This window comes from Schistocerca gregaria, chromosome 5, assembly GCF_023897955.1.
Source record: "Schistocerca gregaria isolate iqSchGreg1 chromosome 5, iqSchGreg1.2, whole genome shotgun sequence".
NCBI classification, from domain to species: domain Eukaryota; kingdom Metazoa; phylum Arthropoda; class Insecta; order Orthoptera; family Acrididae; genus Schistocerca; species Schistocerca gregaria.
In genome coordinates, this window is record NC_064924.1 from 253,285,333 (window position 1) to 253,429,511 (window position 144,179).

The 144,179-nt window shown below is 39.5% G+C and overlaps 1 protein-coding gene across 1 annotated transcript; it reads left to right on the forward strand.

Moving 5' to 3' along the window:
• The first annotated feature begins 61,102 nt into the window (after positions 1–61,102).
• Positions 61,103–117,321, forward strand: LOC126272452 (neuroguidin-A). Its single transcript, XM_049975329.1, has 8 exons — positions 61,103–61,285; positions 61,563–61,703; positions 72,361–72,475; positions 78,323–78,483; positions 79,077–79,185; positions 88,950–89,127; positions 100,859–101,058; positions 114,997–117,321. Exons 1-8 carry the CDS (start codon positions 61,277–61,279, stop codon positions 115,020–115,022), a joined length of 939 nt encoding a protein of 312 aa, XP_049831286.1. The 5' UTR covers positions 61,103–61,276; the 3' UTR covers positions 115,023–117,321.
• The last annotated feature ends 26,858 nt before the right edge of the window (positions 117,322–144,179 follow it).

A 144,179-nucleotide genomic window follows, 5' to 3' on the forward strand; every position in this document is an offset into this window, starting at 1 on the left:
TGTAGCACTCGACACAACAGTTTGCAGCTAGTCGAATCCCAGACCTGAAGAAATTAAAAGCATTGTTTTTTGGTTAAGCCCGTTTCACAGGTTCTATGCGTCTGTGCCTTCAACTGGTATTACTTTACTTCCTTCAATAACATCCAGTAGTTTCTCAACATGAAAGCTTATTTCCGTTTGATACTTCCATAGTTGAAAATTACCTCCATCATATTTTTGGATAGTGAAAAGCTTCGTACACTCCATCTTTTAACTTTTCACTTTCCAAGTAAAACTCTCAATGACTTGATTGACACGAAGGAAATAAAACGTTACCCCAGTAAATTAACAAGTTTTTCAGGGCCCATAACAGGCTGCAGTTAAACCTTAACACCATATGAAGAACAAGTTTTATTTCTTGAATAAAACGAAGCCATTTAAAAACTCAAGACACAGAACATTTCTTAGAACACAACGCAGACATATACAAAGAAATAAAAAACTGGGTGCTGTACACAAGCGGCAAGGATAGTAAAACACCTGACATATATAGACATTATATCCCCACAAAAAGCTGTACTCTGCAACAGTTTCAATAATATTTTGATCTGTTGGTTGTATGAAGGATGTCACATTAAAAGGCAAAAATTTTACTGTAAACATTCCATTTTCTCTCGCTTAACAATCTAGCTGTACAATTGGTTGGCGCACTATCCAGTAAAAGTAAGTCTTCTCCTTATTTACCAAATTCGGTTTCAAATGTTTTTACTTTAGGAATAAAAGTTTTGTCATACCTGTCAATGAATGTTTTGGTCTTCATTCAAGTGTTTTTAGGTTTTTGTAAATTGAGGGAATCATGATATTTTTCAGTCATTTGGGATTTCTGAATTTTGTGATGAGGAGCTATTTCATTTTATAGGTTCTGGCAGCAATTGCGCAAACTAATATTGTTACTCGCTCTTTACTAGTTTTGTGTCCTGGAGCTGAAGAGAGGCTGAAGATTCTGACGGTAACGATTTCCAATTTATCTGGTTTCTAGGGCAGTGTAAACAAAGACCAAGTCATATTCATTATCGTCCAATTCATTTTTAAAATCACCTTTAAAAGAATTTGCTACATATGCACCAGTTGACTTTTTTTTGCACCTTGTGTTTTCAATTCGGAAATTCCATGATGAGGTACAAGCAGCCATTATTTGTCACATAGACTCATCACCCACTGTTTTTCTCATTTAACTGTAAGGCCTTTTCATAGAGCAGAGACCCTGATATCGTTCGCCTAGGTGGCCATTTTTGTAAAAATCAACAGCACAAAGATGCTTCCAAAAATTCATTTTTCTGTTTCTTTATCACTTTTCGATGTTCTCTCCCATCTGTAATTTCAAGTTTGCAGGCTTACTTCAAAACTGAATAGGTATTCTTCTTAATATCACGTATCGTAGAACTATCTACACCATACTTAACGGCTAATTTGTGACCTGTTCGTCCATTTTTATAATAAATCAATAATGTGCTTTCGCATTTTTAAGCACAGAAGCGGCACGGCGCAGCGGCATAGTGATTGTCAGCTGTGTGACTCAAACAATAATGAAGTGCGTGGAACAGAGACTGCGTGGGGCGCGGCTAGTGCCAGCAACTACAAAGATATTGGCTCGTGCTTAACAATGTGGATAACCGCGAATCCGTACAACAGAGGTCCAGATAATCGAGCCCCCGCTATACGTAGGTCCGCTATTCTCAGCACGCGATACGTGCTTGGTGCACAAAAACCTCGTTCTCACTACTGCTGTGTCTCTGTCTTGTGTTACAAATTTCGTTCATCATTACAGCTTCTGAATTAAAAACCAAGTTGGTGGAGAAGACAGTGCATTGAAGTGACTGGCCAGAACAATCAATTTTATCACGCACATTACCCTGTATTTCTCTAGCCATCGGATACTATCCTCTGTCATACTAAATTAGTACAATTCTACGTTCTAGCTTTTTGTAAATGTCGTCGAATACCATATATTTCTATGCTCTTCTCGGAGAATCGAAATAGGTGCTGGGACTGTTCTAAGGTTACTGCACTCTTTAAATATACAGTCAATGCAGAAGCACCATAACGTTTTGTCATTTTGTGAACTGCATTACACTCACTACGAAACAGCCAGTAAATCCTATGAAAAAAAGGAATTAAATTTCGAATGTACGAGTAAACCGAATGCAGTGAGATTATATCCGAATGTAAAGATATTCGATACAGGTTTTTAAGAAAAACTGTTCTTAATTAATGCAGAATTGACAATCTTATTTTAATTGACAGTTACTATCGAGTAAAGTAATCGCCACCACTTGTGATAAATTTATCAGACCTGTACTATAAGGGAAAAACATTCGGAGTATGTCCTCTATAATCGAAATGAAGAAATCAAGTCAGCTTTTTACGTAGAGGGCAGTTACCTAAACTGAAGGATCTTCTGGCTCTTCAGATTCACTGTCACTTGTTTCAGCCACATGTATCATCACGGATTCCACTATGGTGCTCTTACTCCCCAGTTCAAGAAAGCATTGCAGAAGCATTCCAAGAAACTGATTTATTCAACCAGTTTCTTGCTATGCTTCTGAGTGTTTTTCGCACCTCTCCCAGTCCTGCTGAGTAACATTGTCAGGAGCTTTGTGTATTACCTTACAGACATCAGCAAGTTTGAAAGTAGTATTTCTTTTCGCTATTTCTCGCTTTACTTGGGCCCATATCAATTCAATGGGATTATACTGGCAGTGATACGAAGATAGACATACCACTTTGTGTCCCATTTTCCAGCTGATCTAATTGTTAAGTCTTTTTGGCACCTACGATTTCCTCCTTAGACAGGAGTTCAGCCTTCGTTTCATCGACTGAAAATGAAACATTCTTTTTCTTTAACCACTCCATAATATTTGCCTTGCGCCAATTTGAACATGGCAGCTTTTCTATCTGAATAGAGTGGTAGCTGGTGTTATCCATCACGATAATTGACCCTCCTTCTAGCGTAGACAACACTCGAATAAACCAATTCTTAAAAACTTCTCGATTCATTTCTGAATGGTAATCGGATTGGCAAGAGCTTTTCCCACTACGGAAAACAAGTCTGGCCTCTGGTATGAAGCCTACGGTTAATGAACCAGCATAGGCGATGATTAATCGGCCACCTCTACCATAAGGCTCTTCCAAACCGCCGTTTCCTTTGGAGTCGTGCCGTATATACTTATTGGTGTGATTCTGTAAAACCCAAGTTTCAACCAAGTACACTACAGGCCTGGTGTCTTCAGCACGCAAGAAGTGCATTGTACGCAAAAACTTCACTCTTGCTGCTGCAAATGTCTCTGCGGTTCCATAAAGAATTTCCGACCGTCATTATATTTTTTGAGTCGGAAACCAAGAGTGTGGCGAAGACGAAGAACGGAGGTCTCTGAGACCGAGTAGTTAATTTTTACATGGAGGTCAGCCTGTATTTTTTTAACCGTTGGATACTCTCCTCGGTCGTAATATCCAAGTACAGTTCTATGCACGAGCTCTTTGTTAAAATCGTCAAAATTGGTTGATTTCCGTTCACGTTCGTATCCCTTTGTTGGAGAATTGAAACTGGAGATTCTGCCAATGACACAGTTTTTCTAATACAGCTTACAGTTGACTTGGAGACACCACTTGCTTTAGCAGTAAGTTTGTGAATTTTCACAAAATTTAAGTTATTCCTCGCTTCTTATTGTCGGCCAGTTCAGTAAAAAACTTGAGTACATTCGATGCGATAATTTCCGATTGTTTATGACTGTCTTTCTGGAATTTACGTGCACCGACGGGAGAAATACTACAAGTAGACCGTTGCTCCTGCATTGTTGTTCACCACCGAACACATGTCAAAGCATCTTTCTCAAGACAGTAAGACACTGAGATCAGACATGTACACTCGATGTAGCACAGTAACACTGAGCTTTAAGCTCCTATGACCTACTGCACCGCTAACGGTACCTGCATGGACACAAAACCGAGAGGTGGGCGAATCACAGGCCGGAGCCCCTGCTGGCGGCAGGCAGCGGCCGAGACCTTGAGGACCCTACTTACGTGCCGGCCACTCTAGTCATCGAGCCGTGGGCCGTCTACCAGCGCCTGATACTCACTTCAGCTGTATGAAACACAGCTGTCCCACCTTCAGCATAACAATAACATTTAGCTGATCTGTCTGAAGAAGCATTATCGATTATGCTGACCATGTAAGGCCTTGGCAGTTCGGGGGAAGCCACTACCGTCACCCTCGTGACACCACTACTCGGGAACATGGGCAGCGAGATCGACGCCTGACAATGCCAACAGCACATGGAGATTCTGTGTCGAAACTGGGCTACACCATGGGATGCGGGTGTGCACATGTAACTGTTGCAGATTGTTGGAGTAATAAAGAGATTACAGCCATCTGTCCTGCTGCACCTGTCCTTACCTTCAATGGACTTCTGTAGCCTTTGCCAAAACTGAAAATGCCCAGATGGGAGCGCCATCACTGTTCTGACCACTAGAAGAATGGTCTCTCCATCCACCAGCAGCAGTCATTGCATCACCGACCTACCAATTCTTTTCATTCTGTGACAAATAGGGTTCCTCTACACTGTGATTCCATATTTCATATACGGTTCAAAAAGTCCATGATAGATACTACACAAGAGGTCTTTATAAGTATACTGTGCATACTGCATGATATTACAAATATCACTCAGCTTAGCTTCTTGGAAACAGTACTTATCCGCTGTTTCCAAATTAGCTCAGTGTCTATTGCTTTACCTGAAAATTTAACTAAAGTCACTTGTTCCAGTCCTTTCTCAGTAAAACAAACTTCCATGTGTTCTCGTTATTGTTTATTGAAGAACACCATGTACAAAGGTTTTTTTCTCATATTAATAATAAACTCATTTCCCGTGAGCCATTGTGCTGTATTAAATATTGACTGATTTGAAAGTGTTCATCTCAGGTGCCAAAGAACTGCTGGCAACATTTAGCACAGTCTACCATCTACATATAGAATTTTACTTTTAGTTTAATATTTTTTTAAAGTATTTATGAATAAACTGAACAATATAGGTCCCATTAAAATCCTCGAATGACACCATACTTAATGCCTCTAACTTATGATATGTATAAATTTTCAACAGTTACAAATTCCCTCATTTTAGTGAGACATTGAATTATTTCTTACAATATTTTTCATACTGTGATTATTAAGGAGTTCAGGTGCTAAAGTTAAATTTTCAGATTAAGCATATGATTTACTTCACAAAACTATAGGGAAAGTCCATGAGAGGCAGCAGCTCCTGCAAACAAAGAGTAGTCTACAACTGGAGGATCTCCAGTGTTCAATCCATGCCTGATTAGAGCAGCTGGAAGCTCTCATAGCGAAGGCATGAAACAGTGTTGACCATGTGGCAGCCTCATTTGTGGCATGCAACAATCCTATTACATCCATACGGTACTAATTGAAACTTTAATAATTTTTTATTTGACTCCTTCCTATTGATAGTTCATTTCCATTCGATTAAATTGTCATGGCAAAGTACATTTGATTGATCGTTAAAAACTTCCTTCATGACTTATCTGAGAGGAAGAGAAGGGCCAAAGGTAGCACAGCCTGCGTTGTTGCCAAATTCATTCAAAACGTCAGCTGTCGCTACACTCTGTCATCCCTTCCACTTTGCTGACGTCACCACACCCATGCCTGCTCCTCCCTCCCCTCTATTATTTCCCCGAGCCAACTTACCCTTCCCTCCACCACTTGTGAATTGGCGGGAAAAAAGGCCCAGTCTGTGTTGAGCTGCTGGAGAAGAAGAACATAAGGCATGGTCTGCATGTATTACACTGTAGCCTTGCTGCCACCGTCACCATCCCCACTTCGCACCATGCACTAACCCCACCGGCCCCTACCTTCAACCATCTGCAGCCCCCACTTGGGAATACACAGGAAAAAGTCACAGTCTGTGCTGAGCCGGTGGAGAGGAAGGGCATAAGGTACTGTTTCTATTCGTTTTGGTCCTACAGATGCCTTCTCATTCTGCTGTTCCCGGCTGCTCCCACAGCTATCCACATCATTGATGACATTGACTGCATGTGTGACGTCTAAAACTCTCTCTCCTACCCCTGGGGCTCAACTGAGCTGGTTTACGGTGACACCACTGCATTTCTGTATGCTCTAGTCCACATTACCACTCGACAAACACCTTACAGCCCTGCTGCTCGAAACAGCGCTCTCTTTATTTCTCGTCCCTTTCTGTTGCCCCAGAGGGCTCACCTTCGCGCACAAAGGTTTCTGGTAGGAGCTGACAGTGCTCTCACTCGAGTCTGACCTTTCACAACCCTTCAGCTAGTGTGGTAGATCGGTCGAAGCTACTCTTAGAGGCTTCTCTTTGCTGGTACCTCTATTCCTCCCTCTTGTCTATACCCGATTGAAACGCCTAGCACTGAATTGTGGTCTCTTGAGCGTACTCTCGCTCTTCAGGTATAGTATTACACGTTAAACAAGTGTTATTTCGTGTTAAGGTTTTCCAGAAGTTTCTCTGAACCGAGACATCCCTACAGCTAGAGTGTTAGACTGGTCAAAGCTACTCTTTGACGCTTTTCATTGCTGATACTTTCATACCTATACCCGTTGGAAATTCTTATGGTCTCTCTTCCGTTAGACTTACTATCAAGTGAGAGATGTTCACAAAACTGCTTTCGAAAATAATGAAGAAAACACTTCATTGCTGTATACCCTAGTCCACGTGCATCTGATGACGGAATTCAATCAAAAATCCTCCCTAAAATAATGAAGAAAACACTTCATTGCTGTATACCCTAGTCCACGTGCATCTGATGACGGAATTCAATCAAAAATCCTCCCTAAACTTGCTTACAGATTGTGTGCAAAGATTGCACAGCGAACGTGTGCGAAGCTGCCAGGCCTGAGTCTGCAGTGATGGCCTGCAAGCACATGGGCAGAACTGTAGGGTCTTGAGTCCGCAGCAGCAGCCAGTGGGCGATTCCTCAACTGCCAGGTGAGTGATGCCTGCACATCGCTAATTGCAGAGGCATCTGTGTGCAAGAGCTCGCATTTAGGCCAACCCCTATACTTGCTACCAAAAACCTCATCTTTGTACCACAATTTTCGTGATAAAAACTTCGAAAACACCACTCACCTGTTCTACCAAACACTGTATAGCCCCAGTTTCTTGACTATGCTCTCTGGCGTTTTCGTCCTATTCCACTGTCTCAGAGGACTTGCACTGAATTAGTTTGCAATACACCCTTCGGAAACCTCATCCACCAGGAAAAACTCTAAAATTACGGATCTTATAACAAAACTGGTGTTCAAAACACACAGATCACAGTGTCACATCTGATGGAATATGTATTAGAATGATCTTCTAAAACAACCACCAATCGAAATTGTCGTGTGAAGCAATTACATGCCACCCAAATTGTCATGAAACACACCACCCTCCCTACTTTCAGATCATTATATATAGTGCTAACACATGAAATCGACCGAAACATGGAAAAAAACCTCGAAAAACCAATGTAATACAAAACCAGCAACCAGAACAGTGGAGGGAGCTACAAGTGTTCACGTAAGTGTAACAGGACCAACTATTTAAATTCACAACTTGACAGGTGAAGGACACTGAGAGGGGCAACCTCCTATTCTTCTTCTTCTCCTCTCTCCCCTAACCCTCGCGCTGGTTTCTCCGGTCTGCTTGCGTGTTGTACCTTGTTGGTGGTAGAAACCAAGAGGAAGTGGTATTGCTTTGATGTGGAGAATAGTTGGATGGTGATACAGCATTTCCAGTCCAAAGAAACTACTCATAGACGGAACAAAGATACCAGGAGAAATCTCCACCTGCAGACCTTTCAGAATAAGATTTACTTAGAGCCATGTGGGATTAGCCAAGTGGTCTAGGGCGCTGCAGTTATGGACTGTGCAGCTGGTCCGACAGGGGTTCGTGTCGTCCCTCGGGCATGGGTATGTGTGTTTGTCCTTAGGATAATTTAGGTTAAGTAGTGTGTAAGCTTAGGGACTGATGACCTTAGCAGTTAAGTCCCATAAGATTCCACACAAATCTGACATTTTGCTTAGAGCTGTCGACAAGAGTTTTTTTTTTCCAGGGCAAGCATTCTCCAGCATGTAATTGTATGGTGGAAAATCTGCTGCAGAATTCCTCTCATATAACACGCTGTCATTTCGCAAAACTAAACACATTTGAACTTTCCAAGATAACTCAACAATATTCTCATCTCTCATATCTAATTAACATGTATCCAGGGGCAGTGGCAAGGGGGGGGGGGGAGCTACGGGGGCTATAGCCCCCCCATTGAGTATCATATTACACTAGATAAAATGACTTCAGAAATCAGCGAATTTATTACTCCAACAGATTCAATCATTTCTTTATAATTATGTAGCAATATAGGTTACAATGCAGTCCAAATAGATTTTAACAAAATAATAAGAGCGGCAAGTAGCTTACTACCTAAACCAATAAATTTCATTTATCTTAAAATAGGCGTCTTATTATTTACTAATACAAATTTTTCACCCTGAACTCCAAAACAGTTACCAAAAACTACTTTAAGCAAATCAAATTTTACCAATTTGTCGGTAGAGGACCCCAACTCTCTTTTTGTTAAGCCATATTCCATTCCCCCCCCCCCCCCCCCCCCAATTAGACACCCCTTGACCGACTTCTAGAATAGCCCCCTGCATGTACCACATGAAAAGATAAGGAAACGTCACTGCACTGGCCAGGTGCGTGGTAACTCTCCTGCATTGCCAAGTGGGCCCTCCTTTGCAGTCATTGGTGGGTGGTAACCCATGAGCTGGAGGGGTCGGGGGGAGCCAAGATGCAGCGAGCGCCAAACTGCTGCGACCGGCACCTGTGTAACATGAGGACCACACTGAGACATCACAATCAATCACAATCATGTGTACATGGCGTCAAACTTTTAACATTACTGGATGATAGCTACCAAGCGTTATTAAACACTCCTCCTCAGTTCTTGCATCCCTCCAATCGCCCTAAAACATACATCAGTATTTACTGCAAATATCAACACATGGTGAAAATAAGGTCTTTTGCTAAAATTAAGACACAGGTCTCCATTGCTTATAACAGCGCACTATAGAAAACGAAAACGTGGTTGGAAAACACGTATTATTTCGTAACATCCAGCGGAGTACAAGGTTGGGGAGGCTGACAAAACATTAAAATTCTAAATGGAAATATGGTTTTAGTTACCAAGCCTCTCGAAATAGCCTAGCATTCATGTACACGAAATTTATGTTGGAATTTGGTGTAAATAAACACGAACACACGATAAAAATGTGGTCTTTTCTGGGCATTACAGAATGTATAAAGGCGCACTGTAGTAAACTAAATTGTGTGTTTGGAACCTCTGTGCTACTCTGTGTTATTTCATAACATCTAGGCAGTGTGAAAGGTCAGAATGTAATCAAACGTTACGCTCCATAACGATTGCATTTGCTAACTATCCTACAGCCTCTATCTGCACTGTTAGCTGCTCGTTTGAAAACGCTGTTGAAATAAGCAGGGGAGCAGTACCGCGCCCCATGAGACAAAGCGCTTCACACTACTGTAAATTCATCATGTTCCCACATTCTTTGTTATTTGCAAACACCGTCTTTTCAACAATCCCTCACAGTTGTGACTAGGGCCTCCCATCGGGTAGACCATTCGCCGGGAGTAAATCTTTCGATTTGACGCCACTTCGGAGACTTGCGCTTCGATGGGGATGAAATGATGATGATTAGGACAACACCCAGTCCCTGAGCGGAGAAAATCTCCGACCCAGCCGGCAATCGAACCCGGGCCCTTAGGATTTACATTCTATCGAGCTGACCACTGAGCTACCGGAGGCAGACTCCTCACAGTTGATCTTACACTATGCGACGTCGAGCTTTCTACGTACAGCTCCGAGAAGGGGGTCCTGTTGTCAATAAGAAACGCTGCCTTCCGGTATCTTGTGAGCACACACTCTGTTCCTTATACTAAAAAATATCTTCACTTTGCCGTGTGAGAGCAACACCTCAGCGCTCTGTAAACAGAAAGCCATGACCTAAACATACAACATCATCCAGAATAATCTCGCCACGCAAAATATACGCAGTGGTAAATATACATAGCACTGTTAACATTCTGCAGCGTTTTCTCCTCTCTCTGCACGCCAAGTGATGCTTGTCCTGAATCACTCGCCACAGCGAAGCAAAGAATAACGCTTTCCTGATGCATACATGATTTAATCACAGTGAGGTCAATCTGTTCCAGGATCCTCTTGTCATGTAAGCAGCTACAATCTTTTTTAGAGACATCGGTACTATAACAGAAGAAGTTACATCAGGTCAAATGATATCTCCTCAAAAACGAGACACACAATTAAATGCGGAGCTCATTTTCTTCAGAAATAATCCAAACTTATCGAATTTATGTCTTCCACATTTACTCAGTAAGAAACACCTCCTCTGTCCTGTGATGTGAGAGCAGTTATTCTTGTGATGTGTAGCTTTTGATGTTAATGTCGATTTATATTTCAGTGTCTAAATAGTGACTGTATGGTGGTGCCGAAGCATATCAAAACTCCTACAAAACTAGAATATACAAGAACCCGCTATTCATCTTCTTCTAGTATAGGCCTGTGGAAATGGCTTGCTCCCATGCATCAACACATGCATATTTAGTAGTAGCTTGCCGTCGAACATTAAATTGACTGTTTGTGTTCTGCCTTCATGTGAAAGATACTGTTCCATATCTCTACTTCATGGTTTTCAAATATGCGTAATAGCTGCAGGCAAGAGAATTTATTTACAGACATTAACTTTGAGTACTCTCAGACTGATAATTGGATGAAACCATGACCGCTTTTTATTATCATCACACACACATACATACACAAACTATGTACTGAATTCCACCACGAATTTGGCCCTGAGTATTAGTAAACTCCGAAGATATCTGTTCATAATGAGTTAGACAGTATCACATTTACCACGAATCTCATCTGCAGCAATCGGTTCTCGTCACTGCAAAGTGCACTAACCAATATTGCATGTACAAGGTATAAAACGAAGGGTACACAGAATTACGAAACATCACATAAGTGAAACACATCACAAATGATAATGTGTAGAGATATTTATACATATATGAAAGGCATTAGGTACAGTACTAAACTAGGAACAAGAGGCACTTCATCGAATGTTCATCCTAAATGTAAGTAACTTGCATATGTCTCTAGTAAGTATAACACCATGGCAAAGGTTATCGATATCCATTAAAGATTTATAAAACAGATCCAGCAGCAATGTAAAATTTTTATCATTGCCGTTGTTGTTTTCGGGTGTAAAGCATTGTCTATAGGCTTCAAAAATGGTTCAAATAGCTCTAAACACTATGGGGCTTAACATCTGAGGTCATCGGTCTCCTGTTTTCAGGCACAAGTGAACTAATGTAACAATTAGATTCCTTTAGGAATCAAGCTCTATCGACATACAAGGACATGGCACTGACGTATAACTTAATTGATATATCTTGAAAGTAAGCATCCAGGAAATAGACACAAGTCCTTTTCCTTAGGAAAGAGAATGACCATGTAACTTTAAATATCCACACAAATTTAACAGATTGAATCAAAGCTTAGTAAATCATTCGAAAGGCTATCCCTATTATCCATAATGTGAGAAACTTGCTGTTTCAACTCCGATAATTTTGTGGACTTTTCATCACCATCAGCTGTAAACAAGATCAATAGACAACTAACAGCACCGGAGGCATCTAGAAAGATTTTGCGGTGCATATGGTGATAAAGCCATTGAACAGAGCATGGCATTAAAATGGTTTCTTATTTGAAATTACTGACACATCAGGTTTTGATGAAGATTGTTTAACACAGTAAGCTATATTCATCCATTTCAGAATGATTGAGAACCAACACATGTAATGAATTGTGATCATTCCATGGTCATGTAAAATTTGAATCCAATGGGGGTTCAAAAATCGTGTGTATGGTGATAGTTCTCTTGAAATAATAAAAATACGAGTCAAAGTTCTCTTTGAATAATAAAAATAGGACTGACATATTGTTTCTGATCGAAAGCTCTAAGCTGTAACAATAAATGAGCTGTCATAATGAAGATTCACTGTCAATATGATGGCAAAGTTGCACTGTGATACTAATTAATTGTCTTAATGTAAAGGGAAGTTTTTCATACTGTAAAAGTTATCAACCTGGCTGCAAGAATTTGGAACAGTATAAACTGCCTGAAAAATGAACTTTGACATGAAACCTACAATAATTAGATTTGCAAAACTGATTACAAAAACTGTCTCTGAATGACATAAGCTGGTCCTGATTGTAAAAAAAAAGAACAAAATATTTAGTCCTTACCTTTATTCAGCACAAATCTGGATAACGTGTTGCAGTATTGCTCTGTCTTGGCGCCACTGTGTTAAAGCTGCAAATTACTGTATCAACACAGACACTCATGAAGTGTAATTAGTTCTCTGTTAATTGCAAATCGAAGTATTGTCCGAACACACTTGGTTCCATAATCAATTAAAAACAGTAAGAGGATAGTTGGTAAAAAAATGAAATATGTGGTTAAATGATAACATTACGTTTTTGTATACTGTGAGATTTTAAATTTAATGAACATCTTAACATCCAAAGAAGACGCCTTCCTATCTTTCAACTCCAACAGTTCTTAGTACAATAACCAAGTTAGTCCGATGGCGCAGCAACAGTGAAAAAGAAGTAACATCATTATAATATTTGCCTCTTACATCCCATGCCCCCCCCCCCATGAACCATGGACCTTGCCGTTGGTGGGGAGGCTTGCGTGCCTCAGCGATACAGATAGCTGTATCGTAGGTAAAACCACAACGGAGGGGTATCTGTTGAGAGGCCAGACAAACATGTGGTTCCTGAAGAGGGGCAGCAGCCTTTTCAGTAGTTGCAGGGGCAACAGTCTGGATGATTGACTGATCTGGCCTTGTAACAATAACCAAAACGGCCTTGCTGTGCTGGTACTGCGAACGGCTGAAAGCAAGGGGAAACTACAGTCGTAATTTTTCCCGAGGGCATGCAGCTTTACTGTATGATTAAATGATGATGGCGTCCTCTTGGGTAAAATATTCCAGAGGTAAAATAGTCCCCCATTCGGATCTCTGGGCGGGGACTACTCAAGAGGGTGTCGTTAACAGGAGAAAGAAAACTGGCGTTCTACGGATCGGAGCGTGGAATGTCAGATCCCTTAATCGGGCAGGTAGGTTAGAAAATTTAAAAAGGGAAATGGATAGGTTAAAGTTAGATATAGTGGGAATTAGTGAAGTTCGGTGGCAGGAGGAACAAGACTTTTGGTCAGGTGAATACAGGGTTATAAATACAAAATCAAATAGGGGTAATGCAAGAGTAGATCTAATGATGAATAGGAAAATAGGAATGCGGGTAAGCTACTACAAACAACATAGTGAACGCATTATAGTGGCCAAGATAGATACGAAGCCCACACCTACTACAGTAGTACAAGTTTATATGCCAACTAGCTCTGCAGATGACGAAGAAATTCAAGAAATGTATGATCAAATAAAAGAAATTATTCAGATAGTGAAGGGTGACGAAAATTTAATAGTAATGGGTGACTGGAATTCGGTAGTAGGAAAAGGGAGAGAAGGAAACATAGTAGGTGAATACAGACTGGGGCAAAGAAATGAAAGAGGAAGCCGCCTGGTAGAATTTTGCACAGAGCACAACTTAATCATAACTAACACTTGGTTCAAGAATCATAAAAGAAGGCTGTATACATGGAAGAAGTCTGGAGATACTGACAGGTTACAGATAGATTATATAATGGTACGACAGAGATTTAGGAACCAGGTTTTAAATTGTAAGACATTTCCAGGGGCAGATGTGGACTCTGACCACAATCTATTGGTTATGACCTGTAGATTAAAACTGAAGAAACTGCAAAAAGGTGGGAATTTAAGGAGATGGGACCTGGATAAACTAAAAGAACCAGAGGATGTACAGAGTTTCAAGGAGAGCATAAGGGAGCAATTGACAGGAATGGGGGAAAGAAATACAATAGAAGAAGAATGGGTAGCTCTGAGGGATGAAGTAGTGAAGGCAGCAGAGGATCAAGTAGGTAAAAAGACGAGGAACTATTCAGTTTGTCGTAGCACAAATTTTGTCTGTACTTTTATACCATATAAAAAAGATATTCATCGTATGTCTGCAGACAGACATATACTATACATTTATTAGATTACTATGCAAAATTTCAAGCCATTCGGAAATCGGTCAAGCACCGTCCATAGAAGCTTTTCAAAAGTGGTGCTACAGAAGAATGCTGAAGATTATATGGGTAGATCACGTAACTAATGTGGAAGTATTGAATAGGAAAAAATATAAAAATGCAGTAAATGAAGCAGGCAAAAAGGAATAGAAACGTCTCAAAAATGAGATCGACAGGAAGTGCAAAATGGCTAAGTAGGGATGGATAGAGGACGAATGTAAGGATGTAGAGGCTTATCTCACTAGGGGTAAGATATATACTGCCTACAGGAAAATTAAAGAGACCTTTGGAGAAAAGAGGACCACTTGTATGAATATTAAGAGCTCAGATGGAAACCCAGTTCTAAGCAAAGAAGGGAAAGCAGAAAGGTGGAAGGGGTATATAGAGGGTCTTTACAAGGGCAATGTACTTGAGGACAATATTATGGAAATGGAAGAGGATGTAGATGAAGACGAAATGGGAGATACGATACTGCGTGAAGAGTTTGACAGAGCACTGAAAGGCCTGAGTCGAAACAACGCCCCTGGAGTTGACAACATTCCATTAGAACTACTGACGGCCTTGGGAGAGCCAGTCATGACAAAACTCTACCAGCTGGTGAGCAAGATGTATGAGACAGGCGAAATACCCTCAGACTTCAAGAAGAATATAATAATTCCAATCCCAAAGAAAGCAGGTGTTGACAGATGTGAAAATTACCGAACTATCAGTTTAATAAGTCACAGCTGCAAAATACTAACGCGAATTCTTTACAGACGAATGGAAAAACTAGTAGAAGCCGACCTCGGGGAAGATCAGTTTGGATTCCGTAGAAATATTGGAACACCTGAGGCAATACTGACCCTACGACTTATGTTAGAAGCTAGATTAAGGAAGGGCAAACCTACGTTTCTAGCATTTGTAGACTTAGAGAAAGCTTTTGACAATATTGAGTGGAATACTCTCTTTCAAATTCTGAAGGCGGCAGGGGTAAAATACAGGGAGCGAAAGGCTATTTACAATTTGTACAGAAACCAGATGGCGGTTATACGAGTCGAGAGGCATGAAAGGGAAGCAGTGGTTGGGAAGGGAGTGAGACAGGGCTGTAGTCTCTCCCCGATGTTATTCAATCTGTATATTGAGCAAGCAGTGAAGGAAACAAAAGAAAAATTCGGAGTAGGTATTAAAGTCCATGGAGAAGAAATAAAAACTTTGAGTTCACCGATGACATTGTAATTCTGTCAGAGACAGCAAAGGACTTGGAAGAGCAGTTGAACGGAATGGGTAGTGTCTTGAAAGGAGGATATAAGATGATCATCAACCAAAGCAAAACGAGGATAATGGAATGTAGTCGAATTAAGTCGGGTGATGCTGAGGGAATTAGATTAGGAAGTGAGACACTTAAAGTAGTAAAGGAGTTTTGCTATTTGGGGAGCAAAATAACTGATGATGGTCGAAGTAGAGAGGATATAAAATGTAGACTGGCAATGGCAAGGAAAGCGTTTCTGAAAAAGAGAAATTTGTTAACATCGAGTATAGATTTAATTGTCAGGAAGTCATTTCTGAAAGTAATTGTATGGAGTGTGGCCATGTATGGAAGTGAAACATGGACGATAACTAGTTTGGACAAGAAGAGAATAGAAGCTTTCGAAATGTGGTGCTACAGAAGAATGCTGAAGATTAGATGGGTAGATCACATAACTAATGAGGAAGTATTGAATCGGATTGGGGAGAAGAGAAGTTTGTGCCACAACTTGACCAGAAGAAGGGATCGATTGGTAGGACATGTTCTGAGACATCAAGGGATCACCAATTTCGTACTGGAGGGCAGCGTGGAGGGTAAAAATCGTAGAGGGAGACCAAGAGATGACTACACTAAGCAGATTCAGAAGGATGTAGGTTGCAGTAGGTACTGGGAAATGAAGAAGCTTGCACAGGATAGAGTAGCATAGAGAGCTGCATCAAACCAGTCTCAGGACTGCAGACCACAACAACAACAACAACAACAACATCCCATTAGACTTCCTCCTTCACAAATCAGTTTCCTTTACAATCATGTTTATAAAACCCATTGCTAAATTGAGACTTTACATTTGAAACATAACATTGTCGTTGCTTCCTCACTCTAACACAGATTAACATTATCTGCTTCATCACTAACAGTTCTTAACATTGACTGACCCACTGCCCTCGCGAGCATCAGAGATACTATCCTTACTTCTGTGATATAGTTTCACAAGATCGCTGCTAGCTCACAATCGATTCAGATACCAAAATTATACATGAAACCTGCAATGGTTAGCTACTACTGTAAGTCAAAATCACAAAGTGAGCAGGTTGTGTCAGTGCCTGCTCGCCAACATTTGGCTCATGAAAACACCAACCATTCCTATCCTGTATCGTTACTGGTGGCAGGAAACGATGTTTTTATACTAACATAGGGGAAAAAGAAAGTAATAACTGAGCCCAAACAAAGCAGACATGTAAACAATATCACAGACGTTTCGTGTATGGTACTACTGTAGATGCGAAAAAACATCCATCATCACAGTGCTAACTTTGCAGGCGTAACACGTAGAGCTTCAATACATGTCCGCAATATCATGTCATTACAGGAATGAAAACTATTGACTTGTATGGTTCAATATAATGAAGAGTGATAGGGTTCAGCCCAGCCCTTTATATTACAGAGGTATTTATTTCGACTTCCAAATTTCGTCGTTTTGCTGTGTAAAACAGATATTGCAGCTGATATCGTTTTCAGGATCCGTTTACCACTAAAGCGTGTGAAGTGTCTCAGGGAGTTTTCACAACTATGCAGCGATCTTTTTTAGAGTCCGTGTTCAAGTGTGGTGGTATACATAGCAAAATTGAGGCCAACGTCTATGCCGCTTTCTTTTTTGAAAGTTTATTTAGAGATATATTTAGTTGGATTCAGAAACTCCTGAAGCAACTCGTGATCGAAGACAAGGGAATGATGTGGTATTTTCCACACAAGCGCGCGAAGCATCTCTGGAAGGTTTCACAAGTGTACCGCAATCTTTTTAGAAACAGTAAGGTGTGAACTATGGCGGTATACATCGCAGATTACAGGCAAACTACTGTGCAGTGATATTTCTGAAAGTTTATTTAGAGGCATGTTCAGTTATATTTGTTAACTCCTGAAGCAGCTCTTGCTCAAACACAAGAGTATATCCCACAAAAGCGACCGAAGTGTCTCAGGGGTGGCTTCACAAGTGTGTTGCGATCTTTTATTTTTTAGATGACGTGTTCAAGTGTGTTGGTGATGGTATTCCTTGGAACAGAACGTACTTGTTTCAATTTTCTCGCATCATCTGTAGACCTCTCTCTCTCTCTCTCTTCACATAATAATGTTACCATATTTAACCAAAACATTAGTGGATTAAAGAAAAAAGTAGATTCTCACAAAAGTATAGTAAGAAATAATGTTACCATTTTCCACAAAAATACTCCGGGATTGAAGAATAAAGTAGATGAGCTCTTGGTTTGTTTAGATGACATTGAATCTGATAATGTAATAGATACACTATACCTGTCTGAGCATCACATTGTGTCTGATATGGAAAAGGTAAATATCAGTGGTTATAAACTAGCTGCACATATGAGTAGAGAGAATAAGGTGAGAGGAGGAGTTGCCATATGTGTCAAAAGTTATCACTGTGTAAAAAGTTAGATACAAAAAAGTTTTGTCTAGAGCAACATATAGAAGCATGTGCCTGACAACTTAAACTGAAGGAGGGCTCTTTTATAATTGTAACAGTATATAGGTCCCATTCAGGAAACTTTCATTTACTCCTGGAAAACTTGGATGCTATCTATCACATAGGGGAAAGCAAATTATTATTTGTGCAGACTTCAGTGTTGATTCACTAAAAGAGTGTAATAGGAAGAATGACCTGGAAGTCTTGCTCGGTTCTTTAAATTTGACATCTGTCATTAATTGTTCTACTCGGGTAATAAAGGACAGCAGCACATTGATAGATAACACTTTTATAGACCAAGATAAGTTTAAAAACGTAAATTCTTGTCCTGTAGAGAATGGTCTTTGTGATCATGGTGCTCAGCTAGTTACAGTATACAATATAGCTCCATTCAATAATTCAAAACTACGCTCCACAGTTGTGCATTCAATTAACGACTCAACAATTAGAAATTTCAGAGAAAATCTTCACCAGTTAGACTAGGATGAGATGTACAAGGAACCTGATGCTAATTTAAAATATTACTTATTTCATGATACACTTGTAAGAGAATTTGAAAACTGTTTCCTCAAGAAAATAGTTAAATCTAATTATAAGAAACCATGTAAAACACCTTGGCTTACTAAAGGAATAAAAATATCTTGTAACCACAAAAGGGAACTGCATCTAACAACAAGAAAGAGTAATGACCCAGAAACAGTCAAATATTATAAAAACTACTGTGTTACATTAAGAAAGATTATTAAAAAGTCCTGAAGCATGTGGAGTATGTCTGAGATTAATACCACTGATAACAAACTGAAAACAATTTGGAATGTTATTACAAGGGAGACAGGGCAACCAAGAGTACAGGATGATGGCATTACCATCAAAATGAATGGGAACTTGTGGCACTTTAGTTCCCTTGACATCTTCAAGTTATCTGTGTGACAATATTCCACACATTGCTGAAACTTCGGAAGTAATTACTGCTGAAGCAATTTGTGTTCAACGGAATAAGGTATCCAATCACTAGGGGTAGGAAAGAGGAAGGGTGTGGGTATTTCTAACGTAATAGGAAGTATACAGCCACTCCAGCCGCTAGCACGTGGCCATGCTGTGAGCCAGTGCATGGCTTCTGGAGGTAGGGATTACACGCACTGGAGTAAATTTCTTACCGCTTCCTCTTTGGTGCATCACCTTCACCAGATATCATTGCTATCAACACAATCTGCTGCTGTATGATTACAGCTAATACACCCATTTAACTCCTCCTTCTGCAGGACAGACATCTCATCATCAAACACAATAAACAATTACATCTGTCCTTCCAGCCATCTGTTAGACACAGATTGAGTCCTTTTCACGCCATTTTTCCCCAAACCTACATCTCGGATTATGCCATGGTGGGTGAGAGAATGAGGGCCGACAGAGCCCTCTGGTGATTGCTTTGTGACTGAGGTCAGTTGAACTCTGAATCTGCTGATGAACACACTAGATAGAGATATTGTCTATGACAACTTAGATTGCTCTAATAAACAATGCTTACAAAGTAAAAACTTGTAACCACCCTATCCATCAGTCCAGTACAGAGTCCTTTTCCCATCAATTTCCCAATGGGGGAGTGGAGGGGAGGGGAGGATGGGATGGGGGTTAGGTTAGTAGAGGTAGCCCAATTGACCTATCACCCCACCAAAATGTGAACTTGTCGCCATGATTTCACTGCAATGTTGCCACATCTATCAGCGCCATCTTGGATTTGCCATGTTTAATCAATTTGGCAACAATGCAGAGTGGGGTACGCCACTCTTGCCTTACTACTAACGTATTCTGAATTTCTCATATCATAGGATCGTTACATACTTGCTGGCATGACTATGATATGTGCTAACGAGAGTTTTAAAGCCTTTGTGTGAGTATGTATCCATGACTAGCTACTGTCAGTTATAACGTTGTTATAAAAATTCAGAATACGATCTTGAAAGGCGTTATGCAGTATGGATCCTTTCGTAAAATGATAGAATAGACCTTTAATGTTTTACCTTAATGCGAGGTGTGTAAAGTGTTTTTTATACCTGGAGATGTATGCAGATAGTATAGTGCTTTTCATTTGTGGTTTTACAAGTGCTTGACAATGACGCTTAGTCAAATTTGCTAACTGCATGATTAAATAAACATCACATTACAGCCTACTATGAACTATGTTTACGTTTATTAAGCATTTGGAGGCTTTGGAGCCCACAAAATACAAAATTTTGTGTATAGAAGCTTTGAAAATCCCTCATAGAGACCATTGCATAACATTATCCAATACATTCCTGAAATCAAAGCCCACTTCTACTCTCTGTCAATGCATACTGAACACTGTGATGGACTCTGCAGATGTAAAAAGTATATTAATGCATTAAGATGTAGTGGGAAAACCATTTACAGTGCATGAAGTGCATAAATGATGAACTAATCCGAATGAAATTGCTTATTGACACTGTGCCCAAGACCACCTTACAAGCTGAATTATGTAATTATTAGCCATGAGGCGATATTGATATACATATTTGTTTCTATATGCTGTAATTCACAGAAATTAAGGTATAAGGTTGATCTTGTTTATTATACTCTGAGACTGTGTTGGGGATATTCATCTTTGAAGTGCCTGATAGAAAACTGGGTTTCATTGCATGCAATAGAAAACCATCTGTATGTAGCAACCAATGGGTTAACAACAACCCTTAATAAGCAATCATTAGTCAGGTTACACAGCCCCAGTGCCAATAGAACTCAGATGACATATAAAGGCTACTCCACATTAATCCCTAAGCATAAGCTTGACTTCCTAATTTTTCTACTAGCTTACAGACAGTTCACATTCAACCCATCTGATTTGTTGCAAGATGAGTTCACTTGTAATAACCCTCCATTAAATCATAACACCTCCAGAACCCTGTTAAATACCAATGAAGATGCTGAATGATGAGACATACTTTCATCTAGAAGGAAAACGTGGAAGATTAAATTCTATGGCATTAAACACTGTAATGCGCTTACCATCAGGAGACTCTACCTCCATCCCTGCCTCCCCCACCTCTGTCTCCTCCTTCTCCCTTTCGATCTCATCGAGAAGACTATCTGTTTCTGCCTAGAGCTCTTCATCTGCGGACAACAACGAAAATAATGTATATATAGTTAAATTTATTGAAGCACATACATGATTCGAAATGCCTAGAGGTATATTCAACTACGCAGAAAACGTGCAAGATCAAATTCTACCGTATTAAACACGGTGAAGCGCTTACCATTAAGCAATTCTGCCTTCATTTCATACTCTGAGAGATGTAGGAGTTCCTCTGTGGATGGTAATGAATAGCATACACCACTGTGTGTTATTTACTTGCAATTATATCAGCTGACTGAAGATGCTGCAACTAGGTCCTGTGCCTCCATTGAACTCTGCAGTATCACCTGTGGATATTGCATCTCATTTAGCATCACCCATCAACATAAAAATGTGGACAGATTCCACTGCGTAGGCAAACTGTTCCGGAAAAAAGAAGATGAAACTATCACAATGATTGTCTTACAGAACTACATATGTCTGTGGAAGAAGAAATACCGTTGTTAAATAAATAATTACTACGAAAGTGAGACTTATACCAAATCTGTTGAGCCATACTACGAATAGCTCGAGGACAATAGTGATAACTGTCAGAGCAGTAAGCTGTCGAAGTGAAGCAGAGTCATGGGTAGTTAGTGGGGAGGTTTTACGTTGGATACAGCCCCAATGAACGATTGCTTGTCAAATACCAAAATGGCCAGGAACCCCTTTGTGGGAGGAAGCGATTCATTCCGATAGATGCCAACATCAGAGTTGTTCCCCGAATCTAGGGCCACCAGCAAAGTTTTGATACATTAGATTCTCAGAGAAACGACAGGAAGCATTTCCAACTGTAGTCATCTGTTAGAGCGGTCGGTGCCCCCAGCATTGTCAAGCAGTTCGTCGACGCGCTTGTGCCCTGGTAAGAAAACGCCACCTGTCCAGGGAGAGTGCTTCCGGTGTTGTGACAGGAGGTGTGCACCTGGCTTTCCCAGACCATTGTCCCACGCAGTTGTCAGTAGCGGTCTGGGTAGTTGAAAACTTGACCTCAAATACAGCTCATCGGGCACGTTTTGCGGCACATACATACACTCAGCCTCAGAATACTCGATCACAGCGGAATGCCCTCCCTATTTCGTGACTTCAAACCGAGTAAAAAACTGAACACACCCGGAGCTGTCGAAGGGCTCTAGGCCATTAATAGTTTGTTGATATTCCTCTGTTGTGAAGCACATTATCTCGCCATGCCATACCGATCAGAATAATGCTCATGCAACAAGCTGTATCTGACTCTGTCTTGTGAGAATTGCTGTTATTTTGACGTCGCTATGATTCGGATATGTATAGCACTCCTGGGCTGAACTCTATCACTCTTCATTACGTTGAACCGTACAAACCGATAGTTTTCATTCACATAATGGGCTCTCGACATGGTATTTCTGACTTCTATTGAAGCTCTACGTGTTACACCTGAAAAGTTAGCGCTGCGATGGTCGATCTTTTAACGTGATTAAGTCACAGCTTCATCCACCGTAGTGTCTCGATGTACAGGTACTATTCATATGCGAAACGTCTATGATATCATTTACATGTCTGGGTGGTCATGAACAGGTATCTGCGACAAATTTTGTGGATGGGTGTTATCATGGAGTAACACAATTTCACGCTTCTTTCTAGTCGTTGTTCTTGGACTGCATCTGTAGGATGCTACAGCTGTTGACAATAAAGATCAACAGTAATAGTTACACCTCATGGAAGCAATTTATAGAACGCCACACCGTCGGTCTTCCACCAGATGCACAACATCACCTTTGTGGATGTGAGCAGGTCTTTGTACTGGAAGTTGCTGCTTTGTTTGGGCTCAGTTATTGCGATCTTTTTCCCCTATGTTAGCATAAAGACACAGTTTCTTGTCTCCAAAAACGATACAGGATAGTAGTGGCGTTCTTCATGAATCTATTGTTGGCGAGTTGCCACTGATGCACATGTAATTACAGGGTGACAATTATTGAACTATACTTACAAACTACGGCGTGCACACGCTTTATTCAACACGTAAACGTCACTACAGATATTCGGATTTAGGTTATGATATGTTCGATATGCCTGGCATCATTTGCAATGATGTTGCACAGACGAATGGCAAAATTCTGCATGACCCGCTGAAGTGTCGGAACGTCGATGAACTCCTGAATGACTCTAGAATGAGATTTTCACACTGCAGCGGAGTGTGCGCTGATATGAAACTTCCTGGCAGATCAAAACTGTGTGCCGGACCGAGACTCGAACTCGGGACCTTTGCCTTTCGCGGGCAAGTGCTCTACCAACTGAGATACCCAAGCACGACTCACGCCCCGTCCTCATAGCTTTACTTCTGCCAGTACCTCGTCTCCTACCTTCCAGACTTTACAGAAGCTCTCCTGCGAACCATGCAGAACTAGCACTCGTGAAAGAAAGGATATTGCGGAGACATGGCCGCGAAAGGCAAAGGTCCCAAGTTCGAGTCTCGTTCCGGCACACAGTTTTAATCTGCCAGGAAGTTTCATATCAGCGCACACTCCGCTGCAGAGTGAAAATCTCATTCTGGAAACATCCCCCGGGCTGTGCAAACCCAAGTCTCCGTAACATCCTTTCTTTCAGGAGTGCTGGTTCTGCATGGTTTGCAGGAGAGCTTCTGTAAAGTATGGAAGGTAGGAGACGAGGTATTGGCAGAAGTAGAGCTGTGAGGACAGGGCGTGAGTCGTGCTAGGGTAGCTCAGTTGGTAGAGCACTTGACCGCGAGAGGCAATTGTCCCGAGTTCGAGTCTAATATAAAACTTTGTTTTCATAATGTGGGGCCATAGTCATAATATATTTCTTTAAAGTTAGTACCGCCATTAGACTGTTTTTTATTTGCAGTGTTATATTTACACGATCATGATTTCGGCTTTAAAGTGCCATTATCAAGTGTTTTAATGTTATACAATATTAGACACATTGTCTAAGGGTCAATATTTCTGGTAAAAGCCAACTGCTTTGTTTTATCACTGACAAAGCAGTAGGCCTTTACTATAAATATTGACCCTTAGACAATGTGTCTAATAGTGTATTTTACATACGTCAGTATGCCATCTTAGGCACTGTATAACATTAACAATTTGATAATGACACTTTAAAGCCGAAATCATGATCGTGTAAATGTAACACTGCAAATAAAAAGCAGTCTAATGGCGGTAATGACTTTAAAGGAACTAATGGAAAATGCTCAGAAGTTTCGACGATTTTATTTCGCATATTTCAATAATTGTCACACTGTGCCTGCTCATGTTGTAATATTGACTTAGAGCAAATGCAAACCATATACCAGATTTTTGAACCCCCATTGGATTCAAAAGTTATACGATAGTCGAATGGTTACAGTTCATTACCGAGTGAGGTGACACAGTAGTTAGCACACTGGATTCGCATTCTGTAGGACGACGGTTCAAACCCACGTCCGGCCATCCTCGTTAAGATTTTCTGTGATTTTCCTGAATCACTTCAGGAAAATGCCAGAAGCGATTTAGATTGCTTTGAAAGGGCACGGCCGATTTCCTTCCCTAATCCGATGGGGCCGATAACCTCACTGTTTGCTCCTCTCCCCCAAATCAACCAATCAACAGTTTATTACATGTGTTAGTTCTCGAGTACGCTGACATGGATGAATGTAGGTTAATATGTTAAACAACTTTCATCAAAACTTGGCCAGTGACTATTGTCAAATGAGAAACCATTTTCTTGTCATGCTCTTGCCAATGGAATTATCACCACACACACCGCAAAATGTTTCTAGTTGCGTCACGTGCTTTCAGTTGTCTATTGATCTGATTTACAGCTGACAGTGACGAAAAGTCCACAAAATTTTGGAAGGTGGACCACCTAGTTTCACATACTACAGGTAATAGGGAAAGCCATGGAATGCTTTACTTAGTTTAGACTATCTGTTAAATATGTTTGGATAATTAAATTGACAAGATCATTCTTTCTCCTAAATGACAGGACTTGTGTCTATCCCCTACAAGCTTACTTTCAAGATATTTCAATTAAGTTGTACATCAATGCCGTATCCTTTTCTGTCGACAGTGCTTATATCCTAAAGGAATCTAATGGTTACATTAGTTCACTTGTGCCTATAGATTTCAATATTTTACAGCCGAGAACAACAACGTCAATGAAGGAAAAAAATTACATCGCTGCTGGCTTTATTTTATAAATCTTTCATGGATATCGATAACCTTAGCCACAGTATTAAGCTTACTAGAGAAATATGCAAGTAACTTTCATTTAGGTTGAACATTCGATGTAGTGCCTGATGTTGCCAGTTTAGTACTGCAACTAATGCCTTCAAGATTTGTATAAATCTCTCTGTTTGTTAACAACTGTGTTGTGTTTCACTCAAGTGATGTCTCCTGATTCTGTGTACTCTTCTTTTTATACTGTGTACATGTAGTATTGGTTATTACTGTTTGCAATTACGAGAACCAATTACGCAGATGAGATTCGTGGTAAATGTGACGCTGTCTGATTCGTTATGAACAGGTGCATTAAAAACACACAAACATGACGATAATAAAAAAAAGGGCGGTATCTGCTCCATCCGATTTTCAGTTTGAGAGCACTCACAGTTGATGTCTGTAAGTAAATTCTCAAGCACATAGCTACATAGCTATTACATGTATTTGAAATGCGTGAAATATCAATATGGAACAATATTTTTCACATGTAGGCAAAAACACAGTCATTTGCACATTAGATGACAAGCTACCACAAAATTGTTTTTGTTGGTACTTGGAAGAAAGTCGTTTCCATAGACGTGTACTGGAAGAAGTTCAATTGAGGGTCATTGTATGTTGTAGTTCTGTATAAAAGTTTTGATACACTTTCACACCACCATACATTATATATTTAGACTTTGAGGTATAAACCAACATTAACACCAAAAGCTACACGTCACAAGATCAACTGCTCTCACATCACCGAACAGAGATGGTGTTTCTTACTGAGAAAATGTGGAAGAAATAAACTCAATAATTTTGGATCGTTTGCATAGGAGATGAGCTCCGTATTTGATCGTATGTTCCGCGTTTGAAGAGGTATCATTTGACTGCTAGCAATAGTTGGTGACTCGGTGCAACTAATGCTGTCAGTGAGGCGTGGCGCCTTATGTTGCTCCTGTCTAGAGCCAGTGTATCAGGAGAATGACTCATGCATGCACAGTGACAGTTGGTCTGAAGCAGGTTCAGTCGAGTACATAGTTCTAATTTTCATCTACTAGAAGTCAATAGAGGACAGGACTAAACACAAAGAACTATAATGTAGTTAAGAATTTTGACCACCGGAGTCTAGTAGAGCTCAGAGACGCAGAGTCCAGTAGTGCTCAGAGACGTTCAAGAAACATTTCAAGAGAATGTTTTTGTGAATTGTCCTGTTATTCCTTGAAGGCTTTTTTGTTTATTTATGTTTGTACAATTTTGTTTATGCTTTTAGTAGCCTGAATGACGCTTGAATGTAGTCTAAAGAAAATATGTAGATCATTGTTCTACTGATGAATGCTGCACAAACTAGTGCGAGAAAGTTTTTAAGACAATGTGAATGCAGAATTTTGTATCATAGATAAGTAAGTTTATGGCAAAAGGGAAGCTAATTTGGGTGCAAATGAAAATAGTTAATAACATAAAGTATAAACAAAATATCAGAATATAAAACATTTATTTCGGGAAAATGCACAGTTCGAAAGTTTTGTTGATTGATTAATCATGAAAAGCGAGGACTAACCCGGGGGAATAATGTTTTTCTATTGACCTGAAAGAAAACTGACCAATCAGAACAGACTATTCTTCGCGCATCTTTTCTCTTCAAGATATAGAAGGCTTAAAGCAGTTTAAGGAGTCAGAGCCCAGCCTTTCACTGGTATGGTCGTGTGTTGTATGAGCTCCGAAGGAAATTATAATTTGTCGGTTTTAGTTGTGCTACATGTTTTAAAGTAAAGGTATATTTATGCCTGTGTGTTTTCTTAGAAAGTACGTAATTTTAAGTAATTTTGTGTATGAGAAAAGACAGTAATTCCGTGTAGCGTATTGAGTAGATCGTTGAGTAAAAACTTGAGTGCATTAGACACCGATTAACTTAATGGTATGCAGAGCATTTTCATTTATGAACAATTCGTGGTTAGTAGCTGTTCAGATGTCAGGAAATAAATTACCATAAACTTGCTTAAGTGAATGAAAGTGTTTGTGCATGAGTGTGTTAAGATTAGCATGGGCTTGGCAGTGAACGCGTACATCTCAAGGTTCAGAATATACCGACGTTTTGCCAGTATTTCCACTTTCATTCAAAATTAAGACCTTTTCCCGATTCTTAGAATAGTTACGTTTACGCAGCCTAGTGCTATTTGCAGTACGGTAGGTTTCTGCTCGGCTTTCCTATCGGCGATCTGCTGCAACGAGTTCATAGGTAGGTACAGGTAATGGACGTACATAACCGCGCCGCAGCAATAGTACCGATGTGTCTAAAACGATTGACGCTACTCACATGACAAGAGGAGCCTGGAACAGACTGATCGCTAGTCTCCCACCAGAATCATTTCACCGTCATAAAATCATGTATCCCACAGGAAAGCGTTGTTCTCCTCTTCGCTGTGGCGAGTGATTCAGGATCAGCATCAGTTGCCGTGGAGAGAGGAGAACACGCCACATAATGTTCACATATGTATATTTACTACTGCACACATTTTGCGTGCTGAGGTTATTCTGGATGATGTTAGGTGTTTAGGTCTTGCCTTTCCGTTTACAGAGCGCTGAGGTGTCGCTCTCACGCTAGAAAATGATGATCTGAGTGCTCACAAGATACCGGAAGGTAGCGTTTCTTATTGACAATAGGACACCCTACGTGAAGCTGTACGTAGAAAGCTCAACGTCGCACGATGTAAAACCAATTGTCAGGGGTAGTAGGTAAGACGGTGTTTGGTAACACCAAAGAATATGAAAACTTGATTAGTCTACAGCAATGTGAAGCACGTCGTCTCACGGGGTGTGGTACTGTTCCCCTGATTACTTTAGCAGTGTTTTCAAACCAGCAACTTACAATATACATAGGGGAATATAGGATCGTAAACGCAATCGTTAAGGAGCGTAAAGTTTGATGGCCTTCCGACCTTTCTCACTGCCTAGATGTTATGAAATAACACAGGAGAGTATCACAGTTTTCTAGAACGCGCCTTTCTACACGCTGTAATGGCCGGTAAAGACTGTATTTTTGTCGTGTGTGTGTGTGTGTGTGTGTGTGTGTGTGTGTGTGTGTGTGTGTGTGTGTGTGTGTATGTGTATTTACCCTAAATAACGTGGTAGGGTTGGCTCGGACAACCTCGGAGAGGCACCACGCACCCAGCCAATGCAATCACGTCTTCTCATCTTTTCACGTAACACGTATTAATTGGGCTTGAGGAGAGAGGAATTTGGAAAGTTCAGGTGAGTTGCAAATTCGCGAAATTACAGCGTGTTATATGAGAGGAAGTCCAGAGCAGATTTTCCATCACCAACGAACGCAGTTCAACCGCATGCCCTATCGCCGCCAGCTCTAAGGAAACCGTTTTCTGAAGTTTCTGCAGGTGCACAGTTCTCATGGAATCTTTGTTCCATCCTGTAGTGTCTGCGGTCGGCAGCAAAGAACTAACGATCAAGTCTGAACACACTTTATTTAAATAAAAGGCCTTCTTGGCGTACACTAATTCCCAGACTCAAGAACAACAAGAAACACAATAATTCTAGTGGTGGCAAAAACCAAATAAAACTTATAAGATAATGAAAAGAAATAACAACAACCAAAATACTACGCTACACAATTCCAAAATGGCGTTACGTTCAACAAAATACAAATTTCTACAGAAGACTACAATGAGTGTCTACTGGGCTAGAGCTGGCGTAGGTATTGGCTGGAGCTGTCCTACCTGTAGGTGCACACTGCCGGTCTGACTCTGCTGGCGTGCTTATAACACAGATTCTGCGGAGTACTACACTAAGTCACATTAGTTCCAATTGGCGGATATCTGTTGCATGGTTTTCATGAAGTAGTGCCGTATTTATACGGAAGGTCTGTTGATGTTTATGTTCACTGGCAATGTGAGCTCTTGAAGGGAAGTCGAAGCCCACCTTGCTTCTCTGTTGTGTGGGCCCTCTAATGATAAGAGGCCGCTACGACACGTCCATGAATGGTTTCTGTGGGCTGTAAACGCTATATCACTGTCAAACGATCCTCCACATCAAAGCAAAACAACCGCCCATTTGTTACTACCAGCAACAAGTTATAGCAGGCAAGCAGACCAGAGAAATTAACGCGAGGATTAGGAGAGGGGAGAGAAGGAGAAGGATAGGAGGTTGCTTCTCCCCCCTCCCCTACCCACCGTCTTTCAATTGTGAACTTCCTTAATTGGTCCTCTGACACCTAGGTAAACACTTGCAGCTGCCTCCCTGTTCTTGCTGATAGCTTTTATTACAGTGATTTTTCGTGATTTTTTCGATGTTTTGGTCGATTTCAGGTGTTAGCACTGTGTATAATGATCTGAAAGAAGGACGGATGGTGTGTTTCATGACAATTAATGGCTTCTCACGACAATTTCGAGTGGTGGTTGTTTTAGAAGATCTTCCTGCTACATATTCCTTCAGATGTGGCACTGTGATCTGTATGTTTCGAGCATCAAGGTGGTTTGTCAGTTCAGTTGTAAGATCTGTTATTTTAGAGCTTTTCCTTGTTGATGAGGTTTTCGAAGGGTGCACTGTGAACTAACTCTCCGCTAGCCCTCTGGGACAGTGGAATGGGATGAGGTCACCAGAAAGCATCGATTAGAGAACCAGGGCTGTAGAGTGTTTGGTGGAGTAGGTGGGTAGTTTTTTATCACGAGAATTGCGGTACGGAGATGAGGTATTTGATAGCAGGTATTGGGGACCGCGTAAGTGCAAGCTCGTGTACCACACATGCCTGTGCGGTTAGCCAACTGCTAGCATCACTGACCTGGCAGCTGAGCCTTTGTTCGTGGTCTAGACCCTTTTAATTCCAATCTCAGTTACTTTTCTGTTATCGATGAGTTACTAAAGATTTTATTTGTGTGTTAAAGATATTACCTCTTGCACCTTTTTATATAAAACCACACGCAGTAAAAATGGCAGAAGAATGCTTGGTATGTCATGAAATTACCAGAATGTTTGCATGGAATGTTACAGGACTATCTGATAGTTGTTACAATATCCCATTAGTTGTAGTTGCAAAATCACATAGACCAGTGCAACTGGTACTTGATACAAGAGCAGTGGACAGAATAACTGAAATGGAATTAGACAGGAACCCTGTCACTGAGGAATTGCTAACTATATTTATGGGAATATAATACATAAGTACTATGGACTGCTACATGTGGAGTAACGAAAACACACTTCATTTTTGTTTAAAGGGAAATGTTATTACTTCGAAGTTTTATTATTTACACTTAATGTTTCAATCTCAGTTTTTATTAGAACATTTGAATGAGGCTACAGGATGTCACTTAAGGGACAAGATCCTAAACTGTGTAAATAATGTGGTAGTAGTATATTACACTTCGTCAAAACATATTCAGATACTAGATCAGCTATTTTCAATATTACATTCTCGGGGAATAACAATAAAGCTCTCAAAGTCACAGTTTGGAAGTAGTGAGATAAATTTCTTGAGCACATTATATAAGAATACATCAGGAAATAAACCAGATACTCACAGATTCGATGCAATTAGCCACTGTCCAGAACCATCTAAGAGAAGACCACTTAAATCATATTTAAATTTCGTCAGGTTTTACAGATAATTCATCCAAGGGCCTATTTTAAATGCACTACATATGATGTCATTACTGAAACATAACTTACCTTGGAAATGGACACGGAATTGTAAATCAGGGTTCAATTTAATAAGAAAGAGTTTAGTGACACTACCATCCAGATTTCAATTGATCATTCCACTTAGTAACGAAAAATTCAGGTTATGGTCAAGAGAAATATACATATTTGGATATTCAGAATTCCACAATAGGTTTTGCAACCAGAATTTCGACCAGCCAAGAGAGAAATTAGCTGTGATATGGTCTTTTTACAATTTTTTTTACCTTTTAGCTGGACATAAAACAATAGTACATAGTGACCATAGTGCATTAACTCTCTTGTAGGAAGGTAGACTTTTAAACAGCAGACCTTGTTCCTAAAAGAATTTAATTTCACACTGCAGTATGTCAAAAGTGTAGACAGTTTGGTACCAGGTGCCATTTCCAGACTACCACTGGGATAGTAGTCTGAATATCCAAAGTTAGAATAATTTTGCAATTTAGTTGTAAAGGTAAATAAGTATGAAAGAGCAGCAGATCTAATCTTAAATTAGGTTTAGCACAAGTGTTGGAGTTGTATGTTAAAGAGACACATTCAACTATACTTAGCAAAGCCCATACGAAATTAACATAAACTGGAGTGTATACAAGGACCTATTTTTTCACAAGAGTAACAAAACAAATAGATGGTAGTCATGCATTCCAAATTAACATATTATGTTATTATCTTGGTATTCACATCTGGGTTATGAGCATTTTGGACCAAAGAAATGCACGCTCTATATAAGAAAGCACTATTATTTTAGGAAGTTGTCATGACATGTTAAGGAAGTCGTGCTTAGTTTGTCAAGATTCAGACAACGAAGATGAATACCTTACTTTATCCTATTATTCCTGTGGCTTTGTGGGATTTGGTGATCATGGACATTTTTGGCCCTCTGCCTAGATGGAGGAGAGGTTTGGTGTGCATCTTCATTGTCTTAGAATGTTGGTCTAAGGTGGTGACATTGCATCCTTTGATACATGCAACTACACTAAGTATAATTTCCAAACTAAGAGATGATCACTTTAAGAATCTAGCTACACTTAAGGATTTATTGTCAGACAGTGGTGCTCAATTCACTGTTAAGTGGTTCCAGGAATTTTTGGGGACTGGTGTGAACCACATATTGATTTCAAAATACTACCACAAGCAATGTGGCTGAAAGAATTAAGTGAGAACTAGGTAGGTAATGTAGAACTTATTGTGCAAATCATCATTCTAACTGAATAGATTTTGCAAGAGATTTTGAGCAGGCCATAAATGAATTTCCATGTTCTGTAATGTGTATTTCAGTGATAGAAGTAGAAGGGAAGCAAACTGAAGCGGAATAAACAGATAAAATGGACAGCCGATGATGAAGATGATACGCTCATGCTGGGAGCAAATATTAAAGAAACATTAATCAATGAAGGAGTAAGAAGAAGAAAAAGATGGGAAAAGGGAGCTCCAGTATTTTGAGAGGTAAGTTTCGTTCTCTTAGTTAAGAATCATAGAAAAGTGTGAAAAGTGATAAACTAATAAGTAAGTCCTTTCCTTTATACGAAGGACCTTTGTAATAATTAGAATACCTCATCTAATAATGGCAGTGTTAGCTGACCTGGCATTGGGCAGGGAAACGCAAGCATAGCATACAAGACTTACAGCCTTTCATCAAAATTCAACCTGTCATATAATAAAATTATCAAAATTTGAAGTAAAGGGATGCCCAAAAGGACATTGTAACTGTTCCAGGGAACACTTGAGATATGGATATTAATTGGACTAAGTTATATTGTAAATATATAAAACTATATTTAAAAAGAGGACTTTGGAAGTTTAGTTGATGAAATATGATACTGGAAGCTTTCATAGTGGGTGACTGTGGATAAGGTGTTATGACAATGGACTTTAAATCTAGAGATTCATGAGATCTATCTGTCAGACAGCAAATTATCATTTGTGGGGATCTCAATGTTGATTCCCTGAAAGAGTGTAATAGGAAGAATGATCTCATAGTATTTCTCAGTTCTTTCAATTTGAGCTCCATCATTGATTTTCCTACTCGGATAACAAAGAACAGCAGGACATTGATAGATAACTTTTTTATAGACCAAGATAAGTTTAAGGACATAAATGCTTATCCTGTTGAGAATGGTCTTTCAGATCATGGTGCACAGCTAGTTACAGTACATTACATAGCTCCATGCAGTATATAAAATCAGAATTTCAAAGCAGTTCATTCAATTAACAATATAAATACTGCAAACTTTAGGGAAAGCCTAAAGCAGCTAGACTGAGATGAAGTGTACATGGAACCCGATGCAAACTTGAAATATAACTTATTTCAGGATACATTTTTAAGGGTATTTGAAAACTGTTTCCCCAAGAAAATAGTTAAACATAATTCCAAGAAAACATATAAAAACCTTGGCTAACTAAAGCAATAAGAATATCTTGCAACTGTAAAAGAGAACTGTATCTAACAGCAAGAGGGAGTACTGACCCCAAAATTGTTCAATATTATAAAAACTTTTGTGCGGTACTAAGAAAAGTTATAAAAAGTCCAGAAGCATGTGTATCATGTCTGAGATCAATAACTCTGATAATAAAATTAAAGCAATTTGGAATATTATTGAAAGGGAAACAGGGCAACCAAGACCACAGGAAGACTTTAGTTCCATAAAACTGAATGACAAGTGTACTAACAAACAATCAGAAATTAGAAATATTTTCGATAATCACTTTTTAAATGTTGTGGAGAAAATAGGATCTAGATCTTCACTAGAAGAGGCAAGGTTTCTAATAGAAGAGGCCATACCTATGCAGTTTCAAACAACTGTAATTCCACCAACTTCTCCCTCTAAAATCAGTAAAATAATAAACTCACTGAAAAGTAAAAGCTCTTACGGAATTCATGGCATTTCCAGCAAGATACTTAAAGCTTGTTCCCCACAGATAAGTAGGATTCTCAGCCACGTATGTAATAGCTCTTTGGAACAGGGTGTTTTCCCTAATAGACTGAAATATGTCATTGTGAAACCATTGCATAAAAAGGGGGAAATGTCGGCTGTCAACAACTATTGCCCAATCTCTCTTCTGACAGCTCTATCAAAAATTTTTGAGAAAGTAATGTATTCAAGAGTAGCCTCCCATATTTGTAAAAATTAAGTACTAGCAAAATGTCAGTTTGGTTTTCAGAAAGGCTTTTCAACAGAAAATGTTATACACGCTTTCACTGATCAAATATTAAATGCTCTGAATAACCGGACATCACCCATTGGTATTTTTTGTGATGTCTCAAAGGCCTTTGATTGTGTAAATCATAGAATTCTTTTAGATAAGCTAAATCATTATGGTTTGAGAGAGGCAGTGGACAAATGGTTTAATTCATACTTAACTGGAAGAATGCAGAAAGTTGAAATAAGTGGTTAAAACAATAGCTGATTCCTCAAACTGGGGGCTATCAAGTACGGGGTCCCACAGGGTTCGGTCTTAGGTCCTTTACTGTTCTTGATATACATTAATGACTTACCATTCCACATTGATGAAGATGCAAAGTTAGTTCTTCTTGCTGATGATACAAGTATAGTAATAACATCCAAAAACCAAGAACTAAGTGATGTAATTGTAAATGATGTTTTCACAAAATTATTAAGTGGTTCTCAGCAAATGGAGTCTCTTTAAATTTTGATAAAACACAGTATATACAGTTGCGTACAGTAGATGGCACAACTCCAGTAATAAATATAGTCTTTGAACAGAAGTCTGTAGCTAAGGTAGAATTTTCAAAATTTTTAGGTGTGTTTTTAGGTGTGAGGTTAAACTGGAAGCAACACATTGATGGTCTGCTGAAACGCTTGAGTTCAGCTATGAATGCTATTAGGGTTATTGCAAATTTTGGTGATAAGAATCTCAGTAAATTAGCTTAATATGCCTACTTTCATTCACTGCTTCCATATGGTATCATATTCTGGGGCAATTCACCGTTGAGTAGAAAAGTATTCATTGCTCAAAAATGTGTAATTAGAATAATTGCTGGACCCCACCCACGGTCAAACTACAGACATATATTTAAGATCTAGGGATCCTCACAGTAACGTCACAGTATATATATTCACTTATGAAATTAGTTGTTAATAATCCAACCCAGTTCAAAAGTAATAACAGTGTGCATAGCTATAACACCAGGAGAAAGGATGATCTTCACTATGCAGGGTTAAATCTTTTGTGGAATGTAATATCGTGTACAGACATCTTTCATTAACCTGACACGTTCCACATCATTACGAAGTGTCGTATTCGTGATCTATGCACACAAGTATTAATCTAATCTAGAGATTCCTGTGAGGTGGCACATGGTAGGATGAATTAAAAGGTGTGGTAATGTAGTATTAGCGAAGCTGGGGTATAGCTTTATGATAGCATGCTACTAGCATTATTTGACTTAGGTGAGAAACTCTGGGTGTTAGTCCAAGTTATAATTAAGTAATAGGGGAATTCGAAACGAACTATGGGAACACCAACTTTTTGTGGCCCATATAGTGAATTCAGCGATGCCTATGACTGTTGATCAACTGATGAGGCCAAAGTTTTCCCTCACGCAAGATCTCTCCTCTTCCCATTTAGTGTTGGATGATAAGAAGGCTATTCTTGTAGTCATAGTGACAGTAACATTAGGAGTATCACTACAACCAACCATTACGAGAGCCATATTTGTTACTATGTTACGAGGTTCCTGAATGTCACCCCAAAGTAGCCCTAACTTTTGGTGTGAAACGATGCGAAAAATGATGAAAACCTACAACTATTATATGTTTATGATTACAGGATAAGTCATTTCTGCTTTCTTCAAGTAGTTAAAATTTTTGGGATGGATTTCTATAGTTTTCTAGTGAAAGGTAGCTGTAAATAAAATAAGTACATTAACACATAGATGTAAATAGAGGGACCTAATGTTATCACAGGCATATTAAATGCATTAATTGGTGCTAGTAGTGAAACAAGGGGGGGAGGGTGCCACCTCACTCTCCATTGTTGCCAGATGTATCCAAAATGGCGGCGATGACGTCATCCAAGATGGTGGTCTGCAGACTTGGCAACAGCACATGACGTCATCCAAGATGGCGGATTTTGCCAAGAAGTTTGGACTTTGGTGGGAAGATAGGTCCATTGGGCTACCTCCAATAATCTCATCCTCCTTCCCTCCCATCCCCCAGAAAATGGTGGGCAGTTAAAATTACATCACCACAATGCAACACACCTCTAATAACCTACGAAAATGGCGGGAAAATAGTTCACTTGGGCTACCTCCACTAACCTAAGTCATCTAACTGCGACCTCCTCCTAGGAATTGGTGGTAAATTTGAATTTTGGAGGGAAGATAGGTCAATTGTGCTATCTCTGCTAACCTAAGAAAATGGCGGGAAAGAAAGGGCAGTCAGACTACTTTCACTTTAGTCACCCGATAGCCATCTCATCCTAGGAAATGGCGGGAAGACGACCCAACCTGTGCTGGAATTAAGTCTTTATTTTTTATGCACTATTTATTTAAACAATTAGAGGCAGTACCACCATCAAGTGTAGTCGCCATGTGGTATGGAGTCCAATTGACCTAATACACAGCACTGCCACCAGTGGGCACTGCCTTCCATTCTGTGATGTAACCCACGAAGAATGTCTGGAGGGCAAAATGACTCAGCCTGTGCTGGGCTGCTCGAGAGAGGAAGGAGTGTACTTTGTTTATTTTGGAACAATTTATTTAGCGATGGAATTTAGATAGTATATTTATTACACTGATTCAAAACACCCGTTCTGACATACTTGGGATCACACCACGCAGCCTACAGACCTGTAAACTACTCGTAAATAACTTAAATAATGCTCTGCAAACACGCAAACAACTCCTAAATTACCGAAATAATTTCAGTAAACAGCACACAGACATGCAAACTCCTCATAAACGATGCAGCACACTGATGTGCAGACACGAAATCTACTCGTAAACTGCCCAAATAACGCATAGCACAGCCCACAGACCTGGTCACAGACACCCAAACAAGGTGTGCAGGCACCGCCTGCCGACCCCCTGTCCACTGGACCGCAAATGAGGCTACTGCACACGCTCCCAGAAGTGAAATGGCCGTCAGCTGCCAAGACACATATAGGTGTCCATTCGGGTCCCTCAAGCATGAGACGGCAGCATCCCTTTCATACTTGACACCTGAGAAATTCCTCTCGAAATATGAAATCAGCTAGACACCATTGCTGACGTGACCTGATGAGAGCGAAGACCAACTTGCAGAGCGCGAGCCACTGCCAGATGCAAGCCAGCACGAACCATCACTCTCACGGCACTGCTGGCTTCAGGGAGCATGTGAAAGTTGGGACTATTTTCGGGTATACAGTTAGAGATCTTCGAGTGTTATACTGACGTCATAGAGCTCCAAGGCGCGCTAACGCCAGTCCCACATGCGAGACGCCTGTGGGCAGCACTTTTGTTTGCCATCATTGACGCAATACCTGCAGATACCGACGTCACAGAATAGCACAGGGTGCAATGTCCCTAGCGATCCTAACAGGACATGTGAGCTGCATCTAGCCGTGCACATGTACCTAGTGTGGCTGACGCATCGCACGAAATGTTCATCCTGCTGTCAAAATACGACTCAGGAACGTTAAAAGTTATCACCACTAAAATCCTGTGGACTCTCGCGAATATACCGTTAACAATAAAAGCTTTCTTGTTGTTTGGAAAGTTAGCACTCTCTAAGCATAGACAGGGGGAAATCAGAACAATTACACAAACAGAAATCGAAGCACTGTCTTACAGAAGAGAAAAAAAAATTAGTGGAATTTTCGTTATCCTACAGCTACAGGTCTGGAGATGTCCTAATGCCACAGTGGCGAATGAGTGACGGCATCCCCGCCAGAGATGGATGGCCTGCTTCAACTTGTCTTTGAACACTTGCTTTCTCAGAACTTTCTGTACAAACCTTGCCTACACCTTGTTCGAATCGGTTTGTAGACGCTCCTACGTCCCAGCACAAAGAATGTCTTGTGCATGAATAGAGCATTAAGATTGTATTTTGTACAGATCACCATATTGCACCGACAATTAAAGCCTGAAAAGTAGCCTACAAATCGTCAAATACGAAAAGACTCTTACTCAATTACACTGCTCTTCCACTGAGGACAGGAGCTTGAATATTTGAGGGTGAAACTAATCCTCAACCCAGATATATATCAACGTGTACCACGTCGATGTAGTAAACATGTAATTTGTATCCTGCACCAAACAAAATCAGCCCTTTTATACTGTTTCTACATACACCGCAATGACAGACAGCACTGTACACTCCTCGCAGCACTGGATATTTCCCTCGGCAGTCATCCACCCCTGACAGGTGACCAGGACGCCCTCAGCAAACCAAAGTCACTCTCAGAACTGTTCTACAAATTTGGGCTCGTTCCCCCTCATCACAGCCGCGTTATTGTTTCTGATCCAGACTTTCTTGCTTGCTTGCTTTTTCTACACCCATCTCCACGCTCTGGGATTACAAGAACACATGCATTTTAGCATGTTTTGCCATAATACAGTATTATACCATTTTCGCAGTACTTTTCGATATCAAGCATACGGCAGTATCCTACCGATCGCTTGTGCAACATAATTCCGAAGATATAGACTGGAAATTATTTCTCTATAAACCCGAAACTGTAGCTAGGTAGCGCACACACTAAACCACTGACGAACTACAAACTTGTCACGTCTGCTAAGACATTTACGCGGAAACTCGAAAAAAAATAGAGAAAACTGATATTTCCACTCGTGAATAACGATGTTGCTGATGTATCAAATTCCAAATCATCCCTATAATTTACAAGTTCAACTGAGGTGTTTCTCATTTTTAGAGAACTGGCAAACGTGTCTTCCACATGCTAGATGCACGCAACACAATCGATCTTCTCTCAACTAAATAAAGGCGCGAAATGTGCAGAAGCAGTCAACTGAACAATTTTCACGGGAGGGAATAATGGTTGAGCGTAAACACACCTCCATATTGAATCTTCTCAAGCTGCCACACGATCACGAAAGCTATCCAACACATACTAAGTATTAGTCGCTATTCGGTCGTGTAGAGGACAACACGGTTAAGTCATTTACATTCCTACACTCCAACAGGCCTCTTCATTCAGACAGCTCCTACCGTTAAAGGTAAATGTGCATCATCCCCGCACAGGTCACTGGCCCTGCTCGCCAAGCACACACAGGTAGAATCATCATCCTAAGAAATCTGACGCATATATATTTTATCTCTGTACTAACAACTAAATGTTACAATCACGGTCTCAGTTGAACAACATTCGACAATGAGCGAAGTATCGGAAATACACCCTGTTGACACCTTATGGCTCTGTAAATAGAAATATCAGTACCATTCTTATGACTTGACATACTCTTCCCTTTGCTATCACAACACTCGACGTCACATCCATACCTTCCTTACGAATGGACATAGTCATTTTCTTTGTACATGCCGGAACACAAACACATACTTTATAAGCTTGATGCTCAAGGCTAACCTATCATGTACTCCCTACTACTAAGCTTAATACGTCATCAATAATTTATCGCTGGCGATACGAAATAATACTGACCATAAATCAACGATGCGTGGACATGTCTCATAAGTTTTTCTTGCAAGTGCTATCACTCTGTCTTACAAACAGAGGTTTGCATTATTTTGTGAGCATGTCTGTAGGCTGTACTATGCGTTATTTGGACAGTTTACAAGTTGATGTCGTTTCTCCACATCAGTGTACTGAATTATTTAGGAGGAGTTTGCATGTCTCTGTGCTGTGTACTGAAATTATTCCAGTAATTTAGGAGTTGTTTGCGTGTCTGCAGAGCGTTATTTCAGTAATTTACGAGTAGTTTACAGGTCTGTAGTCTGTGTGGTGTGACCCCAAGCATGTCATAGTGTGTGTTTTGTATCAGTGTAATAAATATACTATCTAAAATCCATCGCTAAATAAATTGTTCCAAAATAAATAAAGTACACTCATTACTCTCTCAAGCAGCCCAGCACAAGCTCAGTCATTTTCCCCTCCAGACAGGCATCTTGGGTTACATCACGGAGCGGACGACAGCACTCTCTGGTGGCGGTACTGTGTACTAGGTCAGTAGTACTCCAAACCCTATGGCGGTCACACTGTTTCCCACCATTTCCCCCCGCCATCTTGGATTACATCACAGAATGGACAACAGTGGCTCTAGTGGCAGTACTGTGTATTGGGTCAGTTGGACTCGAGACCCCATGGCGACTACACTTGATGGTGGTACTGCCTCTAATTTTTTAAATAAATAGTGCAAAATAAAGACTTAATTCCAGCACAGGTTGAGTCCTCTTCCCACCATTTCCTAGCATGAGGTGATGGACAACTTAGATTAGTGAAGGTAGTCCAAGTTACCTTTCTTTCCCGCCATTTTCTTAGATTAGTAGAGATAGCCCAATTGACCTCTCTTCCCTCCAAAATTCAAATTTCCCGCCAATCCCTAGGAACAAGTGGCGGTCGGATGACTTAGGTTAGTGGAGGTGGCCCACTTGACCTATTTTACCGCTATTTTCTTAGGTTAGTAGAGGTGTGTTGTGTTGTGGTAAGGTAATTTGAACTTCCCGCCACTTTCTGGTTGAGGGGAGAGGAGGGCGTCAGGTTAGTGGAGGTAGCCCAGTTGACCTATCTTCTGGCCAAATTCACACATCCTGGAAAAATTGACCATCTTGGATCTTGGATATGTCTGGCAACACTGGTGAGTGGTGTGACATACCCATTGTCCACTAATGTTGCTATGTTGCTCAGAACAATTACAGGAATAGTGATAACGCATGGACCATTTCTTAATCTACGAAGTGGCTAGACTTAGATAACTATTATTCTACAATAATGACAAACCGAATTTTTTCACCACAGTTATTGAATCTGATGGAACTAATTGTTGTATTTGTGTGTATAGTGAACAGTACTAGACAGGATAACTAGCAGTTTCAGAGTCTGGCATAGTAACATCCATGTAGCTTCCTTACTCAGATTGTGGTTGTAGGGCAACTGTTACTTGTAGTGGGCAGTATGACAGTTAGAAGTTAAGTTCTGCCCTATAAAAGTATGGTATAAAACACGTTTGTCTTATTCGAGCTACTCCAACCAATCATAATGTAATCACCTTCCATGGCTACCAAGACAGTATACTTGCTGTTTCTTTATGTTTGTAATTTGATTGTGAATCTCTTCGCTCCACCTGTTTGAAAGTCTTGGGCTCCACATAACGTAAGGATCGACTTGTTAGGTTGATTAAAACTACTAAATGACGTGGCTGAAACGAAAATGTAATTCCAGAATGAGATTTTCACTCTGCAGCGGAGTGTGCGCTGATATGAAACTTTCCTGGCAGATTAAAACTGTGTGCCCGACCGAGACTCGAACTCGGGACGTTTGCCTTTCGCGGGCAAGTGCTCTACCAACTGAGCCACCGAAGCACGACTCACGTCCGGTACTCACAGCTTTACTTCTGCCAGTATCCGTCTCCTACCTTCCAAACTTTACAGAAGCTCTCCTGCGAACCTTGCAGAACTAGCATTCCTGAAAGAAAGGATACTGCGGAGACATGGCTTAGCCACAGCCTGGGGGATGTTTCCAGAATGAGATTTTCACTCTGCAGCGGAGTGTGCGCTGATATGAAACTTTCCTGGCAGATTAAAACTGTGTGCCCGACCGAGACTCGAACTCGGGACCTTTGCCTTTCGCGGGCAAGTGCTCTACCAACTGAGCTACCGAAGCACGACTCACGTCCGGTACTCACAGCTTTACTTCTGCCAGTATCCGTCTCCTACCTTCCAAACTTTACAGAAGCTCTCCTGCGAACCTTGCAGAACTAGCACTCCTGAAAGAAAGGATACTGCGGAGACATGGCTTAGCCACAGCCTGGGTGATGTTTCCAGAATGAGATTTTCACTCTGCAGCGGAGTGTGCGCTGATATGAAACTGTAATTACTTGTTCATTTGCACTGCAAAGATAACATAACATTAATCCAACAAATTCTGAGACAATACTAGCCATATAGTCTGTCTATAAACACATGAGCATGCAGCTGTTTTGGTTGAGGAAGTTCACCTTTACTGAAGAACACAACGGCTGCAATACAGGCACAACCAAAATCGGTTGTCCGTTTCCTGTCCAGCAGTGTAGGGAAACGAGAGGTGATTTATGTTGATTTTATTCGTGTGAGTTTAGTTATCACCATCAGCGATTTTATTTAATGTATTTTATGATACACTTAGTTACTCAGAAGTAATGGATGAGAGTACTATATTGCAAGAAAATGAGCACCATATGAAGATGAGGTATTTTCTAAGTAAAGAGCGCTTGGTCATCTGTAAAGTAATTACAGCTTGCATTAAGCTGTTGGCACAATAAGAACAGAGGGCTAAAGTTGCCAGTTCCAATCAAAGGGCTGCTTTTATACAAATATCAGCCTTTCCACAATAGGATGCATCAAAAAGGAATGCAAAACCAAATCATGTAGTTCACTAGAATCGTCAAGAAAGAGCGTCAAGAAATTTGGGAAAAAATATATCATTTTAAACGGATTTCCAAAATCGGTAATTCGGCAAACGGTGAAGAACTTTCACAAAAATATAAAATAGTGCCAACATTAAGCAAATTACTTACTGCAGTAAAACAAAAAAGCAGTTTTCCTTAGCAGAAAGATATTTTGCACAAGACACTACATGAAATTGAATTTGTCATTATGAGACCTCTAAGTAAAACAACGATTCTGAGAGAGAGAACTGATGTAATTGACTGGCGATGCAAATACTTGATAGAAGTAAGGAAATTAAGAGTGGAAGACGCTGAGTTACCTTACATCGACAAAACTTGGGTAGACAACAAACAACATCACTATCAGAAAACGTTGGCACGGTTATAGCATTAATGCCAGCAGAGATAATGGTAGTGGAAGCAACAGTGGTAAACATTGTACCCAGTACTGGGTTTATTTATTAGTCTTTATCAATGTTATTCTCACCAAAATCTTTCCCATTATATACTTTACATTTATTCCAACGCTTTTTCCAATTCCCTATACACTTCTAGAATTGTATCTTTTGAATAGCTTTTAGTTCTCTCAGCGATGAATTTTGAATTTCGTCTATGTTCATAAAAGACTAGCCTCTAAGGTTTTCTTTATTTCTGGTGCAAAAAGTCACAGGGGACGAGTATGGAGGCAAGGGCATCGCTATAGTATCGCTTTTGGCCGAAAACTCAGGAACACGAAAGGAAGTGTAACCAGGTGCCTCATCATGGTGCAAAAACCATGAATTTTTCCGGCACAAATCCTGACTTTTTTTGTATTACGTCACACAGACGGCACTGAGCTTGTAAGTAGTACTCCTTATTGATTTGTGAATGGTGATCAGTTTTATTCAGACGAAACATGGTTTTGCATTATTTTCGAATTTTTCATTTCTGATTTTCTTTCATATTATTTGTATGGTAAAGCCTCTTTGGTGCTACTGTGGCTGTAGCTGGGCCTGCATTACACAAATTATTTGCATGATACCCATCCTCAGTCCCCATGAACATCACCCCACAGTAGTACCACTGACAAGGGACACTATGTTTCAATACCGCTCATGGAGGAACGCCCACTGAAGGACCCTCTGCCCACCAGTAGGAGTACTTGGCCCAGTCACATGGAGCACATCAGGTGGGTTGGTGAGACGGCGTCGTTATTTGGGGCCCTCTCTTGCCTGCCACCTCAGTCCATGACGATACGTGTCCACTATTTCTTCCCTTTGGGAGTTCAGTACCTCTCAGTTTCGCAAGCCATCACTTACTTTAATCATAAGTATATGTCTGAGTAAAGCTAAAGCTTATTATCTTCATAAAGAAACATTTTACCTTAATTTTATATAAGAATTAGTGAATTTACACATGGCACTTTTGTTGTAATATTCCTGTAATCACTTTCAGAACTCAAACTAATAATCAAATTAACTAAATGAATAAGATTGAACCTTAAATTGCTGGTGTACCTATTACCACCACCATAAAATAAAAACAGTGACTAGTAGATGGAGTATGAATGATAACGCCTATTTAAATTCACAAAATAATGACAAGTTTTATTAAACCTTTAATAACTACAACTTGCCCACCCTGTTGGCCATGCGGTCTAACACACAGCTTTCCAGGCGGGAAGGAGTGCCTGGTCCCCAGCACAAATCCACCCAGCGGATTTGTGTCAAGGTCCAGTGAACCGGCCAGCCTGTGGACGGTTTTTAAGCGGTTTTCCATCTGCCTCTGCGAATGTGGGCTGGTTCCCCTTATTCCGCCTCAGTTACACTACGTCAGCGATTCCTGCTCAAACAAGTTGTCCACATATGCGTACACCACCATTACTCTACCACAGAGACATCTGGTGTGATACGTTCCTTGAGGGTCCACTGGGGACCGAACCACACACTAACCTTGGGTTCAGTCTGGGGCGGCGGTGGAGTGAATTGGACTGCGGTATTCGTCGTGGGGTTGTGGACCACCGCAGCTGCGGCGGAATGGAGCCTCTCCATCGTTTCTAGGTCCCCAGTTAACGTACAATACAATACAACTACAAGTTTCTGGAGAAACAGCTGACAAATCTTACACAAAAATGACAAACACAAATATGGTTAAGGTACGTGAACCATGAATTTTTACTTTCAAAATCTTTTCTTAAAGAATTTTCTTTATTTACTAGCCATTCACCAAGAACATTAACACATTTAATCACACTAGGTGTCTGCAGCTCGTGGTCATGCGGTAGCACTCTCGCTTCCCACACCAAGGTTCCCGGGTTCGATTCCCGGCGAGGTCAGGGATTTTCTCTGCCTCGTGATGACTGGGTGTTGTGTGATGTCCTTAGCTTAGTTAGGTTTAAGTAGTTCTAAGTTCTAGGGGACTGATAACCATAGATGTTAAGTCCCATAGTGCTCAGAGCCATTTGAATCACACTAGGTGAGCATGGAAATAGTTGCCAGGAAGTAACTGATGGAAAATAAAATGACCTTTAACAAATGTGAATTTTATTCCTGAAAGTCTTTTCAAAACAGATTTAAAATAACAATCAGAAAGCACCCTCTAAATATCAAGTTACAATTATTCCGAGGCAGAGTAACAATTTCTTTCTTTCTTTTTTTTTCTTTTCTTTTTTTTTTTTTGCAGCAGGAGCCGCCAGGCTGAGAAGCATCCGCTCCCTTTCAACATGGCCGTAGTCACGACCGCCCACAACGACCTCTGAAAAACTACATTGGTGCAAATGTGCAACACACCAGGTTACTTTAAACTAAAAATTTTAACAACTCACACAAACGCATTAACTATGCACCCTGTAACAGGGATGGAAATGATACAAACACTTACACTAAGAAATTATTTGCCACCAAAAGTGCAATTTGTTTTTACAAGGGCTATTACGTGAAAGGGTGGCAACATTATAAAAATGACTATTTAAGTAAAACCCATGACATTCAGACTTACATAAAAGATACAACATGCTCTACATGACACATATACCTTCTTGCAAGATGATAGGCAAGATAAAAACATATTTCAGGAATTCGGCCTTTACCTTAATTCTATAAATTCGTTAACACCGAATCCGACAAACATGACAGAGGCAGCTATTAACGTACGGCAGACCGACAGACAGACAGCCACTAACTGCCTAACCATTATGGACGAGAGACAGACGAGCAAGCTGGGGACGAGACATTGACCAAGAACACAAGTAGAATTTAACCAGTAACTGAAACAACATATCACTAATCACTTAACTTCTAATAACTACTATTTCTGGCAAAGACCTGGCGCAGCACCCCTAACACCTCTCCAGAACCGACCGCTGCCAGCCTCTTCAACAGACGCAGGAAGACTCACCGATCTCCCGCCTCACGGCTTCGCAGCTCGCCCGGGCCAGACCAATGTCGTGGGTTGACTCCAGTTGCTCTCGTGTTGGCCGCGAAGCCACTACACCTCGCTATACGGCGCGCCCACTGGATTCACGTGACGACCTCACATGTGCCTACGCTCCAGGTGGACAAGTCATCTTTTTTCCCAGTGCGCGACCAACCAACCGATCGATCCAACCGCCAATGCCCATTGCCCAAGCAAACTCGAGCACTCTGGACGACCGACAGACACTAACCGTCTCACCAGTGCAGACGAGAGACAGACCCAGACTAACTTGGCTGACCAATTGACCATACTCGCCCAGACTGACAGACTGCCCTGGCTGACCAACTGCCTCCGACTGACTGACCGACTGTCGAGCTCATAGCGCCACTTAAATGCACGTTAACAGGCTGCATTTCCCCTTTCACACTAGAGGGAGACACCAAACTGCGATCGCCACAGTGGCGACACCGCCAGAAACGAAGGGCGACTGCTTTACACTACACGCTGTGGCAAGCTCTTCAAAAGAGGAAATTTTACCACGGCTCAGAATGGTCTTTGATAAGCAAAGCATACATTGGAGTGGAAGCTATACTAATTCTCCCCTAATTAATCCCTTTTACAATGCAATCTGACATTGTTCACATGATTCCACTGTGAGGCCCAACTCTATTCAAATGAAATAACTACGGTTGGGTATACCACAAACACTGGTTCACCTGAGAACAGGGAGCTGTGAATATCATTTAACAGCCCTATGCCTTTGTAGCGATGATTTACCGCTTCACCTTGATTAAGCAGCGGCGTAAAACAGTGTGCGGTGGGCGAGGAGCAGTGCACTGTGGCAGCTGTATGTTGTGACGCATCCAGGAAAATACGCTAACTATACGGCCTGGCGTTCTCATTATCAGAACTCAGGAAACTTCCCTTTCAGAATCCTGAAGTCCTGGCATATTTCAGTGTGAGTTGCTCCCCTTCACTTATATGGGCAAACCCATTTTACTCATAGGCACGACAATGCGTTCTGGAATCGTCAATCGTCAGACTACCAATTCAGGGTGAATAACTTCACCCTCGTGACACACAATATGTCGGAGATGATACGCAGTTCCACTGTCAGTACAGTTGGAAACTGACATTGACTCATAGTCCACCACAAGATACAGACCACAAGTCTTATGCACTAGGGAAAGACCTGGAGTTCTCCACCATGGGAGAACCAGAACATGATGAAGGCAAAGAATCGCAACCGCTTACCACCAAGCATCGGTAAGGGAGACGAATTACAAAAACGAAACCGCCTCCGCGTTGTACATACCAATCAAACTAACCTCCACTCATTGAATCTCCTCTCTTGACTGTTCTGTTGGCCTGGTAGCCAATTCAGACACAGCACCAGAGTTCACACGCTGGGGGAGAAGGCCTCTACTTTGCATATCCTGAGAGGAGCCAATCAGTAACTGAAAATCGGTCTTGCCTGTAAAAAGAAGATTTTAGACTAGGGAGCCATTGTTCTCATGATGCACAGGAGCATTTATGGAGTGATCTAATCTTTCTGGGTCAACCATTTCCAGTTTTTGAAATAAAGCTGTGAAGCTTCCCAGATAGTCATGAAATATATGTTTTTGCCGCTCGCTGAGAGACTTCCTGTCATGGGGGGGTTTACAGACCTGCCTCCACTAAACACATACACAAGAAGCTCTGTCTGTATTGTCACAGCTTCAAACATGAGAATGCACTGAGTTTTATGACATCCCCACTGTCTGCACAAAAGCTCACTTTCTTAAATGGCTTCCTCCACCCACTTTCAGCCACCCAGCCACGTTTGCGACGGACTGTCGCCTGGCCCAGGTAAAATGTTTTATGAACTGACACCCTTTTGTCCGACCCTAAGCGGAAGGAGGAAAGAGCTTTTGCCAGAAGTCCCTCTACAGGTAAGATCCTCTGAGTGCTGCTTCCCAAAACACTCACACCGCCAGGTCGCTGCATTCAGCACATGGCTCCCCATTCATCTCTCTTCATGTTCTCCATCACTTCCACTACAGCCCCTCAGGTACAAGTTCTCTACAGACTACACAGGCGGTTATAAGAACACACTGCCACAATTTCCCAATGTAGAAAAAATCATAAACTACACATAGCAAATGTAGTATTCAAGAATACCAAGATCATGATGTAAAATATGTATGTTAATCTGACTGAGAAAGTTATTAAAGTGAGTGAGTGGCGAGTTCACTCCTTAGTTTAACTGTGGCAACCTCCCATTGCTGTAACGAGTTTGAGTTTGCTGCACCCAATAGGCGCAGTCTATTGGAGACATAAAATCTCCACTTTTTAAGTTTTTCTCCTGAAACAACCGGATGCCCCACTTTCCGCTCATTTCCCTAGCTGACCAAGTGCCACACATACAGATCGTTTCACCTCTGGTAAAAAGTCATGGTGCACTATACAGTTAAAATGGAAGAACACTGTGAGAAGCACAAAACTGGCATTTGACCGCTCTTGTCAAACATTTATCGGTCTTGACGATACAGAATGGTACCAATGGGACCACTGAACCATAGTTTCAACGTTAAATCGTGTTTCATCTCCTATTATGACCCATTTCTTCATCTTCACCTTCTTCAAAACGTTTATACGAGTTGCAAACCCTTGTTTTATTCATACAGGACCCACCAAAGGCGGCATTTAACGTCTAATCGGCGATACTGCTAACAACAGACTAAATATCCAAGACGTCTAACCTTATATAGATTCTTTTCAGACATGTTTACCAACACATCGACAAAAATATCGTGCAAATCGGACTAATAAAATACGTCACCTTTACAAATACCCCATTACTTCTGAACAGTTTTCACATAGCTAAAACTGTTATATTTCAACACACCCCCTGCAAAGAAAACTTCTATCCCTTAGCAGGAAAACCACATATGTGTATGCCTTAAATTGTACAGTATAATTACAATATATTGTACTCAAAATCCTATTGGAATATATCCATCTGTTTAGCAGGAGGTACTAGGTGAACATACATACAGATGAATAGGCATTCAATTCTATATTTGTAATAGATATAGGAAACCTGCCTTATGCCTTATGTTACTTCGTAAATTTAATTTATTCTGTAATATTGTGTTTTGGAAGAGACCAAACATCTTCTGTATATTCCAGCAATGTTAAGCTGTTTATCTAAAAATAAATGGTGCTCATTGTATCAGCACACTGTGTAGCCACTGATTTAAAACATGCACCATGGGAGGATCAGTACAACATTATGAAATACCATGTAGAAGCACCTTGTGACATAACTGGATAGTCAGAGTGGGGTCTCGCTCGCTCAGACAATACAAGGTCTGCTGCATTGGTCCATATATACCTTACAATAATCGGAATAAAACTACATTCATGGTTAAAAATAGTAATTGTGAAATTTTAAGTTAAAAGTTGATTAGGTTTCTAAAAGGAGCTGCAGAACTTGAATTTACAATTTTTGAAGATATTTTCAGAACAATAAACATGCTAAAATAACTCACTTATCATTTCCAAAATATATGAATTACCTTTCCGCAATAATGTTTGATTCAGAGAAGCTTATAGCTCCTTAAATTCAGGTTTGATTTTGATACTAACATGAATCCTGGATCTTTACACATAACTTAACTAAAATTACAAATAGGTTTCTCTGTAAGAATTTTGTTAATACAAGTTTTAACAGTTGTTTGTGTTTGTTATAATGTTTCCGAATAGAAACTATATTTCATCATAATTTTACTATTTTTCATCATTGTTATGTTCTAGGAACCTCAATTTAATTACTTCTGTCAACTAATGTCATTAAAACAAGTGCACGTTTAGTTACATAGCTTTACATATTCATCACAAAATAGTATCATGTACTGCAATATGGTCTATATCACACTCTTCTGTAAGTGTCGACCCATTTTGTTGTTTTACACCCTAACCTCTTCGCCACACACACACACACACACACACACACACACACACACACACACACACACACACACACACACACACACATAAGAACTATTGGCCAATCTTTCCTGTAGTATGCAAGCACCAGAGCAGGAACATATTATACTCTGTTTTAGACATCTACATCTGCTTGTGTCTAGTTGGTGGGGAGTATTATCAACCAAGTATATAACACAAGCATTTAAAGCAAAGAACAGTTTAAACAAATGTATTCACATTGTCTTTACATAAGTTGTTAAATATTACTTCATTTTACAAATGTGTTTTCTCCATGTCCTTTCTCTTCTCCATAGAATTATTAGTACTCAACGTGTCATCAGTAGGCATCTTACTTCTCCTTGAGTCAAAACACAGCTGTAGATAATTTATAATGATTTTTTCATGATCGCTGCATAAATAAAACCTTACAAGTTTGAGTAGCATACAATTAAAATCTGTAGTCTCAGACAAACTTAGTATCTACTAATACTGACATAAGACAAATGGTATCATGTGTACATTCTTAGCAACTAGATTATTTGTTCTAGCAATGGGGATTCATATGGGTATTTGGAAATAAAGTTTACAAAATTAGTTAATCATGAAATGTAATACTAACTACATACAATTCTGGTGTTTGTCAACTTATCCAGCAGTAATTACTGTGTAGTACAGTGGGTAAACTTATATTAGAATTTTCCATTTAATCTGAATTTCATATCTATTACGTGGTAACATTTTCCACATCAAAACCATCATTAGGAAAATCATGTATTCGTATTTTAATAACCATTTCATCATCTTGAAAAGGTGTAAATTGCATTTACTCTTAATGACATTTACTGAACTTCAGTGTTACGTGATATTTTCCAAAATTGTATTTTATAGAAATAAGTATTAATGTATAAGTTTCATAGTTCAATCAGAATAGTCTTGTAAGCATTATATATATATATATATATATATATATATATATATATATATATATAATGCTTACAAGACTATTCTGAGTGAACTATGAAACTTATACATTAATACTTATATATATATATATATATATATATATATATATATATATATATATATTCAAAGGAATATACATACAAGTTAGAGTAAAATTCAATCATATTTCATCATGTGTAAACTTACATTAGCGCTGCTTTCAGAAATTGGTAGCTCATAAGTTGTATCACAACTTATTTCCTTTCCTCTGTATATCTTCACAAGTGTAAAAAACTATTTGATCCAAGCCTACAGTTTTTTAGATTTGTTTCACATTGGAATTAGCGAGGGTGGGGAGAATTTATTTGCAGATCAATGTAGTTCACATCAAGACTGGCATATAATCACTTGACAATAATTAATAACATGAGTAATTCTGAACCTTTATGATTTGTAAACATTACTGTTTTGCAAAATAAGTGAATCGTTGTTCATATGGAGGCACATTAGTGGAACCATCGGACCTGAACGTTAACCCATCACCCACACAGAGGATAGTTTTCATGAACAGGTTGGTGGACCAGTCAGTCTATGTTTGGGAGTGTTTACTAGCAGACCTTGGTGCACCCTGTCTCAGTGGATACTTGTCTTACTTCAAGTAAGTACATTTCCTGACTCAAAATATATGATATGGTTGTGCGACACACTGCAGGTGAGTGAACAATATATCTGTAATGTTTGGTTTATTTTTAACACAATCACTTATTTATATTACATGATGATAACTGGTTTCATTCCATAACGGCCATCTTCAGATGCTGCATAAGTCATTTGGTCAACAAACGTTCACTGTTGAATTTTGTCCACATATGATCATTTGTTCCAAATGCCACACATAGCATATGAAGATGGCTATTGTGGGCCAAAAACAGTTATGATTGCATTGTAAAAAAAGGTTATTTTAAAATAACACAGCCATCATCTCCTTAAGGGGACATTGTACGTGAAATTCGTTGCAATTTGATATTCTCTGTTTTCTACTCTAGGTTAATCAGGTACCTGTTCTTTTGAAAATGATGATGATGTTTGGATTGTGGGAAGCTCAACTGCGCGTATATCAGCGTCTGTACAAATGCCCAACCTTTTCTCAGTTCAGTTCTGCCACTTGCATGAATGATGATGAAAGGGGACAACACAAACACCCAGTCATCTCGGGGCAGGTGAAAATCCCTGATCCCTCCCAGAATCGGACCAGAGACCATGCGCTCGGGAAGCGAGAACGTGACCGCGATACCACGAGCTGCAGACTCCTTTGAAAATCATTCCACAGTTTTGTTTTGTTGTCAGCTGTGAGGAGACTAGTTACAAACGCTAGACAATCTATAATCTGCTGTCCTCTTTCGTCGCATCGACGATTTGGCACTTCAAGAATCGTTTCCTTTGCACCCAATGAGTGCACTTGGTGCACATTACTCATTATTCCTTCGTTATTGAGGCAGTTTCTTTTAGTGCTCGATAAATTCCTCAGTGATATTACCTCCACGGAGGAAACAAACATTTCGGGGGTCCATGGATCCTCTTGATAACACTGAAGACGATAGTTCAGGAACTGTATTGCCTCCACGATGTACAGTCGCCGCAACATTACTTTCAGTACCTCTTCCTGCATGCATCATGCAAAATAACTTCATCTAACGCTTGTTGACTCTTCTTAATGCCATACTGCACACTCTGTTCAATTAGCGAAAGTACACTTTGTGATCAAAAGTATCCGGATACCACCAAAAATATACGTTTTCCATATTAGGTGCATTGTGCTGCCACCTACTGCCAGGTACTCCCTGTCAGAGACCTCAGTAGTCATTAGATATCGTGAGTGAGCAGAATGGCTCGCTCTGCAGAACTCACGGACTTCGAACAATGTCAGTGATTGGGTGTCACTTGTATCATAAGTCTGTATGCGAGGTTTCCACACTCCTAAACATCCCTAGGTCCACTGTCTCCGATGTGATAGTGAAGTGGAAACGTAAAGGGACACATACAGCACAAAAGCGTACAGGCCGACCTCGTCTGTTGACTACTAGAGACCGCTGACAGTTGATGAGGGTCGTAATGTGTAATAGGCAGACATATGTCCAGACCATCACACAGGAATTTCAAACTGTATCAGGATCCACAGCAAGGACTATGAGAGTTAAGGGGGATGTGAGAAAACTTGGATTTCATGGTCTAGCGGCTGCTCACACACACATCACGTTGGTAAATGCCAAATGACGCTTCGCTTGGTGTAAGGAGCGTAAGCATTGGACGATTGGACAGTGGAAAAACGTTGTGTGGAGTGACGAATCACGGTACACAATGTGGAGATACGATGGCGGGGTGTGGGTATGACGGATACCTGGTGAACGTCATCTGCTAGCGTGTGTAATGCCAACAGTAAAATTCGGAGGCGTTGATGTTATGATGTGGTAGTGATTTTTTCAGAGGGGGTTGCACCCCTTGTTGTTTTGCGTGACACTGTCACAGCACAGGCCTACATTGATGTTTTAAGCACTATTGAAGAGCAATTCGGGGATGGCGATTGCTATTTCAACACGATCGAGCACCTGGTCATAATGCACAGCCTGTGCCAGAGTGGTTACACGACAATAACATCCCTCTAATGGACTGGTCTGCACCGAGTCCTGACCTTAATCTTATAGAACACCTTTGGAACGCCGACTTCCTGCCAGGCCTCACCTACCGACATCGATACCTCTCCTCAGTGCAGCACTCCATAAACAATGGGCTGCCATTCCCCAAGAAACCTTCCAGCACCTGATTGAACGCATGGCTTTGAAAGTGGAAGTTGTCATCAAAGCTAAGGGTGGGCCAACACCATACTGAATTCCAGCATTACTGATGGAGGGCGCCACGAACTTTTAATTCATTTTCAGACAGGTGTCCGGATATTTTTGATCTCATTTGTTAAGTAATTTCACATTTTTCACCACTGTTACATGATATCCCTCCAGCGCTCTTCAGCAAAGAAAACAAACACCTGATGCAATCAATATTTTACAAAACTCGCTGAGGAACTTCCAGCGCTGAGAACTGACTGCCACTACAAGTTGAAGATGTGGGGAATGGGCAACAGAACTTTAATAAGGAACCTTTTGTTGCGGTAGACAGGGCAGCATTTCAACATTATAAAGAAGCGAAGATTTACTTTATTTGTTCAAAATTGTGTGGGTGCACAAAACTTATCAGTTTTTATAACATGCGTAATTCGTGTAAACATACAATACATCCTTGAAACACCATGCTATGCATTTTACTTTTGTTGAAGGCCCACAATTTCTTATTAAATGTGTTTAGGCTCATTTCTTCAAATAATTCACTTATCTGACATTTTATTAATGTACTACTTCAAGAGAACTGCTAGGTCTGGAGACTTAATTTTCAGCTTAAATGAAAGTCAATAAAATTTTCTACAACCTCAATTCTCCTGACCTTTCTCGCAGGATGAACGGGTATGACGATACTCGGCCAGAAATAAGAGCAAAACATAATTTTTTTGCTAAAAAATGGCCAATGCTCTCAGAAATTACAGAGTTGCAGTTGGACGTAAAATGTTGCATATTTAGTGAACATTAGAAATCGCAATAACGATTAATATATATAAATGCATTTTTGATGAGTAATAAAGCAACAACTGAAAAAGACCAAAAATTTTGCAGTTTCTCATGTGTTTCTTAGGAAGGACACGTTTTTCGAAGCTGCATATGTGGATTACCTTACTGTAACTGATCCTAATAACATATCAAAAAATCAGAACTACATCATTCTTTGCTAATTGAGCATTTTTGCCTAGGTTTTGTCTGACCTACCACAGCAGCTCCAAATTCCCATTACAAATATGTCCTTCTAGACATTATTGTTACATTTACCTTATTACTTTTCGGAAAATTGCTGTATGGCAACAAAATTGTTTGTTATATTATCAGACAATACAACTCTCGACATCTTTTATACATCATTAATAGTTTTCGTTTTTGATTACAGAATGAACATCTCCCAGTTCACTCACAAACATTTATCTGTTCAGATAATTCAGGTTTGCTGCAAAAATTGCTCAGTTGGTGTAAAATACTAGTCAACCATATAACTTCATCTCAGGCATTTTCCAAAAACCACTTTTGTATAACTTTTCTCTACCTCAAGATGTGTTCTGTCACAAATTCACCAAATGTTGTTAGTCTGCAGTACAGACCTTCATCTTATTACCAGGTAAAAAAAATTACTACGTGATGTAACTGATCATCACATGCCACAGTGCACAGTAAAATTCCCTAGCACACAGCAATCTAATTACCATCATCATCTCCAAAATACTATAACATATACTGTATCTCATCATATTGTGAAGAAATTCGCTACATATCATCACAGCATATACATAATTCTACCTCACCTTACTGTCATAATACTAATAATCAACTTCTCATATATCATAAAAATGCACAACTTACTTCAAATGGCTTTGAGCACAATGGGACTTAACTTCTGATTTCATCAGTCCCCTAGAACTTAGAACCACTTAAACCTAACTAACCTAACAACAACACACACATCCATGCCGAGGCAGGATTCGAACTAGCAACCATAGTGTCGTGTGGTTCCAGACTGCAGCACCTAGAACCACTCAGCCACTCCAGCTGGCACACAACTTACTGTCTCCATGTTATAACATATTCTAACCACAGTGTATCAACTCTCAAATCATTGTCATGCAGCACATGTTGAATACTGTCAAAAATGACAAAACATCTTTGATGTACTTCCAACATTATAACAGTTCACACTTAAGTTAATCATATAAAACGTGTTTCTCACCTGTTATAGCTTTCCAATATCACATATATTGTCTAAAAAAAATTTTGTCACCCTAATCATCACTCATAATAAAAAGTACTTGAGATAATAGACATATGTTCTTTTGGTTTGAAATTTTCAGTTTAGTATTCACTTCTCATAACAAATTTTTGTCAATCCTCTCAATACAATAGTTATATTCAATCTTTAAAATGACAACAGTAAACTAACATCTTTCTTTACTTTCGATGTACAAGCAATGATCACACACACGGCACAGCGGACACACCAGGAACCGCGGTGTTGGCCGTCGAATTGCGCTAGCTGCGCAGCATTTCTGCACCGCCGCCGTCAGTGTCAGCCAGTTTGCCGTGGCATACGGAGCTCCATCGCAGTCTTTAACACTGGTAGCATGCCGCGACAGCGTGGACGTGAACCGTATGTGCAGTTGACGGACTTTGAGCGAGGGCGTATAGTGGGCATGCGGGAGGCCGGGTGGACGTACCGCCGAATTGCTCAACACGTGGGGCGTGAGGTCTCCACAGTACATCGATGTTGTCGCCAGTGGTCGGCGGAAGGTGCACGTGCCCGTCGACCTGGGACCGGACCGCAGCGACGCACGGATGCACGCCAAGACCGTAGGATCCTATGCAGTGCCGTAGGGGACCGCACCGCCACTTCCCAGGTGAAGGTGTAAGTCAACTACCCTGGCCAGCAAGATCTCCGGATCTGTCCCCTATTGAGCATGCTTGGGACTGGATGAAGCGTCGTCTCACGCGGTCTGCACGTCCAGCACGAACGCTGGTCCAACTGAGGCGTCAGGTGGAAATGGCATGGCAAGCCGTTCCACAGGACTACATCCAGCGATTCTACGATCGTCTCCATGGGAGAATAGCAGCCTGTATTGCTGCGAAAGGTGGATATACACTGTACTAGTGCCGACGTTGTGCATGCTCTGTTGCCTGTGTCTATGTGCCTGTGGTTCTGTCAGTGTGATCATGTGATGTATCTGACCCCAGGAATGTGTCAATAAAGTTTCCCCTTCCTGGGACAATGAATTCACGGTGTTCTTATTTCAATTTCCAGGAGTGTATTATGAGACAGAGTTTTAATTGTCAACTACACACTAACAAAAGAAACTACTTGGAGCGACTATCATTTCAACACACCACAGATTCGGAGTGCTGACTTCAAGCTGTATGTCCAACAAGACAATTTTATTATACATATATTAATTAACTGGAATTACAGCTAATGAACAGAAGGGTCACATGAGGTAACATTATGCTCATATATGAACTATGGTAAGTAAACAGTCACATTTATCGAACTATCATTTGTATTAGGGTATATGAAAATTTCCTGCCAGGTGCTTCAGATTTGATATTTCTTCTGCACATGTGCAAAGTTTCGACTAATTCGTATCTGCAGTGAATAATCAAAATGGCGTCTATGTAAGTCAGTCATTACAAGAAACGTCCAGAAATTAAATTCTTGGTTGACAAAAACGAAATCATGATGAACATTCATAAATGTTTGTGTGCAATGACTGGTATTGTTGCTTTTACAGGAGTACTGTTGGGCAATGTGTAAAGTGAGTTAAAGAGTTAGAAAGTGTAGAAACTTAGCTTCAGAATCAGCCTCACCCAGGATGTCTTGTCACAGTCACTGCTCTCAACTTGATGAATTGTGCGGATGTCGTTATTTATACAAACCTATGCATCACAAGTTTCTTCGTAATTTACTCTTTTCCATGAATGCTCGCGAAAAGACTACGAGATTCAAAGAGAAGAAATTTCATCTCAACTGCTGGGGCATTTTGAGGGCAATGGAGATGTCTTTCTGTCATGGAATGTTACACGTAACGAAAGCTGGGTGCATGACTTCGACCCAGAAACAAACAGACAATTACTGGAGTAACATCACCAGCAGTCACCAAAAAAGGATAAATTCAAGGCAGTTCCCTCAGCTGGCAAATTCATGATGACATTCTTTTAGTGTAGTGAGGTGTCATTACTGTGTATGTGCTGCCAAAATGGTCAACTATTAATTAATAGGCATATGTGAAGAATCTGAACAAACTCAAGAAGCATTTCCGACTTGTTTGATTTGAGAAGAATCCAAAATAATTCTTGCTTCAACACCACAATGCACAACCATGGACAAGTTTTAAAACCTAAGAACACATTACCAAATTAAGTTGGATATCATTGCCTCAATATTACTACAGTTCAAACCTGGTGCCCTCAGACTTCCATCTGTCCAGGCCATCATTCTCTAATGGGACTCACTTTGGAGATGATCAGAGCATAATTTGTGCAGTGAGAACGAGGCCAGGGGCACAGGCCAAGAGTTTTAACAGGCTGGGAATAAATGTTCTCAAACAGCGCTGGCATAAGGCCATAGAACGTGACGGAGACTTCTTAGAGAAATAGTACATGTAAAAGAAATGTTGACTGATATTGTCACTAAATTCTAACCCTTGAGCTACTTTCACCCTGAGGAATTTTTTGTGTAGACCTTTGCCCAGTACATGTAGTCGATGATGTGTGGTCGAAGTTGTAAGTTCCTGCGACATGTCCCTGCAACATCGGCGCTAATATTCTGAGAATTACTTTGTTCTGGCACTTACACCTGTATCCATTCCCTCATCGAAAATATGGCACAAAACCTTGATACATTTTCTGTTGTGGGTGCGGTGTCAGTTCACAGTTAGACAGTTCTCTTGGGTCTACGTGATCGGCTGTGTACGTTGAGTAGCAGTTTGTGAAGATGGAGTGCACAAAAAATAATCCCGTTAAATTAAATAAAAAATTTCCCGAAAGGCTTTCATTATGGGATCCTACATTCCATGATATCATCGCCAAATCTAATGCAGTTCACCATTTCACATATTTATTCACAGTTTCGGATAAAGAACTGGACAGTGAAATTCACAAACTGAAGTGAATTTAAGAAATGTTCATCCTTGAAGACATCAGGGACAGGCAGAGAAGAGGTGTTTATCGGAGTGGTATGACTATGATTTGCTGCTCTTCCTGAAGGATGTAAACAAACCAAGAATGAGTTTATCCACTTTTGAGGTGAGTTACAGCACACTTGTTTTATTTCATTTTTATCACAAGTATTTATTTACACAACAATGAAAAATGTAAATGTGTTGTTTACAGTTGTGCATGAAACGAAAGCGAAACAATTATTACTAAACTGTCTTCGGCATTAAGAAAACAAATATTGCTTCTCTATTTATCCTTCGACATTGACAGAATGTCCTGCATACCCATTTCTCACTTGCTTAACTTCTTCGGTAACATTTCTGCTGGTTCTTGATAGCGATGCAAACAGGGAATGGTCTCTATGTCTCCTAGTTTCTACTGATCCTCTTTCTAAGTTTTCAGAATCGAAACTGTTTGGTGGTGAATAAATTAGGCTAGCTTCTCGTTTTCTTCTTAGGAAGCTGTGAAATAAACGCAACACAAAGTCACAATAGCTGCTTGATCAAAATAAGTAGGTTTCCATAGAACACGAAGAACAGACGCTACCAGTAGTATTCCAAGGGAATTCCCGACGACTCGTCGGGCTCCACTGACCCTGTAATTAAACATTCTTTCTTTGCTATCTTTGTCTTGTGTATGGTTTTATGGCAAGTTCTTGGAGTGCAAAGGCATTGTCAACAACAAGTTCATAGGGGATGGACACTGCTCTTCAAAACAGAGGATCCGGTGGTCCTGAGATCCAGTGGCCCTTCTTGAAGAGCTTTGTTGAAGCTTGCACAGTTAACTACACCTCCATCTGAAAAAAGTCTTTACATTCCCACATCTGTATAAAGAAAGTGGTAATAGGAATCCTCTAATACCACAACACAACACTGGAAGTGTCTTTATTGTTGTAATAAAAGCTTCTAGCATGAGTGGGACTAATAGTTACAGGTATTTCCATCTAATGCCCCCATGCAGTGAGAAAAGTTCCAGAGAATCTCAAATTCATGTAAAATTTCCTTCCACTGTGCCCAAGAATTACGTACAAGAAAGAAAGAAACAAAAAATCTGAAGAGTGTTATTTCTTATTTTAACGTTACATCAGAAGAGATATGTGATGAAGACGGCCATCAGAACATTAACATGATTGGTAGATGAAACAAGTACTTCGAGCATTCTTTCAGAGCTTTCTACATATCCACCTGGCAAGAACGGAAAGGTAATAAAACAAAATTTTACTGATGATGCTATAAAAGTTTTGAATCATGCAAGTTACCATATCCTGGAGAAAAAGGAAAAAAGTTTATCTCGTTCATGAAGTACATCGAATGTGAAATGAGTCTGTCGCAACAAAAAACGTCTTGCTATCCTACCCACTCGAATAGTAAATGGTTGTGAAAACACACTTGACCTCTTAACAACAAATAAACTTGGGGCTAATTAAGGGCATCAAAACAGATACTGAGATTAGTGAACATGGGGTTGTCGTAGCGAGACTGAATATTGTAACTCCAAAATCCTTAAAAAATAAACGAAAAATATACCTATTCAAAAAAGCAGATAGAAATTCGCTTAACGCCTTCCTGAGAGACAATCTCCGCTCCTCCTAGATTAACAATGTACCAGTAAGCGTAGGCCGGATGTGGCTTGAATTCGAAGAAATAGTACCGACAGAAATCGAGGGACTTATACCAAATAAATTTACAAATGACGGAGCTGATACACAAAATAGGCCAAAAGGCTGATGCAGAAACAACGAAAAAAGCATGCAAAATTTAAACTAACGCGAAATCTCCAAGATTGGCGATCTTTTACAGAAACTCGAATTTTAGTGCGAACTTCAAAGCGAGGTGCTTCTAGTGATTCCCACAACAAAACATTGTCTCGAAGCCTGGCAGAATATCCAAAGAGATTTTCGAACAAGCAAGGTGAAATAGTAATTAGACAGTAGATTACTATCTCACAGGAAATGAGTAGCTATCCAAACATATTGCTTTATGTTTTCTATAATTTCCTAGGCCTGTCCCGACGAACGGGTGTACTGGTCGTTGAGTATCGCTTCCTGCTTTTTTTTTTTTTTGCCAAGCTCACTTGTGAGCTAATTCTCTGTTTTTAACAATCTTTACATCGTAAGAAGCTTGTATTAGGGCATATACGGGTGCTCCTGCAAAATATTAATAACTATAATCAGTGTTTATTTAGGTGATGTTGGCCTTGTTAATCGGTTGTACGCATGTGTTTGCAGATTTAAAAAAACCGCTTTGCGCAGCTGAGAGCATATGCATGTCATGATACAATCTTTGTATTTGTTTTGGAAGTCAGTTGAATGCTGTAAATGAAAATTTACTGTTCTTACCTTCACTTTCCAATGATTAAAAAGTAAATAAATGTATTTATGTTTTTCTGTATGTGAATCACTGTCCACTTACTTTTTTTTAAAAAAAGGGAATTTCTTTTGACTAATGTAAAAAACACACTTGGTAGAATCCGTTCCCACGTGCGGGAGTTTAAGGCTGTATTTGTCATTGTCATGTAATTTTGATAGACTCGTTAGTTTACAAACATGGTTCAGGTATGGGTTTTAATAAACTACTTCAGTATGAAGTTTCTGAACACCTGATTTGTTTCCTGAATGATAGGAATGCCGTAATTTTTTAGTAGTGTTTCTGCCATGTTAGTAAAATGGCAGGTTTTTTAACATGAAATAAACAACAAAATGACATTTGTACATCATAGTGCTTGGAAAAATACGTGTGCATGCTTGGATTATTTCGCCCAGTTATATTATCTTGAAGGAAAACGCTTGTGTAACTGGTGTTTTAATATATTTGAAACATTTTCATGTTTAGGCAACAGATGACATCGTACCCCAGGATTTGCCGCAGGCATTTCAGTTATTGAAGGAAATGAATGAAAATGTGCAGCAAGTTGCAAAACTTGTTGACAATATGCTAGACAGAGTAAAGAGGGGAGAAATGTCAACGGATAAGGTAAGTTCTAACCCAGATCACAGTAAATTCCCACTTGTTTACGATAGCCGCTTCACCGGCGTACGGTGTGTGAGTGTGCGTGTGTAATAATAAATATGCACGAAAGTAGCATTTACAAGCCTTGCGCTGTACAGAAATTTAATGTCAGCCTTGAGGAGCGCAATTTAGTTGGTGCATTTCATTCCATTCGCGGCGATATGTTTACTGTGGAACGTAATTTCTTTATGGTTAGGATACTTCTTCGAGACTTTTATAACAATGCCAAGAAATCGTTAGATAGGTTGGATAATCTACAAATAACTGCCTTCTGCATTGAATTAACAGTGGTAGTGATAAGAATAGTTTTTAGATTGTCGTGATCAAAACATTATACTTGAGGTTAATTAGCGTCGGTATAAATTCCCAATCCTAAGGAGACATGTAATCACAAAATATGGTTGTTTTATGGGCAGCTGCGTCTGTCGAGACTAGTGTGTTGTAAAATATCATGGATTTGTTTCACATTTCCTGATTTATGCCAGACACATTACGGTTTTTCTACAATAAATGATACAATTCGTCGCTAACGTCTCTAATATTTAACTGGTATTCCGATGCGTGAAAGCGTAAGGGCAATAAAGAAGAAGTATCTAACAGGCGCTACTAAAACATTGTGTTAATAAATTAGTGTATTATATGAACTACTCCAAACTGTTTTGGTTTGCCTGGTTCAGAAGTTAGAATCTGGACAGTTTAATGTCGTTAATGGAACAGTGGATGAGCTACAAGAGAGCAGTTACACGAAAATCTAATACAAATGAGGTTGCTGGCTTGTATTCTGAAAAATTTTGATAGGCTGTCAAATATAATATAAGTGATAATTTGAAAGCTATTGTTTTTAGATTGTATTCTACCTCATTATTTCAGATATGAACAAAGTTAGACTTTCTGACAAGAAAACTGCCTGCTTGTATTAGATTTTGTTGGTTTCTGTAAACTTTCGCTGCCGCCAGCTTCTCAACTTCCATCGACACCAAGAGTCCTCAAAATATGTGAATACAGAATTGAAAATAGTCCTTGTTATGTTTGAGCTTCTCTAAGAAGGCCATGGACAATCATTGGTATAAAGTAAAGAAAATATTTAATTTTCATTGGTTAAGAGGAATGCCACTATCCCAATATTATCAAGTGGAATACAGGGACATGCATATATTTCTGTTGCTTCTCATAGATGTCTGTCAGAATGCGAAACCCCTCCGTTATTCAGTTATGTGTCACCTGCATAACCCTGATTGTACTCATTCATTTTATGTTGCCCTCTTAGAAAGTGCTTTCCTTGGTTTGCCATCTTCTGATGAAGCTAAAAAAATGTATTACTATTTGTAAAGGTTCAAGAACCAACATTAAATGATGACTGGGAATATACACAACCACTTATGTATTGCTCCTATGTGAGTCTGTAGGACAAGATCAGAAGATTAATTACAACATTCTTGCTTCACTCCATACATGAATATAGCAGGAAAAAACCCAAATAGTTTATACAATGGGGCATATCCTCTGGAACACTGTTAAGTGGTTTGCAGAAAATGGATGATGATGATGATGATGATTTAATTATAACACATTCTTGATTATGTAATTCATGATGCAAGGGTTACATAATGGGCAGTCTATGAAAAAACAACTATTTTGGGACGTAAATAAAAATGTCTATCTTGCAAACAATGGAAAATCCAGGATGGAATGTAACATTATTATGAAAAAGATAGTTGGTACTCTTCATATAAGGGAGCTGCTGAGTCACAGATAGGCACAACAAAAAGACTGTCACAAAATGAGATTTCGGCCAACAAGCCCTTGGTCGGAAACACACGCATGCAAATGCATCTCACTTGCACATGAGCACAGTCTCTGGCAGCCAAAGCCAGTTTCAGAGATTGTCGGTTTTGTGTGTGTGTGTGTGTGTGTGTGTGTGTGTGTGTGTGTGTGTGTGTGTGTGTGTCATCTTTCATAATGTCTGGCTTTCAGTAGCAGTTAATCTGATTGAGCCCTGCAAGCACAACTAAATCAAATATTCAGCTGATATTTGTTTTCATATTCTTTTTGCTCTTTTTTAATGTCGGGTCACTTTTTGAAAATGAAGACTCTGTCCAAAAAACAGCTGAATGTTGCCTGAAACCATTTCTTCCCCTTTATTCTCTCTTCATGGATTTCATTCGTAGGAAGTACACTACACATTCAATGTAGTGATGGGAGGGATATGTTGTCACATTAAGTTAATTTTAGTGTCTCGGGTATCTCAGTTGAAAGTGATTTATCTACATTCTATATTCCAATTAAACATACTAGATGTTTCATCAAGTCAAATGATACAGCCCAGCCTCCATTTAGTCGTAGTTCATTTTCGAGCACTATGTGCTATCTGTCTTTCTTGTTTTGTAGGTTACTTTCAACACTCTGTGAAGCGTTGATGACTGCATGCTGGCAACACTGGCCCCCACCACTACAATCTGTAATCACTAAGTAATATTGGTTGCAGTATAGTCATATTCCAAAACTGAATATAACTTTCTAACTAATGTTCAGAATTCAATCTATTCACATTTATTTCCAGTCTCATTGTGGTTAGAATTGCAGTAACTTATATACCTCCAATGCATTTTATTCCTCCAATTAAGAAAAGAGTATTCCAACCACAAACTCTCAGAATCAAGGAAGTCATATATGTTTCTAATGCCTTATAACATAGTTTACAGAAAATTGTCAACAATTTCAGCACTTGCCTAATCGCTCTTGCTTATAGGGACTTCAGGATGAAAAGATTTGTAATTGATACCATTTTGTTAAACTTCTGTTGGCATACAAAGTGGGAGTGGGGTGTGGAGGATACAAGTTTTGCCCCACCCAGAGATTTCCAATGTTGGCAATGAAGATATGTGTAGGGGACAAGCTGTGCCTATCTTATTTAATGCAAATATTACACATGCTTGTGGTGTGCCTTTTGCCAAGTGTCAGGGTACAAAAGTAGAAAATACACAGAAAAAGAATATTTATATGATTTGTGAAAGTGCAATATTGACTTTCTGTCCTAATACTGATACTTATTTATTGCAATAAGTTGTTTGTTAGTTCTAGGAAGGCGTGTATCTCAACACTGGTAGTTATTTTCCTTACTTCATTCTCTTGGTTATTCTAACAATACTTCTCCATGGAATTGTAGGTGGCTCCCAAGATGGATTTAAAATTGCTTCATTTTGAAAGAAACAAGTCTGTGTGCAACATGGAAGTCACTACTATGTGGAATGTCTACTGCAATGCTACACATAATGTTATTAACTTGACATCTGCAACACTGGCAGTAATTGGACACAAACTCTAGCACCACAAAGTTTTGTAACTACTGTCGCATCAACACAGTAGAATCTGTTATACCTTAGCTTTCACTGATATCAGTGCCTGTTTACTTTCATAAATTTTAACAGAGTCATCACCCTTTTTATATGTCTGAATTTCTTGTCTCTTCATCACTACCATTTGTTAGGGAATATTTATTGTGTATTTATATGGTCCCCCATGAACCATGGACTTAACTGTTGGTGGGGAAGCTTTCATATCCCAGCAGTACAGATAGCCATACCATAGACGCAACCACAAAGGAGGGGTACCTGTTGAGAGGCCAGACAAACATGTTATACAGGAATAGGGGCAGCAGCCTTTTCAATATTTGCAGGGGCAACAGTCTGGATGATTGACTGATATGATCTTGTGACATTAATCAAAATGGCCTTGCTGCACTGGTTTTGTGAATGGCTGAAAGCTATGGGAAACCACAGCCATAATTTTTCCCAAGGGTATGCAGCTTTACTCTGTGGTTAAATGATAATGATGTCCTCTTGGGTAAAATAGTCCCCCACTCGGAACTCCAAACAGGGACTGCTCAGGAAGACGTCATTATCAGGAGAAACAAAACTGATGTTCTGTAGATCAGAAAGTGGAATGGGCAGGTAGGTTAGAAAACTTAAAAAGAGAAATTGATTTGGTTAAAGTTAGATATTGTGGGAATTCGTGCAGTTCGGTGACAGGAGGAACAAGGTCAGATGAATACAGGATTATAAATACAAAATCTAATAGGGGTAAAGCAGGAGTAGATTTAATAATGAATTAAAACAGTAGGAGTGTGGATAAGCTACTTTTAACAGCATAGTGAATGCATTATTATAGCCAGAATAGACGTGAAGCCCATGCCTACCACAGTAGTACAACTTTATATGCCAACTAGCTTCGCAGATGATGAAGATATTGAAGAAATGTATGATGCAATAAAAGAAATTACTCAGATAGTGAAGTGAAGTGGTAGTGAGTGAATGGAATTTGATAGTAGGAAAAAGGAAGAGAAGGAAAAGTAGTATGTGAATATGGAATGGGGGTGAGGAATAAAGAGGAAGCCACCTGGTTGAATTTTGCACAGAGCATAACTTAATCATAGCTAACACTCGGTTTAAGAATAATGAAAGAAGGCTGTATACATGGAAAAGGCTTGGAGACACTGGAAGATAATGGTAAGACAGATATTTCAGAACTGGGTTTTAAATTGTAAGACATTTCCAAGGGCAGATGTGGACACTGACCAAAATTTATTGGCTATGAACTGTAGACTAAAACTGAAGAAACAGAAAAAAGTTAGGAATCTAAGGAGATGGGACCTGGATAAACTGAAAGAATCGGAGGTTGTAAAGAATTTCAGAGAGAGCATTAGCGAACAATTGGCAAATAAAGGGGGAAATAAATACAGTAGAGAAAAATGGATAGCTTTGAGAAATGAAATAGTGAAGGCAGCAGAGGATCAAGTAGGTAAAAAGATGAGGGCTAGTAGAAATCATTGGGTAACAGGAGAGATATTGGATTTAATTGATGGAAGGGGAGAATATAAAAATACAGTAAATGAAGCAGGAGAAACGGAATACATATGTATCAAAAATGAGATTGACAGGAAGTGCAAAATTATTAGAGGACAAATATAACCATGTAGAGTCATATATCACTAGGAGTAAGATAGCTACTGCCTACAGGAAAATTGAAGAGACCCTTGGAGAAAAGAGAGCCACCTGTGTGAATGTCAAGAGCACAGATGGAAAACCAGTCCTAAGCTAAGAAGGGAAAGCAGAAAGGTAGGAGTATATAGAGGGTCTATACAAGGGCGATGTACTTGAGGACAATATTATGGAAATGGAAGAGGATGTAGATGAAATTTAAATGGGAGATACAATAGTGCATGAAGAATTTGACAGAGCACTGAAAGACTTAAGTCAAAAAAGGCCCAGGGCATAGACAGCATTTGATTAGAACTTCTGATAGCCTAGGAACAGCTGTACATGACAAAACTGTACCACCTGGTGAGCAAGATGTGTAAGACAGGTGAAATACCCTCAGACTTCAAGATGAATACAATAATTCCAATCCCAAAGAAAGCAGGTGTCGACATTTGTGAAAATTACCGACCTATCAGTTTAATAAGTCAGCACTGCAAAATACTAACATGAATTCTTTGCAGATGAATGGAAAAACTGGTAGAAGCTGACCTTGGGGAAGAAATTCGACTTGACGTATATAGCTCAAGTGAAGTCAATGATACCACAAACACACTTGTAGCTCCAGAACCCCACTACTGAAAATTTCACTTGGCCTGTATAGCTCAAAAGACATCCACAATATCGTGAACCCACTCACAGCTCCAAAATTCAGTACCATAACGTTCATTTGGTCCATGTAGGTAAAGCAAAGTCCGTGATACCACAAAACCACACACTGCTCGACAGTTCCAATATCTAACAGTTTGCGTGATGTATATAGCTAAAAGAAGTCCACAATACCACAAATGCTCAATGCTCAGTGCCATCCAAATAAAGTAATAACATGTCCATTGATCTTCTTCAGGCATTGCTCAAACAGCAGTAGTATTTTCTTCAATAAAAGCAGTTGTTGGATGTCCTCCACAAAATTCATCACTAAGGAAAAAACTTCTCTCTTTTTGAATTCACTACTGATTGTAAGTTGTTGCTGTAAGGGACTTCTTCGCCAAATGCATTTCTAAACCGATTTTCAAGTATCATTGTTTAGGCATAAACGATGATTTAAAATCATAACTCAATAATGTGTTACACAAATTCATTTGTTGGTGTCCAAAGAATATTTAAATGATAACTGACAAACTATCTGCGTAATTTCAATCTTTGCTGCATTAGTCCATTGTGAAATCCAACTGTTGCTTTAAAATTTGTTTTTCATACAGGAAGTGTGAAATGTGACGGTTATGGAGCCACTCATTTTCGTTACACAAGGCTGTTGGACACATCTAGGTATTACAATTTAAGAACCACAAAAAAATATCATTAATTCAAATCTGCAGGCAATTACATACTTATATGTCTAGTTTGATTAGAATTCATCAGTCAGTGCTTTACATCTACGTCACTAGTCTGCGAACCACCAGGAAGTGCATGGCAGAGGGTACATCCCACTACACCAGTTAGGGTTTCTTCCTGTTCCATTCACATATGGAGCCCGAGAAGAATGATTATTTGAATGCCTCTGTGCGTGCTGTAATTATTCTAATCTTGTCCTCACAATCCCTATGGGAGCAGTATGTAGGCGGTTGTAATATAGTCCTACAGTCATAATTAAACCTGGTTCTTGAAAATATGTTTGCAGACTTTATTGGGGTACTTTACATCTATTTTCAAGAGTCTACAGTTCAGTTTCTTCAGCATCACTGTAACACACTCCCACAGGTCAAATAAACCTGTGACCATTTGTGCTGCACTTCTCTGTATACTTTCAGTTTCCCCTGTCAGTTCTATTTGATACAGGTCGACTCACTAGAGCAATATTCTCTGCTGGTGGTAAGAAATCTCCACACTGATTGCACTTCCCTAGTGTTCTACCAATACACTAAAATCTACCACCTGCTCTACCCACGACTGAGCCTATGTGATCATTGCGTTTCATATCCTCACTAAGGTATTTGTAGGCATTAGCCAATTCCATCTGTGACTCATTGATATTGTAGTCATACGACACTGTGTTTTTTCCTTTTTGTGAGGGGAACAATTTTACATTTCTGAACATTTACACGAAATTGCCAGTCTTTGTGCCACTTTGAAATCTCATCAAGATGTGACTGGATATACATGCAACTTCTTTCAGATAGTACTTCATTATAGGTAACTGGATCATCTGCAAAAAGTATGAGGTTACTATCAATGTTGCCTGCAAGATCATTAATATACAGCATGAACAACAAGGGTCCCAGCACACTTTCTGAGGCACACCTGAAGTGACTCCTATATCTTATGATGACTCTCCATTCGAGATAACATGCTGTGCCCTCCCTACCAAAAAGTCCTCAATCCAGTCTCAAATTTCACTTGATAGCTCATATGATCGAACTTTTAACACTAATGCTTTTCAGAAATCAATAAATATAGTGTCTACCTGATTGCCTTGATCCAAAGCTTTCAGTATGTCATGTGAGAAAAGTGCGAGTTGGGTTTCACATGATCGATGTTTCTGGAATCCTGCTGGTTGTCATTGAGGAGGTCATTCTGTTCAAGATACCTCATTATGTTTGAGCTCAGAATATGTTATAAGATCGTACAACAAATTGATGTCAGAGATATTGGGTAGTAGTTTCGTGGATTCACTTCTACCATCCTTCTAGTAGATGGGTGTTACCTATGCTTTCTTCCAACTATTGGGCATGCTCATTTGTTCAAGAGATCTGCAAGAGATTATAGTCAGAAGAGAGGTCAGCCACAAATTCAATATAATACCTGATAGGGATTCTGCTGGGCCCTGGAGCTTTGTTCAGTTTTAATAGTTTCAGCTGTTTCTCAACACCATTGACATTAATGCTGATTTCACTAAAATCTTTTCAGTGGTACATGGATTATATTGGGTCAATTCTCATAAGTTTTTCTTTGTAAAGAAACATAACCATGCTTTCAGCTTTTGTTTTGCTACACTCAATTTCATTTCATGTCTCATTCAGTAGGGACGGGGGTCATGACTTTGGTGCCACTAACAGTCTTTCCAGATGACCAGGATTTCTTTGGGTTTTCGGTCCCTTCGGATTCGTGTTAACGAAATTTTACTGTATTATTTTAAACTTGAGCCATAGTGCCTCTACTAACTCATTGAGATATGACACAACTGATTTGTTATTTAGTTTACTGAACATATGTATATTTCTGTTTGTTTTAGTTGTACTTTGGTAATCTTTGTTGCCAACATTGTGTCGTGATCCTGATACCAGTTTCGATGTGGATATTCTCAAAGAGGTTAGGTCTGTTTGTTGCCATTAGATCCAATATATTCCTCATTGAGTGGTGTTCCTAACTATATGTTCTAGTTATTTTTCAGAGAAAGCATTTAGTAATGTTTCACAGGATGTCATCACTAACAAAGCTGTAATTTTCCCCATTTAATTGTTGGGTGATTAAAGTCTCCACTGATGATTACAGCATGATCGGGGAACTTACGTACAAGTGAACTGAGGTTTTCTTAAAGTTTTTGGTTACTTCAGGAGATGTCTGTTTGGCAATAGAAAGATTCAACTGTCATTTTATGCCCACCCATGATACTGAGTCTTGCCCAACCAATCTTACATGCAGCTTCAGTTTCTGTCTCGATAAAATGAGTTTCTTATCCACTGTGACAAGTACACCACCTCTATTTCCCATTTGCCTATCCTTTCAATGTACACTTAAATTTTCCCCAGAAATCTCACTGCTATCAGTTTCAGGTTACAACCAGCTTTCTGTACTTAGTATTACGTGACCATCACTACTTTTCAGGAGAGCTTCAAATTGTTCCACTTTATAGTGAAAGCTTTGGGAGTTAACCATTAGGATCACAATATTCTCAACCAAGGGAGGCATTTCTTTCAATCTTACACTGACAATTCTGGATTTTCTACAGCTGTCATTTTTCTGAATAGGATGGAGAGTCACCTAATCTAAAAAACCCTTGTGTGCACCACCCTCCTCCCCCACTCCCCCCCCTCCCCCCCCCCCCCCCCACACACACACACACAGTCAACTACCTGGGTTGCAGTCTCTGACATGTAGTGCACAACCAGGAAGTCACAGCCTAACTAGACACACAATTTTCAAAGTCTCTGGTTCTGTCCTTCCACACAACTTGAAACCAAGGGGCTACGATCAGTTCTGGGTGCAATGCTTCAAATTATGAAATTCGTTGAAACTCCATGCACAAGGCTACTCTTCTCAACATTCTCTGCCACTTGCAGGAATGATCCAAGTATGTCATCGGAGCCCAGACAACAGGCATCATTTGTTCCAATGTGTGCCACTATCTGCAGTTGCTTGCACCCTCTACCCTCAATGGCTGTTGGAATAGCCTCTTCAACATGTTGAATCAGGCCTTCAGACATACACACTGGGTGCACCTGGTGCCTTTCCTGTCCCTTGGTGCTATTTCATGAAAGGGTATCTTCATTCACCGTATGTTTGAACTGCCAATGATTAGTATACCCACAGCCTTTTGTTTGCCTCCTTACATTATACAAAACAGATTTCCCCAAGAAAGGTGAAGCGAGTCGTACTGGCTCAGTCTCAGTGAATGACAGCACCTCAGACTTGGCGGGGGAATCAGTGTAACACCCTGTCCACACTATACAGGACACCTTGATCTACCATTGAAATGGCATCACCATTTATTTTGTATAGTTTCCCTCTGTTTTTACACAGCTCTGTGAGCAGATGTTAGTGACACACCATCGTGCACAGTGATTTTCTCGGCCTGCTTTCCAAGGCCACTCCTAACTCATCTAGTTCAACTGAAACCCATATAGGCTACGTGGAATTAAAAGTGGCCTACGGTGGCTGCTTCCACATTTTAATGTGTACGTTCACTCAGTCCATGTCCCTGAAGGCTCTACAGGTGAAATTTATGGAACACAATACGTGAATGAATGAATGTGAATGTGTTCACACACTGTTGGCTATAAATTGTATGCAGGAAATTAAAAATCTTCAAGGCTTTATCTTTTAGGTAACATTTCTGCCACCTCGAATTATCAGAAGTATTTAGGAAAAAAATTATGTTGAGAGAGGTCTACAAAATAAAATCTTCTTAAAAGAGCTTGCAACCTGTTGTTAAGAAAGTGCTTCATATATTCTAAAATCATATTAGCAAGCGATAATGGCTACTGACTTGCAACTTGTCAGTAGCATTGAGAGTCGACTTTAATTACTCTGTAGACTAGAAGATCTTAGATCATAGAAGATTTTTCCAATAAAGAAACAATGTTTAAGGGTGCAGAAGGATAACTGTAACTAAAATGTGCAATAGTAACAATATGCGTAATTATATGACATTAGAATATCTAAGATAAGTGTGTTGGTGTGTAGGTCTGTTTATTGAATTGGACAACTGCTCTTTTATTTTTAAGCTTCTCTTTGTTTTAAGGAAGAGATTAATTTTAACTGATGACTTCTGATCCATTTGTGTATTAGTTACTGTCCTTGTACTTATCCGTTTAATGACTTCATTGCAATGGTACAGTCATCCTAATATTCCTTCTTTCTCTTAAGTCCTTATTCTTTCTTTATTTTTGTTTACGAATTCAGAATGGAAGCAATAATATCTGTTTCAGGGCCTGAGTTTCTTGGAAATGAAGTATCATATGTTGTTAAGCTACTTAATTAACTTGACATATGTTGTTCTGCGTAAGTGCTCTGGAAGAAAGATTGATGGAGATCCAGCGATAGGTAAGTAATGTATTCTTTACCATTACTACCAATTTGCCATTGTGTTTTTTACTCTGTGTAGAAATAATTAGTATCTTCTGTTTTTTTTTTTTTTTTTTTTTTTTTTTTTTTTTTTTTTTTTTTTTCCCCCCCTGTAAGAAGAAAATGGCTGTGGCGAGTCATGTGTGTGGTCATAGACCTCCCTAAGATTAACAAGAACATAGAAAAATATCAGGAATTGCTTGAAAAAACTTTCAATATCTGAGTGTGAGTGTGCAAGAACTGAATAAAAAATGAGAAAGGAAATGAGTATTGGGGAAAATGTTGTAACAGACAAAAAAATGTTTTCAGATTATGAATTGGAGTGCCTTGTCAGCACCCTCCTTCAGGATGAGAAATTCTTAGTACGGCTGACACACACACACACACACACACACACACACACACACACACACACATATACATAAAAGTAAAAGAAAACCATCCTAGTTTTTGGAACTATTAATTCCTTTGTAAGTGAGGAAAGGGGAATAAGTTAGTGAAAGAGGTATAGGTTGGGGAAGGTCTCTCAGATCCCAGAATGAGAATAAATCACCTGTTTAAATACAGGAGGTTGTCTTAGATAGTATATTGATAAGTGCTGTGCCAGCTTCAGTCTAGAAGTGACAACTGTATGAGAAATAGAGATGAATTAAGAGGAAAAGAAATGAAATTAATAGTGCAATTAAGAGCTAGAAAGAAGGTGGGAGGGGGGGAGGGGGAGAGGTTAGAACAAAATAAGAAAAATACAATAAATAAAAAATAGATTATTAAATATTATTTAATTATTTTCTTCATTGCTTTTTATTTTTTCACTTTATTCTCATTCAACTTTCCCTCTCTCCTCTCCCTCCCACCAATCTCTCTTCTTTTTATGCATCTCATTTCTTCTAGATTTTAATTGCAGTGTTGATTTTAATTGCAATGTTCATATTCCTCTTCACTTTTCACATGCTCTCCTTCACCCCTAGGATGAAAGACTGAAGGTCACACAGTGCTTACCAGTGTACTACCTTTGACCACCTCCTCTTTCTGGTTGTCTCCTCTCTTCATCACAACACGTGGGCACCTCACATTCTGGGCTCTGAGTGACCTGCCCCACCTTTTCAACCTCCTCAATCTGTCCTCCTTGCCTCCCCAAGGAAAGGGAGACATGTCTAAAAAGTAACCTGTTCCTCAAAAATCTATACAGTCAGTGACAGCATACTTTCACAGTATCAGCAAAACGAGAGAGAGAGAGAGAGAGCGATATTATTGAAGGATTCCACAAATAGCAATAAATCCTTTGATTTTTTTCCCCCTTTCATCCTCTCTTCCTTCTTTCTTTCCTTGACAGAGAGATTAGATGTTATTGAGGGATTTCACAAATAATAATCAGCCCTTTGGATTTTTTCTTTCTTTTGGTCTTTCTATCTTCCTTCCTTCCTTCCTTCCTTCCTCACCCCTCCCCCTTTTTCCCACAACCATGACTAATTTCAGATAACAATAATGGAAATTCCTGGCCAAGACAAGATGTAAAATAATTTAAAGTCAACTGCTCCCCTATAACAGACCTGTGTGTGGAGCATAGAAAAATGTAACAGAAAGCAGTATTCACACAATCTTTCAATCTCTTGCTCTTTTTCCTGTAAAATTACATACATTTTACACAAGACACCCAAGCATACACTCTCACTGTTACAGCAAGACTGATTATTGATTATACTGCAATAATTAGTCACACCATCACTTGTTAATTGTATCGAAATCAAAATACTGACACCTCAAATATTCACTGTTCGCAGATGGATTTGGTGCATGGTAATATGTCCGTATTGGGTTCAGTATGCTTGCTATGCGGTGAGAACTTTGTGATGCTTGGCAAGCATTATTATTATTATTATTATTATTATTATTATTATTTATTTTTTTATTTTCCATTGAGCACGAGGTCAGTGCTTGTTGAATAGTGTGTGTCTGACTCCACCTTAGTGCTCCGATTGTATCATTAATTTGAAAATTATGTGGATGTAGGAGATGACAGTCCAGTAACTTATAAATACCTCTTTCATTTTATTTCCTTCATAGCATTTAAAAATTCTGGCTTCTCATCTTCTGTATTACTTTTGCATTTAGCATTTAGATTCCGTATATGATTTTTACAGTGAAATTGTAGTGGTCTAGCCAGAGCTTACGTTTGGGCATTACAGCACAGAATTCAGCATTGTCATGGGTCACTGTGTTGGTTACATGGTGAGAATAAGGTGAGGAAATATTTCCAGGCCCATGAGTGCAGTTACAGCTGAATCGAAACAAGATTCAGTCAAATTATTGGCATTTGCAGGAGTGCATTAGTTGTGTAAATGCAACTGTAATTTACTCGGAAAGTTTAGGAAAAACAAATTGAAATTGAGGTTTAATGTCCCATAGATCAAGAAATCTCCAACTTTTCCCATCTTGTCCCCCTTCTGAAACATTATTTTGCACTCCCCTCCCCACCATTTTTCTTTCCTCCTTCAGCAGCACTCATACTTGGCGCAAAAACAGTCCACAATACTGTTTACTTCTAATTATATGCAACTGTCAGTTACAACAACAACAGTAATAATAATTAGTGCCCTTATGAGTACATAAGAGCTAAATGTTTTTCAACCCTCAAGCGGGCACACCAGTTTTCATATCATGAGCAGCCGCACAGCTTATTTTGTACACATGTAAAGAATAGCGCTTTTATGTTACCGAGATAGATATGTAAGAGCAAAATTGTAGTTTAATCTTAGTTTAATTAAACAGTAATGAAATAAACTTACATAATATGAGCTAAATCACAGTTCAGTTAAACAATAATGAACTAAACTTTCATGATATCACACTGTTGCCATGGAGAGGTGCTATCCCACAGTAAATAACCCTCTGAAAGCATAAAAGAGTATAGTTGCATCAGATCCCAGCCTACTGCTTATTTTATTACCAATTATCTCATAAACAACTGCCTCATTGTGGGATTGTGCTGCTAGCTCGTAATCTGGGCCATTTTCTTGTACACATCGTAAATCTTTTGCGGCCTAACTTCGTGTCTATTTTATGTTACTGTTGCGCATTTGAATCTTTGACAACACAATTTACCACCATGTTAGCTGAAGCAATGGTGAAGGAATAGGTATGGGCTCACAATTGTGAAACAATAATGGAATGGTGAAAAACAATTTTACTTGTATTTGGTGCACATTATACATAAATGTGCCAGCTCGGGGATTAAACTTATCATACATTTATATTATTGAAAGATAGTGAAAGTTAACAGTTACAACTAGTTCATAAATAACCACAGGTGTGTGTGTGTGTGTGTGTGTGTGTGTGTGTGTGTGTGTGTGTGTGTGTTTTACGTGCACACGTGTGTGTGTGTGTGTGTGTGTGTGTGTGTGTGTGTGCAGTTATTGGAACTGAGTATGTGTGTTTCACTAACTTCCACATGGGAAAAATATATTAAAAACAAAGATTCCAAGACTTACCAAGCGGGAAAGCGCCGGCAGACAGGCACATGAACAAAACACACAAACACACACACAGAATTACTAGCTTTCGCAGCCGATGGTTGCTTCTTCAGGAAGGAGAGGGAAAGACGAAAGGATGCGGGTTTTAAGGGAGAGGGTAAGGAGTCATTCCAATCCCGGGAGCGGAAAGACTTCCCTTAGGGGAGAAAAAGGACAGGTGTACACTCGCGCGCACACACACACACATATCCATCCGTGCGGATGGCAGTTGCTTCACGACGAGACAACCAACATACCTCCTTGTGCAACGGAAGTGAATCATGAGTAGAACCCATCTCCTCACAAAGAACGAAAACAGCCTACTGTTCAAAGCTTGTATGATCTCACAAAATTTACAACACTGCCTGCATCATTCAGCGCTTTACTGACTTCTGGTTGTACTACTTAAGAAGCCAATGACTTTTCTGTTGCTGTGAACCCTGCTTTGTACATGATACGTAGTTGTCAACAAAAAAGGAATTCGCAAGAAAGAAAATATCTTTGCTTTAGTCCTCTCTTTCAGACTTTTACGAATTAGAAACTCCTCATGCATCCATTTTCATAACAGCAGGTGTGGTGTTGGTGTTCCCCACCCCCCAGTGGCTATTGCATCAATATGATGAGCCACAGTATCAAGTGAGAGTGGTATCAACTTCAGACTCCAGCCGAACTTTTCTCCGCGTGTTATGTCACACATTTTGATTCCTGTGGAAAGGAGTAATTTATCACCAGTAATGTGTGGGAATTTATATTCTGCAATTAAGTAGATATATTCCTAAGGCTCTCTTAGGAGCTCATACCTCTATGTGAAGAATCTGACATTTCCTTTTAGTTGTTACTCATGATGCTTAAAACAGTTGATGGGCATACTTACATGGTCTCAGTGTTTTGTTTGAAGGAGTCTCTTTAGTTTTATAGGCTTCAAGTCATCATTGGTAAAATCTACAAACAAAGAACATTTTGTGGTAGTTCCTCTTTATTTAAAAGAATGCTGGGAAATACTCATGTCAGATTACCTACATGATATTGATGCTCTTTTGTTTTGTGTTTAGAACTAATGTTGCTAATAGGAACAGAGGAATATATGAAAGAACACCGTACTTTGATTAAATTCAGATCGTTTTCATTATGAGAACTGCATACTTTTGAAGGAGAAGAGAGACTCTGTGAGTCACTTCTATTTGATCTCTTGTTACCACTGCAAATCCGCCACTTATCTATGGGAATGGCGAAATTTCTATCACTTTATTTTAAATCTGGTAAACTACTTCCACTCAACACGCAATGAAATTCAAGTTCTGGCCAACTCCCAACCTTTGAATTGAGTACTGAAGTGTGGGTGAAATCAAGTGGACAGTTGCAGCAACTTTGATTAACAATCTGTTCTTGTGCTTAAATGTTTGATGAGTGGCTAACCCTGTGGATGATGGGTGACAGGGGCTGTGCAATGAAATATTGCTCATGACTTTTCTCAGCATTCCTGTTGTTTAGAGTCTGAGCACAAGTTTTGATAGTGTAAGATTGTGAAGAGAAACTAAGTTTGTCCTATTGAAAGAAATCTCTCCAGCATTATTGAGAGTTTATGATACACCTTTGATGCGATATCATGCGGAATTGTACAATGAAGTATCAGTTTATACACTTACTGACTAATATAACAAGTATATAAGACAGTGGAAACATGTATAAGTGACAGATGCCGCCACAGTCTTGACATCTGCAGGAACCTTCATTTATCCTTATGTAATAACATTCTGGACATGAAGATGATCACTTGACTGAAACTGATTGTCAATACATAAATACACATTACTGTGGCTTTTTTTTGTGATTTCATGATGCTGTTCTTGAAGTATATTGAAGCAGTGCAGCATTGTTTACAGAAAATAGTTAGCTTTATTTGATTTAGCAGAAACATAGGAAACAAAAATATGTACAGATGGACGAGGATTACAATAACAATCCTTTGAAATGTGATTCCTGTGCCTCCCCTCCCCCCCCCCCCCCCCTCCAACCCCGCTTCCCCTTCCCCCCACACACACACTTTTTATTGATTGGTATAATATTGATGATACAGTAAATGCCAAAGATGGAAGAAGCTATTGTTTATATTTGAAGGACAGATCTATCTACCACCATAATACTTCTGTATATCACAAAGATTGTGTATATCAGTTGTTAGAGTTGTCAAATTGGTTTTGGCCAGTGGCAGCACTTCTCTGGTTCGTTCCAGATTATTGCATATTTGTTAAGAGGTAATGTGTATTCTTGCTACAGTGTCATTCCATGTTTTTAATACCAGCATTTATGTCTGCAGATCGACTTGTTGAAATTCGTACAGTTTTGGAGAAGATCAGACCTATTGGTCATAAGTTGAAGTACCAGATTGACAAATTGGTGAAGACTGCCGTCACTGGTTCTGGAAGTGGTGAAGATGCAACAAATTTCAGAGCTAATCCTGATAACATGATAACAAAGGTATGTTCAGCATAAAATTATGCAATCGATGGAAATTAAATAATATTAATTTCATACGTAGTGCTATTTCTTGACAAACTCTTTAGTAATTTATCATAATGGCAGTTGAACGGAAGGAGGGGAAATGGTTTATGGTAGAATTAAAAGCTGTGTCAGAGGAAATGATGCACAGAAAATACATGTGAAAGAAGTTGTGTATGTATTTGTGTATTCAGATACACATTTTGTTACTGTTTGTAATCTTTATGGGGAAGTAGAATTAAAATCCTTGTCTTGCCAGCCAGTTAACAATTTTTATCAATTTCCCTCAGTCGAGTATGATTTAAAATGAATATGGCACATTCTCTTCCCAGTCCTTTTCGTATTAACCATGTCATCAACAAAGTATTGCCCCCAATCTTCTATCCTTTCCTTTGCATTTATAGAGTGGTTCAGCTTTGTGATTAAATTGCATGGCAAAAGTTAAATAAAAATTTAGAAAATAATTCAAGTAACATGCTTATTTTTTTAAGTGTACCTCACCACAAATCAAATACCATGAGTTTTATTGGTACTGAAAGTAACACTTGCAGAATTTTAACTTCTTCTTACAGTTGGATGATGAAGATGAAAGTGACTCTGGTAGTGAAAAAGAAGAACAAGCAGAAAAAGCTGAGAAGAAAGGCATATATGTTCCTCCAAAATTGGCTGCTGTGCATTATGGTAATTAGCCTTTTGTTTGTATCTTGTAGAATTTTCAAATGTGCGTTTGCTAAGCATGATGGGTTATTGTTGAATGTTTAGCGAGTTGTAATGTTGGGTGCTTTTGCTAGCTACGCCCTAAAAACGAAAAGACGAAAAGCATAAAGAGACTGCAAAGGAAAGGCAGTATCATAGAGATTGCCAGGACGTTAGCTGATACAAATATGAAGAGTAATATAAAATGGGGTATGCAAGGGTTGGCTGCCAGATGCCTTAATTGCTTGCAACAGCATAACAAGGACCAATTAAAAAGTAAAAAAAAAAGGAGCGAGTGAGAAGTATCAAACATCATGAGGGAAAAATAAGGTTGTCACTAAAACACATGGGAAATAGATTCATAAAAAAGGAGAAGTATGTATTGTTAGGACGATGATGTAGATGCACTGGCAATAGCTATTACAATTCTTCTAATAATAATTCTTTAATATCTTACAATCAGAATTTAAAACTGCCAAAGAGGAGATGCTTTCTTTAGAAGTGAACACCTTACATAATGAATGTCAGTTAGATTAGTTATTAAGGCAGTTACATTACGGCATTACTGAAGAGTTGCAATGAGAGTTGAATTTTATTACCATATTTACTCGATTCTTAGCTACACTTTTTTTCTGGTTTTTGTAATCCAAAAAACCGCCTGCGGCTTAGAATCGAGTGCAAAGTAAGCGGACATTCTGAAAAATGTTGGTAGGTGCTGCCACAATTAACTTCTGCCGTCGAATATATGTAGCGCTACACAGGCATGTTTTTCAGGCACAAAGATAAACACTGGCACCAAAACCTCTGTGTCATTAAATAAATTAAAAAAAAAAAAAAAGGTGAAAGACGAGCTTTTTTTCTCCGCTCTGAGTTTCGACCACTACATTTTCATACATTATCCAACGAAGTAAATACAGAATGATTCCAGAATACAAATTCACATACTGTTCATCTTCGAATGTAGCAGCATTTCAATGTACTACGAAAATCCTACTGGCAAGGCCGTTTGGGACGTTTGTCAATATGACCAACTCTACGTTCTGAATTTTTTCCTACCTGTGAGAAGAGATGGTTGCTAATAGGAACTATTATGAATTGTGAATCACAAGCAGTATTCTCTTCACCATAAGAATAATACGAATATAAACATTTTGCCACGTATTCTTTCGTGTTTGCTGCTATCTCATTTAAATCCTGTCTGCCTAATAAACTACGAAACTAGAGTGAGACAACAACAAATGGGGAAGAATAAACATATCATGTCATGTTTATATTCATATTATTCTTATGCCTAATAGTGATACAGTCAGAAATGAAGCATGGCAATTGACTAGATTTTTAAATCTAAGATGTCTCTTATTTCTGTGCAGATTGTAATGTACTAAAGAGACGTCTGCAAAGATTTCGAAACGCAGAAAAATTTACACTGAACTCTCGTTCAGAACATCTTTTATCATACACAGTATATTATTTGGTTCTTGTTGATCATTATCAAAGAAAGCAGCAGTGTAAGTAACAACAAATAGCAGTCTCTTTCCATTGTTTTGCTAATGAGACGATTCCCCTCTCTATCTCCCCCCCCCCTCTCTCTCTCTCTCTCTTCTCTCTTCTCTCTCTCTCTCTCTCTCTCTCTCTCTCTCTCTCTCTCTCTCTCTCTTATCGTAAGCGACGGTAGCCTGCACAAAAGCAAGCCATGCTGCAAGCGGCGACAGGCCGTAAATACTAATTACCAGAATGCAACAAGCAATGCATGACTCAGTACAGTAATGCATTTTCAGCTTAGAGTGACATAAACACCTATAACAAGGAGAAAGGCACTTATCAGATCAAAGAAAAATAAGGAATCAATTCAAACCAGATGAAGCACGTGAAAAAAGGGAGGGTACCCGTATAAATACGGATGGAGCGCCTGACGCATAACAATGGCTACTTGGTAAAGCTTAACTGCTAAGCTTATGACTCGAACCAAACTTCTGTAGCTGTATCGTCATTCATTCGACCTAAATTGTGTCTCATATTACAATGAACCAACTTTGTTTCGATCTGGAGGTGTGACCTGAAACTTTTCTCTCCCATTGAATTTCGAGTCTTAAATTTCAGATGCGGCTTAGATTCAGGAAAATTTTTTTCCTTGATTTCGAATCTCATTTTGCAGGTGCGCCTTAGATTCGAGTAAATATGGTAATCTTTTGTTGATCATGAGCACTTTAAGTCAATAGGAAGACGATAAATATATGGAAAGTTGGCAGTGATCTCAAAAAAATATGTACAAGGAGCGTTCAATAAGTAATGCAACACATTTTTTCTGAAAGCAGGTTGGTTTTATTGAGAATTCCAATAACTCCAATATTCTCCATTCTTTTGGCTACAAAATCCTATTTTTCAACGTACTCTACATTCAAAATAACAATGTTATGCCACCTTACTGGGAGGGCCTGTATGCTCACATGCTACCACTCTACTGGTTGATGTCAGAGCCAACATCTTGCTGCGTCATCCACGAACTGCTTCTCATGGAATGCACCCTTTGTCAGACCAAACAGATGGGAGACAGAAAGTTCGAGATCTGGGCTGTAGGGTGGATGAGGAAGAACAGTCCATTGATGTTTTGTGAGTTGCTCTCATTTGCGCAGACTTGGCTGAGGCCTTGCAGTGCCATGAAGAGGTAGAAGTTTGTTTGCATTTTTGTAGCGATGAACATGTTGCAGTCATTTCTTCAATTTCCTGAGATCAGAAAAATTTGCATGACCTTGTTACAATGATGAAACACGCCTCGCCTGACAAATCGCTGTGCTTTTGTTCGCTGCCAAGTCTACATAGACATTCTGCAAGTGTCTGTGAATATCTGCAACATTCTGGTTTACCAATTGCGGAAAAGGTTGATATCGTGTTGATATATTGTTATTGTGATCAAAATGCCCAACGGGCGTGTGCTGTGTATGTTGCTTGGTATCCTGGATGACATCATTCAAGTGTCCGGACCGTTCGGCAGATAGTTACGTTATTTAAGGAAACAGGAAGTGTTCAGCCATGTGTGAAATGTCAACCACGACCTGCAACAAATGATGATGCCCAAGTAGGTGTTTTAGCTGCTGTTGTGGCTAATCCACAAATCAGTAGCAGACAAATTGTGCGAGAATCAGGAACCTCAAAAACGTCGATGTTAAGAATGCTACATCAACATCGATTGCACCCGTACCATATTTCTATGCACCAGGAAATGCATGGAGACGACTTTGAACGTCGTGTACAGTTCTGCCACTGGGCACGAGAAATTACAGGACGATGACAGATTTTTTGCATTCGTTCTATTTAGCGACGAAGTGTCATTCATCAACAGCAGTAACGTAAACCGGCATAATAGGCACTATTGGGCATATGTCATTCAAGATTAATTTCTGTTCAGTTCAGTAACTGTGATGCTGACGACAACTTTTGACTAATCGGCGTACTTGTCTTTCTTCGTGTCTTTGTTTTATTGGGTCCTACTCAAGACTATGAATTGTTTTTCTGTTATTGATCCATTGCTCTCAAGGTTTGTAACTGTTCATCAGCACGAAGGCTAAGTTCGATAAACCAATATCACTCAATCGAAGTCTAACACTCGTCTTACTATACTGCCACATTGAGAACGGTGAAGTTTAACTTTCATCAGTCGAATGACTGAGCAATACTTCAGTCTCTACCTCACGAATTATCAAACTTCCAAAACTGAAACAATCTAATAGTGTCTCCATCCAGACAACTATGGCAAAAGTACTCTAGAGCGACTAAAGATCAACCAACTAACTGAACATTTCCATGTCAGAGTTGCATTGCAGTCGCATTGAATTTCCTTTTCGATGCAGCTACAACTCTCTTCCATGGTAAATATAATCTTTGACTGAATTATTTTCTGGGATTTCAACCTTCGTTCATATGATCTTGAATTTATTCTGTAGATGTTTGATAAAGAATCTATGATAATCCTTTCCTTTTATCTCCCCATTTTCTATGCTATTCTCAGTATTTGAATAATATAGATGTTAATCAAAATATTACCAGTGCAGATTTTATCATCAGTAGTTGCCGTCACTGTCAAGATGACTCACTCCCCTACTTTAATTGGGATTTTCTGTCCTTGGGGTGTTACAGTGTCCACCAATTGTGACCAATGAGGGGGTGAACAAGATCGTAGAAATGATTCATAATGATCTGACCACAATGTTTCCAGAATACTCAGATTCTTTTCTGTGAAGTTATTAAACTGAAACACTTGGTGAATGATTCCTGGACTCTGTTGCAACTGGTGCTGAAACATACGTGGCTTACTACACTCAAGAAATGAAAATAAATAAAAGCAAACAAATTCAAAACTCTTTCTTTGGTGTGAAAAATTGTGCCTTCGTATTTCGGGACTGTAAAGGGCTTCTCCTTACTGAATTTTTGCTCCAGGGGGTTCTGTGAAACCATAAAAAACTACAGAGTGTGATACAGAACTGTGAAATGTTAACAGAGGGACAGTGAATGCACATTAGTGCGTGACTTTGCACTTCCCCATGCAATCAACACCACAAATCAGCTTTTGTATTGTGAAACTTAAGTTTATCCCAGTGTATAAAATGTTCAAATAACTTAGGGGCATGTAACCAGGTGTCATTTTGGACAACCCCCCATATTTCAACAGATGAACACCCTGTCATTTTCTAGGCACATGTACAGTGACAGCACTGTACTAGGAAATTTAAAACCTTGGTGTGCAGAACATATGTCGAAATGTAAAACTCTCTCTCTCCCTCCCCTCCGCTCCTATCACTCCCTCCCCCTCACACACGCATCGTGTGCACTAGTGCTACCACACAATCAGATGACTCAGACGTTATCGATAGTGAATATTGATAACCAATGGGTGAGGTAGCATTAGCTAGATTTCTCTGATGTTTGAGGTGAAAGAGAGCGTAATTCCACACAGAATTTAGCAGAAACCTTCATCTCTATTTATAAGGTCATTTACTAACTTAATCTCAACTGCTTCCTTGATAACACTGTCCCAGTAGCTGGAAGTGAATGCCAGAACCTACACGTTGTTATATTACATAAAATGACTAGTGCCAGGGTGTTGTTGTTGTTGTTGTTGTTGTTGTTGTTGTCGTCGTCGTCCTCGGTCCTGAGACTGGTTTGATGCAACTCTCCATGCTACTCTATCCTGTGCAAGCTTCTTCATCTCCCAGTACCTACTGCAACCTACATCCTTCTGAATCTGCTTAGTGTACTCATATCTCGGTCTCCCTCTACGATTTTTACCCTCCACGCTGCCCTCCAATGCTAAATTTGTGATCCCTTGATGCCTCAAAACATGTCCTACCAACCGATCCCTTCTTGTAGTCAAGTTGTGCCACAAACTTCTCTTCTCCCCAATCCTATTCAATATCTCCTCATTAGTTACATGATCTATCCACCTTATCTTCAGTATTCTTCTGTAGCACCACATTTCGAAAGCTTCTATTCTCTTCTTGTCCAAACTAGTTATCGTCCATGTTTCACTTCCATACATGGATACACTCCAAACAAATACTTTCAGAAACGACTTCCTGATACATAAATCTATATTCGATGTTAACAAATTTCTCTTCTTCAGAAACGCTTTCCTTGCCATTGCCAGTCTACATTTTATATCCTCTCCACTTCGACCATCATCAGTTATTTTGATCCCCAAATAGCAAAACTCCTTTACTACTTTAAGTGTCTCATTTCCTAATCTAATTCCCTCAGCATCACCCGATTTAATTTGACTACATTCCATTATCCTCGTTTTGCTTTTGTTGATGTTCATCTTATATCCTCCTTTCAAGACACTGTCCATTCCGTTCAACTGCTCTTCCAAGTCCTTTGCCGTCTCTGACAGAATTACAATGTCATCAGCGAATCTCAAAGTTTTTACTTCTTCTCCATGAATTTGAATACCTACTCCAAATTTTTCTTTTGTTTTCTTTACTGCTTGCTCAATATACAGATTGAATAACATCGGGGAGAGGCTACAACCCTGTCTCACTCCTTTCCCAACCACTGCTTCCCTTTCATGCCCCTCGACTCTTATGACTGCCATCTGGTTTCTGTACAAATTGTAAATAGCCTTTCGCTCCCTGTATTTTACCCCTGCCACCTTTAGAATTTGAAAGAAAGTATTCCAGTCAACATTGTCAAAAGCTTTCTCTAAGTCTACAAATGCTAGAAACGTAGGTTTGCCTTTTCTTAATCTTCTAAGATAAGTCATAACGTCAGTATTGCCTCACGTGTTCCAACATTTCTACGGAATCCAAATTGATCCTCCCCGAGGTCCGCATCTACCAGTTTTTCCATTCGGCTGTAAAGAATTCGCGTTAGTATTTTGCAGCTGTGACTTATTAAACTGATAGTTCGGTAATTTTCACATCTGTCAGCACCTGCTTTCTTTGGGATTGGAATTATTATATTCTTCTTGAAGTCTTAGGGTATTTCGCCTGTCTCATACATCTTGCTCACCAGCTGGTAGAGTTTTGTCATGACTGGCTCTCCCAAGGCCGTCAGTAGTTCTAATGGAATGTTGTCTACTCCAGGGGCCTTGTTTCGACTCAGGTCTTTCAGTGCTCTGTCAAACTCTTCACGCAGTATCTTATCTCCCATTTCGTCTTCATCTACAACCTCTTCCATTTCCATAATATTGTCCTCAATAACAGATTTGCTTGGCTGTTGTAAACTTGTTCGTCATTTGTGCTCAATACACCAGTCCTCCAGGGTCTGATGGTCTGATCAGTGTATGATATGCCACAACTGCAAGGAAATGATAGACATCTGCCTTAGGCAGCCCAAGATCATCCATTTTGGATCCTAAAGGTGTCCTAATCTTAGATGATGTTTGAAAACACATTTCATGTCATGTTTCTGCAGTATTGACCAGTCATGTTGAAAATATTTCCTGCGTATGAAGAAAAGGCTGTAGATGTTGGTGCCACCTCACTATCATCATTACTCTACCTGATTCACAGTTGATCGACAGCCCAACATGTGTGATCTTTCAGTATAACCATTCTGACAAAAGGTGACTTTGTCTTGGGCTAACTCAGCTGACAAACTTTCAGGGTCTAAGATAATATGGACGCTATGGACCAAGGTATGGACAGTAACAGCTATCAGCCTGTAGACACACATTAGTGTGAGGCGGCTTCCTGTAAATGACATTTCCCTATGTACCATCAACCTTCCTTCTGACTATCACTTCAAGGAAGGGAAGGCACCCATCTTTTTCCACCTGCATCGTGAAGCAAATATTCAGGTAGATCGAATTCAGGTGTTCTAAAAGGTTGCTCAAATTATGACTGCCATAAAGCCAAATGACAAAATTATCATCAACATATCTGACACACACACACACACACACACACACACACACACACACACACACACACACACACGTTTCAAAGCCACCAACTCCCAAGGTGTATTCCTAAAAGTCTTCCATAAACAAATTCGCTATAACAGGTGACAATGGGCTTCCTGTTGCAACTCAGACTGTCTAAAAAATGGTACTAACCACTGAACAAAAAGTAAATGGAAGGTAACATGTTTCAAAACACGTTTGTTAATTGGACACCAAACTTAAACCACAATTAACAGTAATGAATCAGAGTAACACGAGTGAAGAGAGAGACCACACCAAAGTTTACTTAACTATCAGAGTCATTCATATGTATTAACTTTAATCGATATAAGAAATCCTCTGAATTCTTAATGTGTTGCTCACATAAACATGCTAGTGGCCAAGGTGTTTTGCTACATGTGGGCCTGGAAGGCCACATAACCTTGGAGGAACAGCACAATAAGAATTAAGATTGTAGATAGTCTCCTTCACCAAGGAACTTTCCTTTAGGAGGTTTTAATTTTTCTGCCAACACTTTTTGCATGATCAGTACTGATCCTGCCATATACTAATTCAGGCAGTAAATGCTGTATCTTTTGAATGTAGTCCTGCCTGTCGAAAACAGCTGTAGCATTGCCCTTGCCTGCAGAAAAAAAACAATGTCAGCATGATAAGATATTTTAAAAGATCCTGTTAGGCAACTTATAAAATCAACAACATGTAAACACCAGGCATGTGCGTGCGAGCATGTGAGTTCTATTCTTGACAAAGGCCTTACTGGACGAAAGCCTTATTTGTGACAGTCTTATTGTGCCTATCTGCAACTCGGCATCTCTAAGGAATTGCGATGGGGTGCCTATTGATACTCATTATTGCCAGTTTGTTTATGGAACATTTCAAGGAATGTGTCCTGAAGTTGGCACCATTGAAACCTGTGTATTTTTCAGATATGTGGATGATTCTTCTGTTGTTTGGCCTCATGGTAATGGGAATTTAAACAGTTTTTTAGAACATCTGAATTGAATCCATCCACATATTCGCTTTATGATGGAGGTGGAAAAGGATAGCTGCATTACCTTTCATGATGTGCTGCTCAGGAGGAAAGTTAACGTTGCATCGGTACATCTCATTTATAGAAAGCTGACTAAAACTGATTTTTATTGCAGGCTAATAGCTGTCACCATAGGCTCATTGGACATTGCCTTGGCAACAGTCATCCTATGGAAAATAACAATGTTTAGGTTCTGGCAGTGTGTGTGTTAGTGTTATCTTCTGGTATATGCTTTGCATATTGAGGTTTTAAATTTTTTTCCCCAGCACTTTATTGTTGCATTTGTGCTTGAAAATGACAGGGTGTGAACTTCTCGAAATACTGGTGGTTGTTGAGGACATTGTCTGGCCACGTTCTTGTGAGTTATTTGGAAACCTTTGGATTTATTCAGTTGGTACATTATTAACCATCACACTCACAGCCTCAATCTGACATCTTCAGATTTTCATCTTTTCATCAGTCTGAAGTTGGTCAATAAATCGACAACACTAGTTAACAACCTGAATATCAACAATAGTCAAAACATATAGGGGGCCAACACTCCTATGTTCATAAAATTATATAGATGGTAAGAACCAGTTGGCATATCTTTTGACAGTGTCGCTTGAGTTTTGTTTAATATGCTACATGTAGGAAGTCAAACAGCAATTTTTTTGTTTATATTTGATTGATTTTTTCTTTTAGATGAAGTGTTGTAATAAAAGGAAAAATATTTGAGAGCTCACTGTAAATTGCTATTACATGGTCTTTTGAAATATTCTTGATTTTTTGTGAGTACTCTGTGTAATTGGTTTTGTTATCAAATAGTTTTTACCCTATGAATAAATCATTTGTAAATGAAACTGTGTTGTTTGAGCTTAATACTTTGTAATATTTCACATGGAATTGCATGCCATCATTGCAGTCTTAATTACATACTGCTAGTACGAAACTACACATCATCAAAGATTTCAACCTCTCCCCCCCCCCCCCCCCCCCCCCTCCCAACAGTATATGTTTATTTTTGTGGCAACCAATCGTACAGTGTAATTGAAAAATAATTTGTGTGTTTCCTTATCCATTTGCTTCAAAACACCCTCATTACATGTTGTACGAATGCCACACACAAGAAATGTCTTCATGGTAAAACCTGGATAAGCAAATACATCCAACATAAATTTTTACGAGTTCTCTGCTCTTCCATAGGATAAGCATGTGCTATTTTTGGTGCAGTTATAATGAAATCAATCTCAATAATATAATTGTAAAAGTATGTGTCACCTCAGTGTGATAACAAAATGTTTATTTTGGAATTTCTGAAATACATTGACACTTACAATTCAGATGGTGATGAGAGCAAGGCTGAAAAGCAGCAGAGAGTATTGGAACGGGCCAGGAAGCATGCACTACATAGCTCTGTGATGCAAGAGCTACGAGAAGAATATCTTGATACTCCTGCAGAAGTTTCACATGTCAGTTCAATGCAAGCTGTCCTCACTCGTCACAGGAAGGAGAAGGAAGAGTGAGTATTGCTTTGTAGGGTTAATAAAATAACAAAAACTGTTTCATGCTTTGGGTTGCTTTTTTAAAAGATAACGCTTGCTTAAAAAAAGAAAAGAAAATGGACAGTGATAACAGTCAAAGTAATTTTTATGACATGGGCAAACCATACTTTTCTCCATCTGTTACACTTGATTTTTGTTGAGAATTTAAGGAGTAAAGTTAATAGTTAAGTAAACAGTAGAGAAGCTGAGTTGTCGATAGGCAAGTGAGAGTACTGTATTAGCATTCCGATGAATCCTTCAGAGCTGGCTTGTGTGCCCACTGGCTTGCCCCCCCCCCCCCCCCCCCCCATCTCTCTCTCTCTCTCTCTCTCTCTCTCTCTCTCTCTCTCTCTCTCTCTCTCTCTCACTCACACACACACACACACACACACACACACACACACACTCACTAGCCCTGAGGGAGGATTTGTCCAAAAGGTAACTAAGTTCTATATCTTGTTTATGCGCCTATCGAGGATTCGGTACCTCAACTATTTAGTGAGTGGTTACCTTTACTCCTTGAATTATTTATTAGGGCTTTTCTTCCCATATTTGACTCCAAAGATTAGTCTCTTAAGATTTGCTATATTTCTTCTTAATCATACCATTTAATATTTTTTATGTGAACATGGCTTCCCCCTTGCATTTTAGTTACAATGTTATTACTCATTGTAAGAAATCGTGACAGTTAGTGCTATTTTTGTTTAACAACTTGGAAACAGTCATACAAAGCGTTTTCCTGTAGTTGATCCTGAAAATGTGCTCATTCTTCTACACTTCAAGACTTACGAAGAACTTTGTTGGATCTGTGTGCAAAGAGTATGCGTTTCTCGTATTTACAAAAATGTTTGTATAGTTGAAGACATGAATAAGAAAAACAGATAATTAATAATTAACATAAGGACAGTCCAGAGTAATGTCAGATCTGCATAAAGCCATTGAAGAAATGAAGAAAGGAAAGGCAGCTGGGGATGGTGTTGAAGAGGGATGATTAAAACTGGAGAAAAAGTTAAGTGAAAGAAACTAGAAAATTATTTACAGAATTTATCAGAAGAAGGTAATTCCCCAGAACTTGAAAAATGATATAATTGATTCCTTCAGAAGAAAAGAGACAAATAAGATGTATTGTAGATCCATTGCCGTCCTCCCCATAAGGTAAAACATATTCACCGAAACTATCAAAATCTGAATAGAATTTCATTTGATTTGAATCAGGCAAAGGAAAATGAGAATAAATTTTCACTTTCCTTAAAATTTGTAGATTTGTTTTGACACAGTTTCAACAAAATCTATACTGATGGGCTTTTAGAAACAAAGTGTTGATGATCCAGCCTATGCTGGTATACTGTAGAATATATACGTAGGGTATTCACAAAGTTTCAAGACTGGTCTCAGAATAAAACGTATACTAACTATTTGTGTACAGTGAACTAAAAGTCTTCAAAATATAACCCTTGGGCTTCAACATACCACTGCAGCAATTTTTCCATTGTTTGTAAGCTCCCAGGAACTCTTCGCACAGAATGCTGTCAAGGGACCTTGTCGAAGCTGCCTGGACTGCTGGAATCGTATCGAATCCCTTCCGTTTCAGGTCTCTCTTGATTCAGGGGAACAAACAGAAGCCACTGGGAGCTAGTTCAGGGTTGCAGGTTGGCTGCAGCAGTGCTGCCATGTTGAACTTTGGCAAAACTTCACCAGCATCAGGCGGTGTGAGAGAGAACACATTGTCATTGTGAAGAGCTAAATTGTCTTTGATCTGTGGGCAGACACATTGGATTGATCCTTCCAATGGTGGTGCACTGCAGTGTAAAACTGACCTGTGACAGTCTGTCAGATAGGAACACACTTTCCCCAAATTTCCATCAGTTCAGATTGTTGAAGGTATCCCAGTGCAGTCATCATCTTGAAAATCCTCACTGCCATCTTGCGATCTTTGAACTTATTGTGTCACATAAAAATCATTGGACCCAACATGTCTTTTTCTTTGTAGACCTCTCACATTATACCAGAAGTATCTCTAGTAGTTTTGTTCAGTTAGGCACAGAATTTTATCGAATAACACTGCTTCAAATGACGCATTTTCCATTATCCGAGTTTTGAGGGGAGTCTCTGACACACACGTCATTGGCCATCTGCTCACACTGACGACTCAGAGACAACTACTGCTGGTATGGTCAGTTAGCTGACAATACCCTAATACTCCATCCTGTTGGTGGAAACAGTCTGTGCACCCCACTTTCCGTATGCACTGTACATGTCAGTGACACAGTTTTCATTAAACTTCTTCAAGATAGTGAGAAATTCAAAACTAAATGAGGAATCAAATAGGGATTCCATATCCCTGAAACTCATCTTGGCAACCTTAATGGAACTTGAGAGATCCTTGGAGCATTGATTTGAAGTACAAAAACATTAATGGAACATATCTGAACCTTACCCACCTTGCGGATGATATTGCACTGTCCACATCTTGTGCAGATGAATTTCAGCATTGAAAAGAGGAACTTAATAGAACAAGCTTGAAAGTAAACCCGAAAAATCTTGTAGATTAAGAATACAATCAGGTGACAAAAGCCATGGGATACCTCCTAATATACCGAGCGAGGTGGCACAGTGGTTAGCACACTGGACTCGCATTCGGGAGGACGACGGTTCAATCCCGTCTCCAGCCATCCTGATTCAGGTTTTCCGTGATTTCCTTAAATCGTTTCAGGCAAATGCCATGACGGTTCCTTTGAAAGGGAATGGCCGATTTCCTTCCCAATCCTTCCCTAACCCGAGCCTGTGCTCCGTCTCTAATGACCTCGTTGTCGACGGGACGTTAAACACTAACCACCACCACCATACCTCCTAATATGATGTCAGACCTCCTTTTGCCCAACGTAGCGCAGTAGCTCGATGGGGCATAGACTCAACAAGTCCCCTTTAGAAATATGGAGCTGTCCATAATTGCAAAAGTGTTGCCAGTGCAATATTTTATGCACGAACTGACCTCAAAATGTTGTCCCATAAATAGGCAGTCTGTGTGGCCAGATAATTCGCTTGAATTGCCCAGAATGTTCTTCAAACCAGTCACAAACAATTGTAGCATGGTGACATGGCGCATTGTCAGCCAAAAAATTCCATCATTCTCTGGGAACATAAAGTCCGTGAATGGCTGCAAATTGTTTCCAAGCACTCTTTCCCAGACGACCCAGTCCATTCCATATAAACACAGCTCATGCCATTATGGAGACATCACCAGCTTGCAAAGTGCCTTATCGACAACTTGCATCCATGGTTTCTTGGCATCTGCGCCACACACGAACCCTATTATCAGCTGTTACCAACTGAAATTGGGATTCATCTTACCAGGCCATGGCTTTCTAGACTGGGGTACAACTGACATAGTGAGAGGAGCTGAGGAGAGGCATTGCAGGCGATGTGCTGTTAGCAAAGATACTTGCGTCAGTCTTCTGCTGTTGTAGTCCATTGACACCAAATTTTGCTGCACTGTGCTAACTTATATGTTTGTTGTACAGCCCGCATTGATGTCTGTGGTTATTTCATTCGGTGTTGTTTGTCTGTTAGCGCTAACAACTCTACGCAAATGCTGTTGTTCTTGGTCAAGTGCAGGCCATCAGCCACAGCATTGTCCATGGTGAGAGGTAATGCCTGAAATTTGTTACTCTCAGCACACTCTTGACACTGTGGATCTCAAATTCCATAAAGATATCTGCAATGAAAATGTCCCATGTATTTAGCTCCAGCTACCATCCCGCATTCAGTGTGTGTTAATTCCTGTCTTGCGGCCTTCATCATATTCGACACTGCTTCGTGTAAATCACCTGAGTAAAAATGACAGCTCCACCAATGGACTACTCTTTTATACTTGTTGTACACAATACTAATGTCATCCGTGTATATAGATATAAGTATCCCATGACTTTCATCACTTTAATATATAATAATAACCGGCTTAACAAAAAAAAAAAAAGAAAAATTACGTGTATTAACAGTGAAGCCATAGGCACAGTTTATGGGTTCTTGTATGTAAGGCAGTTGAACACAGCGATTGAATGGACAGCAAAAGAACTTACGAGAAAAATGGCTTAGATTGCTTGTGTGTGAAATTAAATAGGGTTTTCAGAAGCGAAATTCCAATGACTGAAAACGAAAGCTTACAATCGTGTGTATTGTCAATAACTACTTAAGACAGAAATTCATGAACTTTAAATGTAAAGAACATTCAAAAACTGAGGGTTGCCCACTGAGCACACCTATTTGGAATTATTAGGACAGACAGAAAAACAAACATGTAGACTGGAATGGAAGATGTAATTATGACATAATCAAACAATGGAAAATCCGACTTGGAATAATGACAATATTATGAAAAGGATAGAGTCACAAGGCCATACTGTGAGCAACTGTGCATGATGAGAGAAGCAGCTTGCTTGGTGGGAGTGAGGAGGAGGGGGAGGGACAGCAGGGACATTAGCCACGAGGTAATGGGTGGAGTAGGGATGGACGAGGTTACTGTAAAGGTTCGGTGGTTGGCAGACTACCACTGTGGGAAGAAAAGTGAGTGGGATATTCCTCATTTCAGGGCACACTGAGAGGTAGATGAACCCTGGTGGAGAATGTGATTCAGTCGCTCCAGTCCTGGATGGTACTGAGACACAAGCGGAATGGTCCTTTGTTGCTGGACATTGGAACTTTGGGAGGTGGTGGAGCCTTGGAAAGGGACAGATAAACCGAAGGGTGTCACAAATGCCTTCATAGACCACAGTTACGCTCCCAAGCTTGTACAGTAACAGATCTCCCAAGCCTTATCCGCCCTCCCGTCTAACCTCCCAACTACACCAACTGCCCTACCCTGTCCCCACCACATTCCTGTATGCTCCTAGTATCTATTTTGCACAGTTCACCACTAGTTTTGGTCAATGACAATTTATCAAGCCTAGGTGGCATGTGGTTTTGTGCCTTGGCAAAAATTATCATACACAGTTATCATTGTAAGAATTTTTTTACGTACTATGGTGGGCTTAAAAGAGCAAATTACAGTATAACCTCACTTTTATGTTCCCGGAATTAACATTTTCTTGCTGTTAACAGTAGTGTTTACATGTATTACGCAATTAAGTTTCTTGACACCAGGGCACCCTACTCAGCGGCTCAGCGGATTTGAACCAGTAAACGTGTTAAAGTTGGAACAAGTTGTGTCGTATGTCCCGCCACTGCCAAGCTCTATTTAGCATGGTAGCTGATGAGAGTAACTAGGTTCATTTGAATGAAGGTATCATGACCAATCACAACCATTTCCAAACTGCCTCTACTGCGCAAACCCAGTTTAGTGATTGTTGTGATCGTCGTGACACCTTTGTCGAACCATATTTAGCATGTGTCGGTGTATGGCCACTTGGAGCTTTAGTTGACACAGTCATTCACTTTGAGTTGCTCAAAGTTTTTAGTGTAGACACAGCGCTGGTTACATATTTAATTCATGCTGAGCAAAACGTGTTTCGAGAATTTATTCTCATTGTCAAGTGCACTATTTACATACGTATTTTTTGTGATGTTACACAAACAAACAATGTGAGTGATAGTTTGCATGTGAGTGTGGTTTTCTGCCTAACTGATGAGGCACAGTAACTGATAACCTCAAAAAGATGACTACAGTGCAAGAGACACAGACTCACACATATTCAAACCCCACACAAAAGACTATGCACATATTTGCAGTTGACAATGAGAAAAAGCATGAAAAAATACCTAACTAGTGCTGTATTTCATTTAAATAATGAATGACAGCTTCAGGCTTTCAAAAACGTTGATTATGACGTACGAAATTGAGTCAAACATTCCTACTTCCCAGACAGTTATCAGTTCCAGTTACATTGACAGTTTTTATTTCACTACTGGCCATTAAAATTGCTACACCAAGAAGAGAAATGCAGAAGATAAACGGGTATTCATTGGACAAATATATTATACTAGAACTGACATGTGATTACATTTTAACGCAATTTGGGTGCATAGATCCTGAGAAAACAGTACCCAGAACAACCATCTCTGGCCATAATAATGGCCTTGATACACCTGGGCATTGAGTCAAACAGAGCTTGGATGGCATGTACAGGTACAGCTGCCCATGCAGCTTCAACACGACACCACAGTTCATCAAGAGTAGTGACTGGCGTATTGTGACAAGCCAGTTGCTCATTTTCAGTTGGTGAGAGATCTGGAGAATGTGCTGGCCAGGGCAGCAGTTGAATATTTTCTGTGCCCAGAAAGGCCCGTACAGGACCTGCAACATGTGGTCGTGCATTATCCTGCTGAAATGTTGGGTTTCGCAGGAATGAATGAAGGGTAGAGCCACGGGTCGTAACATGTCTGAAATGTAACGTCCAGGGTTCAAAGTGCCGTCAAAGTGACCGAGAAGTGTAACCAATGGCAGCCCATACCATCACACCGGGTGATACGCCAGTATGGTTATGACAAATACATGCTTCCAATGTGCATTCACTGCGATGTCGCCAAACACGGATGCGACCATCATGATGCTGTAAACAGAACCTGGATTCATCTGAAAAAACGACGTTTTTCCATTCGTGCACCCAGGTTCGTCATTGAATACGCCATCACAGGCACTCCTGTCTGTGATGCAGCGCCAAGGGTAACCACAGCCATGGTCTCAGAGGTGATAGTCCATGCTGCTGCAAACGTCATTGAACTGTTCGTGCAGATGTTTGCAAACGTCCCCATCTCTTGATTCAGGGATCGAGACGTGGTTGCACGATCCGTTACAGCCATGCAGATAAGATGCCTGTCATCTCGACTGCTAGTGAGACAAGGCCATTGGGATCCAGCATGGCGTTCCGTATTACCCTCCTGAACCCACCAACTCCATATTCTGCTAACAGTCATTGGATCTCGACAACGCGAGCAGCAATGTCACGATACGATAAACCGCAATATCAATAGGCTACAATCCAACCTTTATCAAAGTCAGAAACGTGATGGTACGCATTTCTCCTCCTTACACAAGGCATCACAATAACGTTTCACCAGGCTGCGCTGCTCAACTGCTGTTTGTGTATGAGAAATCAGTTGGGAACTTTCCTCATGTCAGCACGTTGTAGGTGCTGCCACCGGCACCAACCTTGTGTGAATGCTCTGAAAAGCTAATCATTTGCATATCACAGCATCTTCTGCTTGTTGGTTAAATTTCATGTCTGTAGCACGTCATCTTCGTGGTTTGCAATTTTAATGGCTACTTGTGTAGATAATAAACAAGTCCCTGATGTCTGTTATGTATACATAAAGTACCAGGGGTATCCCGTACGAGACTTTTACAGCTTAAAACATTATTTGCCACATTTCATATTTTTCCGTGTTTTACACCATTTTTTGATGTCCTTTGAAAAGTGGAAAAGTGGGGTTTCACTGTATTTTCGTTCAAATTAGGGTATAACTTTCCGGCCATTTATGCCAACTAAGCATGATAATGGTCATTGGCCAAAACTAGTAGCGAATTGTGTAAAATAAATTATAGCTAAAGGTTTCACCAAGAATTTTAACAGTTATTTGGGAGTTGAATATCCCCACCTGCAAACATACCTAAACGCCTGTGTGCTTCCGCAGGCAGCACTTTACTGTCCCCCACTCCTAACTGCTATCCCTTTCCATCCCCACCCCAGCCGCCTCCTCACTCCCCACCCCACACCCCCAAAATAAGATTGCTTCTCCCAAGTACAGTTGCTTGCAGTCCAGCCTCTGCAGCCAGAGACTGTGTGTGTGTTGTGTTGTTTTTGCTTTAGAAGGAGGTCTTTTGGCCAAAAGCTTATTTGTTTAGCAGTCTTTTTGTTGTGCCTGTCTGCTACTCAGCATCTCCACTACATACTGAGCACATATCTATCCTTTTCATAATAGATAAACTGATGCAAGAAACTCCAGTTTGCAGTGATTTGTGTTGGTGCATGTTATGTCTTGTTTTGCTTCATAAGAAATACTGAATTATTCATTAAACTTCGAGAGAGATTGCTATCTGTCACCAGTCTTAAAAAAAATTAATTATATGTAAACTGCTCTGTCCCAAACGCATATGCCAGCAAAAATGCCAAAAAGAAAGTCATAAACCCTTTGCGGTATCAAAACAAGATTTTGGCAAATATTGTATACAAACAGCAAAGTATTTTGCCATATGATCAATAAGTGAAACAATAATTTGCAGCACAATATTCAAACATCTACAGATTTTTTCAATGAAATAAGGCAATTTTGAAGGACCATCGATAGCTGTGAAATGAGAATTGCTGTGTGTTTTGTAACAATAAAAATGAAGAATTTACATGTTTATTTTTTTTTACGAGTATGGTCTTTCTCATAAACTATTGACCTGACTTTCCCTCAGTTAATAGTTTCATGAAACACTATTTCAGGACTCTGTGACATTTTCAACTGCATTAGACTGTTAGTGAGATGAGTATTTGTAAACCCTGCTGCGTTTTGGCAAATTAAGCACAGCATCACATAGCAACAAGAGAAGTTACTTATTATTCAAAATTCATCATAGTCCTCCTTGAATCCATCTCTCCCCTCGATATCTTCTTGATATGGCTTTTTTCTGCATTTATAGCTCACTTGAGCGTATTCTGTCGGATTTAAATGAGCATGATAGAGAGGAAGCCTGATCAAACTACACCACTCTCTCGCTAATCCGGCCATTCCTGTCACATGGGTTGAGTGTCTGAAATTTATTTCATTCATTTATTTTGTTTTTTATTTATTTTGAAAACATAGGGGATATAGTGTACTGTACTTTATTAAATCGAAGGATACAATTTTAAAACATAGAGGATATACTTTATTAAATACAAAAATACATTAATTTTTAAAGAAAATTTAGTTCTTGAGTGCACAATATACAGTCATATCATTCGCAATGAAACTTATACCTAACTTTTAACTGTCGCAATCATGATACACGACGGTGGCATGCTTTATCATGCAACAGCTTTGCAAGCATTACATTGGTAGTGCGTGTATATCATTGTTGCATAATGTACTCCAGGAAGACCTTGGCAGCTTCAGTACCAGCAGTGTGAGAGATCTTCATGTTCTCTCCTCCTGTATCCTCTTCTTCATCTCTTTCATCATTACTTTCGTGCACGCTTTTGATTATTTCTTCATATGTTAAAATTTGTTCCATATCGCAGTTTTCCTCATTCAGCCACTTAGTAACATCTTCATCATCAATTTCTTCTTCTCTTGGTAGGTTGTGGAACATGCCAGTCTAGAAGGTAATTGATAATTCCGAATTGAGTGAACTGCCTCATCGCTGTCACTCACTACTGGATCTAACTTGGCATCAATGGATGGCCACAATTTTCTCAAGCTCTTCATTATGGTAGTGCTCTCTAATTTATCCCATGCTTCGGCTGCTTGGAAAACATCATCACATATGTTAATTGCTTTGCACGCCTTCAGCATAGTCTCGATAAAGTTGTTTTCACTTTCATTCAGCAAGGAGCCGAGAAGCAAATGTCAATAATGATGTTTAATTGTTTCCAAAATTCCCTGGTCCATAGGCTGTATTGGGGGTGTCGCGCTGGGTGAGAGAAAGAGTGCTTGTATACCATTGGACGTTAGAGAAACATATGAAGGATGACTGGGAGCAATGTCAATTATAAGGATAGCTTTCAGTGGAAGCTGTTTTTCTTCAGCTCTTTTCTCACTGCTGGTACAAACGTTTCATGGAACCACGGAGAGAATATTTGTCTGTCCATGCACGCTTTCTTCTTAGCACAATACTGCTCTGGTAGGAAAACAATGTGGATGTTGGTATTTTCCAATCACCATAAGTGGTAATTTGACTCTCTTTTGCATTACAAAATGCTATTAATGTTACAAGCTGTTTCTGAAGGAAGCATCTTGTGAAAGAGTCCTGTTTCATCAGTATTATGCAAGGCATCGGCAGTTAAATCTTCTTCCTCTGTTATCTTTAATATCTTGCTTACAAACTCATCAGCATTTTTATCGTTAGCTGAGTGATTTTCCTCGGTGACTGTCAGCTGCCAAATGCCGTGTCATTTTTTTCCAATTTGACAGCCAACCTTCGCTTGCTGCAAACAAGTTACTACCGCCAAGTTGTTTGTTAAATGCAGCTGCTTTTTCTTTATAATCAGGCCACTGACTGGAATTTCTTTATTGCTTTGTTGTATGAACCATCTATAAACAGCTATGTCCACTTCTTCATTCTCACTCTTTCGCATAACCTTCCGTTTTCCCAACTCACTATCCATTTGTGTTGAGTACTGTTGAATAACATCTTCTTTCTTGTTGATGTCATAAATAGTTGCTCGTTCAACATTGAACTCAGGAGCAAGATGATTCGGAACTGTAAAGAAAGCTATTTTCAAATACAGTATATAAAGCATTGTTTAACTAAACATTTTTGCACACGGTAATTCATTGTGCATGTGTTTTCGGATGTGCACCAGATTACCGAGAAGCCGGACTACTGAGGGCCGGCTTAGTTAGAGTCTAGTGTATGTTCTCTCGCAACTGCCAGTTTGTTGACCTGGTACTGTGGGTTTTTCGTTTGTACACCACTACAAGCTCCATTAACTTCATCTTACACTTGCTATGTTCAACTTCATCCAGTGGAGCATTTATTTGTATCCATAGCAAAATACCTGCTTTCATCCACTGCATTGTTGTAGCTTTATCCATCACAACAGAGTGATATGGCACTTGTCCATTATTATTATCAATTTTGGAGGAATATTTTGCAGCAGAACATTATTTTCACAGGCAGTGAATGTCTTCCTTAACATCCACTTTTATTGCCAATCTTGTGTGTACATATGTGATGCACTGTTTTTTATTAATGCAACACCAACACAAAACAGTTGTTCACAACACCTGGCAATGCAGAACACTTCAGCACCAGAAAATACCACTCTGCACCGAGAGATGATGGAACATAGATGCAACTACTGCATGACACCACATGTTAATGTTTATCAATGGCATGTTAACAGGGGCACTTTACCAATAGAAAGTGCTGGTGGCATTGTAGGGAAAGCCAACTCGCCATTGACGTTACCTGCACAATGGCATGACATCCTCTGTGCTGACCCAAACTTCAAATGTCGCAACTAGTTTTAAATGCACTGTATGCTTTAAGGCGATTCTTAACAAAAGGAATTGATTTCTGAAGAACAACTGTTTGCATTTGTTAATGCAACCTAGATGTCTTGTGAACATAATTTCCTTTCCTGCAGGTAAAAATATTTGGAATTTTGAAAATAAGTACATGCAATAAATTATTAAGGTGAAAAGTTAAGATTGTTTGTCATCATGGAAATGCTCCAGGAATTGAAATGGGAATTCCTGGAGGAAAGATGATTATCTTTTGGTGGAACACTATTGAGAAAGTTTAGTGAACTGGCTTATGCAGAATGATTCTACTGCCACCAGTTTACATCATGCGTATGAACAGCAACGACAAGATAGATAAATTAGGGCTTGTACAAAGGCATATAGATAGTCATTGTTGCCTCACTCCATTTGTGAGCAGATCAGAAAAGGGAATCACTAGTAGGGGCACAAGATACCTTCAACCATGTACCATATGGTGGCTTACAGAGCATGTATGTAGATTTAGTCTGTTTTCAAAGTAATGTTCTAAATACATGCTCTGTTTTCCTTTTTTTGTTGTAGGTATGAAGAAAAATATTTTACTCGTTTGCCTGTAACGAAACAAGAGCGCCATAGACGACGCAAAATCCTCACTCTTGGAAGCTTGGGTGATGAACTGACACGATTTGGAGACATTGGTGCCCTCGAGGGCGGAGAGGGGAGTTCCGGAGTTCCAGGACCTTCAAAGAAACGAAAAATTGGTAAAGCTAAAGGCAAGAAAAGTAAGTAGATTGCAGAGCATCCTATTACTTTATTTCAAAAAACCTGAAAACCTATTGTTGTTGTTGTTGTTAGGCATCTGACAAGTAATTGCGTGAGTAGTAATACTGGGAAATGGTGCATTTGTGTAAAATGACAAGGGAAGCATTATTCTGTGTACTATGTCTCCTTAATTGGACCATATGTTAATTGTTCATTAACTTCTCTATAACCACTATTGTTTTATGTGAAAAAATATGGAAAAACAGTATAATGAAAAGAATAGCTGCTACTCACCATAAAACTGAGATGCTGAGTCTCAGAAAGGCACAACGGAAAAACTGTTGGAAAGTTAGCTTTTGGCCAACAAGGCCTTTGTCAAAAATTGACAACATACACACATGCACACACTCAAGCAAATACAACTCTCACACACATGGCCACAGTCTCTGGCAGATGGAGCCAGGCCATTTATTTTTGACAAAGGCCTTGTGGCCAAAAGCTAACTTGCCCGGTAGTCTTTTTGTTGCACCTTTCTGTGGCTCAGCATCTCCACTTTATGGTGAGTAGCTACTATCCTTTTCATTATATTGTTACATTACATCATGGATTTTCCAATGTCTAAAATATGGAAAAAATACATTATCTGGTTTCCCTCATAGTTCGGTTACCTTTCAATGCCAGCTTTTCTGAATTCTATAGATGGGAATTGAGATGCCTCTTGTGGCCTATACTTCAAAACCTTCTGTAATGTCTCCACACAATGTATTATTAGTGAAAAAAATTCACACACTGAGCAACAGCAGACAAGATGTGTATGAAAGTGTAAAATTGATCTCTCTCAGAACCATGGGCTCCTCTTGGAATAAAAAAGGAAAATACTTGTAATTCGGGAGTAATGGATCTGTACCTGTCCCACACAGGATGAAAGAGTAAACAGGATTGTACTGTGATACCAGTAGTTTATTTTTGGTAACTCTCCTCCTATAATGGTTTTTGGTGAACATCTTAACCATTATCTAAATCTCAGTTCCACAGAACTTTCAGTCGTTTGCAAAGGCTGTACCTTTAGTTCCAGCTGGTGTATTCGAAGATCGATCCGCACCTCTCCTGACCCATACAGTGGAAACACTTTTCTGTCGTATCCTCCCCTACTCCCACCCTGCCACCCCTTGGTAACCTCAATTTGCCCCCTCCCCCCATGACACCCCCCTCCCCCTCACACAACCACACCAGGGCTGTTGTAATTTAACCCGACTTATATTTATGAAAATTTAATGAACATACAAAATTTTACATAGTTAGCCTTATGTCCTTACACAAATTACAAGGAGCCATCATATTTATTTAAGGCAACTATTTACTGTTGTGAGAAATTATTTTATTAATATTGTCTTAATTTCTCTTACAGTGTAAGAAACACAGTTAAATAACTTTTGCACTTCCAGAAATTGTTTTTGTAGAATTGTAATGACTTTAAAGTACAGTTTGTTCCTGTTTGGGAGTAAGCAGAAATTTACAGATCTTAACTAATTCTCAGCTCTCTTAAATCATTTCTTAATTTTGACCAAACAAGCAAGCCCCGTAGGTGGAGAAGATTCTCTCAATGAATGCTGTGCTTCCAGGGCGAGGCTTTTCACCAACAAAGTAATAAATCCTGTTGGCAGTTTTCTTTTTTTGTTTTTTGTATCAAAATCAATCAGCAATCCTAAAAGACATAACACTTGCAATACACTCAGGATGCATATCTGTGAGCCAGTTTTCTGCAGTTTCTTCTTTTTCAGCTGTTAACCTTCTCCCTCAGAATGTTGGAGCTATCATATTGGCATGATATCGATAGGATTATTGTGTGTGTTCCTTTCGTTTTCTTATTACGTTCTTATAGCGTTCCATGTCAGGACTTTCTTAAAAATTGATCCATAGTTAGACACATAATGCAATATTGGATGGTGTGCTCAAAAAAGGTCCATGACTACAAACTTGTGAGAGTTGTTGCAGAAGATGAGTGGCAACTTTATAAATTATAATATTATACAAGATTTCAGCAATGTTAGCAGAGACTTCTCCAGAGTGCTCTGTTACCTGCTATAAAAAAATATTAAAAAAAATGTAACTAAAGTAAACTTACCTTTATTATGTGGATCCATTGCTGGAACGAAGTATACAGTTTCACAAGTGCTTGAACAAAGGATTGCAGTAACTGTGAAAGCCTCTGGCTGCCAACACAATAAAATTTAATAATTTACCAGATTTTGCCATTTTAGTTTGTCAGTTTTTTCCAGTAGGGAAGTAGTTGTAAGAATGGGTTAGTGTTTTGAATAAATTAATCATAAGAATTTGAATTGAACTTTTTAATTGTCAATATGATAAAATTGCAAATACTAATAAAACCCATAAAAATCCAATTTAATCCAGTGCAGTTTTTTTAAAAAACCTGGGTTTTTCTCAACACACCTGCACTTCATCCTTTTAGTTTACAACCACACTTTCTTCTCTGCAGGATTTCTGTCTTATTTTATCTTCCCTATCCAGTTGAAATATGCTCACTATTTTTATATACTTGAATTTAGCAAAGCATATTTCGTGACAGTACTCACTTTTCCGTGAAATGTTTACAAGATGACATTTGTCTTTTTGTGTTGGCTACAGTCATCTAGTGAAAGTATGATTCCACAATGCTGTTTCGTCGGCTGCAGAAATTACCTGGTTCAATGCGTTTGCCTTATTTTTGGTGCTTCAAATGCCATTTCTTCGAATGTGGTTCCTTCTTGATGTTTATATAAAAAAAAGTAGTAACGTAATTCATTTTTCCTGTTAACTAGCAAATTAATATAACGGCAACCTGCACATTGTTCCAGTGTACAACACACCGAGAGTTCACTGCTGATTGACTACGGTCAAAGATGACTCCAGTGTCAAAGACATTTCACACAACACACAAGCTTCCACTTGTAACCAGTCTCTTCGATATTGTTCGTCACATCTACTAATATTAATCAGTATGCTGTCACTCTCAAACATATAAGCAAATTAGCATAAAATACGGCAAACTACAATTCACAAAAAAATATTCTGACAAAAATATAAGAAAACATTTACAACTTACCTCATTAGATGTGTTATCGACAAATCCGGTAGAAAATAACACATCTCCCAGATCTATTACACCCTCCACACAGCACCCTGTGCTTACATCAAGGCAACCTCACCAATGTCACATTCTTATTCCATTCTATTGCTGCTCCTCCCTGTTAGCCCTGTCACCCTTTTTCCATCCATCTGCCCCCCTCCTCACCCCCTTTCTCTTCTCACTAATTCTACTCCATGCAAGGCGTCAAGCCATTTGAGCTACAGTGCTGGGACTGTGTTGTCAGGTGGAACAGTGAAGCCTTATATGACACCCACAAATTTATGGATGTTTTGTTAGTTGTCTCTGGAGGAAGACATTGTCAAAATGCTCAGTAATGTTGTCAGTTTTGTTTGTATGAGCATCAACCATTAAACATCTTCATTGCGGTGTGAGTGGCTACGTTTACCTCTTCCATTATTTCTACTTAATACTAAGCAGTCTTTTTTTCTCCAACTCATTCCCAACTCTTGCTAGGAACCATCTTTATTTCTAAAAGCTAGCACTTTTAGCCCTTTGTTGGTATTTTACTCTTCTGCTACTGCTACATTGTAGGTAGATTTTTGTCTAACCACAGTATAGTTAGTTTTGGCTCATTCATCGCCTGCATAGATACTGCACAGTATGTGATGTATATCTCAACTGTTTTTTGCTACTGTATAATTTGTAACTGTCAGGTTTCAATAAATCATAGGAAGCAAGAAACAGTGGTAGAAAGAACCACAATACCTTTCAGCTGACAGGTCAAAAACAGATGAAAGTATTGGCCAGGATATATGGGGTGCAGCCTCAATGGGAGAGCATAATATCTCTAGGTATCTGTAGTATTCTAGGCAGAGATTTTTCACTATCAAAATATGCATGGAGGAGAATCTGGTAGGTATTACAAGGACTGTAGCAACTACATTCTTTCAGGCACCCCAAGCAGCTCTGAAATCTCTTATTGGCTCCTGCAATGAGATCCAAGATCATGCAGGACAAATCTCTTGTGAGGTTAGGGGGATGCAATAGGGTAAATGTGCTACAAGGTCCTGTTCATGCAGAAATTAGTGGTGACAAGCTGATAGGCTATACCGGGCAGGGGCAATGACTCCATTTGTTGGACCAAAACCTGTCTTAGCTAAAGCAATGGTAAAATCTAAACTGCATAGCTGGATCAGTGGGCAGCACATAGAATACTGCATTAAAACCCAAAAAGAAAAGTGTATCAAATTTATTATGCTAAAACCATGTTTTGAGAGAAGTTCTGTTATCTTGGACTTGTACATGAGGCAGATTAGTCATGGTAGGTCTAATGAGTGGCAGTGGGAACTTCAGGAAACACCTGCACCCAATGGAAATAGAGAAAGAACTCCCTGAGTGAGTGCCGACTGTGTAGTACAAGGGATTAAACCACTCTACATTTAATCTTCCAATGCAGAGCACTGGAGGCCGAAAGACACAAAATATATGGGCCATTTATTCTGGAAAAAAATGTGATGAATGTAGATCTAGTATAGGGACTCCTACTACTCTTAAAGGTGCTAGTTAGGTTTTCTAGAATGGCAGGGAGAAATACTGCCTAGTTTTGGGGTGAGGCAACAAGGGGCTAAGGCTGCTGCTATTTTGTCTCCCTGGTTAAATCGAATCAACTGTCAGGTTCCTTCTTTGTCTGCTATCTTTCCAAGGTCCATCACTGGCAGGGGAATATTTTTATTACGTTCAGCTTGCTGTTTCATTATTGCTCAACTACTTCACAAAGAATTGGTGTGAAATACATCATTGGCTAATACAGTGTTTATATGCGGTCCCAAATTCCACCATTCTATTTCTCACATTGAAACTCTTGCCCTCCAGCAACTAGAGCTGCATGCAAAACACCCCTACTCTTGCACTACCACTTTTCATCTATTCCTGCCTTGGATTGCCTCTATTCACTACCTTTACAAGAGCCTCCAATCTTAACATCCTATATACTTTTCCCGACACCCGACTCACTTCAAACTTACAATCTCCTTCGTGGTCACCATGACCTCACCCACAATTGCTTCTCTTTTGAAGGCATAACCTACAAACCAACTCATGATACAGCAATAGGCACTAGCATTGCACCATCCTATGCCGATCTATTCAAGAGCCATCTAGAGGAATCCTCCTGACCCCCCAGAGTCCCAAATAGCTCACCTGGTTCAGATTCACTGATAACATCTTTGTGCTTTGGACCGAGGATGAGGACACCATATCCACATCTCCAGAACCTCAACACTGCCTCCTCCATTTGCTTCACCTGGTCCTCCTCAACTCAACAAGCCAGCATTCTCAATGTTGATACCAACTCAAGGATGGCCTCCATCCATATCAATCAGCAGCAACACCGCCATTTCGACAGCTGTCACCTATTGTGTACCAAGAAGTCCCTTACAGCCTAGCCACCTGTGGCCATTGTATCTGCAGTGATAAGCAGCCCCTCCCAAAATACATCAAAGAGTCTCACTGAGGCCTTCACCGAAATTACCCTCCCAGCATTGTACAGAAACTGGCCTCCTGTGCCTTATGTATCCCGTCACCTGCCACCTCCCACATACCCACCATTGGGTCACAGAGGAGCATTCCCCTTGGAACTTGGTACTACCTGGGACTGGAGCTCCTGAATCGCATTCAGTGTTTCAACTACCTCTCATCATGCCCCTAAATGATTAATATCGGATCCACTATCCTTCCCACCCCTCCCACCATTGTATTATGCCACCCACTGTATCTACACAATGTACTTGTCCATCCCTACTTCACTTCTGCTTCCAACCCCTTGCCTCATGGCTCATATACATGCAATAGACCTGAACGCAAGACCTGTCCCTAACATCCTCCCACCACCACCACCAACTATCCCATCAAAGGCAGGGCTACCTGTAAAATCAGTCATGTGATCTACAAGCTAAGCTGCAACCACACCACTGTGCTTCGTTCTACGTGGGCATGATGGTTAACCAGCTGTCTGTCAACGTGAACGGCCACCGACAAATTATGGCTAAGGTACAGCTGCACTACCTAGTTGGTGAGCATGCTGCCCAACATAATGTTCTTCATTTTAATGACTGCTTCTTGGCCTGTACAATCTGGATCCTTCCTGCCAACACCAGTTGTTCTGAATTGCACATGTGGGAACTCTCCCTGTGTTATATCCTACATTCCTGTAATCTCCTTATCCTCAATCTTCACTAGTCCCTGTCGTTCACCTACCTATCCCTGTCCCTGTTCCCACTCCAGCACTACACAGTCGTCCATTCCATCAACACGCCCTACATTCTTTTTCCCCTCTCTCTACTTTGTTCTTCCTCCATTCTCCTTCCCCTCCCTTCCTCCCTCTCACCTCCCAACTACACCTATCAGCCATGCCCTGTTACCATCATGTCCCTGCATACTTCCACTAGCACCACTACACCTCCCCTCCCCTCCCCCTCACTCTGTTATCCCTCCCCCTCCCAAACCCAGTCTCCTTCTTACCCCCACACTTCTATTGTTTCTCCCATAAGGTGCTGTTGCAGTCCACAGTCCAGCCTCGTGTACGTGTAGTGTGTGTGTGTGTGTGTGTGTGTGTGTGTGTGTGTGTGTGTGTGTGTGTGTGTGTTTTTCAACTACCTCTCATCATTGTGCCTGTCTGCGACTCAGTGTCTCCTCCATATGGTGAATAGCAGTCTATCCATTTCATAATATTGTCATTATTCAATCCTGTACTTCCCATTGTTTAATGTTCACACATATAGAAGCATGTGAAACATTGATGCATACGAATCTGTCCTTAGCTATAACAACAGTATTATAATAAAGTAGAGTGCTACTCACCTAATAACAAAATTAATAAAATCCAGAAAAAAGTGTGTGTGTGTGTGTGTGTGTGTGTGGCAAGTAAATAACGTAAATAGCAAATTGCAGAGAGAAGTTCTAAACTACTCCAAGGAACTCCTCCATAGAATAGGGGGTGTCTCCCATAATAAAACTTTTCAATTTAGATTTGAATACTTGTGATTTATCACTCCAATTTTTTTCAGTTCTCCTTTGTGCCTACTGAAAATCAAAGCTTCTAAATGGTGCACACCTTTCTGTGTAGCACTTAAGATCGATATGTGTTCATGTCAGTTATCCATCTAGTATTCACTGAATAAATACCACAGTTTCTTCTCAGTGAGTCAATACTGTCAACAACAAAACCTATGAGAGAATATATGTTTGGGATGGTAGAGTAAGAATACAAACACACCGAACAATGAGCTGTGTGAAGTTTGCAAATTGGCATTGCAGATCAGCCTGCCTGTCCTTTTCAGAGAGTTGTTTCATAACATTAACACCATATGTGGTAATAGAGTGAAACTAAGCAAAGCATCAAGCCTTCATGTTTCATTGTCGAGATAGAGTGGCAGCTATTCTTATAATGAAGGAATCAGCAACCAATTTATGCACCAAGATCTTCACTGTGATACTTCCAAGAAAAGTGGTAATGCAAAGTCCTTCATGGAGTATGAATAATTTAAGGAGTAAAGGCAACTGCTCACTGAACAGCAGTGTGTATGATTGACTTCACTGACTGTTTGACCAGGTCTGGACAATAAAATTTCGCGTCTGCAAAAGTTCAATGTCTTGTTGCAGTTAAGTGTCAATCTGTTCTCTGAAAGTCATCTGATACCTACTACCATATTAGCTACATCATTTACATTATTTTCCACGTGTTTCAATCTGCCAAGAGGTTCCCCCCCATCTATTATATTTAGTGGCATATCATTGATGTATATCAAGAAAAGCAATGGACCCAGAACAGAACCTAGTAGCACCCTCTCACTTCACGTTACTCCAGTCATATTCGTATGTCTTCCCTGTGGGTTGAAATAGGAGGACAACCATCTGCTTCCTACTGTACATGTATGAAGTGAACCACTGTTGAACTTTCATCCTAATCCCATAATGTTCCAACTTGTGCCAAAAGTATTCCATTGTCTGCATCCTCAAATGCTTTTGTTAAATTAGAGAAAATACCTACTGTTCTCACAGTATCATTTTGCCACACTAACATCTAACACACAAAGGAATATACTGCATTTTCTGTGGATACTCCATTCCTGTATCTGACATCCTATTTCGTTAACTGAGGTGTGCCACAACTCTCTCATACATTACTTTGCCAAAAGCTTTTGTAAACACTATCAACAAAAGAAAATGACTGGTGAATATCTGAATTACCTCTTTCTCTCTTTTTCACAAAGTGGTTTCACTGACCACATCTGAAAGACGTATTGCACAGGTGGCTGGGTACAGAACTAATGTATGGTGCTCTGATCTTTTTAATCTTACTTGATGTTGATGTACAGAAAGTTTTGGTTGAAAATTATGAATTATTTTGGAATAAAGGAATGACTCACCAAAAGGTGGATATTGATTCATTTTCATCTTTGCTAGTTTCCTTTATCTACATGTGATAGTTGTCTCGAAATGTTGGATTTTGAGAGTTTTGTATATATATTTGTACCACTAAAATTTTGATTTAACTTGCTGATAATTGACAAGAAGTGATCATTAAATATTTAGCACAACTCTGGTGGATCACTAAGTTTCATTCTCAAGAGAGGTATAATACGCAGAATACCCGCATTCTAACCTGATACCTTTAACACTTGACCATATTGTTTTAATTTTGTTCTGATAGCTTTCTATTCTTTTAGTGACATGCATTGCTTTAGTATGTCTGTTGATATGCTTCAGTCTGTCTGTTGATATGCTTCAGTCCTTTGGAGTATTGTCTGTTGTGAAATTTAATAACTGGGCTCTGGCTGTCCTTTATATCTAAGATATGTTCTAATGACCTTAGCCATCCAAGTTAGTTCTTTATTAGTGCAACATATCTGCATGCAAATTTTGTGGGGAAAGGGCTGTCAAAGAATTTGACAGAGATTTGAAAAAAGATATTATATTTATTTGCTCAGGTTGTCTGTGTCATGGTCATCTTGCCAAATTTGACTATTTAGATTAGCTTTAAATATCTAAATTTGTAAATGAATTCAGGTCTCCACATCTTTTGTTTTGTACCTGATTGCTTTCTGTATTACTTTCTGTGCTTTGTTTTCTGACAGGCCATTACTAATTTTTCCCATATTAGAGAGCAATCAAAGAGTTTGAGTATGATCATGCTGCTATTTGTGTTAACTTTAGCTGGGAATTACATTGTCTGTACCAGACGGTAAGATTTCTAGTGAGTCCTGTAACATTCTTTTCTCTTGAGAATCATTCAGAAAGTCTATGTTGAAAACCCCACAGAAAATTAACTGGAATGCTACTCCATCCAAGTAAATATTAGCATAGAGGCTGGCTAGTCAGTGAATTCTGAGGTAGAAGGTAATATATTCTGCAAAGCTTATCTGTAATGAAATACTGTCTGAAGGAAGCTATAAAAATTTTTCAGTCATATCTTGACAAGATTTTAGTGGGTCAAAGATTGGCAACTTACTTTAAGTGTTCAAAAGAGGAAAATTGTGCACTTCACAAACGAGTGTACAGTGGCACCGCACTATCGTCTCTATTTTGCATGGGAAAATCAAAGATCGGATGCTTTTTAGACAGATCTCTTATAACCAAACCATTTATACAGTCTGTATCTAAAAGATATCAACTGTTTGGATCTGGAAAGGGGATAGCCTTATTTTCTTTTGGTTAATCGTGCAGACAGTAAGAACTTGTGACTATAGGGAAAATATGAGAGTCAGAAATCTGTCAAATGGCTATGGAATTTTCTCCAGCAACTAAAATGAAATGATTTCACTGTTTTCTTTGCAAAGAAAACTACCAGTCAAATTACAATCAGGTGGACGTTATATTTAAAGTATTTTCCATTTCACAATTGTTACTACGCTTTGCTCCACTATTAATCTCCAGTTTGTGACTCAGCATATTTACTGTGTGTGTGTGTGTGTGTGTGTGTGTGTGTGTGTGTGGGCGCGCGTGCGCAAGAATTCTTATGCCATTGTTCTATACAATCCTAGCTCCTCTCTCTCTCTCTCTCTCTCTCTCTCTCTCCCTCCCTCCCTCCCTCCCTCCCTCCCTCCCTCCCTCTCTCCCTCCCTCTCCCTCTCCCCCACTCCCTCTCCCCCACCCACACTCCCTCTCTTCCCCCCCCTCCCCCTCCTCTCTCTCTCTTTTTCTCTTTATTTGTGTGTGTGTGTGTGTGTGTGTGTGTGTGTGTGTGTGTGTGTGTGTGTGTTGTTTTTAAGAGGGGAGCAGTTAGTTAAGTTTATGATACAGTGTTATCAGAAGATTGGATTGAACTGTCTTAACTTCATCTTGGGAACTAAAGAACAAAATGAGAAGTGGCTTTAGTTAGGCATGAAATCTGGTGTCGGTGGCCCAAAATGAAAGAAGTCATCAGCATGCATGAATACACATTAATATTGTCATCTTTTCACTCTTTTCCAGAATTGGACTTCCCTTTCTTCAATCCCCTTTCCTGAAACATTTTTAAATACAACCATAAACAAACAAATGTTTGTATTAAAGCTCTCTCATAACAAATTCCTAATTTGAGTTCATCAAATTTTAACATTGTGCAAATTTTTCTCAACACATGTGTATTACAAGTGAAAGATTACAGCATTTAACGAGACAAAAATAGCAATTATATTTAAAGTTATCAAATACTGTTCAGTGAGAAAAACTATAAATGAAAACTTTGGAATAGACATTCAAGAGTCAGTTCAGTATAGTCCTTATGACTTTATAGCAAGAAGCAATTCAGATTCAACTATGAGATTCTGTATCTGGTTTATTAAATTAAATGGTGATAAATTAAGCTGGCCTGTAAGATTGACAGGTATTTAAAAGAAACAATATTACCATCCCAAGAAGATCCTCAGAACACCATTAAAACAACAGTTATCACACAAGGTACGTCCGTGGGCTTAATTAAGGGAAATAGCGTGCAACTCCTTGTTCAACCATCCTGCACTTCATGTAGATGGCAATATGATTCCTCAAATAACACAACAACCAATATTTTTTCTTATTGTTGCCCTGCAGAGCTATTGTTCCATCTCTAATGATATTTATGTGCTTGTTTCTAATATTCCTTCCTTTTTCCAATTGTTGTAACCAAACAAAATGGCAAGACATAAAATGTACATAGTAGTGGCCCATAAGTTAAACTAACAATAGTTTGAATGAAAAAAATTTTCTGTTGCTGGTATTCTATGATTATTATTAATTAGAACATGCCTCTGTGGTGACACTCTGTCATGGAAATTTCTGTACATTGTGACATGAAATGCAGTGAATGTAGAAAACCTTCAGAGTAGGAAAAAAAAGCTCTTAGCAGTCAAACAATTGTAGCAAAGCGTAGTAAATCAGCAAAACTTTGTTCTACTCAATACTTTGTGAAATGCTACTGACAGAGTGTTACGTAAATTGGGTGGCACACTAAGCGAAACATTAATTTTCCACTATAACATAAGCCAAAAAAAGCTTAAATTAGGAACTATGGAAGAAATGAAACATTTCTGTTGTGAAATGGAAAATACTTTAAATATAACGTCCACCTGATTGTAATTTGACTGGTAGCTTTCTTTGCAAAGAAAACAGTGAAATCATTTCATTTTAGTTGCTGGAGAAAATTCCATAGCCATTTGACAGATTTCTGACTCTCATATTTTCCCTATAGTCACAAGTTCTTACTGTCTGCACGATTAACCAAAAGAAAATAAGGCTATCCCCTTTCCAGATCCAAACAGTTGATATCTTTTAGATACAGACTGTATAAATGGTTTGGTTATAAGAGATCTGTCTAAAAAGCATCCGATCTTTGATTTTCCCATGCAAAATAGAGACGATAGTGCGGTGCCACTGTACACAGTAAAGGAAGAGACCTTTATGCATATGTGTGAATTTTGTACCTGTCTTCCAGCGTGTCAGTCGCTGCCTGCCAGTCACTGAGTGAGGGGCTACACAACATGTTCATTTGATTACCGATTCTCTCAAGATGACTGAACATGCCGAGCAAACATACTGCATCAAATTTTATCAAGAGCTGGGTGATTCTCAAAGTGAAACAATTCGTAAGATTCAGCAGGTGTTTGGAGAAGATGCAATGCTTGTAACACAAATTAAGGAGTGGTTCAACTTATTCAAAAATGGTAGCCCATCAGCGGAGAGTGACCAGCATTCTAGCAGGCCCCAAACTGCACAGAGTGCAGCTGTTGTTGAGTGGGTGCAAAATTTGGTGATGGCAGATTGTCATTTGACTGTGCGGGAGATTGCCTAAGAGGTTGGAGTGAGTAATTCTGCACATGCAATTTTGTGTGATGGTTTGAACATGCACCAAGTGGCTGCGAAATACATGCCCAAGTTGTTGTCACCAGAACAAATAGACTCCATTTTGCTGTTGCGTAAGATCTTCTGAGCACCACCAAAATGGATCCTGGGTTCTGAACACCGTGATAACTGGAGATGAGTCGTGGGTGTACAGGTACAACCCAGAAACAAAAAGATAGTTGTCGCGATGGAAGCATCCCGAGTCTCCAAGGCCGAAGAAAGTGTGGCAGGTGCAGAGAAAAGTCAAGGTGATGCTGACTGTCTTCTGTGATGTCCGTGGAATTGTGCATCATGAATACACACTGGAAGTACAAACAGTGACAAATGAGTATTATCAAGTTGTTCTCCGTGACGCAGTTTGGCGCAAAGGACCACACGTGGACGGCGAAAAGCTGGCAACTGCATCACGACACCACCCCCGCACATTCATCCCACTTGATCCAAATTTTCTTGGCCAAACATGGAATTAAACCCGTTCACCAACTTTCCTTTCTTCAGACATGGCTCCTTGCGACTTCTGGTTGTTTCCAAAATTGAAGACACCACTGAAAGGATCCCGTTTTGAGAAGAGAGAATGCAGAACACGATGATGTAGCTGAACACCATTCCAAAAGAAGACTTCCAAAGGTGTTTACAGCAGTGGAATGATCGGTGGGCTAAGTGTGTGCAAGCACAAGGGGTCTACTTTGAAGGGGATTAGGGTCTCAACCCTGTCAGGTATTCGAAATATTTTTTCTGGCCAAAGGTCGGATACTTTTTAGACAGGCCTCGTATGTGATACATAGTTTATTTAAATGGTAGTAGTTTCATAGGCACAGCTAATCAAATTGCTCCAGTTGTTATTTTCTGTCACAACTTTCAGGCTTCTGCAGTAAAAAAAGGATGTTCTATTACAATAAACTATTAAGCATTAGTATTAGAGACTGAATTAGTAAGTGAAAACACTACCTCTCATGTAGTGCAAATAGTCTGCTATTAAATTTGTGAGAGAGATTCATGCAAATCACTTTCGTATGCCTTTGGAAAAACTGTAAAATGCCTTACTGCAGTCAGTCATTGACCCCAGGTGCAGTTGTAGGCTTAGTGTCCACGCTAATAAAAAGACACTCATCACAATAGGCCTGCAAGCAAATAGGTTTCCATGAACAACATGTTTCTGCCCTGGATGGAGACAGTTTATCATTAATCTTCTGTTACCAATTTCAGTTACTGATTCCATCTGGAGAGCAACTTGGCTTACTCTGAGTATGCCATGCGTACTGCAATTGAGTTTTGTATGTGCAATTAATATTACAGTGTGTTTAGTGGGAAGGATGAGGAAATTATCAGGGGAGGAACATCATTTTTATAAAATATCATTACAGTGTGTTTAATGGGAAGGATGAGGAAATTGTCAGGGGAGGAACATAATATTTATAAAATTTCATGTAATAAGAGACACTGCAGTGTAAATGTACTACTGTGCTTTTTGTTTTGTAGCGATGTCGTAATATAACTTTTACTTTTTTAACAGGTTTCAAGAAGCGGAAGTTTCACTGAATACATCGCTTCTGTGTGTTGAAGAAAACACACACTTGAAAAAAAAAATGACGGAATTGGGTTAAATATGTAACTTAAGTTGGAGAAAATATGTGGAGTGGTCTCGATGAAGGTTTGCTGGGACCATAATTTTAAAAAGTCAGAGGGAGCAATTATAATTGATTTGTGAAACAACGTAAGCTGAAATGTTTAGAATCTTCATTATCAGACACAAGCCTGATTTAACTGCCATTATATATGGAAAAGGACAGTAATACCCACCTGCCTTGAAAGCAAATTGCACAGTGATCTTGCAAGTATGATTTGTGTTTGTAGATATTTTATTGGAAGTGTTTGTTAACAAAAATGTTACTTTTTGTCTGCATGTAATACTTTGTTGTCATATGTTACTGTTTGGCTATGCTTTGTTTGTCAATTGTTTGATGTTGATGTGTGTTTTTATAGTATTTCTTTGTTTTGCTATGTGAAACTGCAAAGTGTAAGTTGACACAAAGTTCTCTTTTTTACACTGTTTTGAATGCAGTCATCCTGAATTGATAATTGCAAGTTCTGAGATCTTAATTTTCTGAAGGAAGCAGTAGCAAGTTACGATGTGAAAGCAGGGAGGAATGTGCAGATTTCTGCTGTAGCTATTTCATTCAATCTCCTTTTTGGTGCTGTATTCTACAGTTTGCCTTTTCTGTGGATGCTGCACATCTATATAACTTTCTGGAACCATATGCACTCACATAATTCTAATAATGCACATCTCACGTAATACCTGTTACATTAAAAGTTATTCCAAGTAGTTTTGAAAATAAAGCAGGATTGTAAAATTATTAGGGTAGACTCTTGGAAGTAGCACTAGCTAATGTGATCAGTAGAATATTTTTGATAATTAGTATCTGTGACTGTAGAGGAATGTTTAAGTAATGGAAGAATTCTGTATTCCCATGCATGTATTTGTATGAGCCATCACTCAGTTTTCAAATTTGGTTCTTGTTGGCAGTGAACGTTGTATGTCAGTGATGTTGATGTATTATAACACGTTAATGATATTGATAATCAGAGGCGTCACTTACAGTGTTCTTTATTAATCTGTTGTAACAGTGGTCGACCACAGGTCCTGTTCACTACCTCATTACTCAGATCAATTTATATACTAATTATATTTACAAAAAAGGAGAGAAATTTATGCACAGAAATAAAACATAGTTTTGATTACATATGAATGTTGTGTGTCGTAGGTATATTTAGATGTCTTTTGTGTAATGATTGTTGGAAATAATTAACATAATATGAATTACATCATGGTGCTGAAATACGTAATTTGTGGGCATTATTAAGTGACATTAGGTTTAAACTATATTTAAGTAGACCTGATAAATTTTCACAATGAGCAAATGTGATAATTAAGATTCCTACATTAATAATTCAATGTATTACAGACTGCATCTGCTGTGATTACAAATGTACTGAAAACCACATTAATAATGAAGTTACTCATTGACGTGCAGCCTGTATTTCTTAAGTGGCACAGAATAAGTCCTTATTGTAATATACATTTTGCACAACCGTGCTGCAGTTTGAAGGATGTGTGTGTATTTACAAAAGACGGTGTGCCAAATGGCCTGAAAACATAATGTTCAGTGGCAAGATGTTGTGTTTCTGATAAGTTGTCTATTGAAATTTTGTAGTTCAGATATTTGTGTATTCCTGTTGTTTATACATATTGTTAACTGGAAATACAGTATTTGATTTTCAGAAAAGAAAAATAATGTGCTGAGAACATATCGGTTCCAGAAAGACATCCTGATTTGAGACATTGTTTTCATTTGTTTAGGATGTTAAATGTTGCTCATTTCTTCCATGTCAAAGTGTATATACTGTTGCATTCTTTGACACTGTTGTGGCAGCATCATCCACAGAACAATATTTTTGGTGACCATAGGGATGATGCTGTCCAGCACTTACTACAAGACTTACAGGTCCTAGAATAATGAGCTTAAACTGTATCTATTGTACTACAAGAATCAGTATCACAATAGGTAAAATTTGTATTATGAAATGCTCTGACAAAAGCATATTGTCATATTAAAAGTATAAGAATAATAATGCATTGGCAGGAGCATGTGAAGATAATTATTTAAGCTATACCATATCTTGTGAGATTATGTTACTGTTGTGAATATGAGCACAAAAGTCACAGAAATTGTTTCCTATAGCTCTAAGGAAGCCTTGTTTTTCTTTAATTTTGGAAAAGGTGAGACTTTTACGAAACAACTGACACACTTCAAATAAATTATTACATTTTATGATACTTGGTCATTTGTGAATTACTCCATGCCCCTCCCCCCTTTTTCCCAAATTAATCTTCTTTTCCATTTTTCAGTTACTTTCATAAATGGAATGAGCATATAAAACTTTCATATGTGTATAATCATCTCAGCAAATCTGCTTTTTAAGGTACAGATTATGAAGTGTCTACTTGACTAATCCCATATATGGGATAGTACAAAGGCTGTCAGCACAAACTTCTAGCTTGTTTGTTATTCATCCTTGGCATCTGGTCAGGAATGGGGTAACGAGAAATGAATTTTTCGTTGTGCTAATTTCTAGTTAAATTTTGGCAATTTTGACTGGTAAGAATCGATACTCTAACAAATGATATCACTGTATCGCGCTATTGCAGAATAATACTGCAACAATAAAACGTGAATATGGGGAGGGGGGAAGGGGAGGAACGAAAATGAAACATTAATTGCTCATACAAGCATTTGCCAGCAGCAAATTGTGTCAAAGGCTTTAGGAAGACTATGCAATGCTTCATAACAACAAATTGCGTCCAGTGAGCGTGCAGTCACAACTGTGTACATTAGATTCATTTTAGCAGTTACGAGCAGGCTCATACGCATGCGCAATTGAGTGGCGTATGAATAGTACCTTCTCCCACTTCTGGCTGCAGAAATGTGGCTGTTGGCTGTATAAACAGTCGCAGCAAACTGCTAGATGCAACCGGGAAAAATTTTACTGTTGTGCCCACGCTGCCAGATTCACGCATGTGCAGCAGGCCCAGATCTATGAGTGAGAGTGAGAGGTCCCAAATTCATATTCTTGAAGAGGAAAAACCTTGTTTCACAAAGCACCTAGCATCCAGCGCCTGTTGTCCTATTGATCACTCATGTGATTTTGAAACACATCCCTGTTAGTTTTTGAACACTCTCTGTAAGTTGATTTCTGAATGAATCATAAGTTGATTTTTGAATGCGTGCATAGTGTATGTGATTTTCTGTCGGGGGAATCCTCGTCGCATCTAGAAATAAACTTTCGTGTAGGCAAAAGGGGACCAGGCTATACAAGCTGAGTGGAGTAAAGCCGAACGTGTGAACGCCAATCGCTGCCTGCTATGTTCTTGATTGGGTTTTGGAATGATCAGCGTTGTTATACTTACTAGGGAAATCCATAGATTCAGACTTCCAGAGTTGAAATAAGTGACTAACAGGAATAACAGGTAAGAAAGATTGTGTTATCTTCTCGGTGTATTCAGGAAAATGAAATTGTTTCGTAAAATTTTTGACCAGATCGCTACACTAGTAAGGGCCAGTTGGATGGACCCCATCTAGCAGCTGTTTAAGTTCTATTCTGGAAGAAGAGCAAAAAATGGTTTGTATGAACATAACAACACCTAACCAGAGAATAATCAGAGATAACTAAACCTGTGATTCTGGCAGGGTTAGTGAAGTTAACCGGCGAATAAGTTTTGACAAAGGCTGGAATAGATCCAGAATTAGTGATGACAAGATTGATTGTTAGAACGAGGAAGGAGAAGAAACGGCGACATCACACAAATTAGGGAAGAATATGATGATTCCAAATTTATATAAAAATCTCGTGCTACTACTTTTTGATCTCATGCTTGAGAAACAGGAGTGTATGAACAAAATGTGAAACTATTTTCTAACCTGCTTGTAGTAGGCCTAATAGGCATTTTATGTTGGTCTTCATGAATTATATTCTGTCATGTTATAAAACCAAAACAGTCTCGTTTATTTGGTGTGTTACAACTTCTGCAGTGTTATAAAGGCCTATTTTGTTTTGTCTAACAGACAGTGACAAAATAGACTTAATCAGATAGTGAAACCACACCAGTCTTGGGTACTATTTGTATTAATAACTTGCACAGTATTAGACAACAATATTTCGATTTTTCATGTGCAAAATGTTTGACGAACTTTGGTGAGATAATAGATTCTTTTGCAGAAAGGAAAGCACGCCATGTAAAGCTGTAGCAAGATTAGAGAAAAAATAATGCTAGGAGCTAAGGATTGAAGATATGTGTACTGAAGAACCTTCAACGTCGCGGCGCGTCAGCAATGGTTGGTTAATATATTAACAAAATAAAAACCGCCTCGACTGAAAAAAAAAAACAAAAACACGTAGTGTTAAGTGGTAACCCAGCTTTCGGCGTAGATAACTACACCTTCTTTAGAACAACAATAAAACCCACAAGTGCGTAAGAACACCTTTGTCAGTGATGAAAAGTACACAATAGCTATACATTTATAAACGAAAAAGAAAACACAAACAGTACATATGTACAAAGTCAAAACCACTACTTAACTTAATGGTGTACGCTCCACCTAACACCGGCCTATGTTCGATGGGCCATGACCCGCCATAAACTACAGCTACAAACGGTCGCTCACTTACAAACCTAACCCGCTATCTATAGACAGGCTGAGGTGAGGTGGAGCGTACACCATTAAGTTAAGTAGTGGTTTTGACTTTGTACATATGTACTGTTTGAGTTTCTTTTTCGTTTATAAATATATAGCTATGGTGTTCTTTTAATCATTGACAAAGGTCTTCTTAGGCTCTTGTGGGTTTTATTGTTGTTCTGAAGAAGGTGTCGTTATCTACGCCGAAACCTGGGTTAACATTTAACACTAGGTGCTTTTTTTTGCAATCGGCGGGTTTTTATTTTGTTAATATATGTGTACTGTCTTGTTTGTCTCAACTTTATTGGTTTTATGTATCCTATATTTAATTTTATGTCATCCAAAACGTAAAGTTATTAGCTAACAGGCAATAAAGAATGCAAATTTTCTGAAGAGTTCTCGTTCTCTTGATTACAAGTAATCCCATCCAGTATTAACTGTGAGATTTTTATTTATTTTTTTTTTTTTTAAAAAAAGGGGGCAGGATGTCAAACGGGGTGACTGGGAGCAGGAGAGGGACCACAGGACATTTTAATTTCCACTGTCCTGAATATAGTTTGATGGCATCCAGTACAAAATATACACATTACAATTCCACGGAGCGAAATCAGGTGACGTGCGATAGAAGAATGCTGTGTGAAGAGAGGTGGCACTGCACTCTGGCACACTTAAGACAAAATAACATTTCTTACATTTCCTCGAACATACACTCCTGGAAATTGAAATAAGAACACCGTGAATTCATTGTCCCAGGAAGGGGAAACTTTATTGACACATTCCTGGGGTCAGATACATCACATCATCACACTGACAGAACCACAGGCACATAGACACAGGCAATAGAGCATGCACAATATCGGCACTAGTACAGTGTATATCCACCTTTCGCAGCAATGCAGGCTGCTATTCTCCCATGGAGACGATCGTAGAGATGCTGGATGTAGTCCTGTGGAACGGCTTGCCATGCCATTTCCACCTGGCGCCTCAGTTGGACCAGCGTTCGTGCTGGACCTGCAGACCGCATGAGACGACGCTTCATCCAGTCCCAAACATGCTCAATGGGGGACAGATCCGGAGATCTTGCTGGCCAGGGTAGATGACTTACACCTTCTAGAGCACGTTGGGTGGCACGGGATACATGCGGACGTGCATTGTCCTGTTGGAACAGCAAGTTCCCTTGCCGGTCTAGGAATGGTAGAACGATGGGTTCGATGACGGTTTGGATGTACCGTGCACTATTCAGTGTCCTCTCGACGATCACCAGAGGTGTACGGCCAGTGTAGGAGATCGCTCCCCACACATGATGCCGGGTGTTGGCCGTGTGTGCCTCGGTCGTATGCAGTGCTGATTGTGGCGCTCACCTGCACGGCGCCAAACACGCATACGACCATCATTGGCACCAAGGCAGAAGCGACTCTCATTGCTGAAGACGACACGTCTCCACTCGTCCCTCCATTCACGGCTGTCGCGACAACACTGGAGGCGGGCTGCACGATGTTGGGGCGTGAGCGGAAGACGGCCTAACGGTGTGTGGGATCGTAGCCCAGTTTCATGGAGACGGTTGCGAATGGTCCTCGCCGATACCCCAGGAGCAACAGTGTCCCTAATTTGCTGGGAAGTGGCGGTGCGGTCCCCTACGGCACTGCATAGGATCCTACGGTCTTGGCGTGCATCCGTGCGTCGCTGCGGTCCGGTCCCAGGTCGACGGGCACGTGCACCTTCCGCCGACCACTGGCGACAACATTGATGTACTGTGGAGACCTCAGGCCCCACGTGTTGAGCAATTCGGCGGTACGTCCACCCGGCCTCCCGCATGCCCACTATACGCCCTCGCTCAAAGTCCGTCAACTGCACATACGGTTCACGTCCACGCTGTCGCGGCATGCTACCAGTGTTAAAGACTGCGATGGAGCTCCGTATGCCACGGCAAACTGGCTGACACTGACGGCGGCGGTGCACAAATGCTGCGTAGCTAGCGCCATTCGACGGCCAACACCGCGGTTCCTGGTGTGTCCGCTGTGCCGTGCGTGTGATCATTGCTTGTACAGCCCTCTCGCAGTGTCCAGAGCAAGTATGGTGGGTCTGACACACCGGTGTCAATGTGTTCTTTTTTCCATTTCCAGGAGTGTATATGTTTTATGTATCAGACTCTTCAGAAAGATGTGCGTACAAAATGAACATATTTTTGAAAATTCAATTTTTTAAATTTTTTGACTTCGTATCTCAAACGCTCGAGGGAGGGGGGCAGGCGCCATTATTGCAGTATTGCTCCGGTTCGGAATTATCATAGAACCGGGTCTGATGTGCAGAGCAGTATGAGTTGTAGTGGGGAATTGTGTAGTCTCCACGTGACCCGTGTTTACACTTTAGTAAGTTTGCTGTTTCCTCTTCATTTACTGCTCTCACGTCAAATGCAAAAACAAACCTGATTTCTGTGGCTGGGAGTTATCAAGTGAATTAAAAGACTCACATAATCATGGAAGGCTACAATATGTTATTAGTTTCAAATTTTATTTCCACTTTTCTGACAGTCACGCATTAATCGCCTTGTAGAACAATGAAGTTATTTTTGTCGGTTTGCGAAAGAAATTTGGTTTTTATTAATCTTTTACGCCGAGGCAGTCAATGTGTTTGAAACAAAGTGTTTAGTTCCACACTGCAGTCCGCTGCATTTCAAGTGCACGTTTTCATCTTCTAGCACGTATGGCATTATGCCATAATATAGAATCAAAAATGACTTAATACAGTACTGGTACTCCAAGAAAATTAACATCCCGGAACCCACACTGAAAAGCTTAATATCAGGTCGAGGCCTACTTCATTGGAAATTTGGACCTGCGTATGTGCTCTTTAAATATGCACTTTAAATGTGCCATTTTAGTATGATTCGCGGAATTCCGATGCTCTTGGAGTATCCTCTTATGTCTTTTTTCTTTTATGACATAATGTAAGATCTTTGGATGTTTTACACGTGTGAACATACTGGCTTCCTGCGTCACAGTAGCTGCCAAAGCGCGGCGGCACCTGTCATCTAGCACTCTCTGACAACTTCTGAAACGAATCTGTTTCTAACAGGTCGCGGGAAAATATTGCGAATGGTGATTTGAAAAGCGTTACTTTCAAAGTAAATTTCCTTTTACGCAAGTTGAACTATGTGCGACAATGTACGATGAACTTCTTAAATCACAGAGCGTTTGATGACAAGCCATTCAGAAATATTTTTTGCCCAGACATTCATTTCGTTATCATGAGCAAATTGATGCAGTGCTATGGGAAGCTCTCTCTCTTCTGTGGCAGCTAATTTATTTGTGGAAAACTTTGAGGACAAGGCACTGGACTCGGCTCAAAATTTTACTGGCACATTTGTGTGGTATATCTTAAAATGTAACACACGCAAAAAAAAATCAACATTATTTGTGAAAGTTTAGCCTCTCTTGCAGTTTATTAACCTTAAAGACCAATATTATATGTTAGAGCTTTACTTTTCTTGTAGCAACACAACATATATTAATTAAAAACATTACCTTTCCAGTTCGTGTATCCGCGTTACTTAACACTGATGTTATTAGCTAATGACATCACATGCCCTGTGGTCTGAGTATCCACTGTCATCAGGTGGTGGGATCGTGTGACATGAGCTATGACTGGCTTACAAAAGCTCATCGCAACCTCGATTACAATGGTTCGGAAAGTAACATGCGGTGTTTGGTGGAATTCCAATTTACACTTTCTATGCAGCGTACATGTTGCTGCACATCAAAAACCTTTCCAAAAGGGGTTTTCTTCCCTGAGTTTCGTTTTCTTAACTGCTGGGAAATTCTACACTCATGTATAAAAACATAACCATTCAAAGGATTGATAAATTTTACAGTTCTGAGGGAAAATATACTGTTACTTAATAACACGGAAAAAGTGTGTTTTCATCTGGGAGAAAGTGTATTTTTAACCAGGAAATCCAGGATTTTTTTCCTTGTCCTCGTATACACCTTGTAGTAATATTTTGATCTTTCCATTTTCTTCCCCTCTTACTTAAAAAATTATAGTATCAGAAAATAGCCACACTTTTCATTCATTGAGCATGTGTCTTAAAGCCAATTTTTTGTGCTATGGGCAATACTCTTTTTATGATATTTCATGATAGTTTAGTGAAAGAAATTATATAGCTTGAACAGTTCACGGATGTACTGCCGGTCTATAGTGTCTAACGGGCACAATATTTCAGCGATCAGACACGTTGCCATCGTCAGGTGCACTGACGAACTGAGCTGCTGAGGGCAGGCGGAAGTATTAAATCCCCTCCCCTCGTGAGATGTTCGCTCCGCAGTCTGCGAATGCGCGTCAGCACTCGCTGAGACGCAGGTTTCGGCATCTATGGTGGCGTCAGTGTAATTGCCTCGTTCGCCCTAGTTGCTCATGTGTTTCCTTTGCTGAGCGTCTTTTTAATTAGACTCACTGCTGGTTCCCATGCTCTGCTGAGGTTGTAGCTGCAATCTCGGTTGATGAATCCATCCCTGGTACAAATTTCGACAGCCTCCCAGTATTTAGATGTCTGTGCCAAGCGTATGGAGACGGAAAAAGTCACGGAGAAAGAGATAGCCACTGCCTATATACGGTATACTGGCGCACTATCGGGGAAAATAGGATGGATATTGAGGAAATACCGAGTAGGAACTGTCTTTTGCCCACCAAATAAAACACGAGCATTATTGGTTACTGTCGTCTGTGTGTACTTGTGTATCGCAGTTTGAAGGCGATTGATATTGACTTGGCTGGGCAGTTTGATATACAGCAATTGATTGGAGGTCCAAATGTTTTACGTGGACTGCACCTGAACTTCACTTGTGATGTACAAGCAGTGTTTGGAGGTAGTACATGGCTGGCACTTGCTGTTGTATGGGGCAGCCAAGCAGATTATGGTGGCCTTAAAGCATTTCCAGATGCTAACATTTTGGCTTGGAAGACGTGGAGTATTGCTCAGACTACAGGACTATTGGCTAAACAGCCTTATGGTACTCTTGTTCCAAGCATGCCATTTGTATTGTCTAGGAGGAGAAAGAAGAAGTTAAATGCTGATGAGTACCCATTTTTATGGGCTAAAGTCGGCAATGGCAATTGTAAAATAAAGATCAACAGTGACTGTATGTTGTATTATAGACAATAAAGTGTGTTCTGTCCTTTCCTTATCTCTATTCCTTATCTCCCTCCCTTTTTTATTCAAAAAATGTATTCACTTTTTGTTTTGGTGGTAGTGCTGCTCTTGGTTGCTCGCTAGATGGGTGACCTTGAACGGGACTTAGCCGCTGGCGAGGCTGCCAGGCGAACGCGGCACTGCCACATTCCACTTCCAGGTAGAAAGAACAGGACACTTCATTCAATGCATACACTAATTCAGTCTACAACAAAGAAAAAATTGGAGTCATTATGTTGTGTAATGATTCTTTATTAGAAAGATGGGAACATGCAACAATATTAAGAAGTTCCGAGAACCAGTCTTAAGTGAGAAATCTCAGAATAAGGCTAATATCATCCTGTAGGGGCCACAAAGACAATATTAGCCTGATTATGGCCCACTGAGAGGCATTTAAGAAATCTTTCTTCCCTCACTCCTTAGGTAAATAGAATGAGAAGGTACCTGGATTTCTCATTATTCTGGGGTGGAGGCAAGATAAGCACAAAACTGTACTATTATTGTCTGCTTGTACTGTTAAAGTGAATGGATAGTTTTGGGATTAGTGTGCACTACAGCTTAGTTACTAGTGCCCATACAAACTTTTTATGAATTTAGTGAGATGCATCCAGTGTAGGGACTAAATAAAAAAGAGAATGACAAAAAGGAAATGTGGATTATTGTTGGTTCACTGATGTCAGAGTGTCAAGCAGCAGCTGTCGTATGTTAAATGTTTCCTTCCAACTTTTCTTGAGAAAAGTCCTATAACTTTGCAGAACTGGACTGCATAGGGCTGCAGGAGATGAATAGAAAATTAACTGAAAAAATTACATAATGCTAGATTATAGAGTTAGTTATGAAGAAAACCTGTTATAGCATTGACCCATTGATTTTATATTTGCTGGGTTACTTCCATGTGTTGCGTTAATAAACTGTAATCCCTGGTCACTTGGAGTTGGGTACCTACAAAAGGCCATGCTGAGTGGCACCCTGAAGCTGCTCTTCATTGCACCAAGTAATACACAACTGGATAGTAGCTGATTGGATGTGTGTGGTGTGGTCCAGCAAGTAGAGTTTTTTTTTTAATTCTGCTGTAACCATAATAGCATAACTGAAAGTAGGGAGAATTTGTGGAAGCTTACAAATACTGTTTGTTAAGTATTTCATAGTAAATTGTCTGTGGACTATATTTGTATATTCTTCAAATTTTGACAGGAATATCTTACTTGGAATATCATTCCTTGTTTATTGCAGTGGAGGTATTTATATGATCAGTGCATTTTTTTCTACTTCTCTCCCCCCACTCCCACTCCCTCCATTGACTTGTTTATTCTGTGAAAGTGTTCAAAAATTTATGAGCCCAATGCAGACATAGCTCATAGAAAATCAATTTTTGTGGCATAATATGTTGACACAGACAAATCATGTTACAAGATTCAGATCATTTACAGTGAAGAAATCATGTTACAATTAATTTTGTGCTTCCAACAGCACTGTATATTGTCTATAAATTATTGCTGTTTAAGTGTCTGTTGCAGTATTCTGTTAATGAATATAATAATGTCTATGAACCAAAAGTGCAAGAGACAAAGTTCCAAGAAGTTTAATGGTATTAGTAATTTTCATTTGTTATGACACAAACATCTTTCTTGAACATTGTAGCTTCAGTTCTTGAATAGAAATTGTGATCCATGTAGTGTAACAGATCCTGAAATTTAGTTGCTCCTTGTAAACAGATGGAAATGACCCTCGCTGCTCTCAAGCGTTTGGAAGCTGCTGCAAATCAGTGCATTGGGTGAACTCCTGAGTTTCACACACCAGGAATATTCAAGACATCTCAAGTACTATCCTTGCAGAACCTATTACTTCCCAATGATTTGACTGTGACTGGTGAGTCAGTGGTAAGTCTGGGCCCTGTACGAGGGACCAGGGAGAACTCAAGGTTCAACACTAACCCCTCTTAACATGCCTGAAGAGCTGTCACCCACTGAGACTAGAACTGAGCTAGTGCAACACACCCAATGCACTTGACCTGTTCAGAACACTGCTGTTTCTTGTACACTGAGGTGACAGAGGTCATAGGGTAGTGATACGTACATATATGGGTGGCATTAGTGTCGCATACACAAGGTATAAAATGGCAATGTATTGGTGGAGCTTGTTATTTGTACTCAGGTGATTCATTTGAAAAGGTTTCCAACATAATGATGGCCACACAACGAGAATTAATAGACTCAGTCCCTGATAGCCTTCACTCAATGACTGAGAGCAGCAGCGTTTGCATAGAGTTATCAGTGCTAACAGACAAGCAACACTGCTTGAAATAATCACAGAAATCAATGGGGGACATACAACAAATGTATCCGTTACAACAGTGTGCCGAAATTTTGTATTAATGGGATATGGCAGCAGACGACTGACATGAGTGCCTTTACTAACAGTGCAACATCGCCTGCTGTGCCTCTCCTGGACTCACGACCATATTGGTTGGATTCTAGATGATGGTCAGATGAGTCCCGATTTCAGTTGGTAAGAGCTTATGGTAGGGCCTGAGTGTGGTGCAGACCACACAAATCCATGAACTCAAGTTTACTACAAGGCACTGTGCAAGCTGGTGGTGGCCCCCTAATGGTGTGGGCTTTGTTTACATGGAATGGACTGGATCCTCGGGCCCAATCATTGTTGGAAATGATTATGTTAAGCTACTTGAAAACTAACAAGAATGGAATTTTTATGGATGACATTGTGCCCTGTCGCTGGGCAACAACTGTTTGTGACTGGTTTGGAGAACTTTCTGGACAATTCAAGCAAATGATTTGGTCACCCAGACTGCCCAACATGAATCCCATCTAACATTTATGGGACATAATCAAGTGATCAGCTCATGCATGGAATTGTGCACCAGCTACAGTTTCGCAATTATGGGCAGCTATAGGGACAACATGGCTCAGTATTTCTGCAGGGGACTTCCAGTGACTTGTTGAGTCCATGCAGTGTTGAGTGCTGCACTACAATGGGCAGAAGGAGACCCGATGTGATATTAGAAGGTATCCACAACTTTTGTCACCGCATTGTCTACATGGGAAGCAGACTCTTTAAGGATAAAGTTTGGTTTATCATTGGCAATTTGAATATATATGATAAATAATAGTAACCCTTACGGCAATGGCATCAGGGGATAAATAGGGTCATGTTGTGCACTCAGTGTGTACGCCTGGGGTGGTTGTTTGACAGCTGGAAGAACAGCACGCAATCATCTGCAGGTTGTGGCAGACAAGGGTACAAAAGACGACTGTCATATGGGCTCCTCATTCGAGCCACAGGCAGATAAGGTCAAGATGATCAACTATGCTCATGGAATTTCAATGAGATTTACACTCCAGTCCCAACATCAATTGTGACTCCTTTTTCAGAGCCAAGTGGAAGGCTTGAACCAGAGATTCTGTGACAAGGTAGGCTGAAACTCCCTGGACTTGCATGACAGGGTCAAGTGTGCATTACACATCAGAGGATGCAACCTAAGTACCTGACTCTGTGTGGGACGCAAACAAGGAATTTTATGGCTCCATCTAGTCCAGATGATGATAGCTGGATGAGACCCCAAAATATTAGTGTAAGAACCAAAGAATTGGCCACCACAGACAATACTAGTACAGTCCTAGTCATCAATAGCCAAAGAATTCACAACAAACTGATATGAAAGACTCCTACAAAGCAGTGGAGTTTGTATGCTACAAACTTGAAACTGACGAGACTGAAATTTTTGTGCCAGATATAAATTTATATCAAAAGGATGATTATCAAAGAAGGAAGGAGCAAACAAAATTGTGTCAAGCATTCAACAACAGCATCAGCAGAGTCTTATCAAAAGATTGTTATGTAGAATGGCTTGTTGTTTTAATTATCTTGTGACGCCTGTGTGTAGGTGGACAAAATCTTATTAGTGCATCTATTGTTATATTAGCTTCTGTGGCCATCATTCCTTCTTATCAGTGCAACTGATGTTTTTATATTTTTGCAATTTTTGACAAAAAATCTTTCATTCTCTGTGTACTTCTTGCACCTGAAGTGCCTTCTTCTCTATTCTAGTAATAAAACTTGTTAATCCAAAGATGTAGTAAATTAATTACAGTCTGTCCAGCAGGTTACAGGCACAGTAAAACATGTTTACTAACTAGGCTAATGTTTTATTTTCTTTTCATTAATCAAGTCCCGGAGTGAGTTCAGTTGCATCGTAGGTCTTCACTTGGGAAATGGAAATGTAAAAAAATGGATCAAATGAATATTTTAGCATTCAGAAAACTGACAGAGGTAATTTTCAGTCATGTAAATATCAATGGAAATTATTTCTCATGCTCAGAAATTGCTGAACATGGGTGTTATAGACAAGACTGCCAAAATTTTAGGTGGGCTTCCTGCAAACTGTGGCTTTTTTTGTCATTACTTGAAACTCCTGTGACAAAAGCAGGCAGATTTTCGAACATTTAACAGCCAGGTCATTGAAAGAGGAGCATTGTTTGTTGTGGACTGAAAAAATGGCATTTGCTTTCACTGCTATTATGGTTAATCATAAACAGGACAAACATCAGTGTTCACAAACCGGTTTAAACAAAAACTCTGTGAACAAGAAGAATGTTGATTGCTACTGCTTTCACAAGAAAGGCTGAGTGCAAAAAAAGACTGTTTAAATTTTTAAGAGAAAGTTCTGAGTGCAGAAATTAAAAACATTTTGACTGCTAATCATAATAATATTTGGCTCATTGATAGTTCTGCATCAAATATACAATATAGCAGGTCACCAACTGGAAGCAGTCAGTTAATGCCATAAGTTATCTGGGAGTACACATTAGGAGTGATTTAAAATGGAATGATCATATAAAGTTGATCGTCGGTAAAGCAGATGCCAGACTGAGATTCACTGGAAGAATCCTAAGGAAATGCAGTCCAAATTGCCCGCTGCTTGAATACTGTTCAGCAGTGTGGGATCCATACCAGATAGGGTTGATAGAAGAGATAGAGAAGATCTAACGGAGAGCAGTGCGCTTTGTTACAGGATCATTTAGTAATCGCGAAAGATGATAGATAATCTCCAGTGGAAGACTCTGCAGGAGAGACACTCAGTAGCTCGGTACGGGCTTTTGTTGAAGTTTCAAGAACATACCTTCACCGAGGAGTCAAGCATTATATTGCTCCCTCCTACGTATATCTCGCGAAGAGACCTTGAGGATAAAATCAGAGAGATTATAGCCCACACAGAGGCATACCGACAATCCTTCTTTCCACGAACAAAACAAGACTGGAATAGAAGGGAGAACTGATAGAGGTACTCAAGGTACCCTCTGCTACACACCGTCTGGTGGCTTGCAGAGTATGGATGTAGATGTAGATGTAGAAAACACACACCACCACATGCGGGATGGTTGTGAACATTTAAACCATTGGGGAAGTTCAAAGTTTCTATCCAGATTAGAGATAATTCAGTTGTTTATGATGAAGATATTGAATCAATCAAGTCAAATTTGCTAGTAAATGGTGTAAGGGAACCCCTTAAACTGGAGGATATATTATGTGTAACTGGTTTGAAGAATATTTTGTTTTCTCTCTAAGGGGGTCAACAACCAATGAAGGTTTGAAATGTAACAATCCATCCTGGATTTTCCATCGTTTAAAGGTTTTAAATGCACATTAAACAACAACAAGACAAAGGCACCTAGTGAGAAATCAGTGACAGTTAGTATAAAAGCTGAAAATCAATGTTACAGAGTGTTATTTTCTATGGGGGATATTGAACAAACAAATTGTGCATCATCGTACTTAGCTCTGTTACGGTACAAGAAGAATTTGAAGTAAATGACTGAATGTGATTTGATTCCAAATTTAAATTCACACCCTTAAATTTCTTTTGTGAATCATATCAGTATGGTAAACTGCATATGAAGTATTTAAATCAAATTTGCCAACTTGTTCCTGTACTCCAAGAGAATTTGTTCATATTGATGTACGAGAAAAAATGTCACTCTCATAATTAAGGGGAGCCAGCAATTTTCTTTTTTCCTTGAACTACTGCTTGTGGTTCTTCAGAAACTGAATCACTAAAAGACAAATCACTTACTTCATTATCACTATTGAAAATACTATCCAAAAGCTCCTGTAAATCCCCCTCCTCATCACTATGAGCTATTCTTTTGGCCATGTTGGTTGATTACTAAGACTAGTTACTCCATGACACACGTGATCTGTGCTTCATTTTAATACATTTAAGAGCCACCTATTAGCTAGAAATTGAACTCCGTGCATTGGCTGGAACCTGAAATTGATAAGAGTGAGATTTTGGGGGAAAATATAAGTGTATATTAAAAGGATAGGCAAATTGGAAATGGAGGGGGTGTATTTGCTGCAGTGGACAAGGAACTCAAATCCACCAAGGTAGAAATTGAAGGTGATGTAAGCTTGTCTGCGCAAGACTCAGTATCGGATGGGCAAAAAATAATCATTGGATCCTTCTATCACCCACCAGACTAATCTCCTGTTATAACCAAAAACTATAGAGAAAACCTCAGTTCACTTGTACTTACATTCACCAATCATATCGTAATCATCGGTGGAGTCTTTAATCACCCAGAAATTAATTGGGAAAATTATAGTTTTGTTAGTGGTGGGTATGATAATGCATCCTGTGAAACTTTACTAAATGCCCACTCTGGAGACTACATATGACAGATAGTTAGGAACCCCACTCATGATGGAAATATATTGGATCTAATGGCAACAAATAGACGTGATGTCTTTGAGAATGTCCACATCAAAACTGGTATCACAGACCATGACACAGATGTGGCAACAATGATTACCAAAGTACAAAGGACAACTAAAAACAAGCAGAAAGATATATCTCCAATAAACTAGATAAAAAGTCAGTAGTATCTTCTCTCTATGAGGTGCTTGAAACTTTCAGCACAGGGCAGGAGCATGTAGAGGAACTCTGGCTCAAGTTAAAAGAATAGTTGACCATTCACTGGACAGATACTTACCCAGTAGAACAGTTCGTAACGGGAGGGAACCTTCATAGTATACAGCCCCTCCAGAGAAACAGATATTAAAACAGAGATACTTCATAATATGTGTAAAGCAAAATGTAGAGCTATAGAAAGAGAGGTGCTGAATGAAATGCTTTTGTCTGTTAAGAGAGCAATGTGTGATGCCTTCAATGACCACTGTAGTAGAAAATTGACAAGTGATCTTTCACAGAACCCAAAGAAATTCTGGTCATATGTAAAGGCTGCTAGTGGCTCCAAAGCTAGTATCCAGTTCCCAGTGAATGAGACAGGAACTGAAATTGAGGACAGCAAAGCAAAAGCTGAAATGCTTAATTCCATTTTCAAAAGTTCCTTTGCAAAGGAAAACACAGGACTGTCCCAACATAATCCTCAAACCACTGAAAAGATTAGTAAAATCAATATTAGTGTCAGTGGTGTTGAGAACAGCTGAAATTGTTAAAGTTCAACAAAGCTCTAGGGACTGTTCGAATCCCTGTGAGATTCTGTATGGAATTTGCAGCTGAGTTAGCCTCTCCTCTAACTATAATCTACCATAAATCACTCGAACAAGAAACTGTGTCCAGTTCTTGGGAAAAAGCACAGGTCACACCCATCTACAAGAAGGGTAGTAGAAGTGGTCCACAAAACTACCATCCAATATCCTTGACACTGATTTGTTGTAGAATCTTAGAACACATTTTGAACTAAAACATAATGAGGTATGTTGAACAGAATGACCTCCTCAATGCCAACCAGTATGGATTTCAAAAACATTGATCACGTGAAACTCAACTTGTACTTATCTCACATGACATACTGAAAGCTTTGGATCAAGGCAATCTTGATTTCCAAAAAGCATTTGATTCGGTACTACAACTATGCTTTCTGTCAAAAGTATGGTCATATGGGGATATCAAATGAAATTTGTGGCTGTATTGAGGACTTTTGTTAGGGAGGATGCAGCAAGTTATCTTGGATGGAGAGTCATCATCAGATGTAGAATTAACTTCAGGCATGCCCCAGGGAAGTGTGTTGGAACCCTTGTTGTTCATGTTATACATTAATGACCTTGCAGACAATATTAACAGTAAAAATCATACTTTTTGCAGATGATGCAGTTATCTATAATGAAGTACTATCTGAAAGAAACTGCATAAATATTCAATCAGAGATTGATAAGATTTCAAAGTGGTGCAGAGGTTGGGAACTTGCTCTATATGTTCAGAAATGGAAAAATTCTGCACTTTACAAAAGGAAAAAAAATGTAGTGTTGTAAGATTACAATATTAATGAGTCTCTGCTGGTATCCGCCAACTCATACAAACACCTGGGTGTAATACTTCATAGGGCTATGAAATGGAATGATCACATAGGTTCAGTTGTGGGTAGACATTGGTTTATTGGTACAATACCCTGGGGAAATGCAATCGGTCTACAAAGTAAGTTTCTTACAAATCACTCATGTAATCAGTTCTAGAATAGCGCTCGATTGTATGGGACCCATACCAAATAGGACTAATGGGGGATATTGAACTTATACAGAGAAGAGCAGCATAAAATAAATGGTCACAGGTTTGTTTAATCTGTGGGAGAGTGTCACAGAGATACTGAAGAACTGAAGTGGAAGGCTCTTAAAGTTAGTCATAAGCTATCCCAAGAAAGTCGACTGACTTAGTTTCAAGAACCATCTTTAAATAATTATTCTAGGAATATACAACAACCCCCTATCAAGAGGATAAGTTTAGTGTAATTACTGCATGCACATGGGTATTCAAAAAATCATTCTTCCCATTGTAACGATTCATGTTGAATGTTACTTAACTTGAATTTCTTCTGCTTGGTCCATTGATGAATGAATGCAAAATTTTCATGCTGCACAAAATTTATTCACATTAATTGACATCCGTACTGCAGGCTTGTCATGTAAACAAAACACAGACAGACTTCACTGATCTCTTTGACTTTCAAAAGTAACTTCAAAACTGAATTATCACTGCATCGCTTTACATAGCATTTTAACAATAACTTCCAAAATAAAGCATTATTAATTTTGTACAATTTTGATATTACAATTAAAATTTACAAAATGTAAAGTAACTGATGTTACAGCTGAATAAGGTATAAAATACAATACTGAATGACAATTTTTATAGTAACATCTTTAGTTTTCCATAAAAAAATCATTCTGAACTTTAATTACAATAATGTCCCTTGTATTGGTTTAGATATGTAATTAATTACAGTTTGGATTTGGTTATTAACATTTAGTGGTAGTACAGAGTTCTTGCTTTATCTGATTACATAAATAAAATGCACAAATAAGGCCTCAAATTCTGGAAATTAGAAAACTGTGAGATGCAAACAATTGGAGAGTTAATTAGAAATGTAATTACAAAGATTATTAATTGCAAAGGAAGACATAAAAATAAATAACAATTGAAAATACATCGCTTGATAATAACTTTTAAACTGTTTCTCAAGATAGTGAGGTCTTCTGTTACTGTATTTTTAGATTACCATTTTGTTAATTAGAAGCATTGATTTTTCATGCTAGCATCTCTGCAGTCTCTAGTTATCAATTTCTTGATTAGTTACTTAATTTAGTATATGTAAATAATTTTATCAATGACAACAATCCACCGATAATTACGACAATGCACGTCCTTCCAGAACATCCCACATGCCTTCGCAATGAATATCAAGTTTTTTTTATCAAATAGGACAGAATGATACACATAAAGACACACATACAATGTCTTGGGAAGCACCAAATTGTCTGATAACTATCCAGATGCATATAAAAAAGGGGGTATCGGACATTTCCTATTATTCCTGGGGGAGGCTGTACCGTTATACCGTTCTCCATGCGTGAATGGAGCAGGAAGAAACACTAATAAATGGTACAATCCTCATGGTGTTTTGCAGAGTATAAATGTATATACATTCATATAGTCAAGTGTGCATTTGTGAACTAAGTTTGTCACACAGTTTAAATGCCATAGCATCTTCTTCTGACTACAGCTTGACATCTGATGCAATCGACTTAAAGGTAAAATTCAACAACCTGTGGTAAATGGAGATACATTCCCTAAAGATCAAGGACCTTGTGGCACTGTGAAGGTTTCTCAACTTGGAATGAATCATAGAAACTGCAGTGAATTTTGACCTCCAGTTTGTTTACACAGTAATGTAGTTACATGTAGCACCCATTGATGAATCAGACATTCCAGGAGACAATGGCATCTAGAGACTCTAAGAAATGATGCAGAGCAATGAAAGATGAAATTTACTCATTGGAAATAAATAATACCCAGGACTTAGTGGATTTTCCTCCATATCATTAGACCATCAGTCATAAATGGGTTTACAAACTTAAACATAAACCATAGGGCAGTATAATGAAGTACAAAGCTAGATTATGTTGCACAAGACTTCTCAGAAACCTGGACTTGAATATGGAGAAACTTTTCACTTATTGTTAGGTATGAATCAATTAATAGTCTTTTAGCTTTGACTGGAATGTATGATATGGACACAAAGCAATTTGATGTGAAAACTGCCTTTCTCACTGGTGAATTGCAAGAAAATATTTTTGTGCAGCAGCCTGAAAGTTTTGTTAATGACAATATATCCTTAGTGTACAGATTAAAGAAGAGCCTTTATGGACTAAAGCAGTCTCCAAGATGTTGGAAACAAAAATTTGTTCAGTTTAGAGAGCTTTTTGATTTCTAACACTTTTATTCAGACACCTGTGTGTTTCATGCTCTAATTGATGGTCATGATGTGTTTTTACCTATTATTGTTGATGATGGAAAATTCTGAGTAAAGTAACCACAGCTACAAATAAAATGCTTGAATTCAGGATTTGTTCTGAAATTGTGGGTGATCATCCCACTTACTTTGTAGGAGTTAAAATCAAGCAAGACTGTGAAACTTAAGAATTGTTCATCTGTTGAGGGCTACAATAGTCACCTCTTAGAAAAATACAACAGGAACAACTGTAAGCCTTATGTAACTCCTACCAATTACAGTTTAAATTTGCACTTGGCACAGTGCCCAGCTAATGAAGACAAGAAATATATGTGAAATGTTCTACTTCACGAGACTGTGGTGGGTTGATGTTTGCTACCAAAGTGACAAGACCTGAAATAACATTTTCTGTCTGTCAAGTAAGTCGGTTTCCCAACCACCCTGGACCTGAGCATGGGACTGCTGTTAAATGTATCAGTCAAAAATGTGTTACCAGATTTACAATAAAGCAGAGTATGTTGCATTCTCCGACACATCTGCTGAAATAATGCGGCTTTGCACATTCTTGCAGGTGTTCAGTGTCAATGTGGAACAACCAACTTAGCCATTTGTGGACAACCAGAATGCATTGCAATTTTTAAAACATAATGAAGATCACAAGAGGACTAAAGACATAGACATAAAGTTCCATTATGTTTGTGAAAAAATGTATGATAGTTATATTCTTGTATCCTGTATCAAGTCAGAAGATCAGTTGGTAGATACATTTACAAAAGCAATTACCAAAGAAAAGTTCAAAGCTACTTGTAGATTATATTCAATTGTGTCTTTAAAATGTACAAACAAGAGTGGGAGTGTTATTTAGCATGGCTCGATGTGCTGATTATCTTGTGATGTCTTTGTGCAGGTGAACAAAGTCTTATTAGTGCATCTGATGCTTTTCTCTATTTGCCACTTGCAATGGACACACAATCTTTTATTCCTTTGGGTATTTTCTTTTATTGTTACCTTTGCTAATGGAATCTGTTTTGTGTCTTGTGTTTGAGTTACTTTCTTGTTTATTCGAGTAATACAACTTACTCACCCCAAACTGTAATAACTTGATTCCAGTGTGCCCAACAAAGACCACTCACAAAACACAAAGTAGTTCTGCAGCATTAAAGCTTTTGCCCAGTCGTGAATCATAACTTAAGAGATCAAAGAAAGGATAGAAATGCTGAATCCTATTTTTAAATATTCCATTACAATGGAAAATCCAGGAGTTCTTACGGAAAGTGTGCAAGAATTGGTAGAGCTGCTGTATGTTTTTCTAAAGGTTGGCAACCTGAATAAGAAGCACAGTGTGAATTATGTTGGTGTGAATAAAATGTATCTGTGGTCTGTGTTATACAAAGACAGCAATAAAATAACTTAACACTAGAAGTTAAGTGCTCAAATACAGCAGTACTTTCAGCATGTGGGATGTCAAAATTAGAATACTGTTTATATTAAAAACAAAGATTCCAAGACTTACCAAGCGGGAAAGCGCCGGTAGACAGGCACAATAAAATAACACACAAACACACACACAAAATTTCGAGCTTTCGCAACCGGCGGTTGCTTTGCCAGGAAAGAGGGAAGGAGAAGGAAAGATGAAAGGATGTGGGTTTTAAGGGTTTGCCTTTAAATATGTCTGCTTGTGTCTGTATATGTATGGATGGATTTGTGCGTGTGTGCGAGTATATACCTACCCTTTTCTCCCCCTAAGGTAAGTCTTTCCGCTCCCGGGATTGGAATGACTCCTTACCCTCTCCCTTAAAACTCACATCCTTTCATCTTTCCTTCTCCTTCCCTCTTTCCTGACGAAGCAACCGCCGGTTGCGAAAGCTCGAAATTTTGTGTGTGTGTTTGTGTGTTATTTTATTGTGTCTGTCTACTGGCGCTTTCCCGCTTGATAAGTCTTGGAATCTTTGTTTTTAATATATTTTTCCCATGTGGAAGTATATTTCTATTTTATTTAGAATACTGTTTAATATGCAAGATCTATGTAATAGTGTGGATGGAACTGAAACACTTGAAAAATGAAAGGGTAGAAAAAAGAAGAGATGGCAGCAAGGCAAAACATCGTATAATGAGGACCATTAAGGAAAAGATAAAGCTGAATATGACGTGATGTGTTGTGCTGTGAAACTTCCAAGGCTATGTACAATAAACTTAAAGCAACACACAAAAAAATGATTCTCCAAGAACTCAGCAGTTACTTCAAGAATTTTATATTTTAAAATATGATAGAGCTAAAGACATTACAAGTAATATAAATGCACTGCAGAATATAGCATTTGAATTGCCTCGACTTCAGTCAGGAATGATGTCAGACACGATGTCTCATATCCAAAATACTATTTATTGTGCCAGACGAATTTGAGCAGTTTTTTTTCCAGCATGGAATTTGACATCCAGATGTGAGCAGACTGGAAAATCTAACTGCAAGGTGCAAAAAATCTGAAGAATAAAAAACACTGTTCTATATGCAAGAAATATAATCACTGAGAGATGAGTGCTATTTTAAAACTAGCAAAAAAAATTCAAGAATCAGAACCTAGATCTTTCAGTCTCCCCTCCTACCTGCAAAAAGACAAATCATAAAGAAGAGGACTGTTATTTTAAAAACAAATACAACATAAATAGAACATTAGAAAACTTCACGGTCACTCAAGAAGATATCACTGAAGAGAAGAAGAGAAAGAAGAAAAAAGGCACTGTGTCTATTGTAAATGAATGCAACAAGCAAAAAAATTCAGAATAAGCTAATGATAAAGATGAAATGGTCAAGGGTGTTCATAGTGTATGTATGAGGTCTGTTCACAACATTCTGGAACATCATAATTTCACGCCAATGGTATGTAGGAGAAAAATGTGGTTGGTATCCCTGCACACACCTGTATTTAACGTGTAACTGTCAAAATTTCATTGTTGTATGTCTGTTAGTTATTGTTCAGTGCTGCATTGAGTAGAACATAGTGTCTCACAGTTTGCGAATTTCATTTTGAGATGGCAGAGTTAGAGGAGCAACATGTCTGTATTAAATTTTGCATGAAACTCAGGAAAACCTTTACAGAGAAGCTTTACAGAGACACACCAAATGATGCAGGAAGCCTTTGGCGATGAGTGCTTAAGCCGTACTCAGTGTTATGAATGGTTCATATTGTTTAACAATGGCTGAATGGAAGTTAAAGATGATGCTTGTTCAGGACGCCCTTTGAAGCTTACCAACAACACTCATGTCAGGAACATCAACAAAATTGTGCATTCCAATCAAATACAAACTGACTGACTGAATGGCTGACTGAGAAATTGCACAAGAACGTTACATTTCAGTTACGTCATGTCATGAGATCATGACACAGCAGCTTGGAATGCATTGTTTTGCAGCCAAGTTCGTCCCAAGGCTCAAGAGTCAAGACCAGAAAGACCTTTCCCTAGCAGTCTGTGAAGAGATTTTGGATCACAAATGAAAACGAGATGTTCCTTAAGAGAATCATGTGGCCCCTGTGGACTTGTTTTATTTCTGAAGTTGAAAACCTAGTTGAAAGGACAAAGATCTGCATTGCAGACAAGATAAAAATAAATTTGCAAATGGTGCTTTGTACAATCCAGCAAGAGGTGTACCAAGACTGCTTTCGGAAGTGGAAACAGTTTTGAGAGCTGTGTATCAATTGTGGAGGAGACCATGCACAATAAGTAAAAGGTAAGTGTAGAAAAATTTTGTGGGCGAAATTTCGGAATTTTCTGAATAGACCTCACATAGGGCATGTGTGTTATGAGGTGGACAAGTTAATAAATGTGAAAGACTGTGACAAAGTCATGAAAGTTGCCAATAAAGGTGGATCAACAAAACTAGTAACAACAGGGAACATTATTTGTGAAAATTAATTTCTCAAGGATGTTATGTATGTTACTGAACTGAGTAGAAATCTGATGCCTGTAAATAATATCACTGAAAAACACTGCACAGTAGTAAAGACAAAATATCCATATTAAAAGTACAAAAACACAAAAATAGATTTATAAGGTGAACAATAAACCAGGAATGCAATCACTACCGATAGAAGGAAAAAAAACATGGATGTCATAATAAGCTAGGTCATCCAGGCATTAGTTGTACTTTAAACATTAAAAGAGTGTGTAATGAAGTTCCTAATATGAAACTTCCTGACAGATTAAAACTGTGTGCCGGACCAAGACTCGAACTCGGGACTTTTGCCTTTCGCTCTACCAACTGAGCTACCCAAGCACGACTCATGACCCGTTCTCACAGCTTCAATTCTGCCATTACTTCATCTCCTACCTCCCAAACTTCACAGAAGCTCTTCTGCGAACCTTGCAGAACTAGCACTCCTGGAAGAAAGGATATTGTGGAGACATGTCGAAAGACAAAGGTCCCGAGTTCAAGTCTCGGTCCAGCACAAAGTTTTAATCTGTCAATAAGTTTCATATTGGTGCACACTCTGTTGCAGAGTGAAAATCTCATTCTGGAAGTTCCTAATAGTTTAAGCTCAGCAGAAAAATTGTGGAAGCTTATGTGAGAGCCAAGTTAAAAAGAAAGCCATTTTGTACTGTGAGAAAAATAGCAATAAAACCACTTGAAATATGTACTGATATCTGTGGAGATACTACGAAAAGGATAGTTGCTGCTCACCATATGCATGCTGAGTCACAGATAGGTACAACAAATAGACTGTCAGAAGGAGAGTTTTCTGCCAATAAGGCTGTTGTCAGAAGCGCACGTGCGCAGCACACACACACACACACACACACACACACACACACACACACAGGATATATTGCAGAGGGAATTCCCACCTGTGAAATTCAGAAAAGCTTGTGTTGGTGGGAAGGATTCAGATGGCATAGCCTTTCAAGCAAACATTGAAATGAAGAATATTGTGTTGGATGGTGTGCTCAGCAATGGCGTGGTCCAGCTGTTTCTTGGCTGCACCTTGTAGATGGCCATTCATGCAGACAGACAGCTTGTTAGTTGTCATCCCCGCAGAAAAGGCAGCACATGGTTGTAGCTTAGCTTGTAGATGACATGACTGTTTTCACAGGTAGCCCTGCCATTGATGGGATAGGTGATGCTTGTAACTGGACTGGAGTAGGTGGTTGTGGAAGAATGTAGATTAGATTAGAGTAGATTAGATTAATACTTGTTGCATAGATCATGAATACGGCACTTCGTAATGATGTGGAACGTGTCAGTTTAATGAAAGATGTCTGTACAAGATATTACATTACACAAAATATTGCATGACACGAATGCTTAAGTTAGTTATTTTCCCTCCCTTAATTTATATCTAAAAATTCAGCCAATGAGTAGAAGGAGTTGTCATCTAAAAATTCTTTTAATTCATTTTTAAATGTTGGTTGACTATCTGTCAGGCTTTTGATGCTGTTTGGTAGGTGACCAAAGACTTTTGTGGCAGCATAATTTACCCCCTTCTGTGCCAAAGTCAGATTTAACCCCGCATAGTGAAGATCATCCTTTCTCCTGGTGTTATAGCTATGCACACTGCTATTACTTTTGAACTGGGCTGAATTATTAACAACAAATTTCATAAGTGAATATATATACTGTGAGGTTACTCTGAGGATCTCTAGATCCTTAAATAGATGTCTGCAAGATGACCGTGGGTGGGCTCCAGCAATTATTCTGATAACACGTTTTTGAGCAATGAATACTTTTCTACTCAACGATGAATTACCCCAGAATATGATACCATACAAAAGCAGTGAATGAAAGTAGGCATAGTAAGCTAATTTACTGAGATTCTTATCACCAAAATTTGCAATAACCCTAATAGCATAAGTAGCCGAACTCAGACGTTTCAGCAGACCATCAATGTGTTGCTTCCAGTTTAACCTCTCATAAATAGACACGCCAAAAATTTTGAAAATTCTATCTTAGCTACAGACTTCTGTTCAAAGACTATATTTATTACTGGAGTTGTGCCTTTTACTGTATAGAACTGTATATACTGTGTTTTATCAAAATTTAAAGAGAGTCTGTTTGCTGAGAACCACTTAATAATATTGTGAAAAACATCATTTACAATTACATCACTTAGTTCTTGGTTTTTGGATGTTATTACTATACTACACTATGTATGGGACAGATTTTGTGTCTACATCTGTTACAGGGATATGACCCGTGAGTAAAGGGGTTGGGAGCAGAAGTTATGTAGGGATGTACGAGGTTATTGTGCAGGTTCGCTGGGTGGCAGAATACCACTTTGTGAGGGGTGGGAAGGATACTGGGTAGGACTTCCCTCATTTCATGACACAATGAGAGATAGTTGAAATCGTGACAGAGATTATGATTAAGTTGCTCCAGTCATGGGTGGTTCTGTGTCATGAGGGGAATGCTTCTCTGTGGCCTGTGACTAGAGAGATAAGGCATATGGGATTTGTTTTTGTACAAGGTATGTGAAGGCCTCAGTGACACCCTCAGTATATTTTGAAAGGACTGCCTGTCACTACAGATATGATGGCCAAGGGTGGCTAGGCTGTATGGAAGCGACTGCTTGGTATAGTGTGTGTGGCACCTGTCGAAGCGGAGGTATTGCTAGTGGTTGGTTAGCTTGGTATTGACGGAGATACTGATATAGCTATCTTTGGGGTGCAGGTCAGCATCGAGGAAGATGGCTTGTTGGTTTGAGCAGTACCAGGTGAAGCGAATGGGGGAAAAAGTGTTGAGGTTCTGAAGGAAAGTAGATAGGTTGTCCTCATCCTCAATCCAGATCATGAAGATTTCGTCAATAAATCTGAACCAGGTGAGGGGTTTGGGATTCTGAGTGTTCAGCAAGGATTCCTCTAGGTACCCAATGGATAGGTTGGCACTGGATGGTGACATGTGGGTGGCCATATCTGTACCCTGGATTTGTCTGTAGGTAATGCCTTCAAAAGAGTAGTAGTGGGTGAGGATATAGTTCCTCACCGATGGACACCACCTTGATGAAGCACTGTCCGTGTGGGTAGATAGGCTTGTGTATTCACGTGAAGCTAAGGGCTATGTCGAAGGTAGAGGACCTTCTGCTGGAAAGGCCTTAGCTGATGGATCAGACTAAGAGTATCCCACAATGTCCTGTCTTCCCTATCCACTCCTAGTCCTTACAAATTCCCTGCACAACCCAAGGTGTGATGCGATCTGTGCCAAGGGGTTGGTGTCACATGGGAAGATGTCTTGCAAATGGAATCTCAGGCAAACTGGGCGACCTCCCTGAGTAAGTAGCCTCACACTGTGCACGGTTTTCATGTAAATTCCCAAATCTCGTGGGACCAACATGGACACAAGTGAAGAAAATAATTTAAAATGAGCTGATCGGCAAACTGAGACCTCAGACACCCACACATTGGGGACAGGACCAATCGAATGCAATCCCACTACTAGACCTGCGTAAGGAGTGGGAACTGTAACTGAGAATTTGGACCAGATCAAGATTAAAGCCTTGCCTGGAGGCCACAGGAGGAAACTTCTCGGGGAACAGAAACAAAATGAAGGGAAAGAATGGCTTCCCAAACAAAAGTGGCGGGAATTAAAAGGGTTTGAGCTCAAGACCCCCAAGAAAAAACTGTCTCAGGGGAACACACAGACCTCCTCAACATCAAAGACAGGTAACAAAAGTATAAGGGAGGAATAATCTCCCTCCTCCGAGGGTGAGTGAGTCCAGAAAAAGGCAAGGCAAGAAATAGGGAAACAGACCCAAAGTACTGCAGTCTCAGTTTTTAGGATGGTGGTTATCCAAGAAGGCTATCCACTGGTAAGCATCACCTCACAGCAGGAGGAGCTCGTGCAGATGACCCTTTTTGAAAAGATTGGTCCAGGACACAAATTCAGGAAGGTCTATCTAGATCCCAGTGCCCTAATTTTTGTCTGTGAGGCAGTGCTTATGGTAGAATGGCTCAAGGACAAGGTGCCCCTGATATCCCTGTGGGAGGATGTGAAGCTGCTGGTCAAGACAGCAGCTGAACTTCTTAAGACTGCAAACGTATCAATATGGGTAACAAAGATCCTTAAGGATGTCTCTCTAAAGACTCTGAGAAAATAGGGATCCAGAACCAAAAAGTCTTGACAGAGGATGGACAGTAATCAATCAGAAGGCTTTACTGGAAGGACGAACCCTGGTGATGAAAACTGGAGAGAAGTCCCTGAAGGTGATGTGAGAGCAAGACCTGAAATTGTTTTTAGGGTTCTCGTAGGTCATCGTCAGGGTAATCAAAGACCTCAAAAGCAATTATGGCACCAAGGATAACACAGACCACAATGCAATCCCTGAGATACAATGGTTCTCAGACATTCAAAGAGAGGACTGGTAATCGGCCAAGGAGTGTGTCGACTTCAGTAAAATCCAATGGGTGGTGGGAACATTCCAATCATTCAAGTCACCTGGCTCAGATGGAATCTTTCCACTCTCCTGCAACAAGCAGGAGAGAATCTTATAAGAGTTCTATGCAGGTTATTCAGGGGTAA

Coding starts and splice junctions, on each gene's coding strand:
- LOC126272452 (XM_049975329.1), top strand. Junction 61,704..72,360: donor GAGAAATGTCAACGGATAAG/GTAAGTTCTAAC, acceptor TATCTGTTTCAG/GGCCTGAGTTTCTTGGAAAT. Junction 89,128..100,858: donor CACAGGAAGGAGAAGGAAGA/GTGAGTATTGCT, acceptor TTTTTGTTGTAG/GTATGAAGAAAAATATTTTA.